General features: G+C 41.3%; 3 protein-coding genes across 3 annotated transcripts; all 3 read right to left on the reverse strand.

Moving 5' to 3' along the window:
• Window positions 1–16,299: 16,299 nt before the first annotated feature.
• On the reverse strand, window positions 16,300–58,998 carry LOC142759490 (T-kininogen 2-like). Its single transcript, XM_075861696.1, has 11 exons — window positions 58,661–58,998; window positions 56,227–56,337; window positions 54,195–54,282; window positions 40,840–40,872; window positions 39,461–39,636; window positions 36,660–36,770; window positions 34,524–34,608; window positions 28,522–28,670; window positions 24,901–25,005; window positions 20,715–20,813; window positions 16,300–17,699 (listed from the first exon to the last, which is right to left on the reverse strand). The coding sequence occupies exons 1-11, from the start codon at window positions 58,853–58,855 to the stop codon at window positions 16,971–16,973; spliced, it is 1,881 nt and encodes a 626-aa protein (XP_075717811.1). The 5' UTR covers window positions 58,856–58,998; the 3' UTR covers window positions 16,300–16,970.
• A 16,004-nt stretch (window positions 58,999–75,002) lies between these two features.
• Window positions 75,003–86,102, reverse strand: LOC142759491 (histidine-rich glycoprotein-like). Its single transcript, XM_075861697.1, has 7 exons — window positions 85,859–86,102; window positions 84,227–84,352; window positions 82,510–82,597; window positions 82,226–82,392; window positions 80,970–81,083; window positions 77,624–77,710; window positions 75,003–75,758 (listed from the first exon to the last, which is right to left on the reverse strand). The coding sequence occupies exons 1-7, from the start codon at window positions 86,051–86,053 to the stop codon at window positions 75,096–75,098; spliced, it is 1,440 nt and encodes a 479-aa protein (XP_075717812.1). The 5' UTR covers window positions 86,054–86,102; the 3' UTR covers window positions 75,003–75,095.
• Window positions 86,103–98,113: 12,011 nt separating this feature from the next.
• LOC142759492 (fetuin-B-like) lies at window positions 98,114–121,249 on the reverse strand. Its single transcript, XM_075861698.1, has 8 exons — window positions 121,171–121,249; window positions 120,454–120,677; window positions 118,256–118,366; window positions 112,656–112,743; window positions 102,496–102,656; window positions 102,023–102,130; window positions 99,708–99,803; window positions 98,114–98,791 (listed from the first exon to the last, which is right to left on the reverse strand). The coding sequence occupies exons 2-8, from the start codon at window positions 120,670–120,672 to the stop codon at window positions 98,234–98,236; spliced, it is 1,341 nt and encodes a 446-aa protein (XP_075717813.1). The 5' UTR covers window positions 120,673–120,677; window positions 121,171–121,249; the 3' UTR covers window positions 98,114–98,233.
• Between the last annotated feature and the right edge of the window lie 22,930 nt (window positions 121,250–144,179).

Here is a 144,179-nt window from a genome sequence, read left to right on the forward strand (position 1 = left end):
TGGCAATAGCCAAGAAGAGCCAAAACATACAAAAAATGCTGGGTATGTCTACAAAATTCTAGCTGGTGAAAGAGTCTAGCAAAAGTACGCTACAGCAATGACAGTGCATATGGAAGACAGCCAATGCATGAATCACCGGAAATATCTATGTAAAGACATACCTAGAGACTTGTTGACTCCTTAAAGCGTCTTTCTGCGCCATATCTCTCCACGTTCCCTGCCTCCACCATGTCTCTAGGTATGGGAAGTGAGCACTGGCTTCTCCTAAGGAGGAGAAGCCAGCGCTCACAGTTCCATGGCTGCGGGGGTCAGTAGGTGAGTGAGCCTGACGGCCCGCGGCCATGGGCATGACACAACAACTGAAGACAGCTGCAGTAAAGGCCTGGCAAAGCATCACAAAGGAGGAAACCCAGCGTTTGGTGATGTCCATGGGTTCCAGACTTCAGGCAGTCATTGCCTGCAAAGGATTCTCTACAAAGTGTTAAAAAAAAAACATTTTGTTTATGGTAATGTTAATTTGTCCAATTACTTTTGAGCCCCTGAAATGAGGCGGCTGTGTAGAGAAATGGTGCAATTCCTAAACGTTTCACAGGATATTTTTGTTCAAACCCTTGAATTAAACCTGAAAGTCTACACTTCAATTGCATCTCAGTTGTTTTATTTAAAATCCAATGGGGTGGCATGCAGAGCCCGAATCATGAAGATTGTGTCACTGCCCAAATAATTCTGGACCTAACTGTATATTCCCCATAATATAACAATTAGCATCACAGAGCATCTTTTCTTAGAAGTCTGCATTGTGCCGTTCATAAATAAATTGACAACTAGGTGTTACCATTTGGTGGTGTCTCCCTACATAGTCTGACAATGTCCAATCAGTGCTGACAGTGCCAGAATGTGTAGGGACACGCCCCATTGACAAGGGGATTGGTAATGACCAATTGTCAATTTATGCATTGTTTTGTAGGAATTTTGAGGAATGGCTCAACTCAGAGGAGAATACAAGTATTTACTATAACAGACATGTCCGTAGAGCTGACAGGTCCTCTTTAAAATGATTGTTTCTTATCTTTTTTTTAATGTTCCATCCCCCATCTATATTAATTTCTGTTAAACCCAAATAAAAAGAAAGGAGAAACTAGATGCTTCCTTGTAGACTACACCTCAGCCAACATTTCTTTTTTTTAATTAGTGTGAAGACTATGGCTTTTTCGACACATCTATGAATGGCAAGTAAACATTTAGGCTCCATGCACACGGTCGTAATTTTGATCCGCAATTAAGGAGCGTAATTGTGGATCTAAGTATGGACCCTTTCATTTCTATTGCCCACGGACATCTTCCCATATATTTACAGGAAGGTGTCCGGGCCGTAGAAAGGATCGGCAAAAAATAGGACATATCCTGTTTTTCAATTTTACAGACCTTGCTCCTATACTTTATAATGGGAGCGCGGCCTGCAAATGCGGGTGACTGTCCACGGCCAGCTTAGGTCGTTTGCAAACACAGATTCCAGATTATGTTTCATATTCTACAGATATAGACAGAATTTAAAGCAGTTTGGAAGGGAGAGCTCACTCACTGATTGATTACCATTAAGAACTGAGGGAGGAGCCTCTGGATGACCAGATGAGACATTTTCTCCATTCATACTACTTCTCTAGGGGTGTTCCCCAGCACTGGTCACATGTTCTCTTCTCTAGGGGTATTTCCCAGCACTGGTCACATGTTCTCTTCTCTAGGGGTGTTCCCCAGCACTGGTCACATGTTCTCTTTCTCTAGGGGTGTTCCCCAGCACTGGTCACATGTTCTTTTGTCTAGGGGCGTGTTCCCCAGCACTGGTCACATGTTCTCTTCTCTAGGTGTGTTCCCCAGCACTGGTCACATGTTCTCATCTCTAGGGGCGTGTTCCCCAGCACTGGTCACATGTTCGCTTTCTCTAGGGCTGTTCCCCAGCACTGGTCACATGTTCTCTTTCTCTAGGGGCGTTCCCCAGCACTGGTCACATGTTCTCTTCTCTAGGGGCGTTCCCCAGCACTGGTCACATGTTCTCTTCTCTAGGGGCGTGTTCCCCAGCACTGGTCACATATTCTCTTCTCTGGCTGTGTGGATTTCTCATGCACGCACAACCTTCTCTCTGCTCTCCCCTCAGCTCTTCCCCCTCACTTCTACTGCTTCTGAGGCTGTTTTGCATAACCACGCCCACACAGCATGTCTATGTCTATGTATTTCCCTACTCCCCACTCTCCCTCTGAGCTTCTGCTCACGATCTTCTCCTTACATTATAGCTCTCTGCTAACACAGGGGACATGTTGCACTGTGCATGTCCAGCTATCTGGTTGGGAGGGATCGCTGGCCATGCACTGTAGTACTCAGTGAAGAGGAGAAAGTGGCTGCTGGGTAACTGAAGGGGAACTGTTCTCATCTGCACAGCACACAACTAGTGTTCCCTCTAAGTTGCACGGCCGGGCACCTTCCACAGTCTGCCTGCTCAGTAAAGTTTGAAGCCTGTGCACTGTCACGGGCGGCAGGCGGATGCAGTGGCATCGCTGGCACCGGAGGGAGCACCGGTGCTAGCGACAGCCACATTCACTTGTATGCGTGTCCTCAGGACGCACATACAAATGAATACTATCAGTGGTGTTATACTATCAGTGCCCCCCTCACCACATCAATGAAAAGTTACTTTAGTAACTGGGGCCTTTGTAATAAACTACACGTGCCCCTGTTACTATAGTGACTGACAGTACTTACCCTCCCTCTTTCCGGAGCATTGCGGAGGTTCTGACGTCACAGCGCTGTGCGCAGCGCATGACGTCACGACTCTATGCACTGCTCACAACATCCCGACACTCGATGGAGTCAAGAGCCCCGCTGCGGGTCCGATTCCCTGGACCCCCACCAGAGAGCTCGTACGAATGCTACTTCCTCTTCAGTCCGGTCACTTTATCACAGTGAATCGCCGACACGGATGTGTCAGCAATTCACAGTGTGAGCAAGTGAGGGAAATGAAGGGGAAGCAGCGCTCGTACGAGGTCTGCACCCCCTTCAAAACTGCTGATTGGCGGGGGTACCGGGAGTCCTGAGGATAGGCCATCAATGTTTAGGGACTGGACAACCCCTTTAACATGTGTTAGGCTTAGATAGAGGGCCCCAGCAGACAGTAATCTTATACTGTATAAGATTACTGTCTGCTGGACCCTGTATCTAAGCCTATCTTAGGCTTAGATACAGGGTCCAACAAACAGTATCACACATGCACATGGGCCCTGTATCTAAGACCCTGTTCACATCACCGCTGCCCTTCCGTTGAGGGGTCCTGTCGGGTTAACCCCTCAACAGAAAGGCAAATGAAAACCTTAGCTTCCGTTTGCATCACCATTGATCTCAATGGTGATGAAAGCTTTGCTAATAGTTTCCGTTTGTCACCGTTGTGAACGGGTTCCGTTGTTTTGGCGGAATCAATAGCGCAGTCGACAATGCAAAACAACAGAACCCTACCACAGCGGTGACAAACGGAAACCTTTAGCAACGTTTCCGTCACCATTGAGATCAATAGTGACGGAAACGGAAGCGGAGGTTTCAGTTTGCCTTTCTGTTGAGGGGTTAACACGACGGAACCCCTCAACGGAAGGGAAGCGGTGATGTGAAATGGCCCTTGGAAATGTTTTTTTGTGTGTTTTTGTTATAGGTTCTGTCGTTGGACTACGTCGGAATCGAGGACTACTTAGATGACGGCTTTTTTATTCTCAATAAAATGGTTAATGAGGGTTGTGTGTTTTTTTAAATTTCAATAAATCTATTTTATCTATGTCTGTGTATTTTTTTTAAACTTTATCGCTACCACCTTACTAATGGCCTCTGACTGATTGACAGCGTCCATTACTAAGGCTTAGTGTTAGCTGGTGAAAAGGCCAACACTAACCTCCATTATTACCCTGGTACCCACCGCTACCAGGGGTACTGGGAAGAGCTGGGTACGATCCAATACCCGACCATCTGTAGTGATTGTCAGGTACTGAGGCGGCCACAGGCCGGTATTATTAGGCTGGGAAAGGCCAAAAACATTGGCCCTTCCTGTCCTGGTATTGCTAGGCTGCTGCTGAATTGTATCTGGCTGGCTATGAAAAGTGGGGGGGGACCCCACGTCATTTTTTTTTATAAATAATTGGACAGCACGATGTGGGGTTCCTCCATTTTCATAACCAGCCAGATACAACACAGCAGCAGCAGGCTAGTATTACCAGGGTGGGAAGGGCCACTGATTTTGGGCTTTCCCAGCCTAATAATACCAGCCTGCAGCCGCCCCAGTGCCCCTCTGTCACTACAGATGGTACTGGATCACACCTGGCTATTCCTGGTACCCCTGGTGCCGGTGGGTACGAGGGTAATAATGGGGGTTAGTGTTAGCCTCTTCATGTCTAACATTAAGACCAGTCTTAGTAATGGACGTTGTCAATCAGCCAGCAGTCATTACTAAGGTGGTAGTAATAAAGTTTAAAAAAATACAAAGACATAGATAAAATATTTTATTGAAATAAAAATCCCACACACAACCGTCATTAGCCATTTTATTGAGAATTAAAAAAATTTAGTTATCGAAGTACTCCTCGAATCTGAAGTAGTCCAACAACCGAACTTGTAAAAAAACACAAACACACAAAAATAATTAGTAACACATAAAAAAAGGAAAGTAATTCTTAGGGTATGTGCACACACAAAATACCCCTTGAGAAAGCTGACGGCGAAACGTGCGTCGGGGGCGGTCAGTGTGGAGTGTTCCTGCGTGCTTCCTATCATGCAGTCCATGGGTTTGTGCAATATCCTTTATTTATAAAGCATGGTCTTTGTTTTGGGTGCAACTTGGAGCTTTAGCTGTATACTCTTATATGCATGCACAATTGTGTGCTCTTCTGTTAGGTGCTAAATATATTTATGTGCTTCTGTTGTCCAAATACTTGATCTATATGATTATCTTTTCTATAGATATCTGCATTTGTTACCACATCGCAGGATGTTTATAGTATGGTAGCATATATATTGGATTATTCACGCAGCTCCTCCATACTCTCCTTTTTAACTGTGTGCTATATTGTTTTTATATTTTGATGGCCAATGTGTTATGTATATTTCAATAAAGTTTATTTTATATTGTCATGGTACATGACTTGTGCTATTTGTGTTTCATTTTCTGGATATACTAGTAGTCTTCACAGTCTGGTATAGGTATTGACAAAATAAAAAACGTCTCAAAATACGGAGCTGTTTTCAAGGGAAAACAGCTCCTGATTTTCAGACATTTTTTAACGCCTTCCCGCGATTGGGCGTGACTGTACGTCCAGAATCAAAGTGATTTCCCGCAATAGGACGTACAGTTATGCCCAAGCTTCAAACTGTCACCATGTCAAAAGACACGGTGACAGCGTCCTGATCGCAACTGACATAGACAGTTGCTGAGCAGGACTCACGGCACAGGACCAATCAGAATGGCATCTCCGGCTCTAACAAGCCCATTTCTGTCAGAGAGCTTGTCAGAGTCAGAAGCCAGTGAAAATAATTGTAAAAACCCCAAAACCCAGCGATCTGACCCTTTTCTGCCCCTTTTGTGCCCACTGGCCAGTGATCACCCCCTTTGTTGCCCACTGGTTATCAAATATACAATTTCAGTCACCCACAGTGTCCTTCTGCCATGCTGTGATCTGTGCCCAGCTATCACCTGTCGCAGTACCCGATCGCCATCACCTTGCTGTGTCCCTAGATTCCCACTGCCCGAGTTCCCTGCATTACAATGACAATAGTCACTGCCCACCCCCACAGGACACAAATTTTGATAGGCTCTATAAAATAAGACCATTAATTGCCCACTACTCCCAAAGTTTTTCCCAAGTTTATACCCCCCAACAAAATATTTTGGTGGGTGAGTCATTGGTAAGCTTCAAGGGTAGACTGCACTTCAGGCAGTATCTACCCAATAAAAAAGCCTGGTACAGCATAAAACTGTACAAACTATGTGAAAGTGCCACCGGTTACACCTACTCTTTTACGGTTTATGAGGAGAAAGACTCCCATATAGATCCCCCAGAATGTCCCCCCTTCCTAGGTATTAGTGGAAAGATCGTATGGGATCTTGTTCATCCTTTGCTCGGCAAAGGATATTATTTATATCTGGACAACTTTTACTATAGTGTCCCATTGCTACAAGTTCTCTCGTCCAGATCCACCTTGGCATGTGGAACAATACGCAAAAATCAGAAGGGACTCCCCAAAACTTTGCTGGGTCAGATACTAAAATTGGGAGAGAGCAGAGCTGTCTGCAGCGACGATCTGCTGCTCCTGAAGTATAAGGATAAAAGGGACGTCCTTATACTGACCAGCATTCATGGCAGCAGTTGCAGCCTTGTCCCTGTACGCGGATCCACCACCCAAGTCCCCAAACCATTTTGTGTACAGGAGTAAAACAAATATATGGGTGGCGTTGACCTGTCTGACGAGGTCATAAAACCATACAGCGCCATGTGCAAGACCAAGGTATGGTATAATAAGCTGTCTGTGCATCTTACACAGATGGCTTTATACAACGCCTTTGTCCTATGTAGATATGCCGGCAGTGGAGATACATTCCTGCAATTTGAGGAAAAAGTAATAAAGGCCCTGATATTTGCTGACCAGAGGGCAGTTCCTCTGGTTCTTCGATCAGCAGAACAATTCCCGGCCAGCATTTCCCCACAGAAATCCCCCCCCACTGAAAAAAAACAGAAGCCCGAAAAAAATACTGTGTGTGGGCCAAGCGAGACATTCGTTAGGACACCACATACCATTGTGAGACGTGTCGCACAAATCCCGGCCTGTGCATGAAACAATGTTTCAAAATATATCATACCTCCTTGGATTTTTTATTTATTTATTCATCATTCCCCTTTTCTGTCTCCCATATTGGCCATGACAAATTATTTATTTTTTTACTGACCAGCCCCATTTAAAATTTGGTCATTTAAAATTTGTAAAAAACCACCTAAAACAAAACGAAAAACTCTCACTATACCAAGAACCCGATGGAGTGTCTTTCTCACTTAGGTTGCAAATCTGGGTGAGAGGAATAAATCCAGATGAGATTGGTTGTCTCAGAAAATATTTTTTTTTGCTGAGGCCTTTGATTTATTTTTTGGGCTGGATTTTATAGAATGGTGGGTAGGTTGGTAGTGGGACCTGCCATTCCCTCTCCCTCCATTGCGGGTTTTCCAGGTTGTCCTCCTTAGTTACTAAAATTAATGTACAGGGTGGGCCATTTATATGGATACACCTAAATAAAATGGGAATGGTTGGTGATATTAACTTCCTGTTTGTGGCACATTAGTATATGGGAGGGGGGAAACTTTTCAAGCTGGGTGTTGACCATGGCGGCCATTTTGAAGTCGGACATTTTGTATCCAACTTTCGTTTTTTCAATGGGAAGAGGGTCATGTGACACATCAAACTTATCGAGAATTTCACAAGAAAAACAATGGTGTGCTTGGTTTTAACGTTACTTTATTCTTTCATGAGTTATTTACAAGTTTCTGACCACTTATAAAATGTGTTCAAAGTGCTGCCCATTGTGTTGGATTGTCAATGCAACCCTCTTCTCCCACTCTTCACACACTGATAGCAACACCGCAGAAGAAATGCTAGCACAGGCTTCCAGTATCCATAGTTTCAGTTGCTGCACATCTCGTATCTTCACAGCATAGACAATTGCCTTCAGATGACCCCAAAGATAAAAGTCTAAGGGGGTCAGATCGGGAGGCATTTCTTCTGCGGTGTTGCTATCAGTGTGTGAAGAGTGGGAGAAGAGGGTTGCATTGACAATCCAACACAATGGGCAGCACTTTGAACACATTTTATAAGTGGTCAGAAACTTGTAAATAACTCATGAAAGAATAAAGTAACGTTAAAACCAAGCACACCATTGTTTTTCTTGTGAAATTCTCGATAAGTTTGATGTGTCACATGACCCTCGTCCCATTGAAAAAACGAAAGTTGGATACAAAATGGCCGACTTCAAAATGTCCGCCATGGTCAACACCCAGCTTGAAAAGTTTCCCCCCTCCCATATACTAATGTGCCACAAACAGGAAGTTAATATCACCAACCATTCCCATTTTATTTAGGTGTATCCATATAAATGGCCCACCCTGTTTCTTATTATACCCCTAGATGAATACCTAGAGGGTTGTCACTTCACAAATTGAAAATTCTCACTATACCCCTAGATGAATTCTTTGAAAGGTGTTACATTACAATCTAAATCTTCTCGCTAGATGAATTCTTTGAGGCGTTTAGTTTCCTAAATGGGGTCACCTTTCTGGGTTTCTAATGTTTTCATGACACAGGGCACTTTTTCTCCTTTAACCCCTTGTGAAAATGATGAATCTGGGGCTAAAGCAACATTTTCTTTTTTTTACTGCCCAGTGCAGGGGCGTAGCTAGGGGGGGGCAGGCGGGGCATGTGCCCCGGGCGCAGCTTAGAGGGGGGCGCCAGCGCCACCACCTCCTGCACTATAATTGTACCTGTGTCGCAAGGACACAGGTACAATTAGAAGCAATGAATGACCGGGCACGTTCCGTGCCCGGCCATTCAGCGCCTTTCCACGAATGAAGCGACTGGTACCTTTTGTACCAGTGAAGCTTCCGTCGATGAAAGGCGCTGGCTGACTGACAGGGAAAGTCATCCTGCCCAGCCAATCAGCGCCTTTCATAGACGCCGCGTTCAACCCCCTGGAGACCTGCGCAGAAGAGAGCAGGTCTCCATTCCTGCCAGACGGCGTGGGAGCGGGAATAAGGTGAGTTTGAATATTTTTTTCTTCTTTTTTTTTAAATGTAATAAAAGTGTGTGGCTGTATCTACGGGAGGACTTTATCTACGGGGGGGACTTTATCTACACGGGGGGGCTTTATCTATGGGGGGGGGGTGTCTATCTACAGGGGGACTATATCTACAGGGGGTGGGCTATATACAGGGGGACTATATCTACAGGGGAGCTATATCTACAGGGGGGGCTATATACTGGGGTGGGCTATCTATGGAGCACCATATACAGGGGTGGGCTATAGCTACAGGGGGGGCTATATAGTATATAGCCCCCTGTAGATATAGCCCACCCCTGTATATGGTGCTCCATAGATAGCCCACCCCTGTAGATATAGTCCCCCTGTATATAGCCCACCCCTGTATATAGCCCACCCCTGTGTATAGCCCACCCCTGTATATAGCCCAGCCCTGTAGATATAGCCCACCCCTGTAGATATAGCCCACCCCTGTAGATATAGCCCACCCCTGTAGATATAGTCCACCCCTGTAGATATAGCCCACCCCTGTAGATAGCCCACCCCTGTAGATAGCCCAACCATGTATATAGCCCACCCCTGTATATAGCCCCCTGTATATAGCCCACCCCTGTAGATATAGCCCCCCTGTAGATATAGCCCCCTGTAGATATAGCCCACCCCTGTAGATAGCCCACCCCTGTAGATATAGTCCCCCTGTAGATATAGTCCCCCTGTAGATATAGCCCACCCCTGTATATAGTCCCCCTGTAGATATAGCCCACCCCTGTTTATAGTATCCCACAAATAGCTCCCCCTATAGTGCTCCACAGAAAGCCCACCCCTGTATATAGCCCCTTGTACATATAGTCCACCCCTGTATATAGTGCTCCATAGATAGCCCACCCCTGTATATAGTATATACGGGGGTGGGCTATCTGTGGAGCACTATATACAGGGGTGGACTATCTAGTGGAGCACTATATACAAGGGGGCTATATACAGGGGTGGGCTATCTGTGAAACACTATATACAGGGGTGGACTATATGTGGAGCACTATATACAGGGGTGGGCTATATCTACAGGGGGGCTACATACATGGTTGGGCTGTCAGTGGAGCACTATATACAGGGGTAGGCTATATCTACAGGGGGCTATATACAGGGGTGGGCTATCTGTAGAGCACTATAGGGGGAGTTATTTGTGGGACACTATATACAGGGGTGGGCTATATGGGGGCACTATCTACAGGGTGCACAGTGTGTGTGTGGGACACGGTGTATGGTGCTATTATAATTAGAGGTGCAGTGTATGGCGCTATTATATTTAGGGGCGTAGTGTGTGGTATAATGATAACTTTATATTTATTTATAGGTGTAGAAATGTTGGAAAAGTGAGAAGCTGAAGACATCTGAGCGGCAAACTGCAGAAATGGGCTGTGACCGGGAGAATTCATCATAGAGGTCTGGACCGGATGGAGAAAAAGAACTAGAATCTGAGACGTCACCGGTGAGTCACTTAATGTAAATGTTTATTCTGCCTCTAATCAGTAATGTAGTCACTGTATGATCTGCAGCGAGATGATGGGTGGAATGATTATGATATGATTTCTTTTTTGTGAAACAGCATATCCCAGCATATCCTTACCATTGTTCGGGCCATGCTGGGAGCTGTAGTTTTACGCCGTACACACCTATACGGCAGGGGTTGCACTAAATTGAGCTGTATTTGTGCTGGTGCTGTATATATGTAATGAGCTTTGTTCTGGGGCTGTATATATGTATTGAGCTTGGTTCTGGTGTTGTGTATAGAACCATATTGCTTGTAAAATGTACAAATGTTTTTATGCTCGCGTTACATAAAAATAAATGACACGTCGATTGGTAGAGAAAACAAACACAGCGAGGGGGAAGGAGATGTCGGGAAAGAGGTTGGGGGGGGGGGGGGCAAACTGAATCTTTGCCCCGGGTGCTGGAGAACCTAGCTACGCCTCTGCCCAGTGTATGAAAAACCTGTGGGTCAAAATGCTCACTATACCACTTGAAAAATTCCTTGAGGGGTGTACTTTCCTAAATGGAGTCACTTTTGGGGGGTTTCCACTGCACTGGTACCGTAGGAGCTATACAAATGCGACATGGTGCAGAGAAATCAATCCAGCAAAATCTGCGCTCCAAAAGGTAAATAGCGTGCCTTAACTTCCGGGTCCTGCTGCTTGCCCAAACAGCAGTTTATGACCACATGTTTGGTATTTACGTACTCTGGAGAAGTTGCTTTACAAATGTTGGGGTGCTTTTCCTCATTTACTTGTTGAAAATAATTTTTCATTTTCACTGCCAAATTCTAATGAAATCTATGAAACACCTTGGGGGTCAAAATGCTCACTACACCCCTAGATGAATTCCTCAAGGGGTGTAGTTTCCTAAATGGAGTCAATTGTGGGGGGTTTCCACTGCACTGGTATCTTAGGAGCTTTACAAATGCGACATGGTGCAGAGAAATCAATCCAGCAAAATTTGTGCTCCAAAAGGTAAATAGCGCGCCTTAACTTCCGAGTCCTGACGCTTACCCAAACAGCAGTTTATGATGACATGTTTGATATTTCCGTACTCTGGAGAAGTTGCTTTACAAATGTTGGGGTGCTATTCCTCATTTATTTGTTGAAAATGTTAAAAATTTTGAGGTAAAGCTACATCTTATTGGAAAATAATGTAATTTTTCATTTTCACTGCCCAATTCTAATAAAATCTATGAAACAACTTGGGGGTCAAAATGCTCACTACACCCCTATATGAATTCCTCAAGGGGTGTAATTTCCAAAATGGGGTCTTTCTTGGGGTGTTTCCTTTGTTTTGGCACCACAAGACCTCTTTTAACCTGACATGGTGTCTGAAATATAATCGAAGAAAAGGAAGGCCCTAATGTCCACTAGGCGCCCCTTTGCTTCTGGGGCATTTGTTTCAGTCCAGTAGTGCACTAGGGCCACATGCCGTATATTTCTAAAAACTTCAGAATCTGGGCAATAAATATTCAGTTGTGTTTCTCTGGTAAAAGCTTCAGTATTACAGGAAAAATTGATAAAAATGGAATTTCTGCAATAACAAATTAAATTTGCACATTTTCCTTCCACATTGCTTTAATTCCTGTGAAACGCCTAAAGGGTTAAAAAACTTTCTGAATGCTATTTTGAATACTTTGAGGGGTGCAGTTTTTAAAATGGGATGATTTGTGGGGGTTTCTAATATATAAGGCCCTCAAAGCCACTTCACAACTGAACTGTTCCCTAAAAAAATGGCTTTTGAAATTTTCTTGAAAATTTGAGAAATTGCTGCTAAACTTATAAGCCTTGTAACATCCTAGAAAAATAAAAGGATGTTCAAAAAAACTATGCCAATCTAAAGTAGACATATGGGAAATGTTAACTAGTAATTATTTTGTGTGGTATAACTATCTGTCTTACAAGCAGATACATTTGAATTTAGAAAATGCAAATTTTTTGCAAATTTCCTCTAAATTTTGGTGTTTTTCACAAAAAAAAATAGAATATATCAAACACATTTTTTCACTAACATAAAGTATAATATGTCATGATAAAACAATCTCAGAATCGCTGGAATAGGTAAAAGCATTCCAAAGTTATTACCACATATAGTAACACACGTCAGATTTAAAAAATGAGGCTCTGTCATTTGGTCCAAAAGTGGCTGCGGCGGGAAGGGGTTAATCAAATTCACGTTTTTAACGGCCGTTTTTGGAGCTGTTTTTCTATAGAATCTATGAAAAACGGCTCCAAAAACGGCTGAAGAAGTGACATGCACTTCTTTTTCGCGGCAGTTTTTTTACACGGCCGTTTTGAAACGTTTACGGCCCGAAAAACGGCTGAAAACACTCCGTGTGAACATACCCTGATACTTACCATTCCTAGGTCCAGCGCTGGAGCTGCAATGTCAGCGAGCTGGGCCCAAATATCTATCATGTGTGATACTGTCTGCTGAGCCACTGTATCTAATCCTACAATGTGTGATACGGTCTGCTGGACCCTATATCTAATCCTATCATGTGTGATTTTATCTGCTAAGCCACTGTATCTAATCCTATAATGTGTGATACAGTTTGCTGCGCCCTATATCTAATCCTATCATGTGTGATACAGTCTTCTCTGCCCTATATCTAATCCTATCATGCGTGATACAGTCTGCTGGGCCACTGTATCTAATCCTTTAATTTGCTATACTGTCTGCGGAGCTGCTGTATCTAATCCTATCCATAGCTATAGGGTCGTATTGCTATAGATATGCTGTCTCACACACACACACACACACACACACACACACACACACACACATATATATATATATATATATATATATATATATATATATATATATATATATATATATATATATATATACAGTGAAGGAAACAAGTACTTGATCCCTTGCTGATTTTGTAAGTTTGCCCACTGTCAAAGACCTGAACAGTCTAGAATTTTTAGGCTAGGTTAATATTACCAGTGAGAGATAGATTATATTTAAAAAAAAAACTGAAAATCACATTGTCAAAATTATATATATTTATTTGCATTGTGCACAGAGAAATAAGTATTTGATCCCCTACCAACCATTAAGAGTTCAGCCTCCTCCAGACCAGTTACACGCTCCAAATCAACTTGGTGCCTGCATTAAAGACAGCTGTCTTAAATGGTCACCTGTATAAAAGACTCCTGTCCACATACTCAATTAATCAGTCTGACTCTAACCTCTACAACATGGGCAAGACCAAAGAGCTTTCTAAGGATGCCAGGGACAAGATCATAGACCTGCACAAGGCTGGAATGGGCTACAAAACCATAAGTAAGACGCTGGGTGAGAAGGAGACAACTGTTGGTGCAGTAGTAAGAAAATGGAAGACATACAAAATGACTGTCAATCGACATCGATCTGGGGCTCCATGCAAAATCTCACCTCGTGGGGTATCCTTGATCCTGAGGAAGGTGAGAGCTCAGCCGAAAACTACACGGGGGGAACTTGTTAATGATCTCAAGGCAGCTGGGACCACAGTCACCAAGAAAACCCTTGGTAACACATTACGCCGTAATGGATTAAAATCCTGCAGTGCCCGCAAGGTCCCCCTGCTCAAGAAGGCACATGTACAGGCCCGTCTGAAGTTTGCAAATGAACATCTGGATGATTCTGAGAGTGATTGGGAGCAGGTGCTGTGGTCAGATGAGACTAAAATTGAGCTCTTTGGCATTAACTCAACTCGCCGTGTTTGGAGGAAGAGAAATGCTGCCTATGACCCAAAGAATACCGTCTCCACTGTCAAGCGTGGAAACATTATGTTTTGGGGGTGTTTCTCTGCTAAGGGCACAGGACTACTTCACCGCATCAATGGGAGAATTGATGGAGCCATGTACCGTCAAATCCTGAGTGACAACCTCCTTCCATCCACCAGGACATTAAAAATGGCTCGTGACTGGGTCTTCCAGCACGACAATGACCCGAAACATACAGCCAAGGCAACAAAGGAGTGGCTCAAAAAGAAGCACATTAAGGTCATGGAGTGGCCTAGCCAGTCTCCAGATCTTAATCCCATCGAAAACTTATGGAGGGAGCTGAAGATCCGAGTTGCCAAGCGACAGCCTCGAAATCTTAATGATTTACAGATGATCTGCAAAGAGGAGTGGGCCAAAATTCCATCTAACATGTGTGCAAACCTCATCATCAACTACAAAAAACGTCTGACTGCTGTGCTTGCCAACAAGGGTTTTGCCACCAAGTATTAAGTCTTGTTTGCCAAAGGGATCAAATACTTATTTCTCTGTGCACAATGCAAATAAATATATATAATTTTGACAATGTGATTTTCTTTTTTTTTTTTTATATATAATCTATCTCTCACTGGTAAAATTAACCTAGCCTAAAAATTCTAGACTGTTCATGTCTTTGACAGTGGGCAAACTTACAAAATCAGCAAGGGATCAAATACTTATTTCCTCCACTGTATATATATATATATATATATATATATATATATACACACACACACACACACACACACACACACACACACACACACACACACACACACATATACACACACACACACACACACACACACACACATATTTTGTTGGGGGGGGGACATTTGTATTGGGGCTATTGCCCCTGATGTTTTAAGTCCTTTGTGACGCCCCTGGCTGCTAGTGCTGCATTGTTGGATCACTTACGAGACCCAGCGATGCAGCTGAATGCTGCGGGCCATCGGCCATGAGAAGTTTGTGGGGGGGCGCAAAGAAGAACCTTTGTATCGGGGCCAATGAGCCTTTAGCTATGCCCCTGTATAGGCTGCAGGCTTAACGTGGCCTGCAGCCTGGGAGTCGTGCAGGCCGCTGTGATGACATCACATCACGCCGGTGTGCGCATGCGTCAAACTAGAGAGGCAGTGTAGTGCTCTGTCTGTCGCAGGAACGGGGCAAGGTAAGTATAATTTCTTTTTTCAAGGAGCTGTGGGGGAGGGGGGCTGTGTAGCACTATATACAGGGAACAATTTCTGTGTAGCACTATATATAGGGGGGATTTCTGTTCGGCTCTATATAAAAGGGGGCTGTGTGGCACAATATATACAAGGGGGCTGTGTGGCACTATATATACAAGGGTGCTTTGTGGCACTATATATACAAGGGGGCTGTGTGGCACTATATATACAAGGGGGCTGTTTGTGGCACTATCTATAGGGGTCTGTGTGGCACTATCTACAGGGGGGTCTGTGTGGCACTATCTACAGGGGGGTCTGTGAGGCACTATCTACAGGGGGGTCTGTGAGGCACTATCTACAGGGGGTCTGTGTGGCGCTATCTACAGGGGCTCTGTGTGGCACGATCTACAGGGGGTCTGTGTGGCGCTACCTACTGGGGGTGTGTGTGGCGCTATCTACAGGGGGTCTGTGTGGCACTATCTGCAGGCTGTCTGTGTGGCGCTATCTATAGGGACAGTGGTGTAATTAAGGATTCTTTCATTGATACCTATAATTGGTGTTTATAACTGTCTATTTGACTGGTGTACTTGTAATATTATAGTATTTAAAAAAGTAATTAAAACTAATTTAAAATACGTTTTCTTATTCTCTTATTTAGTTGCTATATTAACGTTTACTGGGGGTATCACTTTTGGTCATCAGATCGTCCACCATTGATGGAGACTCGTCCTGCTCCCTAACTGCCCCGCTCAGGAGCTGCCAAGACTTAGAGGGAAAATTGCACACAACAGTGAGTAGGACCTTGCACATGCACAGATGTCCCAGTAAATGCTCGTACAAGAGTCTACAAAGGAGGAGCTGCTGATTTTACCATCAGGGAGCTGACTGACGGATCAGACAGAGAACTGAATACAGTAGCTGGCCATGTACTGAAATACACTGAAAATATAGAAAAGACAAATTTTAATCAAGACCAACTAGAAATGTCTTTTCATCCAATGCAATTAAAAAAAAAAACCTGTGCAAAGGTGTACATAGCCTTTAATACAAAACACACACTTCTGACACATAGCATATAGACTGTAAGTTTGAGCTATTTATTTGACTTTTTTTGTATATACATTAAAGTGTAGCTAAACGTTTGACAAACTTCTGACATGTCATAGTGACATGTCAGAAGTTTGGATTGGTGGGGGCCCGAGCACTGAAACCCCCACCAATCTCTAGTACGAAGCAGCGGAAGTGCTCGTGTGAGCGCTCAGCCGCTTCGTGTCTTTTCGGCTTTTTCCGGAAATAAATGTATCGTGTACGGACTCAATAGAAAGTACATTGGCTTTCCAGAAAAAGCCGAACAGAAACGAAGCGGCTTAGTGATCACACGAGCACTTCAGCTGCTTCATACTAGAGATTGGTGGGGGTCCCAGTGTTCGGACCCCCACCAATCCAAACTTCTGACATGTCACTATGACATATCAGAAGTTTGTCGAATGTTTAGCTACACTTTAAGTATATGTTTATTTTATCCTGAAGATTGGGTCCCAATAAGATAACTGAGTTACTATGTATCTTATTAATTGATCTAGAGTAGAAAAGGCGCATACTTTCAACATTTTAATTATTGTTAAAATCTGTTAAGAGTTTTCATTTTAAACTGGCCTTATATGCAGAAATATATATAATTTTTATACTCGAAAACTAGAAATCCAGGTCATTATCATTGAACACCAAAGCTGTGTCTGGACTGGGTAGTTGTTTTTCACTATCTAGAAGTAGATCATCAATACCATCAAATGTGAGACCTTCAATAGTAAACGTTTTTTCAGTAGGAATTTGAAAAATAGATGATAATGGCTGCCATATCTTTCCTGGGCACTTTGGGACATCTTCAGGTGCTACAACTGGAACATTTGATAAAACGATCTCATGAATGTTTGGGTAAGTTCCTTGTTGTTCTGGAGCTGCAGGTGTCGGTGGCAAGGAGTGTGGGAGTTTGGGTATCAATGGTGTAGGATGCTGTGTCAATGGCTGACCATGAACTTTATCTGCATTTGTTGGACTAGCTTGTTGGTTTGTTGTCACTAGCACACTAGTGTCTATCTCTGGGACTTGAGCTGGGACTTGAGCTGGGACTTGAGCTGGGACTTGAGGAATTGCTTTCTGTGTAGGTGTGGGTTTGACTTGTGGTTTATTTCTGACTTCCTCTGCAGATTCTTCAGAAGAATGTTCATGTTTGCCATTATGTTTTTTATCCCCTTTGTCTTTCTTATCTTTCTTTTCTTTTTTTCCATGTTTCTGTTCTTTTTGATCTGGTCCATTCCCCTTTTTTTTGGATTTCTCAGATGAACGAGATATTCTTCTTCGTACTATAGAAAGAGATGGCATCATGCGAAGAGGTGATAAACCTTTTATAACAATACGAGTGGCCTGTAAAAACAAAACACACTGTGATTTTACATTGGGAATATTTCCACTATGAAAACTGAATGAAGCATATTCTAAAGGCTCTTTTACAAGGTCCAATGATAATGTAAACAGGACTGTAAACAGGGCAGCGATCAGCCGACAAACAGAAAAATGGTTGTTTGTTGGCTCCTCTCCCCGGGTAAACAGAGGATATGCTGCCAACAAGATGCAAAATGTATGGGAACAAATGATGGTATTAACAAACGTTGATCCCCATACTTGCGATCATTTCTCCGTCTGAATTTGTCAATTGGCGCTTGTTCAAAGATCCTTTTAAACAGGCAGATATTCTGCCTTACAGTACATCATGTCGGTCGGCACTCGTTTGCGCCATTCAAACGGATTAGTGATTGCAAGTATATGGTTGAACGATCGTTAATCTGATCGCTCGTCCCCATACATTTTGCATCCTGTCTGTAGCACATCCCCTGTTTACACGGGGAGATGTGCTGCCAACTAGCGACCATTTTTCTGGCAGCATAAAAGATGCGATCAGATGTTTACACAGGGCAATAATCGGGGACGAACTTTCATACAATTGCTCGTTCACCCAATTATTGGCCCGTGTACAAGGGCCTTAATGTGCAGAATATCTGTCCGTGTAAAAGGCCCTTTAATTACTGCAATAAAACCATATGACTATCTTTATTGTAATATACCGAAAACCTGCATCCCAGACCTTAATTTTTTTCTGGTTAATTCCACAACCTTACCACTGAGAAAGAATTGGTGCAGGTTTGAAATGTTGTTATAATCGGTCACTGATCAAAATAATAAACACTGAGATAAAGGAGTTTCCTGTGATACAAATTGGAGGCATAGTCATTAACCCCTTAACGATCGCCAATACGCCTTTTCACAGCGGCCGTTAAGGGTACTTATGCCAGAGTGCCGCCTTTTCACGGCGCTCTGACATAAGCCCGGCACGGGTGTCCTGTGCCGGCTAAAGCGGGTGTCGGACTGTCTAAAGACAGCCGGACACCTGCACATCGATCTCACATCGATCTCACCTGTTTAACACCTTGGATGCCGCGCTCAATAGCGAGCACCGCATCCAAGAGGTTTTGGAGGGAGGGTGCTCCCTCTCTCACCCCATCGGCACCCTGCTATTGCAATCGCAGGTTGCCAATGGCTTCTATGGCAGAAGGGGGCCTAACAAAGGCTCCCAGGTCTGCCTGTAGTGGATGCCTGCTAAGCCATGCCTGAGGCATGACCTAGCAAGTGCCTGTCAGTTTTACACTGACAGGGAATAATACGCTGCCATACAGAAGTATTACAATGTATTGTAAAAGCGATCAGAAGATCACATAGTGAAGTCCCCCAGTGGGACTAAAAATAAAGTTAACAAAAAGTTTAATAAAGTTAATAACAAATAAATAAAAATCCCAAATAAAAAAAATTAAAAACCCAACTTTTCCCCTTATAAAATACTTTAATATGAAAAAACAAAGAAAGAACAAAAAAAATTACACATATTTGGTATCGCTGCATCCGTAACAACCCCACCTATAAAGTGATTACATTATTTAACCCGCACGGTAAAAAATAAATAAAAAACAATGCCAGAATTGCGGTTTTCTGTTCATCCTGCCTTCAAAAAAATTTGATAAAAAGTGATCAAAAAGTCTCATGTACTCCAAAATGGTACCAATAAAAACTAGAAGTCGTCCCACAAAAAACAAGCCCTCATACAGCTGCATCGGCAAAAAAATAAAACAATTATGGCTCTTAAAACATGGCGACACAAAAACAAATAATTTTGAAAAAAAAGTGTTTTTACTGTGTAAAAGTAGTAAAATATACAAAATCTATATAAATTTGGTATCGCCACAATCGTACCGACCCATTGAATAAAGATATTATGTTATTTATACCACACAGTAAATGGCATACATCTAAGATGCAAAAAAGTGTGGCAAAATTTATGTTTTTTTTTTCCATTACTCCCCCCAAAAATTAATTAAAGTTAATCAATAAATTATATGTACCCCAAAATGGTGCTATTAAAAAATACAACTTGTCCCGCAAAAAACAAGACCTTATACAGCTATGTCGACGCAAAAATAAAAAAGTTATAGCTCTTGGAATGCGACGATCGAAAAACGTAAAAAATAGCTTGGTCATTAAGGTCTAAAATAGGCCGGCCATTAATGGGTTAAATATGCCAACAATTTGTAATTGGTAGGGGTCCGACTGCAAGATGTTTTGTTGCAATTCCCTGTTCTGTATCGGCATCAGTGGTAGTCCCAGCAGTCAGAACCCTATTGATCAGCCATTTGATGGCATATCTAATTGATATACTGTCAGTGCTTATCACACCTGTAAGAAATTTCAAGCAGTCATATGTAAAATTACACTTAAACTGAATAAAACTAAGTTGCAGTACCTGCACAGAGTTAGGTTGGGAGTGGTGATGTGTAGATAATAAATAGTAGGGGTCCCAGTGACCATACAGAGCAGTCCAAGGGATATGCCATCACATACCTTGGTGTAGAGCTGCGGCAAACTGCGGTTTTAGCTCTGTAGGTCCCAGTCTATTGGTATATTATGTACATTGATTTCAATGGGCATTGTATAGTAATTAATGTCTTCTGAAGTGTCGCTATAGGGAAAACGAGGACTTGCTGGCGGCTTCCCTGAAGATAACAGCTAATTGTGAGGGGTCCAGCTGCCGAAATCCCATGCAATATGCTTACAATTGGGGGAGCTGTTATATTGTAATGGGTTATACGTTTTCCCCTTTATATGTTTTGACATATCATTCATACATTTCTGACTTCCCAAGCTGAAAAACATTTTGTGTGCTTGTCTTTCTTTGACTGGATATTCCAAGTTGTGGAAATCTCTAAAAGACCCAAAGCATCATTTGAATGCCAACTCTTACTGCCAAAGAAAACATTTGCTGAATTTAGCACTTAAGAAAATGGTAAACATGTAAATTGAATGCATGTAAACCCCAAAAAAAACATGGATTACCGCATTAGGTGCACCCATTAACATATCACATCTGTAGTCTGGCAGAATATTCACTGTTTCATTAGCCACATTGATGCTTGCATCACAGATCCAGTTACCCTAAAATAGAGAAGGATAAAGAAGTTAGTTGACATCCAGCATAATTCTAGTTAGGGACTATTCAGACGAACGTATATATAGTCTGTGTGACGGACGTTTTTTTAAAGGCTGTCACACGGCTGCATGTATTTCTATGGAGCTGTTCACACGGCCGTTGTTTTAACGAACCATGTGAAAGGTCAGTGAAAAAATAGGATATCCCATTTTTTGGGCAGTTTTTATAGATCTCTCAATAGGCTGAAGTCTAAGAGGGATATGTGAAAGCGGGTCCCGCACCAGTCTCGGACGGCCGTTTTTCATTGCTGATTTCGCACACGTCCATCTGAATAAAGCCTTAATATGAGATAAACAGGAATGATTACATGAACAATATCTTCTGTGTACGGTAAGTATTTGGCTTACAATACAGCACATACAGAATACATGAGACACTGATCTGTTCATGCACTCCATGTATAAGCATGTAGGTAGGTTCTCGTTGCGTGCAGCAAAAAAGATGACAAAGCCTCTTGAGCTAACGGTTTACTTAACGACACAACAGTGACTGGATATCTTCCCAGTGAAGCAGGCAGTACTACTGAGGTTGGGGACGTTGACCCCGTGGGAGTTTCCCTGAGAGAGGTTGTGCCTAACACCCACGTTACCAAGGTTGATACACGTACGCCTCCGACAGTCACGGTGGGAGCTACCCACTACCGTCAGAATAGCCCGAAGGTAGGAGCCACGCTCTCGGCCCTGGGTTGCGTCGTGGGAGTTAGTGGACTCACCGAGCCTACAGGCACCACCATGAGTGATTGCGGTGCTAACCGCTACCTTTCATGGCAAACCCTCTCTCGACCTCAGGCGGCAGCCGTAGTGTTTCGGCACCCCTAGGATGCAGCCGAACAGACAGGTGACGAGTATGGTTATTGAGCAATCCTGACGATAAGTCCCATGTGAGTCTTGGTCACTTCTGTCCTGCTCTCTACCCGCTCCCACTTTACAATGGTGTCTTCTCTTTAACAGTAAAATGTGTTCACAGTGACAGAAATACAGGCAATATTCTCTCTTGACACTAGCCCAAGGACACAGGCAACTGTTAGGCTTTGATGTACGTGCGTGGCTGGCACATGGTATTGCCCAACGTTGTTTGTTGATTTACTTCAGGGACAGCGTGGCAGGGAGATAGGTGATATTTGCGGGGACAGTGTAATCTGGGGCAAACTTGTGTCAGGTTGCAGGATACTTCAAATGCTCAGTACCTGAATCCTCTCTGGGGGTTTCTAACTGAAGGTACCTCCTTACTTCTGCTGAGCCCTGTTATCTCCTAGGTCCTTGGCTGCACCCTCCTTCTCTCTCTCTTGACACTGAGAGATGGCTTCCTCTCCTCTAGCTGCCGCTGGCTTCCTCTTCTCACTCTCAGCTCACTCCTCTCTCCTCACAAGATGGCTCCTTTCTCCCTTCCGTCTCCCTCTTCCAGCCCTTTTCTCCCCCCTCTTCCGGGTGACGTCATGATGGCCCTTCACTCCGCCTGCCCTCCCCTTCACAGAGCCGACGGAGACTTCACTCCGTCGTTCTGTGTGAGAGCATATATGTGTCATGGCGCGCAGTGTCTCCACACTGCCGCCATGACTACCATACGCTCCTTTCTCTTGGAGCGTGTGCGAGTCATGGCGTGTGGTGTCCCCGACACTGTTGTCATGACTACCACACCGCTCCTTCGCTTGGAGCGGGTGTGAGTCATGGTGCGCGGTGTCTCTGACACCGTCGCCATGACTACCACACCGCTCCTTTCGCTCGGGAGTCGAGCGGCCGAGCGCCAGTGCCTGTGTCCTTGTGCTGTGCTTACAGCGCAGAGCAAGGAGGGTGCTAAACACCCTTACAAGCATGATTGAGATGAATGAAGTGGTCACATAGTAATATCACATGATTGCCAGTCCTATGATGTACTGTAGAAACAATGTCACTACCTCTGTTATGTTTTCATGTAGACTGGCTTTCAGCAATCTCCAGAATGGTACAAAACGGCTAAAATACATTTCTTAAGTAAATGGTATAACTTGATTCAATGATATTTGGTCTGATTCAAAAAATGGTTTCAAAGGACTTTAACATTGATAGCCTTTTCTTAGAATTGGCTATCAATGTTTGGTTGGGGGCTTGACCTCTAAAACCCCCTAATGATCAGCACATTCTTTACAAACGCACAGCAAGTTGTCCAAGGCCCCTTTATTGTGCTTATCAGTGAGGGACCCAAAGGTCAGACCCCACCATTCAAGTATTGATGGCATATCCTTAGGAATCAATGTTTAAGTTAATCAACAAATTGTAGTTACTAGTTTTTAGGGATGTGCTGCCTTGAAAACCTATTGAAAAGACTGCAACTAGAAAGTGACCTGTACCTGTACACAAAACTGGATTGGCACCAAAAGAAGAAGGGAGAGGCAGCTTGGCAGCAGTCATGCCATTTTCTATTTAAGGTTTGGCATGAATTTAAAAAAAAAATGTTAATGGTAAAAGTAAAATTATGTGGAGAAATGGTTCAAAGATGTAAAACTGTTTTGGCTAAAGGAAATGCATTCAAATACAGCATTAAAATGTAACTTTTTGTAAAAAAAAAAATTTTTGGGAAATGACAAGATCAGAAGGAAACCTGCTACGGTCAGATACGAGTGTATTGAGAGAAAGACCTCTGCACACAAGATAGAAGAAGATATTTTGTAGTTGAGAATGAAAAACAACAATTTTCTTGACAAAAAGAGATATTGGAAAGTTACTACTGTGTGGAGAAATGGTAAGAGGCCACCATCATGGTGCAAGATGCCAACATCAGACATTCCAATGGAAAATATAAACTACCTCCAATGAAAATAGGGCTGTTACTAGAGAAAATGACAAAGGAGAAATGTGTTCCCTGAAAATGGAAGAATAAGGCTCTATCCACACGACAGGGTCCTAGTGTCGGCTGATAAAAACAGCCGTTTTGGCCCGTTTTTCTCGGCCATTTTGCATCCGTTCCGTTTACATTCCGGGCCGTGTTTCCATTATTAACGGTCAATTTTGACCCGTTTTGCATCAGTTTTTTTCCCTGTCCGTTTTAAAAACGGATGAATATCATTTGTCTAATTTTTTTGCCACACACTTGCTTCTGTAACTAATGCCACACAGCCCCTGCAGATAATGCCACACACTGCCCACTGACGATACTGCCACACAGCCTATATATATATATATATATATATATATATATATATATATATATATATATATATATATTAAAGGGACGGCTGTGACTGGGCATTCCGCTTCACGTCACTGTCCATATGTGGACAGGGAAGTCAGGAACTTCTCCTGGAGCGGAATCACCGCCCATTGAGGCCAGGGATTCCGCTTCGGGATTAGGGGACCGCTCCAGGAGAAGTCATTGACGTCACTGTCCGTATATGGACAGTGAAGTCAGGGCCTTCTCCTGGAGCGGAATTCCCGGCCACAGCTTCGGCAACCCTGTGGCCAGGGATTAGGACTCCGCTCCTGCAGGGAGCAAAAAAATCTCCTCCTCCTCACATGCACTTCGCACTGTGAGTAGGAGAAGAGAGCGAACGAGCGGCAGAAAGCACGGCTGACACTCGGATCACATCCAAGTGGCAGCCGTGCTTTACTCGGCCCCATAGACTTCTATGGGAGATGTGCGGCCGTGAGAACGGCCCAAAATAGGGCATGTTCCATTTTTTACCGGGCCGTCAAAAAATCGGTCATGTGAATACCCCCATTTGGGGTCTATTGTTCCTACTGCGGCCGTCACACGTTTTTTTGAACGGCCATCACACGGCTGGAAATCACTGTCATGTGAATAGGGCCTAAGCATGACGTCATAGAATTACGAATAGGATGAGAACAGATTATTAACACATGCCTGTATAGTACATAGTAAAATATCTGAGTAGGCTTCTAGAATGCTGTTATATAAATAGCTATAACTATTGAGTGATCAGTCAATACGTATTATCATATAAACTTTACAAATTTGGATAAATCTCTCTGGAATATGATGTGTAATCCATAGCAATTCACTTCTGTTTTTTTTTTTAACTATCATTCTAAAACTTACATTCAGTTCAATGTCACATTCCTTTTCCAGGATACTATGGTCGGATTTTGAACAATTGGTTTCCTTAATTATGAACTTCACTTTGTATTTCTTTATATTTTGAACCTGCAGAAATGATATAATCATAAAATCTGAATGTTCCAGTGTTCGCCACAAAATCAAAAATTAGAATTTTTTTTTGTATTCATATGAATATAATCACAAGTGAATACGTAATGTTAAATGGTATTAACCATTTTACTGCACTGAATGCTTAAGCCTGTGGCCTATGTTGTTTATAAGCCACTACTATACTGTGACAATTTAATACTTGTTTTGTCTGTGCATACAGTATGTGATATTCTTGAATTCTGAAAATGACTTGTGCAGATATAGTATGTTATCCAGGGGCGTAACTAGGAAAGACTGGGCCCCATAGCAAACTTTTGACTGGGGCCCCCCCTCCCCTGGGTGTCACACAACCCCCCCCCTTGTAGATAGTGCCTTTTTTACAGCCCCCCCTGTAGATAACGCCATACAGCCCCCCCTCTGTAGATAGCGGCATACATCCCCCTGTAGATAACGCCATACAGCCCCCTTGCAGAGGACGCCATACAGCCCCCCCCTGTAGATAACGACATACAGCCCCCCCTGTAGGGAACGCTATACAGCCCCCCCTGTAGGGAACGCCATACAGCTCCCCCCTGTAGGGAACGCCATACAGCCACCCCCCCTGTAGGGAACGCCATACAGCGTTCCCCCCCCTGTAGGGAACGCCATACAGCGTCCCCCCTCCCAAAAAAATGCGACCTACAGTGTGTCCTACAAAATACATGTATCCCCTCTCCACAGGATCTCCACAGGATAGGGGATACATGAGTGATCGCTGGCATTGATAGGGAGAACGGGGGACTGAAAGTCCCCTGAACTTCTCCATGACAAACCTCTGACTTCCGGCGTCTGCGCAGCTCAATAAAAATGAAAGGAGCGCTGGTCACGCATGCGCACAAGCACGACCGGCGCTCCATTCATTTCTACGGAGCTGCCGACACAGACCCCGGAAGTCCGAGGTTTGTCATGGAGAACTTCAGGGGACTTTCAGTCCCCCGTTCTCCCTATCCCTGCCAGCGATCACACATGTATCCCCTATCCTGTGGATATCCTGTGGAGAGGGGATACATGTCCTGTGGAGAGGGGATACATGTCCTGTGGAGAGGGGATACATGTCCTGTGGAGAGGGGATACATGTCTTTTGCTCTATTTTGCGCCTTCAGGACCAGACACCGTTTAGCCATTTTTAGCACGTGTTAGTTAAATGGCTATAACTTTTTTATTTGTTGGGCTAACGACGTGATTTTTGCGACGTTTTTTCCGCAGACAATGCAGGTTTCATTTTTTATCGTTTTTATACACACCTTTTTTGATATTTTAGAATTTTTATTCATAAAGTTTGAAAATAATAGTAAAAAAATAAGCTTTTTTACATTTCAGCTATTTTTTTTTTGGTAATAACATAGTTTTACCCTAAAATAGGCCTTTTATTTGTGATCGTCATTGTCTACCGTAAATGTTTATATATTACATGTCTATATTAGGATAATTGGGTCAGCGCTAGCGTTACAACAATGATTGGCGGGGGGGGGAACGGTTTTTTTTGGGGTGGGTATTTTATGTGTATTTATTATTTAATTTTTTTTTGCACTTTACTTTATTATTTTTTTATTACTATGGTCTGTCCCCCAAAGGTCAAAGAAGACCTTTGGGGAACTTTATATACTTTATATATTTTTTTTCTTTCTTTTACACCATGTTTTTCCACTGTAACTGGAGCTGCACAGCAGCCCCAGTTACAGGGGAAATCAGCCCTCTCATAGTGATGATTGTCACTAACTGGGCTGTGCTGGGTCTAGTAAGACCCAGCAGCAGCCTGTCACTAACGGCACCCGGCGATCATGTGACAAGTCACTTGATCACCGGGGGGAATAGAGACAGCGCCGCTGCTGTCTCTATTCCTGTACACAGCGCGCATTCAGCGCTGTGTACAAGTGATCAGAGAAGACAGAAGCAGCGAAAGCTGCTTCTATCCTCTCCTCAGGGTCCCCGGCAGTCACTGACAGCCGGAGACCCGACATTCAGCTGCCCGATCGCGCGGGCAGCAAGTTAAAACCCGAGCCGTAGAAAGTCTATGGCTCGGGTTTTAAGGACCCTGACCGCTGGCCGTAAAAATACAGCCAGCGGTCGGGAACCAGTTAATGGCAGAGCAGGGAGATACCTCCCTGCTCTGCCGTAGTGTTCAGTGGCGTCCCGCTGTAGCAGCCATAGCGGCTGCTAGCGGAGCCTCCGGCCATGGTGGGGGCCCGTGCCGGCTGGCGACACGGGCCCCCTCATGCCGCGGGCCCCATAGCAGCTGCTACTGCTGCTACGGCGGTAGTTACGCCACTGATGTTATCCTATAAAACGTATTCTTATCTGTACCTTCTTGTTAACTTGCAGAAAATAACTGGGTGTTCATCGATAGCAACCACTGTAGTTTACCATAATAGAACATATAGGATATTACCAAGCTTTGGTCACACATATAGCCTGTAAAGGCTATGTACACCTTTGAAAACATTTTTTTTGGTCTTTTTTTGTTTATTTGTTTTGTTTTTAATAAAAATGTGTATCAGTGTGTTTGGTGCAACTTTCTAATTACATTTTATTAAAAATGATTTTTACTTTTCGAGATACTTTGTGAGTTATGAACTTAGATGTGATCGATAACAGCTCAATCCTGCATCAGTCGCCGATCTGACAGATATTTTATTTTTCTTTATATCCAAGTATACCACAGACATGGTGTGAATTGAGCCTTTGAATTTTCACTACGTTATTATGATTTACATGAGGATTTTTTACTCAACTGGTTACTAAATCTCACCTCTTATGTCATATAAAATTTTTTATGAACAATGAGAAATGAGGGGTGAAGTAACGGGCAGTAAAAATTACATAAGGGGGACTGACTATATGGTTACCTAAGTAAAGTTGCATGGCAGCTTTCTATAGTGATGTATGAACATTTGGTTGTTAAATACAGGCGGACAGTCAGGTACAGAGAGTAATGTATTGAGTAAATTAAATCTCCATGAATTTTATTAAGAAGGGACCAATGTTGCTAAATAAAAATGTATTTAGGCGAAAGAAGGGAGAGCATTTCATTTGTAAGGTCGGGCTTACACCACATTTGGACTTTACATTTAGTGGAACCATTTGAAATGGTCTGCAAAACTTATGCCCCAGATGTGTGTGTATATATATATATATATATGTATATATATATATATATATATATATATATATATATATACAGAGAGAGAGAGAGAGAGAGAGTTGCATACATCTGCCACCGTCTTCTATATACTTTAATACGTTTTTTATACAGTTGTGTTGAAAAGCATAGTTAACTTTTAAAAACATTGGAGACAAAAGTTTGCCGGACACACTTTTGGAATACGTGTGGCTAATGATTCTGTGGGCATATTAGACATGTACATCAGGGGAACGTCCCAGCATATGAGCTGAATGTTGGTCACCGGGGGATGTTAACCTAGACTTACTTTACAGGTAAAGTCTTTTACCAAGTATAAAATAATAATTTACCAATTTTCTTGAAGCAGTGTAAATTGTCTTAATTTTGTGAAGGTTTGTGTGGTTACTGTTTGAATTATATTCCTCAATGAATAGTTTCAGCAAATTCAGCAGCTCAGGATCATTCTGTTCTACTTCATCCGGGCAGCTAAGGCAAAATCCTAAAGATAAATAAAAGTTTGGATTGTAAACCAATTGATGCATTATCTTTGTACACATAGATATCATCAATTATTTATAGCCCCAAGGTTTTCAAGAGCATTAGTAGAAAATTAACTGTCCGGATCAGATAAATAAATGGCTGAAACAGCAAAAATTTGTTGGAAGATGTTTTGTCAATTTGGAAGAAGCCCATATAAAGAAACAAACAATAATATAATCTAGACCACTACGTCTCAAACTGTGAGGTGTAAGGCATCCACCAGATGTTGGTGAGGTGCAGTTGGAAAGGTACTTTTGACAAAAGTGATTATACGCAGGTCTTTTTCTGGCTGCACCAATCTCTGGTTTGGCTTCATTATTGACTTCTATGCTTATTTCCGTGTTGTGCTTTGTTCAGGAGACAAATGAAAGATACATTGAGAGGCCACGGTCTTACCAAAATCTGGTTGGTGAGGCCCCAGTAAAAAGTTCAAAAACTATAATTTCGATAATTCAAGCTAGATAGAAAACATGGTATTCATTGATATTTGAATTGAATGCTTAGATTATTCTATCCTTTAAGGATACATAAATTGTTATAAAACTTTAGACATATGCATGGGATTTCACAATAGTGTTGTAATGCATGAATTTAGTAGACAATAAAAATAGTAAAAAGTTGTACAAATTTATCAAAACTGCACATTCGGCAAAATAAACTTGGTGCAACGTGTTAGGCTTTTTTAGACACACTTCTCCTTACACCACCTTACGTGCACCAATGTCTTGCACCAAAAAATGATGCACGACTATAATATATATGGCACAGTTTCTGGCTCAGCCAAAACCCTTTCACTCACCACTTTTTAAAAATATTGCGGTAGGTGTAAAACAGAAACATATAATAAGTGTAATCCAATTTCTGACAGAATTCTGGAAAATTTTGAATGGCAAATCTTCGCGATAAAATGTTCTTTCAATTAATTGACTATTAAAATTAAAGCATGACCCTTTCTCCCGATTCACCCAAAACTTAAGCCTGATGAAGGACCTGGGGGCACCATTTATTTAATAAAGTCATTACAACTGAGTGCTGTTCAACATTCTTTATGTTGTGGCTAACAGTTGATCAGATGGAACAAACCTTTTAAAGGTTAGTTCTTATCCTTCAGACTTTACTTGCTTTTTGACGGTCAAAAAAGTGTAGCATGCAGCAGTATTGTATCCAGCAAAAAAAACCTGATGAAAACATGACTGATCCATTATAAGGCCGGGTTCAACACCTGCGTTGGTGTTTCAGTTGTTCTACTCTGTCAGAGGAGCAGAACAACGAAAATACCGGACAGGCACCATCTGGACAGACACCGTAGGGGCTCAAAAGTAATTGGACAAATTAACATTACCATACATAAAATGTTGTTTTTTTTTAAATACTTTGTAGAGAATCCTTTGCAGGCAATGACTGCCTGAATTCTGGAACCCATGGACACCACCAAACGCTGGGTTTCCTCCTTTGTGATGCTTTCCCAGGCCTTTACTGCAGTTGACTTCAGTTGTTGCTTGTTTGTGGGTCTTTCTGCCTAAAGTTTTGTCTTAAGTAGGTGAAATGAAGTTCAATCGGGTTGAGATCTGGTGATTGACTTGGCCATTGCAGAATATTCCACTTCTTTGCCTTAAAAAAACTCCTGGGTTGCTTTCGCAGTATGTTTTGGGTAATTGTCTATCTGTATTGTGAAGCGACGTCCAATCAACCTTGCTGCATTTGGTTGAATCTGAGCAGAAAGTATATCCCTGAACACTTCAGAATTCATCCGGCTGCTTCTGTCTTCAGTCACATCATCAATAAACACTAGTGACCCAGTGGCTTTGGCAGCCATGCATGCCCATGCCATCACACTGCCTCCACCATGTTTTACAGAGTATGTGGTGTGCTTTGTATCATGAGCAGTTCCAAGCCTTCTCCATACTTTCTTCCTCCCATCATCCTGGTACAGGTTAATCTTAGTTTTATCTGTCCAAAGAATGCTGTTCCAGAACTGGGCTGGCTTCTTTACATGTTGTTTGGCAAAGTCTAATCTGGCCTTTCTATTTTTGAGGCTGATTAATGGTTTGCACTCTTTGTATTTGCTCTCATGAAGTCTGAAGACCTTTTACCTGCTTAATTGATGATGGACTAATTAGGTAATAGCCCATGCAGCCCATTAAAAAGCTTTTGAGATAATTGTCTAATTACATTTGGTCCCTTGAAAAAGAGGTAGCTACATATTAGAGAGCTGTAATTCCTAAACCCTTCCTCAAATTAGGATGTGAATACCATCAAATTAAAGCTGAGAGTCTGCACCTTAAAGAAGCTCTGTCACCAGATTCTCAAACCCCTATCTCCTATTGCATGGGATCGGCACTGCAATGTAGATAACAGTAATGTTTTGTTTTTTTTTAAAACGTTCATTTTTGGCCAAGTTATGAGTTATTTTATATATATGCAAATGAGCTTTGAAATGGACAACTGGGCGTTTTTTTTTCGTTATGTCCAACTGGGCGTGTATTGTGTTTTTAACTGGGCATGTTTATGTGTATGATGCTGACCAATCAGTGACCAGTCAGCATCATACACTCATCTCCATTCATTTACAAGCAGCACAGCGTTCTTACTAGAACGATGTGCAGCCAGATACACAAGTGTCCTGATAATGAATACACATGAAATCCAGCCTGGACGTCATGTGTACTCAGAATCCTGACACTTCTGAATCTTTTCTCTGAGATTGCAGCAAGAGAAACGAAATCTCGCGAGATTACGGAGCTAAACGAGATTTCGTTTCTCTTGCGAGTCAGAAGTGTCAGGATTCTCAATACACATGACGTCCAGGCTGGATGGTCATGTGTATTCATTATCAGGACACTAGATTAACGTTAATCAAGTGTCCTGATAATGAATACACATGACCATCCAGCCTGGACGTCATGTGTATTGAGAATCCTGACAATTCTGACTCTTTTCTCTGAGATTTCCAGCAAGAGATTACGAGTGGCTTGCTGGAAATCTCAAAGAAAAGAGTCAGAAGTGTCAGGATTCTGAGTACACATGACGTCCAGGCTGGATTTCATGTGTATTCATTATCAGGACACTTGTGTATCTGGCTGCACATCGTTCTAGTAAGAACGCTGTGCTGCTTGTAAATGAATGGAGATGAGTGTATGATGCTGACTGGTCACTGATTGGTCAGCATCATACACGTAAACACACCCAGTTAAAAACACAATACACGCCCAGTTGGACATAACGAAATAAAAACGCCCAGTTGTCCATTTCAAAGCTCATTTGCATATATATAAAATAGCTCATAACTTGGCCAAAATGAACGTTTTTAAAAAAACAAAAAACGTTACTGTTATCTACATTGCAGCGCCGATCACATGCAATTGGAGATAGGGGTTTGAGAATCTGTTGACAGAGCCTCTTTAAGTCCATATTGATTATATAACTGTATATTCAATATGTTTTGGTAAACAGCTATAATGCCAAAACTTGTGTTACTGTCCAAATAATTCTCGACCTAACTGTATATATATATATATATATATATATATATATATATATATATATATATATATACAGTGAAGGAAATAAGTATTTGATCCCTTGCTGATTTTGTAAGTTTGCCCACTGTGACATGAACAGTCTAAAATTTTTAGGCTAGGTTAATTTTACCAGTGAGAGATAGATTATATAAAAAAAAAAGAAAATCACATTGTCAAAATTATATATATTTATTTGCATTGTGCACAGAGAAATAAGTATTTGATCCCTTTGGCAAACAAGTCTTAATACTTGGTGGCAAAACCCTTGTTGGCAAGCACAGCAGTCAGACGTTTTTTGTAGTTGATGATAAGGTTTGCACACATGTTAGATGGAATTTTGGCCCACTCCTCTTTGCAGATCATCTGTAAATCATTAAGATTTCGAGGCTGTCGCTTGGCAACTCGGATCTTCAGCTCCCTCCATAAGTTTTCGATGTGATTAAGGTCTGGAGACTGGCTAGGCCACTCCATGACCTTAATGTGCTTCTTTTTGAGCCACTCCTTTGTTGCCTTGGCTGTATGTTTCGGGTCATTGTCGTCCTGGAAGACCCAGCCACTAGCCATTTTTAATGTCCTGGTGGAGGGAAGGAGGTTGTCACTCAGGATTTGACGGTACATGGCTCCATCCATTCTCCCATTGATGCGGTGAAGTAGTCCTGTGCCCTTAGCAGAGAAACACCCCCAAAACATAATGTTTCCACCTCCATGCTTGACAGTGGGGATGGTGTTCTTTGGGTCATAGGCAGCATTTCTCTTCCTCCTAACACGGCGAGTAGAGTCAATGCCAAAGAGCTCAATTTTAGTCTCATCTGACCACAGCACCTTCTCCCAATCACTCTCAGAATCATCCAGATGTTCATTTGCAAACGTCAGACGGACCTGTACATGTGCCTTCTTGAGCAGGGGGACCTTGCATGGAGCCCCAGATCGATGTCGATTGACAGTCATTTTGTATGTCTTCCATTTTCTTACTATTGCACCAACAGTTGTCTCCTTCTCACCCAGCATCTTACTTATAGTTTTGTAGCCCATTCCAGCCTTGTGCAGGTCTATGATCTTGTCCCTGACATCCTTAGAAAGCTCTTTGGTCTTGCCCATGTTGTAGAGGTTAGAGTCAGACTGATTAATTGAGTCTGTGGACAGGAGTCTTTTATACAGGTGACCATATAAGACAGCTGTCTTTAATGCAGGCACCAAGTTGATTTGGAGCGTGTAACTGGTCTGGAGGAGGCTGAACTCTTAATGGTTGGTAGGGGATCAAATACTTATTTCTCTGTGCACAATGCAAATAAATATATATAATTTTGACAATGTGATTTTCTTTTTTTTTTTTTAGATAATCTATCTCTCACTGGCAAAATTAACCTAGCCTAAAAATTCTAGACTGTTCATGACTTTGACAGTGGGCAAACTTACAAAATCAGCAAGGGATCAAATACTTATTTCCTTCACTGTATATATATATATATATATATATATATATATATATATATACATATATATATATATATATATATATACATATATATATATATATATATATATATATATATATATATATATATATATATATATACATATATATATATATACATATATGAGATACCTAGGCGTTAGGTAGGTGATATGACATTGAAACAAAAGACAAACTACCACCCACCAATTCTTATCTAGATCTATTGCCCATAAATTTTGTATCAGTTGTAAATGTCATATACCCTTTACAAGAAATAAAATACACATTGGTACCCTATTCTGGATCTATACTTTTATATTAAGGAATTGCTAATATAGCAATTCCTTAAAATACTTTTATTATTTAAATAAATCCCTTAATATGCACTGCCAATTTGATAGCCGGGGCAGTATAGGCAAAATCCAAATCCCTTAATTTGCCCTGCAAGATGATCAGAACAATACAAACTAGCATTTCGGGCAGCCTGTATTCTTCTTATTTCACAGCATACACAGGACATCATAAAACAACCAGTGTCCGCTGATGGGCAGGTACGGAAGCTGCATGGATATTGATTCCCTTATTACTTCCCTGCTTTATTATTGGAATTCTCCTACTCATAAAGGGCACGATTCCGATAATAGGAGTATTGCTGTAGAATGTGCAGATCTCTAATATTTTAATACAGGGTCACTTTAATCAAACTATCTTGTTCTTAAGCAATAAAGCACTTATTATCATGTCTGGATGAATAAATAATTATTCACTTGCTCCTAAATATGCCTATAGAGTATTATGAAGCAATATTTTCTTTTCTTTGCATATGTATTCTTACCTGTGCTTGATTGGCAATCTAAATGTATATCCTTGATCTCTTCATTTGGTGTTACAAATACATTGGTAACACAGTGACCATATTGCTGGAAAAATGAATTGGAAAGAAAAAAAGAAAAATTAATAAATATACTTGCTTAAAGGAAAGGAGTTGTCTCTCAACATTTATGGCATATCTGCTGCATCCAGGCGGTGAAGGTGGTCGGGATTCCGGAAATAGCCGAGCTCGCTGAGCTACTCTGTTTCCGTAACTGTAATTAATTTCTATGGGAGTTAAGGAAACAGCGTAGCTCAGTGAGCTCGGCTGTTTCCGGAATACCGACCAGTTTCACCGCCTGGATGCAGCTCTCTTGACATAGCTGGCCATACATGTTAGAAGGATGAAAGCTGAACCCGCCATTTTCAGCTATATCAGCCAACAATCTAATAAGCATAGGTGCAGGATCTGGCAAGCTGAAATCCTCTGTTTCCCTGAAATATAAGCACTGCCCTGAGGAGGCTTCAAAAGCTGCAATGTCTGTAAGAACTGGAATTGGATGGAATCATTACTATTCCACTGTTTTTGCACATTAAAAATTGTTAAGTGGTGTTTGGGTTCAGTATTTTTCATGCCACATTATTCTAGTACAACCCTTTTTCTCTCAAATTTTTGTTCACTTTTAGAGTTTTTGCACAGTTTTATTTATGTTGCTGGTTGTCTATTATGTATATCTTAGGATAGGGTCACCCTGCACTTGAGCACCTCACTTAGCGTATAGTTCACTATGCTTTTCAGTCAACTTTATGCAAAAGAATGCGTACGACACTCAGTATACGTTTTGTTTTCAATAGGATTTAATCGTAGACATATGCAACAGTAGAGGCGTACAATTACATACTTCTGGGATATACATTTGGCGGCATTCTTTAAACGTTCCCGCCAAACATAATACATGAATACAAAGTCAACCTACCCTAAGCTATGTAACTAATATATTTTTTGTTTATAATACCCGTATAAGGGGACTATTTTATCGTCGGATGGCTCCCAGGCATTTGCACTTCTATTTCGCAGTGGTTCTAGACAGTTTGTCCTCTCTTTTTCCTTTTGGGTCACCACTCCCTTTTCTCTTTTAAAGAGGCTCTGTCACCAGATTATTAGTGCCTGCTACATGTGATCGGCGCTGTAATGTAGATAAGTGGTTTTTATTTCGAAAAACGATAATTTTTTAGCAAGTTATGAGCAATTTTATATTTATGCTAATGACTTTCTTAATAGACAACTGGGCGTGTTTTTACTTTTTACCAATTGGACGTTGTACAGAGAAGTGTATGAGGCTGACCAATCAGTGACCAATCCGCGTCATACACATTGTTCCAGCCCAGCTTCTTTCCCTGCACAATCACACTGGGCTGGAACAATGAGAATTGTATGACGCTGATTGGTCACTGTTTGGTCAGCGTCATACACTTCTCTTCACAACGCCCAGTTGGTAAAAAGTAAAAACACGCCCAGTTGTCTATTAAGAAACTCATTAGCATAAATCTAAAATAGCTCATAACTTGCTCAAAAATGATAATTTTTCAAAATAAAAACCACTGCTGTTATCTACATTACAGCGCCAATCAGATTATGTAGGAGATAGGGCACTTATAATCTGGTGACAGAGCCTCTTTAAGTGCTGCGAGAGATATCGGATAGTGGTTAATTTTCCTCTCCATAGTATCATGAACTCTCAGCCACGGCTGATCTTACTGTGCATGCTTATGGATGAGTTGGGGGAGATAGCTGTCTTCTAAACAAGTGTTGAGCCAACTCCTTATCCCATTGTCACCATAACATCACCCCCACCCTCTGTTCCTCGATGAACTAAACATTTGACCTTCCTATATAAAACCAATACAACATAACTCTTTTGATGCCCATGATCAAATTACTCATAACTGTAGATCCTATTAGAGTCGCCCCTCTCCTAGTCTTATACAGAAAATTATACATTTCCTACTAGAGTAGGATATAGTATACAGAACACTGTGATCTAAAATAGATTTCGATAACATATTCGAAGAAATAAATGTCTAAATGTGAAGGAGAAAATATAAAGAGAGAAATAAAAGGAGATATTGACAATATAGAACAATTCAATAGTTCACTTACCCCATTTTTGTCCAGTGAGCATTCTTCTGGAGTCCATTTAGGAAATAAACTTTTAGAGCAATTAGTTTGTCTGATTTTATACATAAGTTTGTAGTTCCATCCAAATACAACCTAAATCAGATAAAATATTAAATGGATAAGAACTTATGTTGTAAAAAATGGTACAAATATGTACATTATTTATAACGATACCATTTAAATGTCTGATTTTTTTTTTTAAAGTGAACTACTTATTTGGAGGGAGGGGTCTCGTGATATGAAGGTTGCAAGTTCATGTACACTCGTTTACTACGGGGCTTTCCGGGACTAATTATCTAATGGCTATTTACCTCAAGTTGCCAATCAAACACACTTTGTAATTTACTTACATTTCTGGAAGCCCTCAGGCGTATTAGCCGTTGGGCTCATGACTGTGCGGCGCGGCGGGGGTTAAAGGAGTAACATGATGGCTAGGGCGCGTAGAGTCAGGCGAGCAGCATCATATAATTTCCATATTTATTATTCTTGTAGTTATGAGAAATTAATAATAATTTTTTACACATGTTAATAATAATTTTTTACACATAATTATATTTATGTAACTTTATTTATACATCACATTATGAGACTGTGTAATGGGTATATGTATTAATTTATTCCCGTATTCTCCTTATTTATTTCACATGTGTTGTTTGATTGTTGTTTTTTTCTGTGTATATATGTATACGTATCTGAGTGAATAATGTTATTCTTTATAATATAATAACCGTCGTATGGTGTATACATGACTTATATTTTGTGATATATATGTGAATGTTATATGTGGAGTGAGTGATACTACTGGATGTTATATATCTTTATTTATATTTATTCTTATTGAATTACCCTCTGATGTATCTTACAGGACGTATAGGGTATTTACTATAACCATGTACTTAGGTTTTGCTTGGGGTGAGTCTCTTTAAATCTATGTATGACATGGCTGTTTCCGGTCTGGTCTAAGGATTTATCTTATTGACTAAATCTATATACTGGTCGACTCCCGCGATGATGTGTTTGGGCGTTGTTATGCCTACCCGTCTGTGGCCAGGATTGGTTTGCATGGTCACTTGTACGATTGAGGGGCGTGACACGCATTATTCTCATGGTTGACACGCATTACTCCCACGGCTGACACGCATCGTTGCGTGTCGTGATTTTAACATAGTATTTAAACTCGTGTTGTTAGAGTAGTTAGTACTTCTCCTGACGAAGGTTGCGAAATGCGCGTCGAGGTGCTCGGTGTCCAGGTGTACATTTCACTTTCACCATGTCCTCTGCAGGTATAGTCCCTTTCTATCACCTTTGGTAGTTCATCTCTTCTCATTGACTTTGTGCTCCATGTTTTACCTATATCATTATACTTTTGTGACTGGAGTGACCTGTCAGTGTAGCGTTATTTACATCAGTTCTCTAGTGTTCTGATGTTGCTATAAACATGTTTTCCTATCTATTCTTAGGGTGCATGCTTTGCTGTATGAGGACCTAACATTGATATCATTATATCTACCATCTTTTTGAAACCGATCATATAACACCTGGCATATATTTTATGATATTTTAATTGTCTATAGTATATACTTGGGAGGGGGGTTATTTTTGTATCTGTATTTTTTGTATTTATGTGTAATAAATTACTAATAATAAAAATATTTTGATAAAATAATATTATATCAAGATTTTTCTTTTTTGGTTTAATGAATATGGATATGTGATATCTTGAGTAAATTGGCTAAGAAAATATATATATAGGTTATAATATAATCGGTATGGGGACGTAGGGATCCGCCCCTCTGGGCGTTCCGTAGGCGGGCCGCGGGCGGGTGACCCTCCTTCCATTGCCAGGTTTCATAAGACAGCGGCGGGCGGCCATCTTCCTCTTCTTGCCGTTTGCTTGTCAGAAAATGCCCTGTTTTCCCATTCGCGTCGCTGGTCACGTGACGCCGACCCCCTGTGGAATTTACTCTTCTGGTGACGTCCCGTTTGTACTATGCAAAGCCTCCTTCCGGCCTCTGGACTGTACAGGGCATCATGAGTGACGTCTGTTACAGGGGTTGGTCTAGTTAGCTGAGATCTCTGGTCCACGCATACTCTATGCCTGCACCTTCTATTTTCACACAAACCGAAATGTATCTATTGCGCATGCGCCACCAGCATCCAAGCACATCAAAGCAGCCCCGGACCAGAAATAATGGGAAAAACAAATGTTGGAAGCACTCCAGGAGAACGGGCATCGTCAGAAAATGAAATAAACTGGTGAAAGATGTTTGGGGGGGACTACTTGGAACATTTTTAGACCTTTTCAAAATTTGTGCAGTAGTGTCGGAAAACCCCTTTAAGGAATTGAAAATGAGACATGCCCTAACTTTGCCCTGCAACTACAATAAAGGCCCCTTTTTGTGAGACACAGTTACAGGTTCTCAAGAAGGAGCAACTACTGACCACTGGAATTTGAATGCCCACATCTTAACTACTATTGATGCTAATAATAACAAAGAGAGCCATTCTGATAATTTAAGTTTATTAGAAATTTGCTCTATGTACAAATTCATGATCTACACATGTTTTAACTGCAATGATGTCCGAAATACCACCTATTATTATGCTCAAAATACTGTATCTGCATTGCAATGAGTACAATACCACATGGGCACAAGTAATTCTGTACTATTAGGGTAATGCATGCTGTGTGAAGTTTTATATTTATATATATATATATATATATATATATATATATATATATATATATATATCTCTACTATAGTGGAAAAGTTGTGTCTGACCTGTTGCTCTGCCATTGTAAGGTTTTCAAGGTCAAAGTGGAATTTGTGGTTTCCCAATCTGTTCATGTTTTCAATTGCAGACTTCATTATTGGTAACAGCATCTCACTGTTTGTGTCTATGGCCTGAAAGCATCCCAGGCAAGGACGATGGACAGCGTTGACAGTCGGCTCTAAAACTACAAACATTTTAAATGTATGAGGAAATGTGTGAATTAGTTTATAAAATCTATACTTACTTCTATCCCATGTATCTCTTATATTCATCAAATTACTTAAAATAATGCTTATAATTCACAGGGCTGGATCAAGGTCTGAGTATGTCTCTCGACAAAATGTTTTGTGGGGCCCCCTATTACTCACCATAAAATGTCTAATGACAGCACCAAAATATTGATATAGAATGCCCACATAATACTGGCACAAGTCTATAATGAATCCACTGTATAGTCTTCAGATAACAGCTCAATATATTAGAGAGTGCAGTCCATAAATATTAACATTATTACAGGTGTGCTGAGCCACCAGATCATAAAGTCTGTTGCCCTCTCTGTAGCCTGCACTAGCACTGCAGCGGGAAGTGTTTTGATTGACAGTCAGCCTTATTGAGGGCCACCATGGGGCTTAAAGAGGTTTTCCCATCAGAGACATTTATGACATATCCACAGGATATGTCATAAATGTCAGATAGATGCGAGTCCCACCTATGGAACCCGCACCGTTCTCTAGAACGGGGCCCCCTAAACCCAGTTCTAGCTTTTTGTGCTCACGCTGCCTCCATTCCACTTACTGATTATATGGTCGGGAGTTACGTAAACAGCGTAACTCGCTGAGCTACGCTGTTTCCGTAACTCTGATAGAACTAAATAGTAGTTACGGAAACAGCGTAGCTCACATGCTTCGCTGCGTCCGTAACTGCCATTCACTAAGATGGGCGTTACAGAAACAGCGTAGCTCAGCGAGTTACGCTGTTTCCGTAACTCCCTACCATGAAATAGGAAGTGGCCGGGCACATAAAGCTAGAACGGGGTTTAGGGGGCCCCGTTCTAGAGATAGGTGCGGTTCCCATAGGTGGGACCCGCATCTACTGACATTTATGACATATCCCGTGTTGGGAAAACCCCCTTAAGATCACTTTTACAGTGGCAGGGATCAAGTCTTTAAACTGGTCCTGATCCTAAAATGAACACATTGCTGACAGGCTATATTACCACCAGCGCTCCCTATCACTTAATAAAATATGGTCCCTGTAAACAAGATTTTGTTACCTCCTCGCTACGATGCACTATAAACTCTGCTGTTTCTCTACATAATATAACCAAGCTTTAAATTGTGTTATGAATACACAATAGTCTAGATTAGAAGATAAAAAAAATGTTTACCTGGTTCTTTTGGTGCTTGTGACTGCTCTCCCTCTGAAAGTAAAAAGCAAATATGTTCACACTGCAGGGAACACTTGACAGTGATTATTTTTTATTTGGTCATGTTTATCCAGGTTTCCATAAATGCAAAAATATAGCTTTTTTCACAACCTTAGCCTTCGTTCACATCTGCGTTGGGACTCCGTTCATGGGTTCTGTCCAGGGTTGTCAGCCGTTCATAAATTTACGGACAGTCTGCAAAAATGGCGTAGCGTCCAGCAGAAAAAAGCACCATCCGGGATATTTCTGCAGTCTCCCGAAACTTTGCACTGCGCATGCGTCAAAATGTACATGTGCAGTGCAAAGAAATAGTAGGCCGCGGCCGGGCATATTTTTAGATTCTGCTTGACTTCTGCGGAATCTTAAAATAGGCAGGCGGGGTGCTGCCACGTTAGGTCGTGTCGGGGGTGGACCAATCCAGTCACCTGAGCTGTCACCTGACATGAAGTCAGGTGACTCAGGTCAGGTGACTGAACTGGTCCACTCCTGTGCCGTCAACAACCCCAGTCAAAAGTGATCCTCCGCAGCTTCGCTGCATGACAACCTACTTCAGACGGTGAGTTACGCCAGGCAGAGCAGAGAGTGGTATCACTAAGTTCAAGGGAAGGGGGGGAGCTGTGCAGCGCTAATTACAAGGAAAGGGGGGGCTGTGTGGCGCTATTTACAAGGGAAGGGGGGCTGTGTGGCGCTATCTACAAGGGGGGCTGTGTGGCGCTATCTACAAGGGGGGCTGTGTGGTGCTATCTACAAGGTGGGCTATGTGTGGTGCTATTTACAAGGGCGGGAGGCTGTGTGTGGCGCTATCTACAAGGGGGGCTGTGTGTGGCGATATCTACAAGGGGGGACTGTGTGTGCCGCTATATACAAGAGGGAACTGTGTGGCAATATCTACAAGGGGGCTATGTGTGGCGCTCTCTACAAAGGAGGGCTGTGTGTAGCGCTATATACAAGTGGGGGATGCGTGCGCTACATACATGGGGTGGTGGTGCTATATAAAAGGGGTGGCTGTATGGCACTGTATACCAGGGGGAACTGTGTGGCACTATCTACAAAGGGGGCTGTGTGTGGCGCTATCTACAAGGGGGTGCTGTGTGGCACTACTATCTACAAGGGGGCTTTGTGGCAGTCTCTACAAGGGGGGCTGTGTGGCGCTATCTACAAGGGGGGAGCTGTGTGTTGCTATCCACAAGGGGGGCTATGTGTGGTGTTATCTGCAGGGGGCATGGTTACTGATCGGGCGCTTTTATTGTCGACCACTGAGGAATCATTATTACCATCTAGGGCATTGTGGATTACGAGTTTGTTTAGAGAATGGAATATAGGTGGGAGGATGCTGGAAAAGCGAGAAATCAACATGTCTGTGTGTCAAATTCTGCAGAGACGAGTCATGGCTGGAATAATTCGTCACATTGGTCTGGGCCGGATGGAGGAAAAAAGGGAAAGTGAACAACTCATCAGAGAAAACATCACCTGAGTTAGCGGGGGAAAGCTACAGGCGAGGCTGTGATTGGTGAGTCACTCCTAGCACACTGCACACTGCACAGGCAATGATTTTGTAATGTGTCTGTAAAATTTTTGGTCTGTCCGTGAATTTTAGCTCAGTTGTCAAGAAATGTCTGAAGTGGAGGATGGCAACCCTGGTTCTGTCGGACCTTTCCCTCAGGGGAACCCATAAACAGAACCTAAACTGAAAAAAATGGAAACCATAGGTTTCCGTTTGCATAACCATTGCTTTCAATAGTGATGGATCCGGCACAAATGGTTTCCATTTATCAACATTGTGCAAGGGTTCCGTCGTTTTGACGGAATCAATACCGTAGTCGACTGCGTAAAAAATGCACCTTGTTTTATAGCTTACTGTAAAACTGAATGTTATCACCTCATCATCACTAGAAGGTGGAGAGTTCATGGAGGAATAGCAGGTCTTTTAATCTGCCTTAACAAGATAAGCAGCTTTCACACTCATAATAGCAGGGAAGATTGTACGTAGCTGGCACAGAGCAGAGTACAGCCATGTTCACATGGCATATGTTCAGGCTGAAAAATACGAGGCTGATTTCATGAGAAAACAGCCTTTGAGTCTAAGGGTATGTTCACACAATGAGAGGCATTTACGTGTGAAAAGACAGACTGTTAACAGCTGCCTCATTTCACACGTAAATGCTCCTCCTCGCATTTTGCGAGCCGTCTGAGACGCTCGTAAATCTTGAGCTGTGCTTCATTGAGTTCAATGAAGAACAGCTCAAATTACGTGGCAAAGAAGTGCCCTGCACTTCTTTGCCGAGGCAGTCCATTTACGCGTCGTCGTTTGACAGCTGTCAAACGATGACGCGTAAATTACAGGTCGTCTGCACAATACGTCGGCAAACCCATTCAAATGAATGGGCAGATGTTTGCCGACGTATTGGAGCCGTATTTTCAGGCGTAAATCGAGGCATAATACGCCTCGTTTACGCCTGAAACTAGGTCGTGTCTTTTCAATACTGTGCCAACGACCTGTAATTTACGCATCGTCGTTTGACAGCTGTCAAACGAAGACGCGTAAAATGACTGCCTCGTCAAAGAAGTGCAGGACACTTCTTTGGACGTTTTTGGAGCCGTTTTCTGATAGACTCCAATGAAAACAGCTCCAAAAACGGACGTAAAAAACGCAGCGAAAACGCCGCGAAAAAACGCGAGTTTTTGGTCACTACGTGTGCACATACCCTAAGGGTATGTTCACACGCACTAATTACGGACGTAATTCGGGCGTTTTTGCCCCGAATTACGTCCGAAAATAGCGCCTCAATAGCGTTGACAAACATCTGCCCATTAAAAGCAATGGGCAGACGTTTGTCTGTTCACACGAGGCGTAAATAGCCGCCCGCGTCAAAGAAGTGACCTGTCACTTCTTTGGCCATAATTGGAGCCGTTATTCATTGACTCCAATGAATAGAAGCGCCAATTACGTCCGTAATGGATGCGTCGTTCAAGCGCCTGCACATGCCGTTACGGCTGAAATTACGGGGATGTTTTCAGGCTGAAACATCCCCGTAATTTCAGCCGTTACGGACGCCCTCTTGTGAACATACCCTAAGGCTGGGTTCACACGACCTATTTTCAGGCATAAACGAGGCGTATTATGCCTCGATTTACGCCTGAAAATACGGCTCCAATACATCTGCCCATTCATTTGAATGGGTTTGCCGACGTACTGTGCCGACGACCTGTAATTTACGCGTCGTCGTTTGACAGCTGTCAAACGACGACGCGTAAAATGACTGCCTCGTCAAAGAAGTGCAGGACACTTCTTTGGACGTTTTTGGAGCCGTTTTCTCATAGACTCCAATGAAAACAGCTTAAAAAACGCTGCGAAAAACGCTAGTTGCTCAAAAAACGTCTGAAAATCAGGGGCTATTTTCCCTTGAAAACAGCTCCGTATTTTCAGACGTTTTTGGTTACTACGTGTGCACATACCCTAAGCGTCTTTGGAGCTGATTTTCAAAGCGTTTTTTCTTTTTTGAAAGTTTTTGAAGCATATTTTGAGGTGTATTATTTAAAGGGAACCTGTCACCAGCATTTCACCTATTGGACTTTACATATCCCTCACTGCCCGCTGCTATAAAAAGTTCATTACCGTTTTCCCCTCTCCTAAACTCCTCCTCCCACTGTAAATAACGGTTTGCAAACATTTTGCGCCTTTTATCGTAATTATCCGGTGCCCTGTTGTACGCGCACCAGAAGAGGACATCAATGCACAAGCGCGGGATTTTGTGTGGTGGGGGAAGGCGAGGAGCTGTCAATCAAAAGTAAGGAGGCTGGGTAAACTCGGAAAGACTTGGAATGAAGATATGACTCTTTTCAAACGCAGATATGACTCTTTTATTCTCATTAGCATACGGTGTGGGAACACTAAAAAGCTGACTACTAAAGCTACAGAGCCGACTAAGAAGAGAATTATAGGTCATATAGATATGATTTTTCACCCACTACCGCCAGGTATTGCTGGTTTAATAGGTGAAATGCTGGTGACAGCTTCCCTTTAAGCATTTTTTGCAGTGTCAATGGGAAATGGGAAAAATTAGTTTGTCACACTCTTCATGTAGTGACATTTCAATTATTTTTTACGTAGCTTTTTTTACGCTATGTTTTTTAATTCAGCACCGCAAACAATTGATGATGGGGCAGCTCAGCTACTCATTCCCTTCCATTCCCTCCGGTCCACAGTTATTATTCCGTTTATGCCTGATTTTGGAAGAAATTACAAATTAAAAACTCACATCTAAAATAGCTTCAAAATTGTGCAAACGGTGAAAAAAATTGAGAAATTTTCCTTCTTACTTTAAAAAAGAAAACAGGCCAGAGAAGTGGGCTTCGCCAAGCTGTAAATGTACTTTTAGACTTAAACCCTTCCCGACATCCGCCGTATATATACGGCGCACGCCGGGTGAGGGAATATGGAGCGGGCTCACGGGCTGAGTCCGCTCCATAGAGCGAGTGTGTCGGCTGTGTGTTACAGCCGACACTTCCGGGTTACGAGCGGGATCGCGCTTTAGCGCGATCCCGCTTGTTTAACCCGTTAAATGCCGCGTTCAATAGAGATCGCGGCATTTAAATGACTAAAAACAGGGGGGCGACCCCCTGTAACGTCTCAATGGCCCCCCCGCGGCGAGATCGGGGGGAGCCGTTGGTTCACACGGCTGCCTGGGGGTCTGACGAAGTCCCCCAGGTCCGCCATCTTGGTACACCTATGAAGCTCTGCCTCCGGCAGGGCTTCATAGGAGACTGTCATAATCACGATATACTGCAATACATTAGTATTGCAGTATATCGTGCAAGCGATCTAACGATTGCTGGTTGAAGTCCCCTAGGGGGACTAATAAAAAATGTAAAAATGAGTTAAATAAAGTTTTTTTTTTTGTGTAAAAAAAAATAAAAACGTACAAGTTCGAAAAACCCCCCTTTTCCCATTTTCCCCCTAGAGCATAGCAAAAAATAAAATAAATAAACATAATTGGTATCGCCGCGTCCGTAAAAGTCTGAACTATCACAATATATCATTATTTAACCCGCACGGTGAACGCCGTAAAAAAAAAAAATTGTAAACGCCAGAATCTCTATTTTTTGGTCACCTCATCTCCCACAAAAAATTAAACAAAAAGTGATCAAACCGTCACATTTACACCAAAATGGTATTATTAAAAACTACAGCTTATCCCGCAAAAAAATAAGCCCTTATACAACTTAATCGATGGAAAAATAAAGAAGTTACGGCTCTCGGAATTTGGCGAAACAAAATAAATTTTCTTTTTTACACCTAGGTTTTTACTTGTAAAAGTAGTAAAATATAGAAAAAACTACACATATTTGGTATCGGCGTAATCGTGTTGACCCATAGAATAAAATTAACATGTTGTTTTAATTGTACAGTGAATTCCGTAAAAATGGCGCTCAAAAAACCATGGCAGAATCGCTGTTTTTTTCATTTTCTACCCCACAAATAATTTTTTTCCCTTTTCCTAGTACATTATACGGCTAAATAAATGGTGCTACGAAAAACTACAACTTGTCCCGCAAAAATCAAGCCCTCATATTATTATATAGACGGAAAAATAAAGGCGTTATGGCCTTTGGAAGGTAGGGAGGGAAAAACGAAAATGAAAATCTGAAAAAGGGCTGCGGCATGAAAGGGTTAAAGGGGTTGTCCAGGCACAGGCAACTGATTACCTATCCACAGGATATTTTTTCAGGGCGTAGCTGGGCCTTGTAGTGCCGAGGGAGAAACAGTGTGTCAGTTTATTGTGTGGTGCATTTTGATGGTGCTGGGCAGCCCGCTTGGTCTAATGGTATGGGCGTAATCAATAGGCTGTATTCCAGTATGGTGCACCACATTAACCATGTGACTGGCGCACTTGCTAAAGCTTTATCTGTGTGCAGTATTAATGCTAAGCCGCCACCCCCCCTCATGAATGAGGTGTTTTGGGGTCTGTTCATTAGTATATATTGCACCTGGGCTATCTCCCTCTAGGTAGCATTTGGTCTGTCTGCGTCGTGTTGGAGGTTGTGTGTGTACCTGCCTTCATGAGTAAATATCGGCCTGTTCAGTGATTTTAAATTATATATATATATATATATATATATATATATATATATATATATATATATATATATATATATATATTTACATATATATATACATACATACATATGTGTATATATATATACATATATATATATATATGATTCTTTTTCAGCTTTTTACTTTTAGACTTAAAGGGGTTGTCTAGGTCATCAATATATGATCGGGGGGGTCCGACACCAGCTTCTCTGGCTACCTCCGGGCACCTGACATCCATGAGGGAAGCAGATAGCTCCGGTCATGGAATAGTGGCCGAGCTGCAGTACTGAAGTGAATAGGAGCGGAGCTGCAGTTCTGCAGCACAGCCGCTATACAGTAGTTGGAGCCATCTGCTTCCGGCTCCGACTACTGCTTTACCTTCATAATATCCGGCACCCGGAGGCAGCTGGAGCAGCTGATCGGTGCAGGGTCCGGGTGTCGAACCCCCACCGATCATATACTGATGACCTATCCTGTCGAAAGGTCATCAGTTGTCCATGCGTGGACAACCCCTTTAATCAAAGGCAAAGGTTAAAAAAGGTGGTAAAATGTACGGAGGCATAAAAAAAAAATCAAACACTCTGACAATTCGGTTCCATATGCCCCAGATTTATTAAGAGGCATGCACCTTTTAATAAATTAGGTGTAATTTTCGCCAACTACCCTCTCTAATTTAATTGGTGCACTATGTGGCGTTATTAATAAATGGGCGCCAATGAATGATTTTCTTACTTTCTTGTCCAAGCGTCTGCTGTAAAGCAAATCTCTGGAACTGCTGTTACAGCAGCTCAGGCAAAATGTGAGTGTTCTTATTCACTCAGGAGTGCAATGTGAGATACTTGATAAAAATATAGACAAAAAAGGTAGATTTATTTTTATTCACTGTATATTAAAGGAATTAATTTGTATTTTAGCTTTTGTATACATACCACTTCCGTTTTCATCCGTGGTGTTCAGGAAATTATGTAATTATATTATTAGTAGAAACGATTGTCCTGTAATGGTTTTGGGGGATATGAATTGTGTTATGGACGAAGTAATGGATAGGGTTAGCTCTAAGGGAAGAAAACATCATTGGCGAGGATAAGTGAAGAAATGGGTCTAGTACATATATAGATATTGAAAAACCCTAAAAAGAAAATGTACTCTTGTTATAGTGGTTCACCCCATACCATGTCACGTATTGACTTTGTATTTTGTAGTGAATCACTTGTTACAACTATTGGGAAAATAAAATATGACAACAAAAGCATTTCAGATCATACGCCACTTATTGTGGACATAAAAATAAATGAAATAAAGGAATTAATTAAACCTATAAAAATAAATCCACATTGGTTCTCATTATTACAAGACCCTGAAAATATCAAAGTTGAAATGCATAATATTTTGTTACTAAACTGGGAGACTGCCCCGGACTTAATTGTTTGGGAAACATTAAAAGCCTGTATAAGGGGTATCTTATTTGAAAGAATTATAAGATTAAAAAGAGAATATAATAAGATTGAGCAGGGAAAAGAACTAAGTGCAAATTTGTTGGAGGGAAATTACTTTGACACCCCTACGGAAGCTAATTTAAAGTTGTTACTTCAGGCCCAAGAGGAATATAAGGCCCGGTTAATCGAGAAAGCACAAAATAAATTATTTTTCTTGGGGCAGAAAAATTTCTGTGAATCAGGAACACCAAATAAACTATTAATGAGTATCATTAAAAATCAAAGTCAGAAGAGTAATATTTTGGCAATTCTTGATAAGAGAGGGAATATGATTAAGCAAGATTATGAAATTAGATCAGAATTCTTGAATTATTATTCAGAATTGTATTGCTCCGGAAAAAAATTGGAGCTCTTTCTAGATTCAATGTCTTTCTCACCCTTGTCTGTTATTCAGAAAGATGAGTTGGATCGACCAATCTGCCTGGAAGAATTAAGAAATACATTGACTAGTGTTAAAGGAAATACAGCTCCAGGTTTGGATGGTTTCCCATTTGAACTGTATAGAACATTTGGGGAAGAACTATTACCTGCCCTGTTAAAAACATTGGGTTCGGTAGTAGTAGAGTGCAGATTGCCAAGTTCAATGGTAGAAGCTAATATAGCTTTGATATTGAAACCAGGTAAATGCCCGGAAAGAATGGAATCTTACAGACCTATTTCCCTATTGAATACTGATGCTAAACTTTTCGCCAAAGTGTTGGCGGGAAGGTTAGCTAAAGTAATCTCTACTGTAGTACATAGTGATCAGCAGGGATTTATTTCTGGTAGAACGGTCAACCAGTGTGTCTGTCGGGTATTTGGGAATATTCAAGTTACACCAGGAGAGGTCCCCCGTTCCATTCTGTCTCTTGATGCAGTTAAAGCATTTGACAGAGTGGAGTGGGGCTATTTATGGGCAATCATGAGAAACCAAGGTTTTGGAGAATCTTTTATAGGAATGGTTAAATTATTATATAATGGTCCTAGAGCAAACATTAACATAAATGGTGAGAGCTCAGAATTTTTCAATTTAAGTAGGGGTACAAGACAGGGTTGTCCTCTTTCTCCCCTACTCTTTGCATTGGCAATGGAACCTCTCGCCTGTTTGATCAGAGAGGATGAAAATATTGTGGGTTTTGGAGCTAAGGGGGAAGAGGATAAAATTATTTTATATGCTGACGACCTGCTATTTTTTTTTTTTCGAACCCGGAAGAAAAATTGGATTATGTTATATCTATTATTCAAAGATTTGGATTCTATTCTGGTCTAAAGATCAATTGGGAAAAATCCATATTAATGCCACTAGATAAAAGTGATTTAGTATTACAAAAAAAAATTTGAATCATATATCCAGGAGAAAGCTTTAGATATTTGGGTACAGAAATTTCAAATAATATAAAAGTATTTTTGGATTATAATTTTTTCCCCGTTATAAAAGAAATGGAAATAAATAAATAAAAATATGGAACGAATTGCTAATATCAAAAGCCAATAAAATTGTCTTGATTAAAACAGTGTTGATCCCTAAACTTTTATGTGTTTTTGGGGTTACCCTGGTATGTATACAAGATAAATATTTTAAGAAAACCATAACTATCTTTAATAACCTGAATGGGGAAGGAAGAGAGTTCGGATTAAGCTAGATTACTTATGTCCTTCAAGAGAACAAGTAGGACTAGAATTTCCAGATATTCGAGTATATTACTTAGCAGCACAATTACAATACATACAAGAATGGGATAAGGTCGAGTTCTTACAATGGTTGATCACTAACATTAAAGGAACAGTGTCACCAAAATTTTTTTTTTAATATGTTAAAGATGTTAGTGCTTTATTAAAAACGTTTGGATTAATTTGTGTGTTTGTGTGTTACTTTTTTTTATTTTTACACTTTTTCTTCCCTATGGGGGTTGCCATTTTTTTTCCATTTCTGTATGTGTCGATTAACGACACATACAGACATGGAATACGGCAGCTCCAGTCCCATAGGGACTGCGAACGGGGCCCGTTCCATCCACTATCGTGTACGCCGCTGTGTGGGAGGTTAGACCGTTCAAACCCCTCGTTTCTCCCGGCACTAGCCAGGATAAAGGAGGGGGGGATTCTGAGAGCTCACTAGAGCGAGGGATTTTTACCCAATTTTGCAGCATAAAGCAATGTGGTTGCTTTACCACATGCAATGCTGCAATTTTGGGAATGGCTCCATCTAGTGACCAGCAATGGGAAATATTATAAATTGAATCCAAATTATAATATTTCCTGACCCGTGAAAAAAAAAAAAAAATTAGAACAATGTTTAATCACCTACACACTAATTGTTTAACTAAAAAAAAAAAACATGTTTTGCTGGCAACACATTCCCTTTAAAGGCCGCTTTTCAGATATTTATGAGGTGTTAGAATCTGGTCAATTAAAATCTGGAGTTATGGAAAAAATGTTGACGACACAACTCTTGAATGAATGCTGGAATAGTTTAAGAAACATGACTGGTCGAAATGTTTTTTTACCCTTTTCCCCATTATGGCATAATCTTAATATAGAAGAATATAAGGCTATCCCAGAGTTACCATTGTTAAAACTTAGAGGGATTAGATATGTACTAGATATAATGGAAGCAGGAAAAATCAAAACATGGGAAAAATTATCAGTTGATTATGACTTGACGGAGAAGGAAAGATTCTCCTATATTCAATTAAAGCACGCATTTCATCAATTTAACCCCTTAAAGGGAATGTGTGGTTAGCAAAAAAAATAAATATTTTTTTATTTAAACAATTAGTGTGTGGGTGATTAAACATTGTTCAAATTTTTTTATTTTTTTTCACGAGTCAGGAAATATTCTAAATTGGATTCAATTGGATTCTAATTTAGAATATTTACCATTTCTGGTCACTAGATGGAGCCATTCCCAAAATTACAGCATTGCATGTGGAAAAGCAACCACATTGCTTTATGCTGCAAAATTGGGTAAAAAGCCCTCGCTCTAGTGAGCTCTCAGCATCCCCCCCTCCTTTATCCTGGCTAGTGCCGGGATAAACGAGGGGATTGAACAGTCTAACCTCCTACACTGTGTGTCGCCATTTTTTGAGCTAACACACAGTGTAGTAGGTTTACATACAGTAGTAAACACACACAAACACGAACATACATAGAAATCTCTTACCTGCTCCTGCCGCCGCGGCTCCCTCCGGCCCGTCCGCTCCGTCTGCTGCCGCTGGTCCAAGTGCACAAGTCCGGAAGCCGCGACCGTAAGTAGTAATCTTACTGTCCGGCCGCGACTTCCGGTCCACAAGAAAATGGCGCCGGACGGCGCGCATTTCAAATTGGACTGTGTGGGAGCGGCGCATGCGCCGTTCCCACACAGACGGCGTACATTGAAGTGGATGGAACGGGCCCCGTTCGCAGTCCCTATGGGACTGGAGCTGCCGTATTCCATGTCTGTATGTGTCGTTAATCGACACATACAGAAATGGAAAAAAAAATGGCAGCCCCCATAGGGAAGAAAAAGTGTAAAAATAAGAAAAAGTAACACACAAACACACAAATTAATCCAAACGTTTTTAATAAAGCACTAACATCTTTAACATATTAAAAAAAAATGTGTGGTAACACTGTTCCTTTAAGGACACGGCCAATTTTGGCCTTGAGGACAGAGCAATTTTTTTTACATTTCCCTCTTTGCATCCCAACGCTCATAACGCTTTTATTTTTTGTACGACGTAGTTGTATGAGACTTTGTTTTTTGCGGGACAAGTTGTACTTTATGTACGTACCATTTTTTGGTACAAATACATTATCGTTTAATTTCTATAAATTTTTAATTAGATTAAAATGCAGAAAAAAAGCAGTTGCGCAGCAGTTTTAATATTTATTTTTTTACACCATACACCGATCATCATAAATAATGTTATACATTTGTTGTACAGGTTGTTACGGTCGTGGCGATACCAAATATGTCTATATTATTTCATGTTTTGGGACTTATATTTTAAAAAGTTTATTTATTATAAAAAATGTGTGTTTCTGTGTATTTTATTTACTTTTTATTTATTTATTTACCATTATTTTTTTTTACATTCTTTTAACTTTTTCTTTTAATCCCATAAAGGGATTTATCATTTTGATTTTGATTTTGTAACTGTAATGTACTGGCATAGATCTATATGCCAGTACATTAGCCTGTTACTGATTGTACACAGGCAGTTGTTAGGGCATACCTCAGTATGCCCTAACAGGAAATATGTTCAGACAGCCCTGGGGTCCTTCACTGGACCCTGGGCTGTCTGGCCATATGAGTTGTGGGCTTTGATCGCGTCACAGTTATTTTCTGTGACGCGATCAATGTGCAGTCCCCTCTCTTTGAAAGCCGCGATCTGCTTTCATCGCGGCGTTCAAAGGGTTAACAGCGGAGAGAAGATGTTTCTCTCCTCTCCGCTGTCAGAGCGGGGCCATGGCTGTGTATTACAGCCGTTGCCCCGCTCTCGATCGCACACACAGAGGACTGTCACACAGGACGAGTATGCTCGCCCTAATGCGCGAAGTGCTCGCCGCTCAGGACGAGCATGCTCGTCCTGTGTCGGCAACCAGTTAAAGATAGCAATCCTCTCAATAAAGACCATATGGATGACTTTTACAAAAAACTGAGAGAATACAAATGTGAAAAAATCCTCCCTCCAGGTTATATAAATCCCTGATGGAAATGTCAAGGAAAATAAAATGTAATTGTGTTATAAAATGAGAGAAGGAATTGAATAACGATTGTGTTCTTGATTGGAACATAATATTTCAAAATATTTGTAAAGTATCGATAAGCATGAACCATCAGCTTATTCAGTTCAATTTGATACATAGGCTTTACTATACGCCAGCACTTTTGAGTAAGTTCTCCATTAATAAAGCTTCTAACTGCCCCAGATGTGGTGCAGCGTAAGCAAACTATTTGCACATGCTATGGAATTTTATTAAGATTGCTGATTACTGGGATAGAATTATTTTTTTTTTTTTTGAAAAATAGATCCAGATATAGTGTTTCAACCCCAACTAGTACTGCTGGGTGATGATTCCGAATTAAATATTTCTAAGGAAAAAAATGTGGATTAATAAAACTATTATTTATTGCAAAATTACTAATAGTTAGAAAGTGGATATCTAGCTCCCCACCGGAGGTTAATGCTTTGGTAAATAATGTGAAAATTATAATGAAATATGAGAAAATCTATAATCAAGGCAAACACTGTAAAACCTATTAGGGGGAGTGGTAAAATTTTTTGGATCTTTTGTTGTTCTCTTCAACCAAGATCGGTCTTGAGAGGGTGGGGAGGGTGGGGGTGGGAGTAGGAGGAAATGTTAAAAATATGTGTATAGTTGTATTTTCTTTATTCCTTACTTGTATGGAATTTTATATTGTATTGAATAAACATTACAAAAAATAATAAATAAATAAATAATGTTGTTTTACCTAAATATATAAACATTTAGGGGGAGATTTGTTTACACTGGCTTTTCATAAAACCACAATACATTGGAATAAGGTGCGCCAAACTTATTCAGATGCATAGATTTGCCCAAAATTTTAGGTGTAAAACCGCAAAAACAGAAAAAGTTGCAAATTATTATGCAAATATTCTGTGCACCATAATTCGTGACTTTTCAATGCCAGTATTTTGGCGCCATTGCAATAATAAAATTTCCCCTTAGTGTCCACATATAATGTGGAATTGCTTATGCTATTATTTTTTACATACCTTTTGTAGTAGAACAGTTTTGGGAAATAATGTCATTACTTTTTGATTCTGCGTTGATTAGAACATGTGCTGAGCATTCACCATAGTCCTGGGCAGAGATAAAAAGGATTATTAAAAAAAGGTTCCAGAAACAGTGCCACTTTTGTCCATGGCTGTGTCTGGTATTGCAACTCAACACCACTGACTACAATGGGACTGAGCTGCAATACCAGTATAACAGACGCAACCCAGTTGCGTAACTAGGAAAGACTGGGCCCCATAGCAAACTTTTGACTGGGGCCCCCTCCCCTGGGTGTCACACAACCCCCCCTTATAGATAGTGCCTTTTTTACAGCCCCCCCTGTAGATAACGCCATACAGCCCCCATTGTAGATAACGCCATACAGCCCCCCTGTAGATAAAACCATACAGCCCCCCTCTAGATAACACCATACAGCCCCCCTCTGTAGATAGCGCCATACATCCCCCTGTAGATAATGCCATACAGTCCCCCTGTAGATAATGCCTACAGCCCCCTTTGTAGATATCTACAGAGGGGGCTGTATGGCGTTATCTACAAAGGGGGCTGTATGGCGTTATCTACAGGGGGGACTCTGTATGGCGTTCTCTACAGCGGGAGCTGTATGGCGTTATCTACAGGGGAGCTGTATGGCGTTATCTACAGGGGGCTGTATGGCGTTCTCTACAGAGGGGCTGTATGGCGTTCTCTACAGAGGGGGCTGTATGGCGTTCTCTACAGAGGGGCAGTATGGCGTTCTCTACAGAGGCGGCTGTGTGGCGTTCTCTACAGAGGGGGCTGTATGGCGTTATCTACAGAGGGGGCTGTATGGCGTTCTCTACAGAGGGGGCTGTATGGCGTTATCTACAGGGGGGGGGCTGTATGGTGTTATCTACAGAGGGGGCTGTATGGCGTTATCTACAGAGGGGGCTGTATGGCGTTCCCTACAGGGGGGGGCTGTATGGCGTTCTCTACAGTGGGGGCTGTATGGCGTTATCTACAGAGGGGGCTGTATGGCGTTCTCTAGAGAGGGGGATGTATGGCAATCTCTACAAGAGGGGGCTGTATGGCGTTCTCTACAGAGGGGGCCTTTTTTACAGCCCCCCTGGATATACGCCATACAGCCCCCCCCTGTAGGGAACGCCATACAGCCCCCCTGTAGGGAACGCCATACAGCCCCCCCTGTAGGGAACGCCATACAGCCCCCCCCTGTAGGGAACGCCATACAGCCCCCCCCCTGTAGGGAACGCCATACAGCGTCCCCCCTCCCAAAAAAATGCGACCTACTGCGTGTCCTACAAAAGACATGTATCCCCTATCCACAGGATAGGGGATACATGTGTGATCGCTGGCAGCGATAGGGAGAACGGGGGACCGAAAGTCCCCTGAAGTTCTCCATGACTAACCTCTGACTTCTGGCGTCTGCGCAGCTCAATAAAAATGAAAGGAGCGCTGGTCACGCATGCGCACAAACGCGACCGGCGCTCCATTCATTTCTACGGAGCTGCCGACACAGAACCCGGAAGTCAAAGGTTTGTGATGGAGAACTTCAGGGGACTTTCAGTCCCCCATTCTCCCTATCAATGCCAGCGATCACACATGTATCTCCTATCCTGTGGATAGGGGATACATGTCTTTTGTTTAATGGCAGAGCGGGGAGATACCTCCCCGCTCTGCCGTATTCGTGTTCAGTGGCGTCGCGCTGTAGCAGCCATAGCGGCTGCTAGCGGCGTGTCCGGCCATGGTGTGGGCCCGTGCCGGCGGGCGACACGGGCCCCCTCATGCCGCGGGCCCCGTAGCAGCCGCTACGGATGCTACGGCGGTAGTTACGCCACTGATGCAACCCTTACTGTTTCTAAAACAAAAAGAGATACAATATTTCTAATCTCATACAACTCTTGATAATATTATATATTTTTTTAATTTCATATGAGACGTATATGTTTTTTGTTCTTTACATACATTTAGTAGACATGGTCCTTGTGTAGCTTACAAATAATAATATTAAAAGCTAGTAAATTGACCCAGACTTACAGCTTCATTGACTTTGAAGGCGCATCTTTGCCAATATATGCCATTTTTTACTTGACACGTACTTTCCTGTATCTTGAAGCTGAGAAAAATATGTACTCTGCCAGTTTCTTCCTGGATAGAAAAAAATGGAAATCCAACAAACATGTTGTGCACTGTTCTTTCTTTATCTTGTGGGATAAAAAATGCAAACAGATACCCCATTATACACCCAATTCTGACTGTAAACAAGCTCCTCCCCATATTCTCACGTAAACACAACAGTCCCGAAACATACCCCACTTATAGATATTCCCCAACATTATGTATATGAGCAGGGCTCTTAAAGAGGCTCTGTCACCACATTATAAGTGCCCTATCTCCTACATAATGTGATCGGCGCTGTAATGTAGATTACAGCAGTGTTTTTTATTTAGAAAAATGATCATTTTTGACGGAGTTATAACCTATTTTAGCTTTATGCTAATGACTTTCTTAAAGAGGCTCTGTTACCACATTATAAGTGGCCTATATTTTACATAATGTGATCGGCGCTGTAATGTAGATTACAGCAGTGTTTTTTTATTTAGAAAAACGATCATTTTTGAGTTATGACCTATTTTAGCTTTATGCTAATGAGTTTCTTAATAGACAACTGGGCGTGTTTTACTTTTTGACCAAGTGGGCGTTGTGGAGAGAAGTGTATGATGCTGACTAATCAGTGACCAATCAGCATCATACACTTCTCTCCATTCATTTAGTCAGCACATAGTGATCTTACTAGATCACTATGTGCAGCCACATACACACACACTAACGCTATTTAAGTGTCCTGAGAGTTAATAGACATCACTACCAGCCAGGACGCGATGTCTATTCACAAACCTGAAACTTCAGTAACGTTTGTGTGTGATTTACAGCACAGCACATCAAGATCACGCTGGGCTGTCTTTTACAGCGTAATCTCATAAATCCCACACAAACGTTACCGAAGTGTCGGGATTCTGAATAGGCAAACAAAAATTAACAAGGAGGCAGCACTTCCAAAAATGTAACAGCCTTTAATCACCCATGGGATTAAAGGCTGTTACATTTTTGGAAGTACTGCCTCCTTGTCCATTTTTGTTTGCCTGATATTGAGGACCGTGAACCAGGTTCTGTGGAGGCGTGCACCCTTCTGGTGGTCCAGTGCTGTGGTAACTTTCTACTTCGGGATTCTGAATAGACATCACGTCCTGGCTGGTAGTGATGTCCAGTGGCGAAACTACCGCTGTAGCAGCCGTAGCGGCTGCTACGGGGCCCGCAGAATGAGGGGGCCCATGCCACCCGCCGGCAGGGGCCCCCATGACCGGTGACTCCGCTAGCAGCTGCTATGGCTGCTATAGCATGACGCCACTGAAGGGGTTGTTTCTACAAAAGCCAATAGTAGAACAATGCAAAAAGAAAGACAAAACCTCTATACGGATTGTCTTTCTATTTTGCATTATAACACAAAACCATGAATTTTACCATTATCCAAATCATATCTGCATATTGTCTATGAATTTAGAAGAGGCTTAGCCGCTGTAGGTGCTGAGGTAGCAGTCGCATATGGGCCTGGTCCCAAGGGCCCCTCTGACACATAAGAAGACACCAGTATAATAAATGCCACATGATGGGTGGTGGGGACTCTGTTACAAATTTTGTGCTTGGGCTCAGAAGCTTAATGTACAACTCTGGGATGTAGTAAAGTAGTTTATACATCGAGGTTGCTGCATGATATAAATCACAGTATCTTTTACGTAGCTTTAATAAACCAATGTAAACATTCCCTGACAATACCAGTATAAACATTTCTACACAAGGTATATACAGGAGAGTATCTTATCCTAAAGGGTACGGGTGATGTCCAGTCATGTCTCCCTAGCAATATTGGTGTAAAAATCCTTATGTCATGACAACATTTTACCAGATATTACGTCTCTTCGGTACATTCTATTACTTACTTCTTTAGAAAAAGTGTGAAAAACTCATTATAGTCACTGAATATATATATATATATATATATATATATATATGGGTGAGTAAATAAGAATGAATATTCCATATTCTATCGTTGATGTTATGTAAGTTTGCCATTTCAGAAATGTATTAACGTTATTTGCCCCCTTACCGGTCTCATTATTAATTTCCGTATTTATCTATTAAGCACCAACATACTCAAGAAGATTTTACACAGAATGCACTCCCATCAGTCCCAATCGCCAGTGAATCTCTAGAGTCAATGTTTTAGGAAAATGACTGAGCTAAGCGTTTGTTGAAAACCTATGCACACATAAAGAAAAAATATAAACTCCATGCAGATAAGTTAAGGCTGAAACCCATGGCAATGCGAGCCACCATGCCACCCTTTCCATGTCTCATGTCTAATGCTGTGCACCATATTATCAGCTATATTCCATACAATGACATATACTACCTTCTTCCTGGCCTTTGTGATTCTGTACAGGACAAATTGATTTCCATCTTCTTTTTCATCATTGAATGACCTCAGCACCAAATCTGCTGCCTGAAAAACATTTTGGTCATTGCAATCTGCCTCATCAGTAGAAGCCTGGTTAGCGGAACTTAGGAGACAGTATGAGCAGAGAAGCACAACGGGCAGGAGCCTCATTTCAGCCACTGATTCCCTCGAATAATGGATACTGCTTAGGGGACTGTGGGCATGTGAATTCTAGGCAATCATCAAGAGGGGCAGAAGGCAAACAAAGCACTTGCTGGATAGAGAATAGTCAATAAACTCTGAGGACAGATGTTACCCAATCCACCCAATGCAAACGGCAGTGTAGGTTTAAATAAACAGTTCTGCCAGGGGGTTGTGCATTCTTTGAAGGTTGTTCAGCTCAACTGACAGGGTCCATAGTGTGTAAAATTGTGCAACATTAGTACTAGTCCTTTTATAATATATATTACTATTATACATTATATTTTACTACTACTTCCAGGTTTTATCTGGAAATTCTGTCTAAGCATTTAAGCACACATTCACTAATCTGGATAAAAACAAACTGGGACAGATTTTGCAATACTATCTGAAAGTAAGACAGATAAAACCACGCCAGACAAGCAGGATCTGTGCCAAATTTTGCGCATGCCGCATGATACATTTAGCTCAACTCGCCAGACATGTTAGAAACTTCTCTTCCTTATGCCACCTCTTGACACTAATATTTTGCCCCAAAATAAGAGCACATGCTGTTCATAAATCTGGAGCATTTTACGGCTCCCTTTAGCCACACCACTTTTTTCTGACACTTTTTAAAACTGTTGAGGGCGGCGTAAAACGTGTCAAAAATATAGACAAAATTTGGTACGTAACTCTTTGCTTAGTAAATCTCTGTCATATCATTGCATCTACAATAATTTGCTGTAGTTGTTTTTAAAACCCATTCGTAACCGCTCTTTATAGGCTGCTCCTACCTGTAATAATCTGGGATGGACGCCCCTGCTGCCAATAAAATACATAAACCTTCGGGCAGGAAGCAGTGCATGCTGCTGTGTCTCCCTGGCACCCTATGGCGCACATACCATATATGCAACTTGTTAATCTAGTGCAAGAAAAAGGGAATAAGGAATTGGGTAAGGGCGATGCTGAAAATAAAATATAACTTTTATTAGTATACTTTAAGATAAATTATTAGTTACATAGTTACATAGTTACATAGTTACATAGTTAGTACGGCTGAAAAAAGACACATGTCCATCAAGTTCAACCAAGGGAAGGGAAAAGGGAAGGAAAAATTTCTACACATAGGAGCTAATATTTTTTTGTTCTAGGAAATTATCTAACCCTTTTTTAAAGCCATCTACTGTCCCTGCTGTGACCAGCTCCTGCGGTAGGCTATTCCATAAATTCACCGTTCTTACTGTAAAGAAGCCTTGTCGCCTCTGCAGCTTGAACCTTTTTTTCTCCAGACGGAGGGAGTGCCCCCTTGTTTTTTGAGCGGGTTTTACAAGGAACAGGATATCACCATATTTTTTGTATGTGCCATTAATATATTTATATAAGTTAATCATGTCCCCCCTTAGTCGTCTTTTTTCAAGGCTAAATAGGTTTAATTCTTTCAATCTTTCCTCATAACTTAAATTCTCCATGCCCCTTATTAGCTTCGTTGCTCTTCTTTGTATTTTTTCCAACTCCAGGGCATCCTTTCTATGAACTGGAGCCCAGAACTGAACTGCATATTCTAGATGAGGCCTCACTAATGCTTTGTAAAGTGGCATTATTACATCCCTGTCCCGCGAGTCCATGCCTCTTTTAATACACGACAATATCCTGCTGGCCTTTGAAGCAGCTGATTGACACTGCATGCTGTTATTGAGTTTATGATTTACAAGTACACCCAGATCCTTCTCAACAAGTGAATCCGCCAGTGTAGCGCCCCCTAGGACATATGATGCATGCAGGTTGTTGGTACCCAGATGCATAACTTTACATTTATCTACATTAAACTTCATTTGCCAAGTGGACGCCCAAACACTTAGTTTGTTTAAATCTGCCTGTAATTCATGAACATCTTCCATAGTCTGAACTATATTACATAGCTTGGTGTCATCTGCAAAAATAGAAATAGTGCTATTAATCCCTTCCTCTATATCATTAATAAATAAGTTGAATAATAGTGGTCCCAGCACTGAACCCTGGGGTACACCACTTATAACCGGTGACCATTCAGAGAAGGAATCATTGACCACAACTCTCTGGATACGGTCCTTGAGCCAATTCTCAATCCAATTACAAACTATATTTTCTAAACCTATAGTCCTTAATTTACCCATTAGGCGTCTATGGGGGACAGTGTCAAATGCCTTTGCAAAGTCCAAAAACACTAAATCCACAGCGGCCCCTCTGTCTAGACTTCTGCTCACCTCTTCATAAAAACAGATTAGGTTAGTTTGACAACTTCTGTCCTTAGTAAAACCGTGCTGGCTGTCACTTATAATGCTATTTATTGTCACATAATCCTGTATATAGTCCCTCAATAGCCCCTCAAACATTTTCCCCACGATGGATGTTAAGCTTACTGGTCTATAATTACCTGGGGAAGACCTAGAGCCCTTTTTGAAAATAGGCACCACATTTGCCCTGCGCCAGTCCCTTGGCACTATACCAGTCACTAGAGATTCTCTGAATATTATGAAAAGGGGGACAGAAATAACTGAACTAAGCTCTTTAAGAATTCTAGGGTGTAACCCATCTGGTCCCGGAGCCTTGTGCACATTTATTTTATTTAATTTAGCTTGGACCATCTCTACATTCATCCAATTCAGTATATCAACTGATATATTAACAGCACTGGCACCGGCTACATCAGCTGCTCTTTCTTCTGTTGTATATACAGAGCTAAAGAACCCATTTAGTAACTCTGCCTTCTCTTGATCCCCTGTGATCAACTCCCCATTACCATTATCTAGGGGTCCTACATGTTCAGACCTTGGCTTTTTTGCATTTATATGCTTGAAGAATTTTTTAGGATTTGTTTTACTATCCTTGGCCACCTGCCTTTCATTTTGTATTTTTGCTAATTTTATTACATTTTTACAGATTTTATTAAGCTCTTTATATTTTACAAAGACTACAGCTGTACCCTCAGATTTGTATTTTTTAAATGCCCTTTTTTTGTCATGTATTGCCCCTTTCACAGAAGGTGTAAGCCATGTGGGGTTTAATTTGAGTCGTTTATACTTATTACCTGTAGGAATAAATTTTGCACTATAATAACTCAAAGTAGATTTGAAAATCTCCCATTTATCATTTGTTCCATTATTTGACATTAGTTCTTCCCAGTCTATATCCTGAATTGCAGCCCTCATCCTGGGGAAATTGGCTTTCTTAAAATTAAATGTTTTTGCCCTCCCAGCCTGCGTTTGTTTTTTACAGTATAGGTAAAATGTAACTATATTGTGATCACTGTTACCGAGGTTTTCACGAACATTGACATTCCCAACAAGATCTGCATTATTAGAAATGACCAGATCCAACAGAGCTTCACCTCTAGTCGGGTCTTCCACAAACTGGCCCATAAAATTTTCCTGCAACAGGTTGAGGAAATGTCTCCCCTTTGCAGTTGAAGCCGAACCATGACACCAATTAATATCCCGGAAATTAAAATCTCCCATTATCACTACAGTACCCGCCTGTGCAGCCCGCTCCATCTGTTTATATATGTGACCTTCCATCTCCTCAGTTATATTGGGGGGTCTATAGATTACACCAAAAGTAATTTTTTCAGTGTTTACCTCCCTTTCTAGTTCCACCCACAAGGTTTCAACCTCCTCACAATCTTCACCCACTATTGTCTCTTTCACACTCGCCTTCATATCACTTCTCACATACAGACATACACCACCACCTTTCCTATTTGTCCTGTCTTTACGAAAAAGTGTAAAACCCTGTAGATTTACAGCCCAGTCATGTGAAGAGTCCAGCCATGTTTCAGCAACACCAACTATATCTATATTTTCTTCCAGTATCAAGGCCTCCAGCTCCCCCATTTTGCTTGCTAGACTTCTGGCATTTGTGAACATACACTTTAACTTGCCTGTCAGTTTTTCACTTTTTTTATCAGAAATGTGATTTGACATTAATCGGTCCTTTTTATTTACACTGATGTTTTGTAACGAAAGGATCTCCTTATCTTGTTGTCTAGTCCTATCCCCACATTCTGTTTCTCCCCCCACCAATATAGTCTGACCCCTCTCTAACCTGGCTACCCCTTTTTTTTCTACATTGACCTCCCTCCTCAGCCCTAGTTTAAATACTCCGCCACCCCAGCTAGTTGCAATTAAAAATCTGTTGTAAAAATCACAAGCTGTAATTTGTTGTGGATTTGACAGCGTTTCCGTCATTAAAACTGTAGTAAATCCGCAGCTGCAATTAAAGTTTTCTACAATTAATGCTTCATACTATGTTTAACTTTCACACTAAATCCACAGCTAAAATTGCTGCGACAATAATTCTGATGAAACAAATGCGATTATTTACATTGATGTCTGAATAATCATCTGTAACTGTTACTGTCGATAAGACCCTGTTTCTATCATGCTACTTTTGTGTTTTGCACTTATGTTTAATAAAATAAAAATGATTGACAGAAAGAAAACCACTGTGGAAAATCCAAAATAATTTCCGCAGCTACATTGCGTTTCAGCAGCAATATGCGCATCAAAAACTGACTATTTGCTGCAGATTTCTGTGACTGATTTCCATGCAGATTTAAATGATTTCGCTACAAATTTTCTGTTGCACATGCTGACAGTACCCCTGACTGAGGTACTGAATAAAAGCTGTCACTGATCATCTGGTACAGAATGCTGGCTGTAACCAGGGTTGCCAACCGTCCGTAAATTTATGGACAGTCCACAAAAGTAGGTGTTTTTTTCTGCCGTCCGTAGCATCCGGCAGAAAAAAGCATTTTCCTTATTTTCCCGGAACTTCGCACTGCGCATGCGCCAAAATGTACATGCACAGAGCAAAGGAATAGTAGGCCGCGGCCAGGCATATTTTCAGATTCCGCTTGCCTTCTGCAGAACCTGAAATTATGCAGGCCGGCCGCAAGCAAGTGAGGTCGGTGCTGGGAGTGGTCCAAGCCAGTCATCTGACCTGTCACCCGACCTCTCTTTAGCTACATGACGTCAGGTGACTCAGGTCAGGTGACAGGGCTGGTCCACCCCTGGGCCGTCACCGACCCCAGTCAGAAGTGGAACGCCGCCGCTGCATGACCTGACCTCCTCGGCTCCTCCTAACTGTAAATCATATCAGGCAGAGCGGAGAGTGGTAGGCTATCACTAACGCTCTCCGCTCTGTTTGCAGTGTGGTGTTTTTTTCAAGGGGGGCAGTGTGGTGCTATTTTCAAGGGGGGGCAGTGGTACTATATTCAAGGTGGGGCTGTGTGGTGCTATTTTCAAGGGGGGGCTGTGGTGCTATTTTCAACAGGGGCTGTGGTGCTATTTTCAAGGGGAGCTGTGTGGCGCTCTTTACAAGGCAAGCTGTGTGTGGTGCTATCTGCAGGGGGCACGGTTACTGAAGGGGCACTTTTATTTTGTCGAGCACTGAGGGATCATTATTACTGTCTGGGGCACTGTGGGTTACGAGTTTGTTTAGAGGATGGGGTATAGGTGGGGAGGTTGCTGAAAAAGCGAGAAACCAACATGTCTGTGTCAAATTCTGCAGAGACGAGTCGTGGCTGGAATAAGTCGTCACAGCGATCTAGGCCGGATGGAGAAAAAAAGGGAAAGTGAACGACTCTAATCCGAGAAAACATCACCTGAGTTAGCGGGGGAAAGCTACAAGCGGAGCTGTAATTGGTGAGTCATTACTAGCACACTGCACAGTCCACAGACAACTTTTGTAATTTGTCGGCAGAAATTTAGATCTGTCCGTGATTTTTAGCTCAGTTGTCCAGAAATTTCTGAAGTGGAGGTTGGCAACTCTGGCTGTAACACTGATCGCTAATTATTTGATGCTAAATGTTTTCTTTACCACACAAAGTAGTATGGGCGTACATATCATAGAGCCAGTCTGTGCGGCTGCTATGGGGCTGCTAAAGAGAGAGAGGGCCCATACCGAGTCGGTCTTGTCCTTAATTTAATGGGTGATGAGAACCTGCACAGGAATATGGCTTCTGCAGGTGATGCATTGCCAAGGAAGTGGAAATTGTACTTGAGTCATAAAAATTAGATTTCAATTTTTCAAATCAGCATTGAAATGCTGTGGATTTGTTGCAGCTTTTCATTGCAGATTTCACTCTTTGCAATTCATTGGGTGAAATCTGTCGTGCATCTGCAACAAAATCTGCACGTATCACCATATTTCCCAACTTTCAAACATTGCCAAGAGGTGCCTCCCCACAGTATAATGCCCCCATAGAACCCCACACACAGTATAATGCTCCTATAGCTGCCCCCACACAGTATAATCCCCCATAGTGCCTCCCACACAGTATAATGCCAAATAGCTGCTTCCATACCCATATAGATGCACCCATACAGTATAATGCCCACACAGATGCCCCCATACACTATAATACCCCATAGCTGCCCCCATACAGTATAGTGCCAACACAGATGCTCCCATGCAGTATAATGCCCCATGCCTGCCTCCATACAGTCTAATGCCCCATATCTGCCCCATACAGCATATTGCTCCCTAGCTGCCTCCATACAGTATAATGTCCCCATAGCTTCCAGTATACAGTATAATTCCCCATTAGCTGCCACATACAGTATAATGCCCCATAGCTGCCCCCAAACAGTATAATGTCTCATTAGTTGCCTCCATACAGTATAATACCCCCATACAGTATAATGCCCCCTTGGCTTCCCCATACAGTATTATGCCCCCCATAGCTCTCCCATTCACTATAATGTCCCCATAGCTGCCCCATACAGTATAATGTCCCCTAGTTGCCACCATACAGTATAATGCACCCCTAGCAGATGCCCCCTTACAGTATAATGCCCCCTTTGCAGGTGGCCGCATACAGCATAATGCCCCGTTGACTGCCCCATACAGTACAATGCCTCCATAGCTGCCCCCATACAGTATAATGCCCCCATAGCTGCCCCATACAGTATAATGTCCCCTTAGCTGCTCCTATACAGTATAATGCCCCCTTTGCAGGTGCCCCCATACAGTATAATGCCCCCTTAGCAGGTGCCTCCATACAGTATAATGCCCCATAGTGCCTAGTAAAAAATAAATAAAATAAATACTTACCTAGCCCAACGACGAGTGGAGGAGATCCCTCTTCTCCTCCGCTCTGTGTTATGAGTGGCTCAGTGAAGTCAGGCACGATGACGTCACTGCATCAGGCCTGTATATGGCGAGCTGATCACAGCTGAATGCAAAGTAGGCAGGTGACGGTTCCCTGCTTCAGCATTGGATTCAACTGTGTCTGCGTCCTGATGCTGGTACAGTTGAAACCGGGACATAGCATCGGCCCTCCAGGACAGCGGAACATCGCCCGGAATCCGGGACTGTCCTGCTGAATCTGGGACGGTTGGGAGGTATGCGTAAAACTTATCCACCACTTCTAAACTCACCCTAATATGTTAAATAGGATGATGTTTTCTTAGTATGTTCATTTAGTTATTGAATCAGTTCATTCTTAAGGCCCTTTTACATGGGCCAGTGATCAGGCGAACAGAAGTTTGTCGACTGGTTGGATCTCTCATGCGGCAAAAAAAAATTCCGATGTGCTGCTGACAAAATGCAAAATGTGTGGGGAAAAAGATTTGTAATAATGATCCTTTGTCCCCAAACATTGCTCCATTTAAAAGGACATGCTGTATTGTCTATATCGGCGCTGGTTTACTGGGAGAAAATCTGTCCGTGTAACAGCACCTTTAGTCCCCTCATTACCCAATATATAAGAGTAGTTTGCAAAAAGAAGAAACACAATTAAGATGCTTTTTTATCCCCCCCCCCCCCCACTTTAACCCAACTCCAATCTGCCTGATGGAGAAGAAATAGGGAAGAGGAGAATAGAAGATAGTAAGCTTCTAAAGGGGGTTTTACACTTCACCATTATGTGTCAGACTTGCGTTCATAGAACGCTCGTTGCTGATCATTGCCCTGTGTAAACAGAACAGCGATCAGCAGATGAACGAGCAAACGATCGATCATCTGCTGATCGTATTGTTTTAAAAAGTTAAATATTATCGTTGTCGGCAGCACATCTCCCTGTAAACAAGGAGACGCGCTGCCGACATAATAATAATGTATGGGGACGAGCGATCGGAGTAACGGCCACTCGTCCCCATCCATAGCTCCGTCTGACAGGCCGGTGTAAAAGGCCCTTTAGATTGAAACCATTCATAAAGACCAGTTTTCCGTTAAGGGGTCAGATAATTTCTCGTTGATTAGTAGTTTATTTATAGTTAGCACCTAAGCTTTAACTGAGGGCGGATTACTAGACTTCCATAATAAAATAATGGCCCTTCTTGCATAAAACAGGTCTTTAAGAATAATTATTTTTGCTTTACTTAGCTAAATCTCTTGTTATCAGTTGCGGAACATGAACCTCAAATAAAGTTGTTCATAGTTCAATAGTCCTAGTCCAGGAGATAAAATAGTTTGGGACATAGCCAAAATTTATGGATTAAGTCTGTATCTGGTTTAGAATATCAATGGCAGTTAGAAATATTTATTAGGCACCATCTATATAGTCATTTTGAAGTATAATATGCCATATAAAGAATATACAATTGAGTCCTTCTGTAGGAGCAGTTCAGTATGTCTAATGGGAGAGACTTCAGGGCAGACAGCCAAGTCTCCTCAGTCTTCAACTGTCCCATACCATTAGAGTAGCCACTCAGAAGCATTATACAATCGTCAGAGCTAGACAAAAACGTATATATTTTTGTTATTGCACCCTTTTTAGAAAAGGCAGCAGTGATAAAATCTATAAGAGCTGAACAGATAAATTATGATCACAAAACATCATATTATTTAAAAAAAAAATAAAGTTCAGTCTGCAGGAATCTATGACCTGCGAATGGTAATTGTTCTAGGTGATGGGACAGCCACCAAGCAACAGATGATGGGCGCTGGTGGTAGCGTACCCTTGTCGTTGGAAGAATGCGATCGTGAGACCGCCAGAGCGCTCCCCTCAGAATTTTTTGAAGGAGGCTTGATGACTAATCCTTCTTCCCATTGACCCAACCAGAAGTCAGTAACACAGGACGCAAAAAGATAATTTAGTGTCGTAAATACTTTAACCCCTTCCCGTTTTTTGTTTTTCATTTTTGCTTTTTCCTCCCCATCTTGCAAAAGCCATACGTTTTTTATTTTCCTATCAATATAGCCATATGCAGTCTGTTTTTTTGCGGGACGATTTGTAGTCAAAAGACGGCGCGTAAAAAGACGCCCGCCTCAAAGAAGTGCATGCCACTTCTTGGGACGTAATTGGAGGCATTTTTCATTGACTCCAATGAAAACCAGCTCCAATTACGTCCGTAAAAAAACGCCGAAAAAAACGTATGCACTTGTCAAAACGTCTGAAATTCAGGAGCTGTTTTCGCCTAGAACAAATACCATCCATTTGCAGTTTATAGATTCCTTCAAACTTAATTTTGTTCTTTGGAGAGGCAGCCACCTAGCACCATCTGATGGGTAGAGTAGCACACACTTGGTGGTAGATCTTCATGTAACGACACAATGTGAGAACTGTGCAGAATCCTGGATGTTTCATGCTTTGTATATGCCCTTCACTTAAGGGTATGTTCACACGGCCAAATTTCAGACGTATACGAGGCGTATTATGCCTCGTTTTACGTCTGAAAATAGGGCTACAATACGTCGGCAAACATCTGCCCATTCATTTGAATGGGTTTGCCGACGTACTGTGCAGACGACCTGTTATTTACGCGTCGTCGTTTGACAGTTGTCAAACGACGACGCGTAAAAATACAGCCTTGTCAAAAGAAGTGCAGGACACTTCTTTGGACGTTTTTGGAGCTGTTTTCTCATAGACTCCAATGAAAACAGCTCCAAAAACGGACGTAAAAAACGCCGCGAAAACGTTGCGAAAAATGCGAGTTGGTAAAAAAACGTCTGAAAAGCAGGGTCTGTTTTCCCTTGAAAACAGCTCTGGATTTTCAGACGTTTTTGTTGACTACGTGTGAACATACCCTAATGAATAAAATCTGAACCAAAGAAATCACTGTTTTCTAAATTTGGGAACTCATGAGATTTCAGAGCGAGGTCTGCCATTCCAGTGTAGGTAAGCCACCGGGCTCTTCTAACATTAAATACATAATTAATTGCCTGTCCATGTAGAAACCTCTCCCTCTTGCTCAGCTCTAGACAACAGTAAAATCAAGTGACCAACTGTGTCTGCTATCTGGAACTGCACTTGCTTAAAGAGGCTCTGTCACCAGATTTTGCAACCCCTATCTGCTATTGCAGCAGATAGGCGCTGCAATGTAGATTACAGTAACGTTTTTATTTTTAAAAAACGAGCATTTTTGGCCAAGTTATGACCATTTTTGTATTTATGCAAATGAGGCTTGCAAAAGTACAACTGGGCGTGTTTAAAAGTAAAAGTCCAAGTGGGCGTGTATTATGTGCGTACATCGGGGCGTGTTTACTACTTTTACTAGCTGGGCGTTCTGATGAGAAGTATCATCCACTTCTCTTCAGAACGCCCAGCTTCTGGCAGTGCAGATCTGTGACGTCACTCACAGGTCCTGCATCGTGTCGGCCACATCGGCACCAGAGGCTACAGTTGATTCTGCAGCAGCATCAGCGTTTGCAGGTAAGTAGCTACATCGATTTACCTGCAAACGCCGATGCTGCTGCAGAATCATCTGTAGCCTCTGGTGCCGATGTGTCCTCGCTCGTCTGACACGATGCAGGACCTGGGGAAGTGACGTCACAGCGTGATCTCTCGAGAACACGCTGTGTCTGCACTGCCAGAAGCTGGGCGTTCTGAAGAGAAGTGGATGATACTTCTCGTCAGAAAGCCCAGCTAGTAAAAGTAGTAAACACGCCCCGATGTATGCACATAATACACGCCCAGTTGTACTTTTACTTTTCAAAACGCCCAGTTGTACTTTTGCAAGCCTCATTTGCATAAATACAAAAATGGCCATAACTTGGCCAAAAATGCTCGTTTTTTAAAAATATAAACGTTACTGTAATCTACATTGCAGCGCCTATCTGCTGCAATAGCAGATAGGGGTTGCAAAATCTGGTGACAGAGCCTCTTTAAGTGTTTTATCCGTACCATCATTGGGAAGCATCGTCCCATTTATAGAAAGTAGAGCCGGGTCTATTTCTGAGGCAACAAGTTCCTTAACATTAGGAATCCCAATAAAACCTCTGAGAACTATTGCCCATCACTGAGAGAACAATTTAGATGGTGGGGTCCTGTCAGCGAGACCTACCCTCAACATTTGTAGTTCACTCCATTTTACCCTTTCTGAGGATGCGAGGAGCGGACAACTGCCTCAGGGTCCCAGTCCACTTCTGGCTGGAGCTCCTTATAGTTGTGTGAATACAAACTGTCTGAGGCAAACATCTATCTGTGGTGACTAATGAGGTGAGGGGTAATGCTTACACAAGCTAACTTCTTATTAACAAGGGTGATATGCAACATGCCAAAGACCCTTTCCACAGCCTTTACTTTATACCTCAAACGAGGTGTAATGGCTTTGGACACAGATACCTCGTTATTGTCACTGACAGACAGAGGGGAGTCAAGAGCGCTGCGTTCCACAACCACTCTGCTTTTTCTTAATATTTTCATCTCCTCATCTGAGGAAGAATTAGAAGATGGGGATTCCAAGGGGGGTTTTCTGGTACTTTGTGGGGACACCAAAACTGAAGCTGCTAGTGAACAGACTTCCTTATTAGAGATGAACGAAACGGTACGATATATACCGGATTTGACCCAAAACTTTTAAAAGTTTAGTTTTCTGACGAATATGAAACATTTGAGATTTGTTTTGGGCAAATGTCAAAAATGGCCACCGCCACATGACACATAAAGAAGCAGAGAGAAGGAGGATCACATTAAACCGGGAACCCCTTTAGATAGTGCCACAACCCCCCCTGTAGATAGTGCCACACAAACCCTTCTGTAAACAGTGCCATCCCCCTTGTAAACAGGGCCAACCCCCTGTAGATAGCACCACACTCACTTGTCCCCGTTCCTGAGTCATCCTCTTTCCGGCGATGCAGGGCTGGTCTCGTCTGACTAGACCTGATTCAGCAAGAGTGATGCAGGCAGCGCCATGATGCCATCGTGCCGCCTGCATCACGAAAAAGCGCTGAATGGCGGGGAATGGTTCCCTTGGCTCGCCAGCTTGGTCAATTGTATCAGCGTCCTAAAAAGGCGGATACAATTTAGTACCCTTCTGAGGGCCAGGATCAGTTTTTAAAAATAGAGCATTAAAAAAATGACCATGTGAATGTACCCACAGAATTTCATTGTTCTTAAAACGGCTGTGTGACGGCTGTAATAAAAACAGCAGTTTACACGGCCATTTTTAACTGTCACAGTGGACAGTGTCACTGGACAGTGTGATACGATGTGTCAGCGATGGTTGGATACTGTCAGTATGTAGGGACACAGCCCTCTGACAAGGGGAATCGTAACAACCATTTGTCAGTGCACGCACAGAAAGTTGGTGTTCACTATAGACACGGCAGAGCGGCGGTGGGGAATGGGGGCCCATTTATGTGGAACAGCCCAGGGCCTATGGTCTACTTAATCCGCCACTGCTGACACACTATGCTCCCACAACATTACAAGGCCTGGCTGCATCCTGAAAAGATATCGCTGATATACGCTAAATATCCCTGATAAACATGAGGTATTAGTTGATACTTTGGCCAAAATACACACGCTCGCAACCTGCATCAAGGGTCCTCATCGTATTGCGAGTACCTACACTTATATTACAAACAAAATCACAGAAAAGTGAACTATATTAATTTAAAATCACTGTATGCCAGTGCACTACATGTAACCGCGTGACTGGCCCACTTATAGAAGCTATAACTGTGTGCAATGATAATACTAAGCAGCCATGAATTGTAGGCATGAGACTGGCTGTTCATCAGTATATTGCACCTGAGCAATTTCCCTGTATGTAGCATTGCGGTTTGTCTGCATCCTGTTGGGAATTGGTTAGTGTACCTGCCCTTGTGAGTAAGTATGGTCTTTTCAGTCATTTTAAATTAATATAGTTCTTTTCTCTCTGTATGCTTACAAATTCATATCTTGACATGTTCCACTTGATCATTTATTATATAGATAAAATCCCCTAGAAGCATTCGTTCTAGGGGAGAATCTCTTTATAATACAGTGCAGTACAGGGACACCATATGGCAGCACTTGGAGTGACAACGACTCTCTAAGGGTATGTTCACACGGCCAAATTTCAGACGTATACGAGGCGTATTATGCCTCGTTTTACGTCTGAAAATAGGGCTGCAATACGTCGGCAAACATCTGCCCATTCATTTGAATGGGTTTGCCGACGTACTGTGCAGACGACCTGTAATTTACGCGTCGTCGTTTGACAGCTGTCAAACGACGACGCGTAAATTTACTGCCTCGGCAAAGAAGTGCAGGGCACTTCTTTGCCACGTAATTTGAGCCGTTCTTCATTGAAATCAATGAAGCACGGCTCAAGGTTTACGAGCGTCTCAGACGCCTCGTAAATTACGAGGAGGAGCTTTTACGTGTGAAACGAGGCAGCTGTTAACAGTCTGTCTTTTCACACGTAACTGCCTCTCAGCGTGTGAACATACCCTAACGCAGAACTATCAGCACTCCATGTGCTGCTGTATAGGCTCTTCCTTGTACATAAGGCCTAAAACTAATTTCTTCAAGAATCACTGTCCCCAATTTCCTTTGGCTCTGTTTTGCATATACTACATTACCATTCAATTAATTAATTTAATTAAAAAATATGCAAAGTTAGTCTTTTCTTCACCCAATATTAACTACTAAACACTGGGGGAAGTAGATCTGCGTCTGAGAAAATTAAATATTGATAAATCCCCTGGCCCAGACTGCATTTATCCATGGGTATTAAGGGAATTTAGCTAAGTAATGGACAAACCATTGTATCACATCTTCTTAGACTCTCTCGGGATCAGTGCCACAGGAATGGAGGACGGCTGATGTTGTACCAATATTTAAGAACGGTGTGTGGACCCGAGTAACTACCATCCAGTAAGTTCGACATTTGTGGTATGGAAAATATTCGAAGATTTTCTATGACAGCGGTCCCCAACCTTTTTTTAACCAAGAACCAGTTTCATGCAAGACAATTTTTCCACGGAAGGCCGGGGAGGGGGGTGTTTCGGGGTTTAGGGTCAGTTCACACATTGCGTAAATACTGCAGATTTTCCAAAACGGTGTTCGTTGCGGAAAATTTGCAGCATAATTCAGTAGCAGCAAAGTCGATGAGATAGAACAAATTTCATCCACACGCTGCAAAATAGTGAGCAAAAAAAAAACGCTCAAAATTTGACATGCGGTGCACAGTTTTATTCCACAGCATGTCAATTTGCATAAACGCTGCTTATTTTTTGCAGGTTTGCCCCACTGAATTCAATGGGGAGGTAAAACACACAACAAATAGCAGTTGTTGCGATTCAGCTGCAAAAAATGCAACTCAGAAAAGAATAATATTATACTTACTCAGAAGTCTGTGACCGCTGCAGCCAATCACAGGCTGTAGCAGTGGTCACATGGGATGAAACGTCATCCCAGGAGGCCAGCCTGGATGACGTCAGAAGGCTGGCCTACTGGGATAACGCTTCATCCCATGTGACCGCCGCTGCAGCCAACCACAGGCTGCAGCGGTCCCCTGGGTAAAACGTCATCCCAGCAGTTTTCCGCAGCGAACATTCAGTTGGAAAACTGCACCACAATTTAGTGCGTTTTTTGCTCAGAATTCACTGCGGCCACCGAGGCGGATACAAGATACCCCAGCCCGGCACCAAATGATCCACGGCCCGGTATTGGTCCGCGGCCTGGTGGTTGAGGATCACTGTTCTAAGAGATGAACTACATTAGTATTTGGCGGGGAATAATCTAATAACTGAATACCAGCATGGATTCATGAAAAACAGTTCTTGCCTAACCAACATGCTTGGTTTCTATGAAGAAGTAAGTGCAAAACTGGATGTTGGTCATGCAACTGATGTGATATATTTGGATTTTGCAAAAGCATTTGCTACTGTACAGGGGCTGGGGGACCATGTATGCACATGGGTAAAGAATTGGTTAAGGGAAAGAAAACAAAGTGTCTTTATAAATAGTAAATACCCAACATGGGCTGAAGTCAGCAGCGGGGTACCACAAGGATCGGTGTTAGGCTCAATTATTTTTAATATCTTTATTAATGACCTTGTAGATTGGATTGATAGTAAGGTGTCAGTTTAGGATACTTAAAACTCAGCTTGACTATAAAATATTACAGAAAGACCTAGATAAGCTGACAGCATGGGCAAAAACATGGCAGATTGAATTCAATGTTGATATATGTAATAGTATTAATGCATATACATTAAATGGAATAAAACTGGGGATAATGGAACGAGAGAAAGAAATAAGCTAAGGAGCAGCACTCAATGTCAAGCAGCAGCTGCAAAAGCAAATATGATTTTAGGGTGTATAAAAAAGAGGTAAAAACCTGCGATTCAAATGTAATATTATCTCTCTATAAATCGCTCGTAAGGCCACATCTTGAATATGGAATTCAGTTTTAGGCTACAAATTCTAAAAAGGATATTGGAGAACTGGAGAGTGTACAAAGGCGCGTGACTAGATTATTAAATGAAATGGGAGGTGTCGCTTACAATGAAAGAGTAGAGAAATTGGGCTTGTTCAGCTTGGAAAAAAGACGTCTTAGAGGTGATCTTATTAACATGTATAAGTATATGTGTGGTCAATATAGAGAAATAGCACATGATCTGTTCCTTCCAAGGACTCTACAAAGGACCAGGGGACATCCATTGACATTTAAGACATCAATATAGGAAAGGGTTCTTTACAGTTAGAGTGTTCAAGCTACGGAATGCCCTACCCCAAGAAGTAGTGATGGCAGATACTATGTCAGCGTTTAAAAAAAGGCTAGATGATTATTTACTGACGAATGGCTTTGGGGGTTATAATTAATCAAGCAATGAATGACAGCTAATTTTTGAGAAAGGTTGAACTTGATGTACCTGTGTCTGTTTAACTATGTAACTAACTATGTATGTATTCCGAATGTAAATTTATAAAAAGAATAGGTGAGACAAATGCTGTTATTTATTGCATAAATGTTAATTGTAACTTTTTTAACATATGTCTTGTACTGTATTCTTGTAGACATGTTGCACTAAATTATGTAAAAATATGATTCTTTATAATTTGTGGTAAGTCTACCAGTGGTTCGCCAGGACATGTTTTCAGTTTTGATTGTTCACTTGGGAATTCAATGTTAATATGTTTTCCATGCTTTCCATATTTTCCAGGACGTTCTGGTGGGGGAGGTAGGCGGAAAATGGTTGGAACTGGCACACCCTTTTGATCATCAGAAAGATAATAAATCTGAACTGACCCTTTTGATCTATTCTCAAAAGGTTTTTTATCAGTGTGTTCTTCGGATGAACTGCCATCATCAGTTGAAGTACGATTGCGATGATCATGATGATGATCCCGGTGATGATGTGATGGGTCATGAGGGTGACTTTCATTTTGGCGATCATTGTGGTGGTGGTGGTGATGAGGATGGTGAGGATGATGATGACGATCATGTCGGCATTGATGATGTTTACGACCCCTGTGGTGTGGGCAATGCCCACGCTTATGATGCTCACAATTGTCAGGCACATCGCCGCCTTGTCCTGCCTCTCCGGCACCTTCCTGTTCTGCTCCTTCCTTGTCTGCACCAGGGGCATTAGATATTTCTTGCTCTTGTTCAGGTTTTGAGTTATCTAGTCCGTGATGACAGTGCCCATGTCTGTGACCATGATCATGTCTGTGACCATGATCATCTTTATTATCCTTAAAAGAAAAAATACATTAATCATATTAGGTATAATAAACAAATAACGCAATTTAATGTGTTTTCAGGTTTCATGTAAGTAAAGCTTTATCACTGTATAATAAAAACATATGAAAATTTCAAATTTCTCACAATTCAAAAACCTTCTGTTTTCTGTCAGCGAATGAAAACATTATCATTTACATTTTGAGGTGGAAAACTTGTCCTGCTCATATCCCATTGACACAGATGCAATAACTGCTTCCTGCGGCAGCAATTTTTTAATTTTTTTATTATTAATAATAATAATAATAATAATAATAATAATAATAATCTTAATATAGCGCCAACATATTCCACAGCCTTTACAATTAAGAGGGAACATGTACAGACATTACATTCTTTTACAAAAGCAAAACAATTTGATAAAAAATGTTTGTTTGTGTCACATATTCTGAGATAACTTTTTACATTTTCTGTTGATGGAGTAGTGTGAGGGCTTACTTTTGCAGGCTGAGCTGTAATTTTTGTTTGTACTATTTTGGAATACATAAGACTTTTTGATTATATTTGAATCCATTTTATTTGGGAGGCGTATTACAGTAGCAGCAGAGTGGATGGGATCCTAAGAAAAATCTCAACCACACACTGCGAAAAAAATCAGCCGTGAAACCGTTTATAAATTGACGCTCAGTGCGTTTTTTTAATCCGCAGCATGTCAATTCATGCTGCAACAACTATGTTTTTTTATTGCGGGTATTCCCCATTAAATTCAATGAGTAAAACCCGCAATGTTCCAATTTTTATGGCGGAAAAGCTGCAATTCCGCCGCAAAGATCAGAAAAAAACAAAAAAAACTTTTTTCGTTTAAAATTATTCAAAAAGTTAATACTTACAACCCGGGCGCTGTCATAGCGACACGTTCCCCTGTTCTCCATCCAGGCTGGCACCCTGGGATAAAAGGCCGGGCTACACGGAGAACGGAGGGACGCTATGACAACGCCCGGTCGGTAAGTATTACCATTTCATTTTCCAGTACTGATTCCGCAGTGGAGTTTCCGCCCGAATATCTACACCACAATTTGGTGCTGTTTTCCAGGCGGAATCCCATGTGGGTTCTAGGACGGATACGCTGCATACTTTTAAGCAGCATATCCGACCAGTGTGAACATACCCTAAGGGTATGTTCAAACGGGCTATTTTCAGCTCTTTTTTGGGCCGTAAACGCCCCGAAAAACGGCTAGAAATGCGGGGGCTGAACGCCTCCAAACATCTGCCCATTGATTTCAATGGGAAAAATGGCGTTCCATTCCTACAGGGCATTTTAAAAATGGCCGCGTAAAAAAAACGCCTCGTAAAAAGAAGTGATTGTCACTTCTTGAGCCGATTTTGGAGTGATTTGTAATTGACTCAATAGAAAAACAGCTCCGAAAACGGCAGTAAAAAAACTACGCAAAAAACGCAAGTTGCTTTAAAAATGGCTGAAAATCAGAGGCTGTTCTCGATTGAAAACAGCTCCGTATTTTCAGCAATTTTTAGTTAAGCTTGTGAACATACCCTTAGATGTGATCGATAACAGATGGTTCCTTCGTATCAGAGGCACACAGAATGTGCTGACACTGAACCTGTCAATGCTGCTGACCTGACATATTCAGGTCTCAGCGCACAATACAGCTGCTCTGTATACAGTATACAACGCAGCTGTATCTCAAAAGATAGAAATCATTTTTAATAAAAAGTACTTAGAAAGTTGCACCAAACACACAGATAAACATATTTTTTTTTTTAAATACAAAAACTTTTTCAAAGGTGTGCGTAGCCTTTAAACAAGATGTCTAGTTCAAAATGTCATTGATTATCAATTCAAAGCTTAAATGCAACTTACCCTTGGGTTGTAGATTTCACAGGACACATCTAAACCTTCTTTACCAACAAATTGGCGATAAGTAGTACCCTTGCAGAACCCAACATGCTGTGGGAAAGAAGAACATGCTAGTTATGTTTGCTGTTTATAAAGTGAAAAACAGCATACCCTGCATATACTAGTCCTTCTCTATGAATTAGAATATCATCAAAAAGTTAAAGTGAAGCTAAACTTTTAACAAACTTCTGACATGTTATAGTGACATGTCAGTAGTTTTGATTGGTGGGGGTCCGAGCACTGAGACCCCCACCAATCGCTAAAACTAAGCAGCTGAAGCGCTCGTGTGAGCACTCAGCCGCTTTGTGTCTGTTCGAATTTTTCCAGAAATAAATCGTAGGACGGGATCATAGACTTTCTATTGAGTCCATACTCCGATACATTCATTTCCGGAAAAAGCCAAACAGGCACAAACCAGCTGAGCGCTCACACGAGAAAAATGAAATGAGCATCTCCATAAAGCTGGTCAGCAGAGGGAAGCATGAAGTGCTCTAAAATTTACTGGTAGACGCTGCGTTGACTCTGGACTTGATATAACACAGTGGACCAACACCAGCAGATGATATGGCCAAACCATCACTGACTGCGGAAACTTCACACTAGACCGCAAGCAACTTGGATTGATGTCTCTCCACTCTTCCTCCAGACTCTGGGACCTTGATTTCCCAATGAAATACAAAATTTACTTTCATCTGAAAACAGGACTTTGGACCATTGAGCAACAGACCAGTCCTTTTTCTCCTTAGCCCAGGTAAGACTCTTCTGATGTCTCAAGGAATGAGACAGTTGTAGCCCATGTCCTGGATACGTCTGTGCGTGGTCGGCTCTTGAAGCACTGACTCCAGCCGCAGTCCACTCCTTGTGAATCTACCCCAGATTCTTTAATGGCCTTTTCTTGACAATTCTTTCAAGACTGCGGTTATCCCTGTTGCTTGTGCACCTTTTTCTACCACACTTTTTCCTTCCACTCAACTTTCCATCAATATGCTTGGATACATCACACTGTGAACAGCCAGGTTCTTTAGCAATGTCCTTTTGTTGCTTACTCTCATTGTGGACTGTCTTCTGGACAACTGTCAAGTCAGCAGTCTTCCCCGTGATCGTGTAGCCTACTGAACCAGACTGTTGAGCCATTTAAAGGCTTAGGAAACCTTTGCAGGTGTTTTGCGTTGATTAGCTTATTAGAGTGTCAAACCAGTCGCCACACATCAGTCTACAATCTTCAACTTTTACCCAATATTCTAATTTTCTGAGAGACTGCATTTCGGGATTTCATTAGCTGTTAGCCATAATCATCAACATTAATGGAAAAACAAATGCTGGAAATAGATCACTCTGTGTGTAATGAATCTATATAATATATTAATTTTTTAATTGAATTACTAAAATAAATTCACTTTCTGATGATATTCTAATCCATTGAGAAGGACTAGTGCCCAGCATTATATATATATATATAGTAATGGCAACTGGATTTCTACTTTAAATGAAGCGTGACCACCCCACTTTTCTCATAATGTAAATCCTTAAAACCTTTATTGTGAGCCTGCCATAAATGTTACTTAAGGTCTGATGAGGAAATTTCAGGTGGCATACTTTTCGTAATAAATTAGGCGCATCTCTGTCCGTCTATGCGGCAAAAAGTCAAATCTACTCCATCTGGAGTACATTTGCACTATAATTTATGCCAATTTCTGGAATAAATTATAGTAAATGTATTGGTCTACAGAAAGCCCTGCCCCTTCCACTAAGCCCCACCTACTTTTTAGTAAAATGGTGCAAGTGTCAGAAGAGTCTCACATTTTCTTGTGCAATTTACGACTTTTGAGGCATTTATAATAAGCAATCATTTTCCCCCATAGTGTTTACATGTAGCAAGGACTCTCTCATTATTTTCCCATTACCCACCTGCTATCTGACAAATGCACCATGCTGGAACATTTATTAAAATGAATTGCTATATATATTTTTTCTTGGGCCTAAGAGTTAACGGTTCAACCAGTCTCAAGTGGTGTTAATCTTGACACTTACACTCAACTTCTCCACCCCAGCAACAAATTCCAGTTTTATTACAGAGCTAGGTTGGCATAGCCAAGAATAATAATAATCTTTTTAATTTTCAGTGGATTTTTTCTTGGTGATAAGTATGCCCATTTTAACAGAGATATAGTGACTATATTTTTTTGTCTTATCAATCTAAATTTACAGATTTATACAGTTCCCATTTGTTTCAACAATACATTTTTATTTGCTAACCTCCCCCTAGTGGTGGCTAAAGGCAGCCAGAATTTTATCGACATCTATGACAGAGAAGCAGGGTATTTGGAGATTGGTGTCAGAAAATGGAGCTTTGATCCCTTACAAAGATAGCACACAATTATGGGCATAAAAAAGAAATGATGTTGAGAATTGGAAGTACGCTTTAACTTGTGTCTGAATAAACTCTTATATTTTAGTTGATCCATAAATATCTTTAGAGAATCATTCCTTCTTTCACGTTTGGGGAACTTTTGCTTGTATATCAGAGAACTACATTATCAGCAATTCCCTAAAGCACACCTATGACATAAATAGCTTACAAAACTGGACCAAAGCAACAAAGTTATAATGGGAAACAGCTAAGTAATAACCCGGTTCCCGCACCTACTTTTCCTGTATTGTCAGATTGTGCAGCAGCTCTACTCTCTCTTTTGTAATGGTACTTAAAGTGTAACTAAACTTTTAAAAAACTTCGGACTCCCACCGACCAAAACTTCTGACATGTCAGAAGTTTTTTGAAACTTTAGTTATACTTTAAGACAACATTCACAGGGAATAATACCCTGACTAAAATGGTTGGTCGACATGTTGTGGTGGTGTGCCCCGTGGCCAAAAAGTGTGCAGTAAAATCGCCCAAATTGCCCTGGTTTTGCAATGCAGTTATTCATCGCACAGATTTTATAGGTGAAACACATCTTTTTGTGCTTAAGCTGTAACAACTGCATCGCAAAACTGTGCCAATTTGCAGGAAAACGCTCACGGTTTTGCCACACTTTATGTAGGCCATGCGGCACACTATCGCAACGTGTGGACCCAGCCAAGATCTACTATTTACTCACTCTGCCCCCTGCCCATAAAGTAAGTGATTCAGGTAATAAAAGTTAGAGAATTATTGACGATGCAATTCCATCAACCACAAACTGAGGTTCACCACGGGTGTTTAGAGGAGCTACATATACAATCTTGTCCACCTTATTCTGTCATTAAATGAGAGAGAAAAAAAACTTAAATTTTGGGAAAAATATTAAGAGTCTGAAATGGTAAAACTTACGGCTTCCTGGTCTTTAAGGAAATTGCAGTTTGTAAGATTTACATCAGCTTGTGTTTTCAAGCACTCTGTTTCCTTTATCGTGAATTTGAAGAAGTAAGATTGTCCAAACACATACTGCAAATGAATGAAAAAGAAAAAATATAACATGATGTAAAATGCAGTCATAATGGGGTTTGTCAATTAGGTTTTAGTATGTAAAATAATATCTGTTACTGTACATTGAATAGTAGACTATATGGTATGCTCAATTCGCAATGCTATTTTACACATTAGTTTCCTTCCCGTAAACTGTTTATTAATTACTCTAGCGCAAAGTTTCTCAATCTTTTTTCTACTGAGGCATCAGGAGCCAGAACAAAGTGATGTCGACCTCACCATTGGTCGCAGTCCATGCTGAAATTTGTAAATATTGCCTCAATATATCTCAGAATTTGTCACATGAACCCAGACGAATATTAATATAAGCACAAAAGGAGTCAGTTATGTTACTAAATCAGAGATTATGCAAGCCTGTGCAGTTTATATTCCCTTCTGTTGAAACTGCCTCCCGAACTGCGCCTCGCCAACCATGAGGGGTTAGAGAGGCGCCTAACCAGTGTAGCCTGCCTCACAGTTTGAGAAACACTTCTGTATAGAAATGGAGTTATTAGGTGTATTGACAGTTCTGCTATCATCTCTAATTTTCTTCAATCTAAATAGGTCAAAAATTTGTTGCTGACTAATATATATCTTTACAGTGGTGTAAGATCTGCTTTACTGATATAGCACTCCAAATCCAGTGAGCTATAAAAATCTATCTTCAGTAAGCTCCTCCTGAGCTGTAAAAACCATCATTACTAAGCTCCACCTAGTGGTGACTGTAGGTAGACAGATTTTTATTATTTACTTCTATGGCTATGTGATTGGAAGCACGGTATTTCGAGCTCTGTATCAGAAAGATTTCTGGCAACTTTAAATAAGTTTTGAAACTAAAAATGAAATGACTTTCAAAGCTGTACATTTGAGTTGTGCAATAGTGGATATAATGTACAGTAAATATACATAGGCAGCTTCTTTCAATGGAAGAGATGTGTACATTGAAGGCTATGCCTATATGTTATTAATGCATGGACCCTGTCTAAATGAATGACCCTGCCGAGTAGACAAACCCTCAGTGAATGTGTCCACATCAGCTCCAATCTCTTCTTACTTTAGAAGCATCTTTGTTAGAGTAGGTTCACATGTGGCGTATACAGCTGTTTATATCGCCATCTTACCTGTGTTCTCACTCTTTCGATACCATTCACTTTGAAATAATGGGTCTCGTTGCTGTTTTTATTATACTGTTGAATCAGAAGATCAACCTTTGCTCTTATTTCAGGTCCAATATTGGTGACTAGAACAGGGCAATCTGGACACATCCGAACAATTGATCTAGAAGGAACTAATACGAATAGGGTCATGGAATGAGTAGATTGACTGATAATAACATCTGACCTACTCCTACGTTCAACCAATGCCATTCATACATGTATTATGTTCTATCTCATGTTGCTCTTACCTGTACCGAGGGTGCAGTTGTAATTCAAGAGTTTCAGAGTGCTCCGTGAACTGTCTATATAAATGATGGCTTTACAGTGACCAAATACCTGGGGCAAAGAGTGTTTGTAAAGAAATAAAATTATTGTCAGAGATGATTTTGCATTTTTTTTGTTATGTTCTGATTTTAATTCACAATGCTAAATATGCACAATGCCAAATATACATATTGACAACATGACACATATGATTCTACTGTATAATCCCCTTAGATTGTTAACTCTTAGAAACTGGGTCTTCTCTCCTTTTTTTTCATTTTACATTGATATTTCCTATGCTCTTGTAAGGCTTCATTCACATCTGCATCAGGGCTCCGTTCCGTCGGAAGTGTGCAAGGAATTCTAATAATAATAATAATAATAATATTAACTTTTATTTATACCAACATATTCCACAGAACTTTACAATTAGACGAAACAATAAACGTACAAAATAACAAATAAGGCTTCATTCACATCTGCGTCAGGGCTCCGTTCCGACGTTCCGTCTGATCTTTCCGTCGGAACAGAGCCCTGACTGACACAAACGGAAACCATAGGTTTCCATTTCCATCACCATTGATTTCAATGGTGATGGATCCGGTGCCAATGGTTTCTGTTTGTCTCAGTTGTGCAAGGGTTCTGTCATTTTGACGGAATCAGTACCGTAGTCGACTATGATATTCATTCCGTGAAAACAACGGAACGCTTGCACAACGGAGACAAGCGGAAACCATTGGCACCGGATCCGTCACCATTGAAATCAATAGTGATGGAAAAGGAAACCTATGGTTTCCGTTTGTGTCAGTCAGGGCTCTGTTCCGACGGAAAGCTCAGACGGAACGTCGGAACGGAGCCCTGACGCAGATGTGAACGAAGCCTTATTTGTTATTTTGTACGTTTATTGTTTCGTCTAATAGTAAAGTTCTGTGGAATATGTTGGTATAAATAAAAGTTATTATTATTATTATTATTAGAATCCCTTGCACACTAGCGCTGTGTACAGGGTAATGATTCCAAACGATAATTCAGGAACTGACAGGGTCACTTTAAATTTTCCTTCCGTCTATATATAACATTTATACCATATAATCGGAAATATACGGTACTCCCCTGCTGTGAACAGCTTAGGGAAGTTCTCCTTTCCCTACTCGACGGTCTTCCACATAGGGCTTTCTTAGGGTGGATTCACAGATGGCCGATTTTGAAATTTCTACAACAAAATCTGCCACATGTGAACCCTTACTGTTCCAACTTAGAGCTGACATCTTTCATTTTGTCACATGTAAGCCGTAAGCTGTCAGTAGCGGTCCATTCCAGAAGTTGGTAATACTGTTGGGTACCCAATTGCCAGCAAAAGAATGGATGAATATATATGTCGGTGCTGTACAAAGGCCAGTATATGCGAGCTTACTGTAAAATTACAGTGGACAACCGTGAAGGGGATCACTTGCCATGTGTTAACTGTAAGATGGATACATTGATGACTATATAAATGTAGTAATGTAAGTACCCATAAATATAGGCAGTGAACTGCAGATGATCACTACTTCTGATGTGAGAATACTCAATGCTTTATGTTACCGTAATATTATATGACAGATACTAGATAGTGCATTCAACTCTTGTGTGGCAAACAAGACATTATAACTCATCTATAATGTGACATGGCTCTCTGGTGGCATTCAGTGTAATACTTACAGTTTCATGGGCTATAATAATGTCATGAATACACTCTTTCCATGGTTTGTTACTCAGGACAGAGCAAGGCGTTTCAATCACATCCAGATCCAAATAGTAGATGAACGCTGAGGGATATTTTACTGACTGAAATGAGAAAATAGTAAAATGAGCAAACACAATTATTCCTAAACACTTCCAAAAAGTAAAAAAAAGTCAACTATAAAGTATAAGTCATTGAGTTGGTCTGTCTCTTACCAATTTCTCAATTATAGCTAAAAAAAAAGATGCCATTCTGAGCTCTAGATCAGTGTCTGGCCCTATATCACTGTATGCAGATTTCTCTTTCTCTTTCAACCTCAGTTGGAACTATAATAGCAACTGTTTCCTGTTGTCTCTTTTGTACAAAATGGCCAAATAAAACATAGGGTTTCCGGTTTTTCCGTTGTTCTTCTCCCCTGAGCAATTCTTGTTGCTCATGTCTAATTCTGAATAAGTAGATGAAATACGATCGATTGGAGGCAAAATTGTGACCGTGTTGAGGAGAGATTAGTGGTTGCCTGACAAACCTTGCGCCACTTTTCTCAAGGTACTAATACTACCTGATCTATTTTGCCATCATCAAACCCCATACAGGAGGTGACCAGCAGCGTGCATGTTATTTCTATCAAGGATATTAGCGACTGCAAGACACATAAAACACACTTATCCTAGGGTGGATTGAAATCCACCTTGCCCAATCCTTGTTTCCACAGATGGTGGCATATTGTAACAAAAAAAATTACCTTAGCATATGACATATGTCTGTTTTTGTTTGACTAAAAAGAAAGTATACTTTTGTTAGTGTTTTTGCTTTTTAGTTTTCAAAGGGTTAGTTTTTGTGTGTAAATTAAAGAAAAAAACATATGAGGAAAAAAGAATACAAATATATGCTTTAAGTTTGCATAGTCACCTTATTGACTTTCATCAAAACAAGACTATATTTGGCACGTATTCTTTTTGCATATAGGGTACAGGTCTAAGCAGTCCTTTACGTATTTATGACATATTCCACATATATATATTTAGGAATATATTTAGCCCATAGTTCGCTATGGAAATCTACACAAACATGTTACTGTTGAAAAGAAACATTTTCAAAAAAAGTATATAGAAAAATGTGGTGTGAATGGGGCCTTAGATCAACTGTTGGAGACTGAATTTGTAAGGATGGGTCCACACCACTGTTGCGTCAGTCCGTTGTTCTGCTCCATCAGAGGAGCAGAACAAGGGAATACCGGAAGCAACGGTTCCTTAACTTCAATGGGTTCCGTCAGTTTTTACATAGGATTGCAAGCTAAGTTATATGAACCAGTTATAACAAGATGCGTTATATATATATATATATATATATATATATATATATATATATATATATATATATATATATATATATATATATATATAAATCTCTACATATATCTACATATATATATATATATATATATATATATACACACTTGAAAAAATAATTGAAGTAGAGTAAAAATATATTACTTTTAGTAGAATGATTTATTCATGTTATCACATGCTAAGGTTTCGCCCCTCTTTTAGCCAGGCATTTTAAGTCCATATTAGGTGTTATTATGTCATCACTATAAGATGGTCACTTACCGTCTGTTGGAAGACTGATTCAACTCGGACCGGTCTTAACTGAAAACCCTCATCTCGGTCTTCATTAATGAGGTCTATTGCCCATTCTACTTGTACTTGTGTTGCATTGCAGTCTAGAGGGATTACATTGGGAATTAAAGGGCTTGTGGCAGAACACAGTGTCACCAATAAGGCTGCTACAAAAATCCGCTCCATTTTGGTCAAGCACGGCAAGGGTAATGCTTGGCCTGATCAACCATATTACTCCAAAAGCAGTGTATTATATAGTCCTTAATTATGGACCCATGATTTTCTCCTTGACCTGATTGTTAGAGAATAACAAATAAAAGGTAAATGATTATGAGGCTTTGTGATTTGCCAAATACTGACACTGGGCAGGATAGGTCATTGTCCTAAATGTCCATTTTATTATCTATGGTAAACTGACTTGCTCAACTAAATTCCTCTTATTTGCCTTTAAGCAACTAGTCAACAAGGAAAAAAAAATGTAGTGCTGAACAAAGAAAATCAGGCAAAGGTTGGATCCGGTGCATTGCATATACTAATGAGTAATGATTTCTATACTAATAACTTATAATTACATATACTAATTATTTATAATTCACATACAAATAATTTATGATTCATATACCAATGATTTATAATTACATATACTAATGATTTATGACCTTATATACTAATGATTTATGACCTCATAGACTAATGATTTATGATTACATATACTAATGATGTAGGTAGGATAGGAATAGGATGGGAAAAGGCCAGACAGATGCTGGTGGTAAAGGTTTCTATTATTAGGCGGACAGACAGGGTCGCCGAGACTGTAAATGCCTAGTGTGTTGTCTTCTGGGTGCCCAGGTTTGGCATTTTGCGTATCGGATAGATGGATTGCTAGGTGTAGCTGGAGAAGTCCCAGCTGTCAGGGTACATGTCACAATGCCAAAGTCAGTGGGTGATGAAAGGTCCATTAAAATGATGAGAACTAGAAGAGAAAAGTGAGTCCAGGACATCCAAGGTAGTGTTTTCAGAAATTCTACCAGTGCCACGAGCATCACCAGAAAGACAGCGGTAGCTTAGGAAGTTAAATAAGTGGCTTAGAAATTAATGCAGGAAGGAAGAATTTAGGTTCATGGAGAACTGGGTTGACTTCTCTGTTGGCTACAGGCTAAGGCCTCATTCACACGAGCGTATTTCACATCTGTGTGCTGTCCATTTAAGTAACTAATAGCACACTGACCAATGCACTTCAAAGGGACTATTCACGTGTCCGTGTCTTTTCACGGAGCATGTATCCATTGCATGAAACTCACTGCATGTCGTATTCTGGTCCATTTTTGCAGACTTCATCGCCCATTGAAGACAATAGGTACCTGAAAACTATGGACAGCCTACGGATGACATCCGTGTGCTGTCCGTGTTTCACACATAAGTTGCTGAAGAAATGCAGAGAAAAAAAAGTAAAATCAGGAAGAGCTTGCAAAGGAGAAACATTGACGAGAAAAACGGATGCCATGCGAAAACCACACTGACACCATACGGACAGCCCTGACATTAATTGGGACATAGAAGCCGCTCTTTGTGCTAGAAGCAGGACGTTTTTTTTTTACACAATTCAAGACAATTATTTTGCTCAGTTGCTTGGTTAACCAACCAGAGTGGATAATGTGCTGAATCTGGTCTTATCTAATAGACCAGACACAATATCAGATGTAGAGGTCCAGGAGCACTTGGGCAATAGTGACCACAATATGGTAAGTTTTGAAATAATATTCAATAAAACAGTATGAAGGGGAGCAACAAAAACCTAGAGCTTTAAGAAAGCAAAATTCAATCGACTGAGGAAAGCACTTAATCTTGTAGACTGGGATCATGTGATACAGGGCCGATTCTAACTTTTTTGCTGCCTGAGGTGAAAATTTAAATGGCAACCCCCAGATTTTGATTGACATCCCCCTAGCTGTTCTACATCACTACCAGCCCCCTCAAACTCTTGCAGATGCGCCATTGACTTGTACTCCCCTGGCAGGTGTGGTGCAGCGATGAAGCCAGGCAGAGTACACCTGGCTGCACGGTGCGTGCACAAGTAGTTCAAGGCAATGGCGTATCTGAGAAAGTTTTATCAACCAGGGGGATGTCAACAAAGCATGGAAACGTGGGTTTGGAGGCAGGACTATGTGACTCTTCAGCACCGCCCCATGAACCTTTAATGATTAATTAGCATATAGTGTGCGCCGTTTTAAAAGTTGATTTTATAGATTTTGCTGCATCTGAAAAAAACAAGGGAATGTTTGGAAATAATGTCAGGTCATGTATTACCGCATGGTGATGGTTCAAGGGGTTAAAACTACCAGACAGGTTCCCATTAAAGGGGTTGCCCAGGGAGACACAATTATTTTGGCGGGCAGTGCATGAGCACTGAGTTATCTGAAAGGACACAAAGAAAATAGGGCGTGCATTGAAGCATAATCATAGAATGAACGGGGTGGGCATTGAGGAGGCTGTGGACCAATAGGATGCCTTAAACCCCGGTCTATGTCAGATGTCCCAGGTTTGAGGCATCCTATTGGTCCACAGCCTCCTCAATGCCCTCGCCGTTCATTCTTTGATTATGCTTCAATGACAGACCTGTGTCGATACTCTGTCTGCATGATAATGCTCGTGCACGAGCGTGTGTCGAAGTAAAAAAACACTTGAATGAAAAGCAGAACTTCCGGCCGACCAGGGGTAGGGGGAATAGGAACAAAGGTGTTCTGATTTTTGATACAATGCATCTTAGGAAGTTTATTTATTTTAGACATAGAGTATAAGTACAAAAATGTGGTATCCCTGGAAAACTCCTTTAAATTTACAATCTGCCCTGCAATTTTGTTATTATAAATATATCCTAAATAATTACAGCTCCAGAACCATGCTCATGTTGTGCCCACGGTTGCAGACCACCGTCATATTATATTCACCGGCAGCCGTGACCGCAGGACACTGAGAGCAAGCCAGCGTCTCCCTCCTCAGAGACGCCAGCACACACGGCTGCACTGTTTCCTCTAGGCTTCGCGTGCGCGCTCGTCCCCGGCCTTAAGGGGCCAGCGCGCACATAGTAAATGTTTCATACCCAATTCCAATGTACCCTGGACTATAATAAGTACTCTGCACTTTTCCTCCTTGCCTGAGTGTTGATGTGTCTGCCCACGTTCGTTATTGCAAATGGTCCCTTAGTTGTATCCAGTATCCTGTGTTCCCGTATCCTGTATACAGTAATTGTGTTTGTTCCAGTGCGAAGTCTACTGTCGGAGTTGAGTGACATCTGTGCCAAGTGTCATCTGTGTCAAGTGTCTGCCACGCCAAGTGTCTGCCACGCCATGTGTCTGCTACACCACGTGTCTGCTACACCAAGTGTCTGCCACGCCAAGTGTCTGCCACGCCAAGTGTCTGACAAATCTTCTATCCAGGTACTCTCGTCCTAAAGACTATCATTGACTGTTCTTTGGCCAGCTGCTTCTCCGCTACGGCGGAGTGGCCTAGTGGGTCCACATACCCCATAGCCGTGACAGCTCATACATATATACAGTACCAGAACCAAGCACAGTACATAAATACAGCAATAGAACCAAGCTCAGTACATAAATATACCAGAACCAAGCTCAGTACATAAATACAGCACCAGAACCAAACTCAGTACATAAATACAACACTAGAACCAAGTTCGGTACATAAATACAACACCAGAACCAAGCTCACTACATAAATACAGCACCAGCACAAATACAGCTCAATTTATTTAGTGCAACCCCTGCCGTATAGGTTTGTAGGGAGTAAAACTACAGCTCCTGGCATGGCCCGGACAATGGTAAGGATATGCTGGGAGTTGCTGTTTCCCAAAAAAAAAAATCATACCACCCATCATCTCGCTGCAGATCATACAGTGACTACAGTACTGATTAGATGAAGAGTAAAAATTTACAATGAGTTACTCACAGGTGATGTCTTCTCAGATTATAGTTATTTTTCTCTTTTCTTCTCCATCCGGTCCAGACCGCTATTATGACTTCTCCCGGCCACAGCCCATTTCTGCAGTTTTCCCCTCAGATGTCTTCAGCTTCTCACTTTTCAAACATTTCTGCACATATAAACGAATATAAAATTCTCATGGTGCTACACACTACTCCCCTAAATATAAAAGCGCCATACACTGCACCTCTAATTATAATAGTACCATACACTGTGTCCCTGATTATAATAGCATCATACACTGTGTCCCGGATTATAATAGAACCATACACTTTGCCCCCCACACACAGTTGCCCATGTAGATAGTGCCCCCCATATAGCCCCCTGTAGATAGTGCCCCCATAGAGCCCCTGTAGATAGTGCCCCAAATAGAGCCCCCTGTAGACAGTGCCCCACATAGAGCCCCCTGTAGACAGTGCCCCACATACATAGTGCCCCAAAAGAGCCCCCTGAGATAGTGGCCCCATAGAGCCTCCTGTAGATAGTGCCCTACATAGATTGCCCTGTAGATAGTGGCCCCCATAGATCCCCCTGTAGATAGTAGCCCCTGTAGATAGTTCCCCACATACAGCCCCCTGTAGAAAGTGCCCCACATATAGCCCCCTGTAGATAGTGCCCCACATATAGCCCCCTATGTATATAGTACCCAACATATAGCCCCCCTGTAGTTAGCGCCCACATATAGCCCCCTAAATATAGTGCCCCACATTTAACCCTCCTGTAGATAGTGCCCCACATATAACCCCCTGAAAATAGTGCCGCACATATAGCCCCCTGTAGCTAGTGCCCCACATATAGCCCCTGTGGATAGTGCCCCACATATAACCCACTGTAGATAGTGCCCACATATAGCCCCCCTGTAGATAGTGCCCCACATAAAGCCCCCATGAAGAATATGCCCCACATATAGCCCACCCTGTAGATAGTGCCCTACATATAGCCACCTGTAGATAATGGCCCACATATAGTGACCTGTAGATAGTGCCCCACATGTACCTACCCCCATAGATAATGCCCCACATATAGGCCCCCTGTAGATAGTGTCCACATATAGCCCCCCTGTAGATAGTGCCCCCTGTAGATAGAGCCCCCCTGTAGATAATGGTGCCACTCACACTTTTAGGAGAAAAAAAAAACTTTACATACTCACCTGATCCCGTTCCCGCGCCATCCACTTACAATACAAACCTATTGGTACATTCAGGAAAGTCCTGTCAAAATACATGTAAAGTCAGTATATAAGTTCATGTATAGACAGGAACAATATGTACGCCAAGTAATCTTGGTGCATTGACCCTACCAATTGACATAAAACCTACAGGGTGTGGGGTTCAATTAACACATGACAATATATAATGGAGAAAATACAAACTTTATTCACAAAAAACTGTAACAATGTTGATTAAAAGAGGAGTCATGCAGAGCATGAACAAGGCGTCGCTCTTTGCAGGAATAATATGTACACATTGGGTCTGGCGTCTCTCTCCAGCAGGTTTAACCACATGGGTATGTAATAGCAGCTTCAATGTTTCCATGCACTGTTGCATCTTGCACATGTTACTAGCAGTTGATATAGATTGGGACTTGCTGCTGATATAAATACATTTTGCACCTTGTGCTCTATTTCCTCATTCATTTTTTCATTCATGCCCATGTACTACATAGTCTTGTGTACATATTATTCCTGCAAAGAGCGACGCCTTGTTCATGCTCTGCATGACTCAACTTTTAATCAACATTGTTACAGTTTTTTGTGAATAAAGTTTGTATTTTCTCCATTATATATTGTCATGTGTTAATTGAACCCCACACCCTGTAGGTTTTACATCCACTTACAATGCAGGCCTGCTATCTTCTGAGCAGGTCTGCTGGGAAGGAACAACGTATCGCGCCGCTTGCGTCATTAAAAGGCACTGAATAGCAGGGCAAGGTATTCTGCCCTGCCAATCAGCGCCGTTCAACGATGCATGCGGCGCAATGACGCCATCGTGCCGCTTTCATCATTGAAAGGCGCTGATTGATAGGGTGCCTTGCTCTTCCATTCAATGACGCAAGCGGCGTCACTTATGTCATTGAAAGACGCTGAATGGCGAGGCATGGATGTGTTCTCCATGTAGATAGTGCCCACTATATAGCCCCCTGTACATAGTGCCCCCCATAGAGCCCCTGTAGATAATGCCCCCCATAGAGCCCACTGTAGACAGTGCCCCACATAGAGCCCCTTGTGGACAGTGCCCCACATACATAGTGCCCCATATAGAGCCTCCTGTAGATACTGTCCCCATAGAGCCCCTGTAGATAGTGCCCCCATAGAGCCCCCTGAGATAGTGCCCCATAGAGCCACCTGTAGACAGTGCCCTACATAGATCGCCCTGTAGATAGTGGCCACCATAGATCTCCCCGAAGATAGTAGTCCCTATAGATAGTTCCCCATATACAGCCCCCTGTAGAAAGCGCCCCACATATAGCCCCCTGTAGATAGTGCCCCACACATAGCCCCCCATGTAGATAGTGCCCCACAGATAACCCCCTTGTAGATAGCACCCCACATATAGCCCCCCTGAAAATAGTGCCCCACATACAGCCCCCCTGTAGCTAGTGCCCCACATATAGCCCCTGTAGATAGTGCCCCACATATAGCCCCCTGTAGATAGTGCCCCACATATAGCCCCCGTGTAGATAGTGCCCCACATAAAGCCCCCCTGTAGATAGTGCCCCACATATACCTACCCCTGTAGATAATGCCCCACATATAGCCACCATGTAGATAAATAGTGCCCCACATATAGCCCTCCTGTAGATAGTGCCACACATATAGCCCCCCTGAAAATAGTGCCCCACATACAGCCCCCCTGTAGCTAGTGCCCCACATATAGCCCCTGTAGATAGTGCCCCACATATAGCCCCCTGTAGATAGCACCCCACATAGAGCCCCAGTGAAAATAGTGCCCCACATATAGCCCTCCTGTAGATAGTGCCCCACATACAGCCCCCCTGTAGCTAGTGCCCCACATATAGCCCCTGTAGATAATGCCCCGCATATAGCCCCCCTGTAGATAGTGCCCCACGTATAGCCCCACCTGTAGATAGTGCCCCCTGTAGATAGAGACCCCATGTAGATAATGGTGCCACTCACGTTTTTAGGGGAAAAAAACAACTTTACATACTCACCTGATCCTGTTCCCGCGCCGTCCATTTGCAATGCAGGCCTGCTATCTTCTGAGCAGGTCTGCTGGAGCTGAACAATGCATCGCGCCACTTGCGTCATTAAAAGGCACTAAATAGCAGGTCAAGGCATTCTGCCCTTCCAATCAGCGCCGTTCAACGATGCAAGCGGCGCGATGACACTATCGTGCCACTTGCGTCATTGAAAGGCGCTGATTGACAAGTTGCCTTACCCTTCCATTCAACGATGCAAGCAGCGCCACTTACATCATTGAAAGACGCTGAATGGCGGGGCATGGAACGTGCCCTTCCATGCAGAGTTTATGCATGTAACTGTATATGCGTCCTATAGTCGCAGATACAATTATAGTTCAGGAGGGTGGGGCGGTGGCTGGTTTCAGTATATAAAAACTGGGGAGTTTTAAAAGATATATTACATGAATTGTGTAGTAAGTTTACACTCCCTGGTAACAAAATTTCTAGGTATAAAATTAGACCAATATGGCTGAATAGAGACATACTTACCGTATTTTTCGGAATATAAGACGCAGTTTTTAGCAAGAATAAATCTAGCTAAAAAGTCCCCGCGTCTTATAGTCGGAAGTCAAGGGACCTGGCAGCACCAGGCCCCCTGACTGCTCCTTACTTAACCCCTTTCTGAGCGGGGAGGGGATGATGTATGGAGCGGGCTCACGCACTGAGCCCGCTCCATACACTGCAGGTGTCAGCAGCTGACACACTGCTCTAACGGCCAGGAACAGCCAGGAACTGTTCCTGGCCATTTAACTAGTTAAATGCCGCGGTCAATAGCGACCGCACCATTTATAGTGTTTTTTCTATGAAGGACATTTATGACATATCCACAGGATATGTCATAAATGTCAGGTAGATGCGGGTCCCACCTCTGGGACCCACATCTATCTCTAGAACGGGGCCCCCTAAACCCTATTGTATCTTACGCGGCTCTGCTGTCTTCCGGCCACTTCACTTCCTGGTTATATGGTCGAGTTATGCAAACAGTATAACTCGCTGAGCTACGCAGTTTCCGTAACTCCCACACAACTGAATAGTAGTTACGGAAACAGCTGCCATTCACTGAAACAGCGTAGCTCAGTCAGTTATGCTGCTTGCATAACTCGACCATGTAACCAGGAAGTGAAGTGCCCGGAAAACATTCTCCTAGGGGAACTAATAAAATTTGTAAAAAAAAAGTTATATGCATTTTTAGGAGTGTCATTTTTTTTTAAAAGCACAATGTAAAAATAAAAAATATTTAAAAAATTGCTATCACTGCGTCCCTAAAAGTCTGAAACTATTACAATATAGCATTATTTGACTCATAACAGAGAACGGCGTAAAAAAATTCATTTAAAACACCAGAATCGTTGCTTTTTGGTCACCATAGCGCTAAAACGAATGAAATAAAAAGTGATAAAAAAAACGATGCTAATAAAAACTACAGCTCGTCCAGCAAAAAATAAGCCCTCACACCGCTCAAACGATGGAAAAATATAAGTAATGGCTCTCAGAATGTGGTGAAACGGAATAATTTTTTTAACCAATATTTTTTCTTTGTAAAATTAAAATATGAAATTTTTTCCTATTTTCTCTTGTCTAAAACCTGGGTGAGTCTTATAGTCAGGTGCGTCTTATAGTCTGAAAAATACGGTAATATAATAAGACAAAAACAGAAAGTATTTATACACATCAAGGGCTGAAGGTTTAGAAAAAACATACCTGGCTTACAAAGATCTCAATTGGAAATGTAAAACTTAAATCAAGGGGAACGTCAGAAAATAGACATCAGAAATAAGTGCAAGCAGACCAAAACAAAGGTTTTAAAAATTGGTAACATGTAAACTGTGGAAACAGTAAAAAAAACAAAAAACATGGCTTGGATAGCAACAAAGTACTAGCCTAGGCATTTTACTAGTGCAGGTGGGTAAGTAAACTACAGCACAATATCACAAAGGTCTCTCAGCCATGACACAGCTTAAAGAAAGGGGTGGGGGTAGAGAGTGGTGTTTTTGTTTACAGGAACATGGTACAACTCAATCCAAGCTAAGCATAGAGAGCCCAATTACAGTACATACTAGCTGTTATCTAAAGACCACCAGAAGACCACTAGCTAGTTTTCCGTCACCATTGAGTTCAATGGTGAGGGAAACGGAAACTAAGGTTTCCGTTTGACTTTCCGCTGAGGGGTTAACCCAATGGAAACCTCAGATGGAACCCCTCAGCGGAAATGAACGGTGATGTGAACAGGCCCTTACTCACTCTGGCGCTGCTGATCAGTTTGTTGTGCACTGCTGTCAGTGTTAATATATCTGTAGCAAACAAAAAGTATGATCCAGCACTTCATGAAGCAATCTCAGGACTTTATTGTATAAACATTAAAAATCCACCCAGCACATAAAGACAAAGGACCAGTACGCTTACGCGTTTCAAACGCAAACTGCATTCTTAGTCATAGTGCGGCCATAAGTCGCCCATGAAAAAAATGCCTCTGCCTCCCATTGAAATCAATGGGGGCGATTTCAGCTATTTTTGTTGCAGTTTCCGACGCGATTTCCGCGTCAAAATCAGTGCCAAAAAAACCTGTGTGAACAGGGCCTTTAACTTTTACACTGTACCTATATCGCCTGAAATTGCCTTACTGTCTTTGCTACCAGGCTCCCTTCCAAAGGCTAAGAAAGGTCTGCTGATAAATTTTGGGGAGCAGAGAGCAGTAATTCCAAGATATTGGAAGTCAACAACTGTTCCTCCTAGCATTGAATTTATGGAGGCCTTAAACCGCAGAATGGAAGAGATGGTAGGCACTGATCGTGACACATTTGATGCTTTTCAGAAACTTTGGAATTACTGGGATATATTTGGACATTCTCAAGATATGCAGGATTGGGTATCTGGGGGATCATATGTGCTTTTTTGCAGTTTAAGTGGCTGAGCGCTGTTCTTGTTCTATTCTAGAGTATTACCAGTTAACTTCTGTAAAGTGGTGGTTCCTTCCCTTCTCCCCCTTTTCACCCCCCCTTTCCTTTTCTCCTCCCTTACTTTCCTTATCTCTTGTATCTCGTGTTTGTTAGCAGCAAGTATTTTCTGTGATATGTGATACAACATAGGAAACTATGTACTTACTGTACTTGCCTGCCACAAAGACAATGTTGTTTTATTTTTGAAACTCAATAAAAATGTATTTACTCTAAAATTATTTCCGACCCCAGACCTCTAAATCAGTTCAAATTCCAGGCCGACCACAAATTTAATTTAGAGCCCTGACCAGATCCCATTTACTTAATGCTCTTTTCTGGGTCCTCTTCACCTCCAAACACCGCCGTACTAAGTCCTGATGCTGCCCAGCATCAGGACCTTGTGTTTGGGGCTGGATGTGTAAGGACCTCCTGTTTAGAGGTGGAGAGGAGTGAAGAGCGGTAGGTGATGCCATTATCTATTGGATTTGATTTGCATAATTTATTTATTTAAGGTACAAGGCCCTTCTGATAACTGTACCACTATAGCAGCGACAGCTGTAGTGAGTAGGCATAATTGTGTCAGCAGCGTACACCCTGCCCACTGACCACTGGCCCATCTGTCATTGCTTGTACTAACACACAGTACACACTGACACAACATACGCAGCAAAGACTACACTTACACTATACACACACCACACACTATACATACACACACTTTTACCTGTTTAACCCTTTGGCGCTGTGTCATGATCTGTGGGTGTGTGGACGCACCGGGCTGCACCACCGTAGCGGGATGGCAGTTGGCCAAACTACAGTGAACCAAGTTAATATATATAGTCCAAGCACATGGGTACCTGTGATGATCCAGACAGCAGCAATGGCTAGGGACAAATGGGATCTTGACGGCAGGTGATGCAGATGAGACAGATGACACCAGACGTGGTGTAACACAGCAGACGTGGCAGATGGCAGAACTCGACTCCAACACTATAGTGGGCACAGGAACAACTACAACACGGGATACAGGATACAGGTAGCAGGGCACGGGAACAGGATAACACTAAGGGACGATTTGCAAGACTATCAGAGGAATACGAACAACGCTCAGGCAATGAGCAAAAGGGCAGGGCCCTACTTAAGTCCAGGGCTATCATGGGCTAATTAGTGATGTTAAACATGTACGTGCACTGGCCCTTTAAGGCCGGCCTACGGGACACAGCAGAGTGGAGCGGAAGTGAGCGCTGGTGTCTCCTGGGGAGGAGATGCGGACCAGCGCTCACAAGTCCATGGCTGCGGTCGTTGGGGGGTGAGTAGTCCCTAAGGTCCGCGGCCGTGGATGTTACACGCCGCACGTAAGATGTGGGAATCCTATTCCCTAGAGATTGGCGCTATTATACCGTCTTATTGCATTAATTGTATGCTGTGCCTTTAAATGGTATCAAGTGGCTGTATTGTATATGTAAGATGTAGCTGTGAAATAGTTATCCCCCACTATAGGTGGCAATCGCATGTGGATTCACCCACCAAGATATAAAAGATGAAGGAACAATCTATGTGGTGAATATTGGGAGTCTATCTAACAACTAAGACGACTGGTGCAACCGTTTATCTATATAAAAATAAATAAAATCACTTTCGAAGGTTTACATAGCCTTTAAGGTCCTGCAGCACTCCAAGTTGCTGTTTTGCCTTGTTTTTAGCCCCATGGGGGGAATAAGGTAGTTTAGGGTGGAGGACAAGTGAACTCTGTATTGGGCTGGTTTGGCACTTGGGTTGGATGTGGAGGAGGTGTCCCGTACGGGAGAGTGGGGTGCAATGGGGTTTAGCCTCCAGAGAAGCAGCTAAAAGGGGTATGGGACGTCTGGACAGTGCACAACAGCACAGAAGAGCAGGCTATTGGAGAGTGAATCCAGTGCCTGCTCATCACTGCCTCTGCCAGTATGTTAGCTGTAGCTAGCTGATGTGCAAAGTAATTTTAGCTATTTACTAAAACAGACATGTCAGGAGAGCTGCCAGGTCCTCTTTAAATATTGTCTTATGTTAGTCTAAATGATGCATTAAATACCAATTCACAAAAAGTTGGTGTTTTTTTTTGACAGAATACACTTAATTTTGAACTTTTTTTTTTACATATTTATTTTATTTTATACACCAAAAATGCAGGCTAGTAGGTATTCTTTAAAAAAAATAGGAATACTAGATTGATTCATCACTTTGAGGGAGATCATGTCTACTTTGGAGGTCGTGTTGGTGCTTGCGATACTTCTAAACTGGGATCATTTTCAACTAAGGGAATATTCTTGGCTGGACCAGGGCATTGGTCTGATGATGAGGCCTTCTCAGGGAAAGGGCGAATAAATGATTTTGATGGTTTTCCTTGTCCCTTCTTGTCTGGTTTTGTTCCTTTGCCCTTCTTTTCTTGATCTGCAGGAGAAGCTGTTGTTTGTGCTTCATTTGTAGAAGAAAGATATGTAATGGTGCCAACTGTTTTAGGTGAATCTGATGGAGGACCATGAGGCTTTTGTGGTTGGCCGTGATGATGCTCATGATTGTGTAGATGCTCATGTTCATGATCATGCATGTGTTCATGACTTCCACTGTCATGGTCATGTTTATGCTCATGTTTATGGCCATGTTTGTGTCCGTGCTTTGCGTGCCCGTGCCCATGTTTGTGGCCGTGCTGTTTTCCTTTTCCCTTGTCTCCTTTTTTTCCATGATCTTTTTTATCATTACTTGGTTGATCGGCAGCATGGCCTTCATTATGCTTCTGCTCTTCCACAACAGCCGCCTAAATATAAAGACAAAATTATTTTCAAGTAAAAATTATTTTCCAACACTGTTGTAGAACTTGATTTGTACTATTTAACATTTTGAAAATAAATCTGCACTGAAATAAGATTACAGTAAAATACAAAGACCTAGTGATCACATTAAAGAGGCTCTGGCACCAGATTATAACTTGACTATCTCCTACATAATCTGATCGGCGCTGTAATGTAGATAACAGCAGTGGTTTTTATTTTGAAAAACGATCATTTTTGAGCAAGTTATGAGCTAGTTTTTGAAATCCAACAAGCCTGATTCTTCTTCCCTGGTGGCATTCACATTCGATCTTGGGCTAATACAGCCAAAATCGGCGGTTCTGTTAAATTTTGTCTAATGTCTATGTGGACCTTTAGTCCCTCTAGAAGATTTAGGGTATGTTCACACGAGGGCGTCCGTAACGGCTGAAATTACGGGGATGTTTCAGCCTGAAAACATCCCCGTAATTTCAGCCGTAACGGCATGTGCAGGCGCTTGAACGCCGCGTCCATTACGGACGTAATTGGCGCTGCTATTCATTGGAGTCAATGAATAACGGCTCCAATTACGGCCAAAGAAGTGACAGGTCACTTCTTTGACGTGGGCGTCTATTTACGCGCCGTCATTTGACATCGGCGCGTAAATTACGCCTCGTGTGAACAGACAAACGTCTGCCCATTGCTTTCAATGGGCAGATGTTTGTCAGCGCTATTGAGGCGCTATTTTCGGACGTAATTCGGGGCAAAAACGCCCGAATTACGTCCGTAATTAGTGCGTGTGAACATACCCTTAGATCTTTCTATCATGAAGGAAAGCATGGACCGTCTGCCCTGATAATATAACAATCTTGATGTACTTAATATGTGTTTCTGATATTACTGACATAATGTTAGATTTCCTACCTCTGGTTCAAATATTTCACATGTGACATTTTCCACATTCTTTTCACCCTGAGTGCTCCATTGTTCTACAGCCTTACTCTTGCAGTAGCCTGTATGCTGGTAAAAATAAAAATAATTAAAATTAGCATTTAACATGAAAATATTCTGCTAGTTCCAATAATCTGTTATCAGCAGGAGAACTCCAATGCAACGTTTCATTCTCCCTGCAGAACTACAAAGCATAAAATAGCACCAATTGAAATCCAAAGGAATCTGTGGATTTCAATGGATACCTGTGGTCCTTCAGATCTGGGTTCAATTTAGAATATGCCCCCCCCCCCTTACTAATAGGGTAAATGACAAGGGGTTTTCTGAGGCAAACAACTGCTTTAAAACCAATTTGACATGGCTGCCACATGTGAGTCCACCAATACAACCGCTCTATGTTCATTTTGATTTTGCATCCTATATTGTTATATGTACATAATCAGAACTGGTTTCCACTTATACAGCGTAATATACATTCTGAATATTAAAAGGCATCTAATACCTAATATTAATATATGAAAATGTGAAAATAGTTTACGCTATTTTCACACAGGGTGGATATGCTGCGTAAAAGTACCAAGCGTATCCGCAAATTTTGGTGCAGTTTTTTGGACTGTATGTCTGCTTCGGAATACAGCAGGTGAAAAAAAAAATGCCTATATTTTGCCCATAGTTATGGCAACGCGTCCCTCTGACGTCCTGCAGCCCAGCCGCTTGGGATGACGTTTCATCCCATGTGAGCGCTGCAGCCCATGTTTTCCGCCTTAAAAGTTGCAACATCTACTATTTGTTGCGCATTTTACCTCCCCATTTACTTAGATGGGGGAAACCCCGCAACAGAAAACCAGCGATCCTGCAGCATAAATTGACATGCTGCGTATACAAAAAAAACACTGCAGGTCAATTTGTAAAAGTTTTTTTCGACTGATTTTTTACACAGCATGTGGATGAGATTTGTTCAAAGATTTTCCGCAATGAAATATGTTGCAAAAAATCCGCAGTATTTATGCTACATGTGGACATGCCCTTAAGGTGAATTAATACTGCGCTTTAATGGAACTCGTGTTGAAATCAGCGCCAAAATTTCCGAAATCGCCCCCTATTCATTTTAATGGGACACAGAGGAGGTTTTTTTCCTGGGCGGTTTTTGGCCGCTCACGGGGAAAAAAAGCATTATGTTCTTTCTGACCTCCCATTGAAATTAGAGAGAGAAATCAATGGGAGGCAGAAAAAAACCTGCTGTGCTAGTTTCTAAGCATTTTACGCATCGCTTTTTGCATTTGATTCAATGGTTGTGGGCAAAAAATGCTGTGAAAGACGCAGAAAAAAAAAAAGTGTCAAAACAATGCTGGCAGTTCAAAATCTGACTCAAAATTCTTGAAGGAATTTTGAGACAGATTTTCTCTGTCTACAAAAAACTGTGTGAACAGGGCAGTAGGCTGATTTGTTTATGCTATTTCATGGTCATTCTAAAGATCCCTCTCTCTCTCTCTCTCTCTCTCTCTCTCTCTCTCTATAGATGCAAAGATTTAAAGGGGTATTGTCAACTGAAGCATTTATAGCATATTCACATAATATGCCATAAATGTCTGATAGATGTGGGTTCCAGCTCTGGGGCCCACACTTATCTGCAGAACAGGAGTCACTGTAATTCCCATAACAATGAATGGATAGAGCCACATCTCCATCCATCCCCCACCTGGATTTGGCGGCCGCCACATCCCGTTTACATGCCATAAATGTTTTAGTCGGGAATCGCCTTTAAGGTTAAGACAAAATATATTTTTAAAGGGGTTGTCCAGGTTGTTTTTTTTTTAATGTACTGATGACCTATCCATGGGATAGGTCATCAGTATATGATCAGTGGGGGTCCATCAACCGGACCCCGCATCAATCAGCTGTTCCGGCTGCCGGAAACTATGCAGGTGTCTGTGCTAAGAGTAAAAGGCTCTGAACACTGTATAGTAGCCGTGCTATGGTACTGCAGCTCTGCTCCTATTTAAGTGAATAGGAGCCGAACTGCAGTAACCCAGCACGGCTGCTATACAGTGTTCAGAGCCTTCTGCTTCCGGCATCGACCCTGCAAAGCTTCCGATGCCCGGAGGCAACCGGAACAGCTAATCGCTGCAGGCTCCGGGTGTCGGTCCCCCACCGATCATATACTGATGACCTATCTCGCGGAGTGGAACCACCAAGGCAGCTGATGATGCAGAGGAAGAAAAAAAACACAAGTTCCTCAACATGCAGCATTTATTACCTTTACAGTTATACTCTCTTTATGTACTTACTGCAAATTCACAGTCCAGGGGGTCACACAGGGACAAATCTTCAGCTGATTTGTTACAGGTAGACTCAAGAATTGTAAATTCCACGTGGTAGGCTATTCCTGCCACCACCTAAGAAGAAATAGTAAACAATAGATTGTCATTGTTCATGTAACATCTGGATGCTACACAAGGTACAAAGGCCTAAATGACTAAAATAAAAAGAAGCTAGAAAAAGAATTTAAAAAACACTATGGACAATTATTTTACTGAAGGAGAAGTAGATCAGTATGGGAATATCGTTATCTTTAACAATTAGCGCTGTCCTTTCTCTAATTTGTTAGGGTCATTTATTGAGCACGATCCAAAATCATTTAATAATGGAAGAGAAGACAACAGAATGATCGATACAGTGCAATGCTACAAAGTATTAAAGGTGACGGATTCTCTTTATGTGATAAAGTGCTAATTATTCTCAGGTTTTACTGTGTCCTTACCTGTTCAGCTCCTTTTGTTATGGCCCCAAGACCAAAGTATTTGGTGTAGTTACTCTCCTTGTTAAACTTCTCCAGACTCTTCTTTGCCACCTCTTGAAAATTACTATCATTCAGTGGTTTGGAAAGATGACAACCCACACAACCAGGCACATCTCGGGTGGCTGAAATGTTGGACAAAAAATTGCCACACAATTATTTTCATCACTTAAACTGGTTATTGTTTTTAGAGCTAACATAATTAACCGCTTAAAGAGGCTCTGTCACCAGATTTTGCAACCCCTATCTGCTATTGCAGCAGATCGGCGCTGCAATGTAGATTACAGTAACGTTTTTATTTTTAAAAAACGAGCATTTTTGGCCAAGTTATGACCATTTTTGTATTTATGCAAATGAGGCTTGCTAAAGTCCAAGTGGGCGTGTTTAAAGTAAAAGTCCAACTGGGCGTGTATTATGTGCGTACATCGGGGCGTTTTTACTACTTTTACTAGCTTTGCGTTCTGACGAGAAGTATCATCCACTTCTCTTCAGAACGCCCAGCTTCTGCCAGATCACGCTGTGACGTCACTCACAGGTCCAGCTTCTGGCAGTGCAGACGTCACTCACTTGCTGCCCCAGGTCCTGCATCGTGTCGGCTACATCGGCACCAGAGGCTACAGTTGATTCTGCAGCAGCATCAGCGTTTGCAGGTAAGTAGCTACATCGACTTACCTGCAAACGCTGATGCTGCTGCAGAATCAACTGTAGCCTCTGGTGCCGATGTGTACTCGCTCGTCCGACACGATGCAGGACCTGTGAGTGATGTCTGCACTGCCAGAAGCTGGGCGTTCTGAAGAGAACTGGATGATACTTCTCGTCAGAACGCCCAGCTAGTAAAAGTAGTAAAAACGCCCCGATGTATGCACATAATACACGCCCAGTTGGACTTTTACTTTAAACACGCCCACTTGGTCATAACTTTGCCAAAAATGCTCTTTTTTAAAAATAAAAACGTTACTGTAATCTACATTGCAGTGCCGATCTGCTGCAATAGCAGATAGGGGTTGCAAAATCTGGTGACAGAGCCTCTTTAAGGACACAACCTATTATCGCCTAATGGATGTGGCCATTTTTTTTTAAATCTGACATGTGTAACTTAATGTGGTAATAACTTTGTAGTGCTTTTATTTTTCCAAGCGATTCTGAGTGTTTTCTCATGACACATTGTACTTTAAGTTAGTGGTAAAATTTGGTTGGTACAGGCAGTGTTTATTTGTGAAAAACACCAAAATTTAGAGATGTGCAAAAATGTGCATTTTTATAAACTTAAATGTATCTGCTTGTAACATAGATAGTAATACCACACAAAATAGTTGCTAATTAATATTTTCCTTATGTCTACTTTAGATTGGAATCATTTTTTGAACATTCTTTTTATTTTTCTAGGACGTTACCCAGCTTAGAACTTTAGCAGAGATTTCTCACATTTTCAAGAAAATTTCAAAACCCTTTTTTTATGGACCAGTTCAGTTTTAAAGAGGCTTTGAGGGCCTTAAATATTAGAAACCCCTATAAATCACCCCATTTTAAAAATTGCACCCCTCAAAGTATTTAAAACAGCATTTAGAAAGTTTCTTAACCCTTTATGCGTGTCGCAGGAATTAAAGTAAAGCGGAGGTGAAATTTATAAATTACATTTTTTTTGCAGAACCTCAGTTTTAGTAAAAAATGTTCTATAACACAAAAGGTTTTACCGGAAAAACCCAACTCAATATTTATTGCCCAGATTCTGCAGTTTTTAGAAATATCCCACATGTAGCCCTAGTGTGGTAGTGGACTGAAGCAAAGAAGCACCTAGTGGATTTTGGGGTCTCCTTTTTATTAGAAGTGGTTGGTTTGAATAGGTCTTGTGGTGTCAAAACAGTGGAAGCACCCCCCCCCAAAAAAATACACTATTTTTTTGGGAAACCCCTCAAGGAATTTATCGAGGGGTATAGTGAGCATTTTGACCCCACAGGTTTTTTGCTGAATTTACTGGAATTGAAAATGACATTTTATCTGATGATTATGAAAATGTTCAAATTTTACAAGGAATAAAGGATAAAAAGCATCCCAACATTTAAAAAGCAACTTCTCCCGATTAGGCAGGGACGCTATATGGCATGCAGATTTTGTGATTTGATTTTTGGGCGCCATGTCGCATTTGCAAAACCTTGAGGTACCAGATTACAGTGGAAGCCCCTAAGAAGTGACCCCATTTTAGAAACTACGCTCCTCAAGGCATTTATCATTTGCCTGGACAAATGACCGGGCTCAGAATTGAAGAGCAACATGCGATTTGAGGCCTATTTTGGTGATTTTCACAGCATTAATCCACAATTGCAGGGCTCTGAGGTCAAATATTAAAACAAACCCCCGAGTAGTGCCCGCTATTTTGGAAACTACACCCCTTAGGGCATATTAGGGGGTGTAGTGTAGTGAGCATTTTGACTCCACAGGTATTTTTTCATTAGAAATTAATGCACATCGGATGGTGTAAAGTAAAAATTTCAATTTTCCACAGATATGCCATTTTAGTGCATAATATGTTGTGCCCAGTTTGTGCCACTGAAGACCAATACCTCATAAACTGTTAAGCGGGTTTTCCCGGGTATGGCGATGCCATATATGCAGACGTACACTTCTGTTTGGGCACACTGTAGGGAGCGCCATTTGGCTTTTGGAGCGCAGATTTTGCTTGGTAGTAGTTTTGTTTGAGTATTACTGGTATATCAGTTTATAATGTGGGGGCATATGTAAGCTAGGTGTAATAGTACGTTGGATGTCATTGAGGGGTTAAGAAGGTTGTAAAACATTAGAAAAACATGGCTATTTACTTACTTCCAAAAGTAGCGCTACCCCTACTCATGGATTGAGTCTAGTATTGCAGCTTAGCCCAATTGAAGTAAATGAGGCTATGTTGCAATATCGCACAGAGGTATGGCATTGTTTTTAGAAGAAAGCAACCATGTTTTTCTAAGGCTAGATTCACACGAACGTGTCCGCTTTGCTTCCGCAAAAAACGCAGCGTTTTTCCTGTGTTACAGTTCCGTGTGCAATAAGTGTGTGTTTCGTTTGGCATAAGTTTCTGATGCCAGTGTTGTGCACATTTTCTTTATTTTTTTCTCTGCATTTTTTTAGCAACTGGTGCGTAAATCACAGACAGCACACGGATGATGTCCATGTGCTGTCCGTGATTTTCACTCACCCATTGACTTAAAAAACAAACCAGAATAGGACATGCAGTGAATTTCGTATACTCACTGTGTGAAATCACGCATGTCTGAATAGCCCCATTGAGTGCAACTGTCCGTTATTTTCACGCACAGCACACGGACGTATACAACGTTCGTGTTAATCAGGCCTAATCCTGTACAGCCACTTAAACCCCCGGATATGATTTTGATAACAGGAATAACCAAACAGAAGGGGTGGGAAATATGTAGGTTAAACACAACATTTCTGGTTGCACTTTATCTAATATACATCTACAGCTGCCAAAGAAAAGTTTTCTTTGTAACAATAACTAAACTTTAAGTGTAAGGCCCGGTTCACACCTGCGTCGTGAGTTTCTGTTGTTGTGCTCCGTCAGAGGGAAAACTGCAAGCGACGGTTCCATTTCAACATGGACACCACAGACGGCCGACGGAACCGTTTGACCTCAATGGGTTCTGTCGGCTTTCCGTCAAGTGTCTATGGATTTACAGGAAACAATAGCGCAATTGTTTCCGGTAATCTGCTTGATCTGCGACGGAGGCCCCTAACAGAGCTTTCAATGCAGGTGTAAACAGTTTCTTAGTCTATGTCAGAAAAAGAAAACATGTACGCTCTAATACTTATTGATGTAATACATACAGTGATAGTAAAATATCATCTTATCAATATACCATAAAGAGTATGCAATCTTTGTGTATATATTGTCAAAGACAGTCAATACCGATCGGAGATAAGCATGGCCAGAGGTGTCTAGCAGCCCTGCAAGAGTTGGGAGAAATAACTCTCTCATGCACATGGCCAACTTTAGTTTCATGGTCCCAGACAAGACGCAGCATGAGAGAAGGTTTGGAAGCAGGAGTGAGAGGTTGTGACAAGGACTAATGATAGCTGCACTCCTCATTACACATATGAAGGAAACAAGAGCAGGGGAGGAAGCTCCGCCCACAGCCCATCCTGCAAAAAGCCTGTGAGCCTGTCAGCAAGTAGAGATTGTAAGTGTCTATGTGTGTCTCTGTGTTTGTGTGTGTATATGTTCCAGTATGTGTGCATAGGTGTATATATGTATCTCTATCTTAGTGTATATATATATATATATATATATATGCCTCTGTGTATGTTTATATATACACTACCGTTCAAAAGTTGAGGGTCACTTAGAAATGTCCTTATTTTTGAAAGAAAAGCACCGTTTTTTTCAATGAAGATAACATTAAATTAATCAGAAATACACTCTATACATTGTTAATGTGCTAAATGACTATTCTAGCTGCAAACGTCTGGTTTTTAATGCAATATCTACATAGGTGTATAGAGGCCCATTTCCAGCAACCATCACTCCAGTGTTCTAATGGTACATTGTGTTTGCTAACTGTGTTAGAAGGCTAATGGATGATTAGAAAACACTTGAAAACCCTTGTGCAATTATGTTAGCACCGCTGTAAACAGTTTTGCTGTTTATAGGAGCTATAAACTGACCTTCCTTTGAGCTAGTTGAGAATCTGGAGCATTATATTTGTGGGTTCGATTAAACTCCCAAAATGGCTCTTTCTACTCTGGTTAGAGCCTGTTTGTGCTGTCCTCTGAAGGGAGTAGTACACACCGTTGTAGGAAATCTTCAGTTTCTTGGCAATTTCTCGCATGGAATAGCCTTCATTCTTAAGAACAAGAATAGACTGTCGAGTTTCACATGAAAGCTCTCTTTTTCTAACCATTTTGAGAGTTTAATCGAACCCACAAATGTAATGCTCCAGATTCTCAACTAGCTCAGAGGAAGGTCAGTTTTATAGCTCCTCTAAACAGCAAAACTGTTTACAGCGGTGCTAACATAATTGCACAAGGGTTTTCAAGTGTTTTTTAATCATCCATTAGCCTTTTAACACAGTTAGCAAACACAATGTACCATTAGAACACTGGAGTGATGGTTGCTGGAAATGGGCCTCTATACACCTATGTAGATATTGCATTAAAAACCAGACGTTTGCAGCTAGAATAGTCATTTAGCACATTAACAATGTATAGAGTGTATTTCTGATTAATTTAATGTTATCTTCATTGAAAAAAAACTGTGCTTTTCTTTCTATGTCTGCATGTCTATATATTTACCTTTATGTACCCTCTTTTTCACTAATTCCGATGGTGTGCTGCCTACTTTTTTGATCGCTGTAGATATTGAGAGCTTGGTCTGCTCCCTGGGGCTTGCACCCACACTCTTCAACCGGTGCTGCTGGATTCCTTTTTTTGTTTTTGTATATTGAAGACCCGCCAGCCTGCACGGTAATATAATACTTTTTTTCGCTTTTTTCTATCTTTTTTATACTTCATTTTTATTATGAATGGCACCAATGGTACTTTGTTGCCCGAAGTTTTTGCATATACGGAGGGGGATGTCGAGCGGATACTGCTGGGTCTCAGCGGTGATGTGGGCTATCTTACCACCCCCTCTTCTACTGATTTAAAGAGGAAAATGGAGAATGAGTCCAAAAGGGCCATTACACTACAATTACACATGTCGACTCTTGGAGAGTATTATAAACACCAAAGGATACCGAGAGGGATGCGATCCAACCTCAGACCGAATCTTTTTACGCAAAACGAGTTTTTTTGCAATCGCTTTAAACAAATTTCCAACAAATTTGCCCTTGATATCATTTTATTGAATCTAGAATTTTTACAGCAAGAAATACGGACAGTTCAAGATACTATCCAGGAAGTTGATGTTGTGTTGAAATCGGCTCTTGATAATCAGGAGTATGAGAAATTTTCTGAAAATTTGGTCTCACAAGTACAGAGGTTAAAAACTGAACAGGAGGAAATAAAGAGAAGGAAGTGGAACCGAGACTCGGATGACTATCAGAAGGGGAAGGTATACAGCTGGCAGAGAGATGACTACAAGGAGGGGACCGGATCCAAGGATAATCGGAGACGCAGGAGATCTTTCGCACCCAATAAAGTTGGGATGGACAATTCCTTTCCTTTTTTAGGGGAGACCCCGGACTCTTCCTTAGCGGTAGGAAGCGTACTAGGAGAGGGGGCAGAAGGTACGGCTGGCGGTCTAAACCAGAGAGTGAACAGGCCCAGACCACAGATGAGGAGAGGTCCAATGGAGTTGAGGAAACGATAATCATTAATATCTCCTCCAAGGTATTGACTGTTGCTCAATCTTCTCTTCTTAATAAGGGTTTGTCGTTTTGTCCTGCTGCATGCACTGATTGGTTCTCTATTGAAAAAGATTTATTTCGCTTTTTTAGATCCATTAAATTAAAATGGTGGTTCTCTGAGAAACTTTTTGATACACCAATCCAGAGTTCTGAATTGAATCTTAAGTGTGTGGGTCTTTTTAAAGGGAGTAATTTTATACCTCCATCGAATATACCAGCCATTGAGGCATTCAGTACTGCAGTTAGGAATGACATTGAAGCTATTAAAGTGGGTCCTAGCCCTGACAACAGATTTGCACACCCCAATCTAACTACAGCAGAATTTGAGGCACTTAATGAGCTCACTAAAGATAAGAGTATTACAATTAAACCAGCTGACAAGGGTGGGGCGGTTGTTATTATGGATACTACTCTATACGTTAGTGAGATACGGAGACAATTGAGTGATCCCTCTGTATACAGGCGGATCTCATATGATCCCAAATTTGAGATCAGTAGAAAAATTAGGATGATACTGGACGAGGCTAAATTAGGAGGGATTATTGATGAGAATTTGAGCAATTATTTGATCATTGAACATCCCAGAACTCCGGTTCTATACACGCTCCCTAAAATCCACAAAACCCTTAATAATCCTCCGGGCCGACCTATTGTGTCCGGTACTGATTCAATTTTTTGCCATGTGGCTATTTTTCTTGATAAGATTCTAAGACCCTATGCTATAGGGGCCGATTCATACATTAGGGATACCTCTGATTTTTTAACGAAACTGCAGGGAGTCTCTGTACCCAATGATAGAAATATCATACTGGCATCTTTTGATGTTACGAGTCTTTATACCGTCATTGACCATGTCAGGGGCCTGCAGGCTGTGGAAGATTTTTTGCAACGGTCGGATCTCTCACCCGATTGTCGCATCTTTCTCCTACAATTGTTAGACATTATTTTGAGATGCAACTATTTTCTGTTTGGGGATGACTTCTTCCTACAACTACGAGGTACTGCGATGGGGTCGAACATTGCCCCCACTTACGCCAACATTTATATGCGTACTCTAGAGGAAACTTTCGTCTATGTTTCCCATCACTTCAAACATGTTGTGAAGTGGTGGCGTTACATCGACGATATTTTCTTAATTTGGTCTGGGGACCACACAATGCTGACTGATTTTCACAACTTTCTAAACTCAGTAGACGAGGGAGTTAAATTCACACTGGTGCAGTCTGAGTCAGAGATTCAATTTCTGGATGTATTGGTCAAAATCACGGGTGATCATTTCAGTACTGAATTGTTTGTTAAACCGACTGATTGTAACAATTTACTCCTCTTTTCTAGTAGTCATCCACGTAAAATGGTGGAAAGCTTACCTACTAGTCAGCTTATGCGCGTTAAAAGGGTGGTCAGTGACAAAGACAGTTCTGACAAAACATTAGATGTGATGATGGACCGTTTTAAAAAACGGGGATATCCGACGAGACTCTTGGACAAACATAGAGCCAAAGTAGACAGAATGGATAGGACGACACTGTTAGAACCAACTGATTCAGCAACGGAATTAGGTCGTGTTCCTTTTGTTTCAACCTACACGGAAAGTAGTAAAGAGATCGCTAATGTGATCAGGCGACATTGGCCCATGTTGGGCAAATGTCTTCCCCATGTCAATGAATTTTCCAGACCTCCACTCTTTTCATATCGTAGACCACCGTGTCTTAAAAATAAGTTAGTCAAAGCCGATATTGGCCCTATTAGAGCCAAGAAACAAATGTTTCTATCCAAACCGAGACTTGGATGTTATCCGTGCTTGTGCTGTGTCAACTGTAACCTTATGTGTAAAGGGCAAATCTTTGAACATCCTGGCACAGGCAAAAAATTTCACATTAGACATTACTTAACATGTAACAGTGATTTTGTTATTTATGTATTGCAATGTCCGTGTAAGCTTCTGTACGTGGGTGAGACCACTCTAGATTTAAAAACCAGACTCAACCAACATAGGTACACCATCAGGAAAAAGAGGTTGGATCTTCCTGTATCCAAACATTTTTCCGACCTTGGACATACCGAACAGCAACTTAGATTTACAATTCTAGATCACATTCCACTACCTAGAAGGGGCGGTGACGGGACTAAACTCCTGAAACTAAGAGAACTTCAATGGATTGGGAAACTGGATACTTTAAAACCAAGGGGTTTAAATGTTGATTTCGCTTTAGGTGGTTTGATGTAGACCCCTTACATTGAGTCCCAGGGGTGGTATGCTCTGACCTCCTGTTCCGTATATTTGACAAGAATATTTTATTGATTATATACTAACTCTGTTTCTCTTTTTCTAGATGAAGATTCATCTTTTGGGATATCACTTATATGGATCGGTTGGATCATTGTTTTATTTCGTTTTTATGACTGATTATCCTGGTGCTATACTGTATGGTACTGTCATTAAATTTATGTAATCTGGGTCCGGGGATGACGTGGTGATTATTGACGTATATGCTCCCATGTGACCATAACCCGTCTTTGACATAAGTGCTCTCCGGTTTCGCTCCCTATACACGTCCCATGTTGCTATTGGGGGGTTTTGGGATTGCGCTTATATGCATTTGTGTGTTTTAACACGCATTTGTGACAGTGCTTTCCCTATATGAGAGTGGCAGGGATCGGCGTTCTGCTGATCTATGTCCTCCTGTCCTTCCTCTAGCTCACTCTGGACGGTGTCCCCTTACTGGATAAGAGCTTCTCTAAATGTCGGGGTTCATGATATCCATGGACCTTTATGTCTACCACCTCTGTCCTCGTCCGGCTCACCAGTATTTTTTTTAGGCATATTACTGAGTAATTGCCTTTACCTCTTTATAGCCAGTACCCAAGATGGCGCCGATGCACTTAGTTGCGCAGTGCGCATGCGCCGAGTATGTCACTCGTTTTTGGTGACCTTCGCCCTCAGTCATATGTCCGCGCATGCGCGGTTGCGCCTCGTGGATGCCGCTATGGCGGCTGCATGATCTAACATCCCCAGGTGATATCCCCTTGTTTTAACATGTTTTGATCTCATGATTATGTACACGTGTGTGGACATTATCACCATTTACACATATTAGATGCATTAATGCGTTAGTGTATCCCTCAGCACCTTTTGTACTATTGCTCTCTGTTTATATGTGCATCGATATACTATCACCATTGATTTGTTTACACTACATTCACATCTCTATACAGTATGTTCTGATTTGTATTTGATTACTGTTATTAATTGCTTCAATTGTGAACCTGTTTTATACCACTGTTGTTCCACTTGTCATTTGCTTGAGAAAGGCTCTAGTGGATAGAGCTGAAACGTCGCACTTAGGGTTAATAAAGTACCCTCTTTTTCACTAATTCCGATGGTGTGCTGCCTACTTTTTTGATCGCTGTAGATATTGAGAGCTTGGTCTGCTCCCTGGGGCTTGCACCCACACTCTTCAACCGGTGCTGCTGGATTCCTTTTTTTGTTTTTGTACCTTTATGTATGTATATATTCCAGAATGTGTGTGTATATATTTGCCTGTTTGTCTAAATATGTCCCTCTATGCATGTATAGTATTTATGTCCCAGTATGTGCGTGTCTATATATGTGGTTAATTTTTGGTTTGTGGAGGGCAGCTATAGAGAGTCCCGCACAGGGCGCCATCCAACCTAAGGCTGGCCCTGGCTGTAGATTATTTTCCCAACAAAGTGCTCAGATAGGATTATATTTATAAAGGACAGTCAATAGATATTTATGAGATGTCATACCTGGACTCAGTGTGCAATCATAGTTGTGCAGGTGAGCAATTCTTTTTGGTTTATTCAATTGAAATATCACTTTGCACTGTCCAAAAACCTGTAACAGCAATACAGATATGCAATTAGAAGAAGATTTTTTTCTTTTGTTATCATGTAAGCACAAAACAAAAATCAGAGTTGCCACAACGGTGTTGTGAAATTTGGTACTTAAACTAAATCCTCAATATGTCATATGGTGCTTAGTGAAAATGTTACTATGGTGTTGAATTATAGCATAATAGGCTCGCTACCAAGAAGAGGAAGATGCAGTGCATGGCAATAATAACAGTAATTATAATAATAAGGTTTATTTATATACTGTCAAAATATCCTGCAGCGCTTTACAATCTGGGGACAATGTAAACCTACAAGATGACAATGAATACATAATAACAAGCAACCAAAGGAAGAGATGACCTTGCTCATTAGAGCTTACAATCTAAGAGAAAAGAGAATGTAGTGCCACAACAGATAGCCACACGTAACTACAATAGAGGTAGTAAATGCATGAACCAGGCGTGCAGATGCTTTTTTAGTAACAGATATAGCATGTGTTGCCATGCAGGGATTGTAACAATGTTGAGAGTGTAAGTAGGTCAGTTTGTAAGATTATATAAAGCACATGGACTGTATTTGTAACCGTATTAATAACAGTAATAGTATAATTATTAGACATAAGCATCAATCAAAGTATGTGTTTTGAGAGCACATAAAAGTTTGAAGGTTACAAATGTTAGGGTGGCCATTAACCACCATATTTTAGACAAATTCACTGAACCTGCCGATTTCAGCAGGATGAGCCAATAATCCACTGTGTGTGGGGGCAGTACAACTGTGCCTCGCCGTCTGCCATAGGTGGAAAGAAGAATTGGCCGTGTTGAATCTCTGTGTCCCCCTATGAGAGAAGCACGGCCAGTGGCGTAGCTATAGGGGTCGCAGCGGTCGCAATTGCGACCGGGCCCCTAAGCCCGGGGGGTCCATGGGCCTACCGGCGCTAACTGTAGAATAGATTTTTTAAACTTTTACTTGCGGTGACGCCGGCACTAGGCAGGACCCACACGTGAGGTCCCGATCACATGGTACACTCAGTGTACCATATGACATCACGTGAGGGGCATTCCAGGCATTCAGGAAGAGAACGCAGCGTGGTGCGGAAGGAGGAAGAGAGCCTGGATGCACTGGAAGTTGGAGCCAATCATCCGACTCCTCAGAAAACAACAAGACCTGGTGAGGGGGCCCGTAGTGTAGTGTAGGGCAGTGTAGTGCAGTACAGTGCAGCGCAGTGCATCGTGCTGTCTGTGTTTGTGGTGGAGAGAGGACCGCACAATACAATATATTACAAACTGTGAGTCGCGACTCCCTGTGGGCGTCGTGTGAAGACCTCCGGGGGGTCGAGAGCCACTAAACGAGGTTCCAGTTCCAACTGTATCTGTGTTGTCAGGACACAGATACAATTTAATTCAATTCTGGAGCAAGGAGCTCATGTCCCCTTGCTCCAGAATTCACTGTGCCATGAGCCATGAGCGCCGCAGCCAGGCGCGATGTAGTGACGTCATCGCGCCTGGCTGCACCGAGTCACTCACAGCACAGTGGATGAGAAAGATCTTCACCCGTAGGGGGAACGGGGCTAGGTAAGTAGTTTTCTATTCGGCACATATGGGGCATTATACTGGGTATGGGAGGGGGGCTGTCTGCTATGGGGGTGCATTATACTGTGGGGGCAGCTATGGGGAGCATTATACAGGGGGGCTGTCTGCTATGGGAGTGCATTATACTGTGGGGGCAGCTATGGCTGGCATTATACTGTGTGGAGGCAGCTATGGCTGGCATTATACTGTGTGGGGGCAGCTATGACTTGCATTATACTGTATGGGGGCAGCTATGACTGGCATTATACTGTGTGGAGGACGCTATGGATGGCATTATACTGTGTGGAGGCAGCTATGACTTGCATTATACTGTATGGGGGCAGCTATGGCTGGCATTATACTGTGTGGAGGAAGCTATGGATGGCCTTATACTGTGTGGGGGCAGCTATGGCTTGCATTATACTGTGTGGAGGAAGCTATGGATGGCATTATACTGTGTGGAGGCAGCTATGGCTGGGATTATAATGTGTAGGGGCAGCTATGATGGACATTATACTGTGTGGAGGCATCTATGTAGGACATTCTACTGTGTGTGGGCAGCTATTTTTCCTGCTTAAAGGTCTGCCACAGTGTGCCCTCCCAGTACCCGGGCCTCTACATTTTTATCTTCAGATTTTTTTATTTTTCAATAAAAAAAAGATATTATTTACTACTATGAGATGTTATCCCTATTATTATTATTATAATGTATTCCCCTAATAAGATTTTGGTCCTGCCGTTGGGCAAGGCGACTGCGTATAGGCGCGAACATGGTCTGCTTCGGGAGTGGTAGGGGGGCCCAAGTTGAATTCTTGCACCAGGGCCCATCAGTCTTTAGCCACGACCCTGAGCACGGCCAGACGTGTCTGACAGCGGCTTATCTCCCGCTTCTTAATGAAATATACCTACTCTCTTGGCCGATCCAAGCATACATGTTTATTGGGGGAATCAAGAAAGATAGCTGAGTCAGCTATCTCATAGATATGGGCAACTCTTAGTCTCATGGTCCCAGACAAAGCATTCCAGAGTGATGGTGCAGCATGGAGGAAGTTTTAGAAGCAAGAGTTAGAAGCTGCGATGAGAGATGATAGCTGCAAATTATTCTCCATTTAAAGTGCACAAATAAGATGATAGCCAAAGATCAATTTGACTCAAAATAGAAAACGTATCGGTGCTGTTGGTGAAAATATTTCTATAGAGAATTTGTTTGACACTGCTGTACAATTTTTTGGGTTTTCCTTTTGTGCTTAGAGTAATACACTTTGCACTGAATATTCATACCAGCTATATTTCTTTCACTAACAACCTATTATTGCAAATATATCAGTACTACGGAATCATTTGCTTCTTAAAGAGAATCTTTCACCTGCCCACCAAGTTTTTTCATATCTTTCTCCGTTATTTAGATATTGGTGCCATTATATTTGGTGCCCAATATTTAAATAATCCCCTGAACTGTCAATGGGTCGGGTAAATGCCAAGGGGCATGTTGCATGGTAGCGGGAGTACGTTCGGCAGCGGCATCGGAGTTGTGCGCACAATCATGCGGGCGAGCGCACGCTCTCACTCACTCTACAGCTCTCAGCAGACAAGGACAAGACTGTGTGATCTCTCAGCTTGTCTGCCAAGAGCTAAAGAGTGAGAGCGCGCACGCGCACACACGCTCTCCTCTTTCCATCTCTTGTTGTGGCTGATTGGACAGTGTCACAGCCATTACATGCCCCTTTGCCAATTACACGCCCAATTGACAGTTCAGGGGGTTATTTAAATATCGGGTGCCAAATATAAGGGCAATGATATCTAAATAACGAAGGAAGATAGGACAAAAAATATAAAGTTCCCACTGCCCTGCCTATTACCTACTGCACTCAGCTGCACATGTATGGGCTGGTGAAAGGTTCTATTTAAGGAAGGTTTACACGGCATTTCTGCCGATAACGATCACTGATCATCGATATAACAAGTCGATCAGTGTTTGTTTAGAGGCCCTCTTACACAGACCAATGCAAACTGTATATGGACGATTGATCATTAATACGATCGTTTGGTCCTAATACAGATTGCATATTGTTGGTAGCAGAGCCCCTGCATAAAAGATGCGATCAGCGATAAATGAGTGTTTGCTTGTTTGGCTACTGATTGCTGACATGTTAAAACGGGCTAATGATTGGGAATGAGCGTTCGTACAAACGCTTATTCTCCCGATTATTGACTTGTGTAAATGGCCCTTTACAGCTGCTTCCCTTTTTAAATCACTTCCACTAAAATCAGGCAAATGTAAAGGCATTTTTCACAATAGTTTTCTATATTACATTTAATATGATAATAGAAATTCATTGAAATATAGTAAGTTCACATGAATACATGGAAGGATCTAGTCGGAAACATTTGTTTTCTTATATTTGCATTTATTTAAAGGACAAAATAAGTAACGTAAAGAAAGAAAATAACTAAAGAAGTAAATACCTTTTTCAAACATGAAGGCAGGAGGTTTTTACATAATTAAAGAATAAGTACACCTTTAGTGAAATTTTCTGGTAATTTTGGAGAATTGCTTAAATCAATTCTATAATATATTGTTATTATTGGTATCGCTCCCTTTAGCTATGAGCTTCATGCAATATTATAATGCAGGACTGCATCAAAATCCCCATAGCTTCCCTGTAGACATATACTCATGGCTATTGTACAAAAGTGTCCAGTTTGATACCCTATTATAATACTATAGACTGACTAATAAGATTCAGTGATATGCTCCAACTGTTCTTTCACATGTACGTGGCAGCCATTAAGGGGAAGAATGGAGTGAGCTCACGGGTTGAGCGCACTCCATATTTAGCGGGTGATGGCTGTGTGAGGTCACGTTCACACGTGGCAGAATTTTTCTGCTGCAAATGTTGGTGCAGGTTCGGGGGCGTTAAGCTACGAATCTGCACCAATATTTGCATATTTGGGGACCCCAATTCAACAGCAATGCCGCCACGTCTGAACGTTGCCTAATTTAGCAAACGAGCGGAATCAACTATCAAGATAGTTGTTAGAAGTAGGCCCCCAGGTCTGCAATCTTTGTACTTCTTTGAAGCCCTGGCAGGGCTTCAAAGGAGACTGTCAATATAGCGATATACTGCAATACATTGGTATTGCAGTATATCATGCAAGCAATCTAACGATCTCTGGTTCAAGTCCCCTTGGGGGACTAAAAAAAAAAAGTAAAAAAAACCCAGTTAAATAAAGTATTTTTTAATGTTCCAAAAAATAAAAATATTAAAAGTTACAAAAAAAAAACTTTTCCCATTTTCTCCCTAAAGCATTGTTAAAAAAATAATACTTAACATAACTGGTATCGCCACGTCCGTAAAATTCAGAACAATCCCAATATAGCGTTGTTTGGCAAATGCCGTAAAAGAAATACATAAAATGCGCAAGTTGCTGTTTTTTGGTCACCTTAGCGCTCCAAAAAAATGGAATAAAATGTGATCAAAAAGTCGCATGTACCCCAAAATAGTATTGGTAAAAACTACAGCTCGCCCTGCAAAAAATAAGCCCTCACATTGCTCAAATGACGGAAAAATCAAAATGTTATGGCTCTCAGAACATGTCGACACAAAACAATTTCTTTTAGCAAATAGTTTTTTTTTCTAAAAGTTGTAAAACATAAAAAAAACATATAAATTTTCAGCTTTTCAGTACATTATGCAGTACAATAAATGGTGCTATGAAAAACTACAATTTATCCCGCAAAAAACAAGCCCTCATATGGCTATGTCGACGAAAGAATATAATTGTTATGGCTTTTGGAAGGTGGGGAGGAAAAGACGAAAATGCTAAAAACTAAGATTGGCCGTGTCCTTAACGAGTTGATGATTTTCTGAACTTTAGTTTCTATTATCAAGAATGTAACATGAAAAAGAACTGAAGTAATAGAAGTCATGGTTCACTTACTGCTTCATGACGGGGCTTAGCCTCACAATCTGCCCACGATCGCCGGCTCAGTACATGACATTCCGTTTCCAAGACATCCAATGTCAGATAAAATATCGATCCATTCTCATCCTGTAAAAAAAACCAATATTCTTGTGTCACTTTCACATGTCATCTACAAATAACTGGAATATATTTCAGATTTGCGTTCAGGAAAACTTGATTTCCACCTCCTTGTCTACACAAAAAATAAGAGGCTTTTATGCATAGAAAGTTCAAAGCTTTAGGGTATGTTCAGACGGCTTATTTTTGGCCGAAAAACGGGAAGCATTTTTTTACACGGCCGTTTTAAAAAAAAGAAGTGCATGTCACTTCTTGAGCTGTTTTTGGAGCCGTTTTTCATTGACTCTATAGAAAAATAGCTCCAAAAACTGCCATAAAAAACGCAGAGAAAAACGCGAGTTGCTAAAAAAAACGGCTGAAAATCAGGAGCTGTTTTTCTTGAAAACAGCTCCGTATTTTCGGAGGATTTTTATTTTGTGTGTGCACATACCCTTAGAGTACAGACTACAGGCCTAGAATTGGAAACAGGTCACATTGATCGCATAGATAATATATACTAATATAATATGAACAATGTAATATAATATAAACATGTTGCTGTAATCAGGGTCATTTTTATGTCCCATGTAGTAGATATACTATGGATGTATACAGTTGAATGAGGATGAGGGATAAGTGATGTTGTAGTAAAGAGGGGAAAAAAAGCATAATTCTATAGATCAGTTTATTTCAACGCCATTGTGAAATCAACTTATGTTGTCTGGTGTGTGAGTTGGATGACGTGCCCATTGACATACCAGTCACTCTGTGCACAGCTTCAGGAAGGGTTTCATATTTATAGAGCGTTTATTCAATGGATCCTAAGGCCAGGACCACACGCACAGTTTTGGTGCCGTTTTTGGCTCCGTTTTTTTTAACCAAACACAGGAATGGAAACAAAAGAAAGGGGATGGATCAGTCTTTTCTTTATACCTTTCCTTCCTTTTGGATCCACTTCTGGCTTTGGCTAAAAAAAACTTCACCAAATACTGCGTGTGTGGTCCTGGCCTTACAGATAACGAGGACATTAAGCACGTTGTGTTCAAGCAGTCATTAAAAAAAGTCTGGACACCCAAAGCAGCTCTCTAATCGGCTGTGTTCACACAGTGCAGTCATGATGAAGGTGCTGCATGTGTCTCTTGTATCCAATACCAAAAAAGGATCATAACGGGAGGAAAAGTATATTCTTCTATTTTTTTAATAGTATCCTAGTTTGTAAAAAAAACAAAACAACAACAAAAAAAAAAAGACGGAAGCAAACCTGCACAAGACATACCCCTGTATTAGAATGTAGAAGAAATGAAGAATGTATCTGTTACCACTTTATAAGGCACTAGTGTTGCCACATCTTCAATATGAAGTCATCTTCCATATGGAGGGCAACTAAATTAATAAGGACTTATGGAAGATCTCAGTTAAAAGGAAATGTTATCAAAACTTAATTCCGTTATTGAAGAGAAGGCTAAGACAAGATATGATATCAAGGTCACAGGGTCCTTGAGGTTAAAGGAAGAGAGACATAATCTCAAAATATAAAAGCATTACTTTACCATCCAAACACTAAAGTTATTGAACCAGCTTCCACAGGAAATGGGAAATAGCAGTAAGAGAAAACATATATAGGATGACACAAACTGAGACCAGAGGTTTTCATTTCCATCACCACTGATTTCAATGGTGACGGATCCGGTGCCAATGGTTTTAGTTTGTCTCCGTTGTGCAAGGGTTCCTTTGTTTTGACGGAATGAATACCAAAGTCGACTACACTATTGATTCCGTCAAAATAACGGAACCCTTGCACAACGGAGACAAACTGAAACCATTGGCACCGGATCCGTCACCATTGAAATCAATGGTGATGGAAACGGAAACCAGTCAGGGCTCCGTTCCGACGGAAAGCTCAGACGGAACGTCGGAATGGAGCACTGATGCATATGTGAACGAAGTCTTAGAAAGATTATCTGAATTGCAGCCATTCTGAAACATTTGTAATCTTTCTTTAAATGTACACATAAAGTTATCTGAGTTTTGTCAAAGATATTGAAATTTAATATGTAAGACTAGTCAAAAAGAACTGTAAATATTTATACCGTAGTTCAGATTTATATCATACTCACATCATACTGTTCTTGTACATTGGAAATTCGTTTGAGTCCCAACACAAACCCGTTTCTTCGGTTGCCATTTAGCTGGCGCAGAGTCAAATCAGCAGCAGCTTCTGCTGCGTTGTCATTACAAGCAATGGACGTTAACACGGGTTCTTTACCACCCCGCGATGGCCCAGCTGTAGCTAAGAACACCTGGGTGGAAAACAGCAATAGTGCCGCCACCTTCATCCTTCCTGGAAGAAGGAGTAAGAGCAAGACTTGGTCGGTCCACGTATCACAATACTCACTATGGTAACTGTACCCAGTAAATAACTCAGGTTCCCATCTCACTTATATACATGGTTACATTCCGAAATGGTATATCACCTTTAACCCTTTCTAACTATTAGCAAACAGGAGAGTCAATGATTAGGCAAATGTCTAACATTATACTGCCAAGTCAGGATGAAACCTTAAGCAAAAAAAATCAATGTTTTTATCGTGTGTGACCTTAAAAAAATATACACATTTTACTTTCACTCGCTATACGTTTTTTAACACTGCTCATAGCATAATGGTGGTAAATAATAAAGAAGTGTGGAAATGATGCATTATATAACTAATGAACAAATTTAGTAATCATGAAATATATATTTTCTTCTTAAAGAAACACTCAGCTTTTGGGTTTTTTCATCATCTCATTTGAAAATGTGGTGAGGTGCAAGGTAGACAGGTGTATTGACTTACCTGGTGTTGTATTTCACGGGTAGCAGCTCCGTTTCGAGCCGCCGAGGGGCCAGATGATCTCCACTTTGACTTCCTGAATCCAATAGCATTTGCTGTTGAAACCGGTCAGTCTCTCAATGCCAGTCTATGGGATCCAAAACGAGCCTCTCATATATTTGCATTGACAGTCTAACGCTGTAGGATTTAGGGAGAGTCAAAATGGAGATCCCATGACCACAGAGCGACCCGGAATGAAGTGGCAACTAGTGAAATACCGCACCAGGTAAGCCAATACAACTGTCTAGCTTGCACTTCTTTGAAATAAGGGTTCATTCACAAGACTATATTAGGGATACCCGTTGTCTGGATCTGTAATATGGTGCCCATAGACTGCTATAATCCCATACTGTACCTCCATGTGCCTCTGATTTATACAAAAAAGGGTTTTATTCATCGATTCATATAGAAAACAATTGTAGCACGTTCCAACGTGTTCTGTATTATGGAGGTTCCATTGCTTCTAGGCGAGAATACAGTGCCATACAGGGTCCTGTTGTGCATGGACACTAAGCTAGATTTTTTTTTATAACAGTTATATTAATAACTCAGTAAGGTCTTTAGGCCAGGGTCACACACACAGTTCTGATGCCGATTTTTGGCAGTTTTTGGATAATTTTTTTAAGTCAAACACAGTAGTAGGAAATATATCAGTTTTTTCTTTATACCTTTCCTTAATTTTGAATTCACTTCTAACTGGTTTTCAAGAAACTGAGCCAAAAAAGCTGCTAAAACCTCACCTACAGTAAACAGTGTTTGTGAATCCAGCCTAAGGTCACTTTTAATACGTAATACGTAACACTGGCACATTTGCCATCCATATTTTGTCCGCGATCCCTGGAAAACAAGCCATACGTGAGGAACAAGCTTTTACAGCCATAAGGCCACGATCACACACACAGTTTTGATGCTGTTTTTGGTGCAGTTTTTGGCTCCACAGAAGTAAAAGGTATCAAGAAACTACATCGCCTTTCTTTTGTGTCCACTCCTGTGTTTCACACAAATACAGAAAAAGATTCTTAGGGTATGTTCACACGGCTTATTTACGGACGTAAATCGGGCGTTTTACGCCTCGATTTACGTCCGAAAATGCGGCTCGATAGCGTTGGCAAACATCTGCCCATTCATTAGAATGGGTCTTACGATTTTCTGTGCACACGGTAATTTTTTTTACGCCCCGCTGTCAAAAGGCGGGGCGTAAAAAAGACGCCCGGGTCAAGGAAGTGCCTGTCACTTCTTCAGACGTAAATGGAGCCATTTTCCATGGACTCCATGGAAAACCAGCTCCATTTAACGTCCGTAATGGACGCAGAAAAAAGTGCCTCAACATGCCATTACGGCTGAAATTACGGTGCTGTTTTCTCCTGAATACAGCCCCGTAATTTCAGCCGTTACGGACGCTGCCGTGTGAACATACCCTAAGTGGGTGGTAAGGCATATAAAACTATTTATATGTACAGATTTCCCATAGGCAAAATAAATTGCCTATTTTTCACCTCACTGATGAGATTACAAAATATCCCTTTTATTATATCAAATCAAAACTCTAAATATACCCCACACCATATACTGTCCTACCTATCCAATATCAAAATGCATCATGGATGGAGACAATTTATTATAGTGAAGAAAAACTAACAAATAAGAGATATATATATATATATATATATATATATATATATATATACATACAGGGTGCTCCATTTATATGGATACACTTAAATAAAATGGGAATGGTTGGTGATATTAACTTCCTGTTTGTGGCACATTAGTATATGGGAGGGGGGAAACTTTTCAAGCTGGGTGTTGACCATGGTGGCCATTTTGAAGTCGGCCATTTTGTATGCAACTTTAGTTTTTTCAATGGGCAGAGGGTCATGTGACACATCAAACTTATCGAGAATTTCACAAGAAAAACAATGGTGTGCTTGGTTTTAACGTTACTTTATTCTTTCATGAGTTATTTACAAGTTTGTGACCACTTATAAAATGTGTTCAAAGTGCTGCCCATTGTGTTGGATTGTCAATGCAACCCTCTTCTCCCACTCTTCACACACTGATAGCAATACCGCAGAAGAAATGCTAGCACAGGCTTCCAGTATCCGTAGTTTCAGTTGCTGCACATCTCGTATCTTCACAGCATAGACAATTGCCTTCACATGACCCCAAAGATAAAAGTCTAAGGGGGTCAGATCGGGAGACCTAGGGGGCCATTCAACTGGCCCATGACGACCAATCCACTTTCCAGGAAACTGCTCATCTAGGAATGCTCGTACCTGACACCCATAATGTCACCCATAACTTGTAAATAACTCATGAAAGAATAAAGTAACGTTAAAACCAAGCACACCATTGTTTTTCTTGTGAAATTCTCGATAAGTTTGATGTGTCACATGACCCTCTTCCCATTGAAAAAACTAAAGTTGGATACAAAATGGCCGACTTCAAAAGTCAACACCCAGCTTGAAAAGTTTCCCCCCTCCCATATACTAATGTGCCACAAACAGGAAGTTAATATCACCAACCATTCCCATTTTATTTAGGTGTATCCATATAAATGGCCCACCCTGTATATATGTATATATATACATATATATATATATATATATATATATATATATATATATATATATATATATATATATATATATATATATATATATATATATATAATGAAAAAAAGAATAAAGCAGCACGGCGACAGCAGTAAGTGCAGGCCTCCTAAGTTGAGGCTAGGAACCCTTGTTAATGAAATCCCCAAAAAAATTAAGAGGCAGCACTCCAAGGAAATTGGTGAAAAAAAGTGGTGTGTTTATTCACCCCAGGCAGGTAGCATTTCGATCCGTCTCTATGGGATCTTTGTCAAGCATTTTTATATACACCGTGTTCCAAATTATTATGCACATTGGATTTAAGTGTCATATACATTTAATTATTAGTTTTTCAATTAAACTCATGGATGGTATTGTGTCTTAGGGCTCTTTGGATCATTGTAATCAATCTCGGACATCTGTGATAATTAGTTTTCCAGGTGTGCCCAATCAAAGGTAAACTACTTAAGAATGACGTTCCACATTATTAAGCAGGCCACAGGTTTCAAGCAATATGGGAAAGAAAAAGGATCTCTCTGCTGCCGAAAAGCGTGAAATATTGGATATTTCAAGAAAACTTAAGCGTGATCATCGTACTGTGAAAAGATTTGTGGCTGATTCAGAGCACAGACGGGTTCGTTCAGATAAAGGCATAATGAGGAAGGTTTCTGCCAGACAAATTAATAGGATAGGAGAGCAGCTGCTAAAATGCCATTTCAAAGCAGCAAACAGGTATTTGAAGCCGCTGGTGCCTCTGGAGTCCAGCGAACCTCAAGGTGTAGGATCCTCCAGAGGTTCGCAAGTGTGCATAAAGCTATTATTCGGCCACCCCTAAACCATGCTCACAAGCAGAAACGGTTGCAGTCGGCTCAGAAATACATGAAGACTAATTTTCAAACCGTGTTGTTTACTCATGAGTGCCGTGCAACCCTGGATGGTCCAGATGGATGGAGTAGTGGATGGTTGGTGAATGGCCACCATGTCCCATCAAGGCTGCAACGTCAGCAAGGAGGTGGCGGAGTCATGTTTTGGGCTGGAATAATGGGGAGAGAGCTGGTAGGCCCCTTTAGGGTCCCTGACGGTGTGAAAATGACCTCTGCAAAGTACGTAGAGTTTATGACTGACCACTTTCTTCCATGGTACAAAAAGAAGAACCGTGCCTTCCGGAGCAAAATTATCTTCATGCATGACAATGCACCATCTCATGCTGCAAAGAATACCTCTGTGTCATTGGCTGCAATGGGCATAAAAGGAGAGAAACTCATGGTGTGGCCCCCATGTTCCCCTGACCTCAACCCTATTGAGAACCTTTGGAGCATCCTCAAGCAAAATATCTATGAGGGTGGGAGGCAGTTCACATCAAAACAGAAGCTCTGGGAGGTTATTCTGACATCCTGCAAAGATATTCAAGCAGAAACTGTCCAAATACTCACAAATTCAATGGATGCAAGAATTGTGAAGGTGATATCAAAGAAGGGGTCCTATGTTTGTAACTTGGCCTGTTAAGATTTTTTTTGATTGAAAGAGCTTTTGATTTCTGTAAATATGACCTCCTGATGCTGCAAATTCAACAAATTACCATTTTAGTTCTCTTTACAACCTTTAAAATGTTTTGATCTCTGTTGTGCATAATAATTTGAAACAGTGCATTTTGAGTTTTCTACTTCTAAAAAAAATCTGTTATCATTAGGAGATTTGTTCAATAAAATTTGCATTATACTCCAACGGTTGATGGCTTGAAGATTATACTGACTGTCATTTGCATCGACTATTTATATACGCGGTGTATATAAATTATATATTAACTTTAATCTGCGGGTCAGTACGACGTTTCCAGCGATACCAAATGTATAGCACTTTTTTATGTTTTACAACTTTTTGCACAATAAAATGACTTGTATTTTTTCTGTCACCATGTTGTGAGAACGTTTTAATTTTTTCATAGACGGAGCTGTATGAGAGCTTGTCTTTTGTGAGACGAGCTATAGTTTGTATAGGTACCATTTTTGTATAGATGCGACTTTTTGATCACTTTTTATTCCAATATTTGTAGGGCAAAGTGACCAAAAAACAGATTTTACGTGTTTTTTCTTTTTTACACTGTTCACTGCATGGAATAAATAACATAATATTTTTATAGTTGTCAGAGGTTCGGAGAGCACTAGGTGGTAATGGGTGCACGAGTAGGGACCCAATCCAACATGTATAGCAAAAGAAGTACTCGGCACACCAGGTAGAAGTGACATTTTTAAGACTTTTTTTATTATTTATATGCCAATGTGCATGTGCGACATTTTGGTCAAGTTATGACCTTCATCAAGCACTAAAGAAAATTAAATAAGAGAAATAATACATATTATACTTCCATACATATTACGGACACATGAGATATATACAGAAAAAAAGAGAATATGTTGTGAAGAAATAAAATTTAAAACGAGACCAGGCATTAGTGTCTCATTGCGCTCCTGAGAATACACGAATTCAGCAGCATAATATGTGCTGTATGGTAGCTGCTCAAACTAATATACGCAATTTACAAATACCCCTGAGGACGTTCCCCTCTGGTTCAGAGGGTTTCAGAAACGCGTTGGGAGATTGCTCAAAATTGCTAACTTGTGGCAAACAGACCATATTTATTTTTGCTAAGTTATCTGTTCATGTTTCATTTGGTGCACCTAGCATCGGTGCCTGTGGAACATTCATATTGGACTGAGCTACTTTGTATCGTTGCGGCAAACGGACGAGTGGTGTGTATCACTACTCCTGTCGGGTGTTGTATCGACACTAATGTGTACCAATCATCATCTTATTTTTACACCTGATCAGGGAACTGTGTCTCTGTTTTGCCAAACGCCTATTCACAGTACAAATTGGCATGAGTGCCCTATTTTAAATACTAATTAATAAAGACATTTTAAACGTTTATTTAGGCAGGACTTCACATCGAAGATTATACTGACTGTCATTTGCATCGACTATTTAGGAAAATCAGCGAAAAATAACATTTGCATAATAATTTGGAGCGCGGTGTATATATATATTATTATATATATATAAATGCCACTTTTTGTGGTGTATGGTATATTTAGAGATCTAATTTCATGTAATAAAAGTGAACAGTGAGGTGGAAAATGGGTACATTTTTTTCACCACGGGCAATCTGTACATATAAACTCTCCTGTATTTGACTAAAAAAACTGAACCAAAAACTGCATCTGAACTTTGACAAAGAAAAACTACAGTGATAAAGAGTGCATAGAGTTCTTGTGAAACTGGGAAACTGGGATTACTTTGTCAACTTGCTCTTCAAACTAGTCTTCAGAAATTATTGATTTTGCCCTATACTTGCACACATTTTATTTTAACCCCTTCCCTCTTTGGCCACTTTTAACCTTCAGGACAGAGCCTCATTTTTCAAATCTGACATTTTTAACTTTATGTGGTTATAACTTCGGAATGCTTTTACCTATCCAAGTGATTCTGAGATTGTTTTCTCAGGACACATTGGAATTTATGTTACTGGCAAAATTTTCTTGATACATTCAGTATTTAATTGTGAAAAACACCAAAATTTAGCAAAAAAATTAGCATTTTTCTAAATTTAAATGTATCTGCTTGTAAGGCAGGCAGTTATGCCACACAAAATAGTTTCTAATTAACATCCCCCATATGTCTACTTTAGATTGGCATCGTTTTTTGAACATCCTTTTATTTTTATAGGATGTTAAAAGGCTTAGAACTTTAGCAGCAATTTCTCACAATTTCAAGAAAATGTCAAAAGGCTATTTTTACAGGGGCCAGTTCAGTTGTGAAGCGGCTTTTAGGGTCTAATGTATTTGAAACCCCAAATAAGTCAACCCATTTTAAAAACTTTATCCCTCATAGTATTCAAACCAGCATTTAGAAAGTTTCTTAACCCTTTAGACGCTTCACAGGAATTAAAGCAAAGTAGAGGGGAAATGTACAAATTTCATTTTTTTTTAGTGTAGAAATTCAATTCTAATCCATTTTTTTGTAACACAGAAAGTTTTACAAGAGAAATGCAACTCAATATTTATTGCCCAGGTGCTGCAGTTTTAGGAAATCTCCCACATGTGGCCCTAGTGTGGTAATGTACTGAAGCACCGGCCTCCGAACAAAGAAGCACTTAGTGGATTTTGAGGCCTTCTTTTTATTAGAAAATATTTTAGGCACCATGTCAGGTTTGAAGGGCTCTTGCAGTGCCAAAACAGTGGAAATACCCCAAATGTGACCCCATTTGGGAAACTACATCCCTCAAGGAAATTATCTAGGGATATAGTGGGCATTTTGCCCCACAGGTTTATTGGAGGAATTATTGTAAATAGGCCATGAAAATTAAAATCTACATTCTTTCAAAGAAAATGTAGGTTTAGCTAATTTTTTCTAATTTCCACAATAATTAAAGGGAAAAAAGCACTGCAACATTTGTAAAGCAATTTCTCCCGAGTAAAACAATACGCCACATGCGGTCATAAATGGCTGTTTGGACACAGGGCAGGGCTTAGGCTGGGTTCACACGACCTATTTTCAGGCGTAAACGAGGCGTTTTACGCCTCGAATTACACCTGAAAACACGGCTCAAATACGTCGGCAAACATCTGCCCATTCATTTCAATGGGTTTGCCGACGTACTGTGCCGATGACCTGTAATTTTATGCGTCGCTGTCAAAAGGCGCGTAAAATAACAGCGTCGTCAAAGAAGTGCAGGACACTTCTTGGGACGTAATTTGAGCCGTTTTTCATTGACTTCAATGAAGAACAGCTCCAAATTACGGCCGTAATTGACGCCTCGCAAAACGCGAGTACGCGCAATTACGTCTGAAATGCAGGAGCTGTTTTCTCCTGAAAACAGCTCCGTAATTTCAGCCGTAATTGTCGTTATCGTGTGCACATACCCTTAGAAGGGAAAGAGCGCCATTTGGCTTTTGGAGCTCAAATTTAGCAGGAATGGTTTGCGGAGGCCATGTCCCATTTGCAACCAAAACAGTGGGACCAAGACAGTGAAAACACGCAAAAAGTGACACCATTTAGGAAACTACACCCCTTGAAGAATTCATCTACGGGTGTAGTGAGAATTTTGACCCCACAGGTGTTTCACAGAATTTATTAGAATTGAGCAGTGAAATTAACAATCCCTTTTTTTCAATAAGATTTAGCTACAAAATTTTCATTTTCTCAACAAATAAAGGAGGAAAACAACCCCAACATTTCTAAAGCAATTTCTCCCGAGTACGGCAATAACCCATTTGTAGTCATAAACTGCTGTTTGGGCACACAGTAGGGCTCAGAAGGGAAGGAGCGGCACTTGGCTTCTGGAGAGCAGATTTTGCTGGATTGGTTTCTGATCGCTATGTCGCATTTGCACAGCCCTTGTGGGAGCAAAACAGTAGAAATCCCCCCTAAATGACCCCATTTTGGAAACTACGCCCCCTCAAGGTATTCACCTAGGGGTGTAGTGAGCATGTTAACCCCGCAGGTGTATTGCAGAAATTAGTGTGCACTCGATGTTGCAGAGTGAAAATGGGAATTTTTCCATAGATATTCCAATATATGGTGCGCAGCTTGTGCCACCATAACAAGACAGCTCTCTAATTATTATGCTGTGTTTCCCAGTTTTAGAATCACCCTACATGTGACCCTAATCTTTTGCCTGAACATTTGACGGGGCTCAGGAGTGAAAGAGTACTATGTAAAATTGAGGCCTAATTTGGTGATTTACAAAGTATTGGTTCACAATTGCAGAGGTTCTGATGTGAAATAATACAAGAAACCCTTGAGAAGTGACCCCATTTTGGAAACTGCACCCCTCAAGGCATTTATTTAGGGGTGTAGTGAGCATTTTCACCCCACAGATCTTTTCCATAAATGAATGCGCTGCGGATAGTACAAAGTAAAAATTTCAATTTTTCCCTAGATATGTCATTTCAGTGGCAAATACATCGCGCCCAGCTTGTGCCACTGGAGACACACACCCCAAAAATTGTTAAAATGGTTCTCCCGGGTATGGCGATGCCATATATGTGGAAGTAAACTGCTATTTGGGCACACTGTATGGCTCAGAAGGGAAGGATCACCATTTGGCTTTTGGAGCATGAATATTGCTTGGTAGTAGTTTTGTTTGGCGTTTTACTGTAATGGGGTAAAAAAAAACATTAAAATAATCCATGGATGTTTGTTACGCTGTGAGGCAATCCTTTCTGCACAGGCCGGTGTCACAATGATAAATGGCCTTCCTTATGCCCCTTTTGGTCCACACTCCGCACCTTTGCAGTTTGGGGAATTTTGCTGGGAAGTGTTGTCCTGGTATAATACAGGCACCCTCGCTTCCAGTGGATATGTTTGGGCCCTCCCCTTCCTGGTTCCCTAATTTTAGGGCCTTGATAATTCGCCTCTTGAAACAGAAGAAATGTTCCCCTAGGGCCTGCACAAGTGCATATTTTTTATTACCTGACTTATTGGAGCCTTAACTAATTTTATTTTTTCATAGATGTAGTGGTATGAGGGCTGATTTTATGCTGGCGAGCTGTAGTTATTATTGGTACCATTTTGGGGTACATGCGACTTTTTTATCACTTTTTATCCTATTTTTTGGGAGGCCAGGTGACCAAAAAACTGCAATTCTGGATTTTTTTTTTTTTTTATGCAGCATTCACCATGCGTTATAAATTATATATTAACTTTAATCTGCGGGTCAGTACGACGTTGCCAGCGATACCAAATGTATAGCACTTTTTTATGTTTTACAACTTTTTGCACAATAAAATGACTTGTATTTTTTCTGTCACCATGTTGTGAGAACGGTTTAATTTTTTCATAGACGGAGCTGTATGAGAGCTTGTCTTTTGTGAGACGAGCTATAGTTTGTATAGGTACCATTTTTGTATGGATGCGACTTTTTGATCACTTTTTATTCCAATATTTGTAGGGCAAAGTGACCCAAAAACAGATTTTACGTGTTTTTTCTTTTTTACACTGTTCACTGCATGGAATAAATAACATAATATTTTTATAGTTGTCAGAGGTTCGGAGAGCACTAGGTGGTAATGGGTGCACGAGTAGGGACCCAATCCAACATGTATAGCAAAAGAAGTACTCGGCACACCAGGTAGAAGTGACATTTTTAAGACTTTTTTTATTATTTATATGCCAATGTGCATGTGCGACATTTTGGTCAAGTTATGACCTTCATCAAGCACTAAAGAAAATTAAATAAGAGAAATAATACATATTATACTTCCATACATATTACGGACACATGAGATATATACAGAAAAAAAGAGAATATGTTGTGAAGAAATAACATTTAAAACAAGAAGACCAAATAATATGCAGATACAAGAGCAACATCGCGTCAGAGCAGGTATCGGTATACGATTCTGTCAGCAGACCAATATAGACCCGTTGGTCTACTGACAGAATCGTATACCGATACCTGCTCTGACGCGATGTTGCTCTTGTGTCTGCATGTTTATTTGCTCTTCGTGTTTTAATTTTCATTTTTTCACAACATCTTTCCTTTTTTTTCAGTATATATCTCACGTGTCCGTAATATGTATGGAAGTATATGTATTATTTCTCTTATTTCATTTTCTTTAGTGCTTGATGAAGGTCATAACTTGACCGAAACGTCGGACATGCACAATGGCATATAAATAATAAAAAAAGACTTAAAAATTTCACTTCTACCTGGTGTAAAAAAAGAGATAGATTCGGAGTGTATATATAAAATATAACTTTTACTGAATTTTGTTAAAACATTTGTAATTTACGACATATGCGCATAAAAACTTTTCATATGCCAAAGTTGCATGCAATTTTTCATGTATTTTTCACGATATGCATTTCCAACATGATTTTTTAAGACAGCAAGTAAGGGTATGTGCACACACACTAATTACGTCCGTAATTTACGGACGTATTTCGGCCGCAAGTACCGGACCGAACACAGTGCAGGGAGCCGGGCTCCTAGCATCATAGTTATATATGATGCTAGGAGTCCCTGCCTCTCTGCATTACAACTGTCCCGTACTGTAATCATGTTTTCAGTACGGGACAGTAGTTCCACGGAGAGGCAGGGACTCCTAGCATCGTACATATGTATGATGCTAGGAGCCCGGCTCCCTGCACTGAGTTCGGTCCACTACTTGCGGCCGAAATACGTCAATTACGGACGTAATTAGTGTGTGTGCACATACCCTAAGTCCACCTATATGAGGTTTCTTAATCTGTATTGTTTTAGTAGTTATTTACTTCAAGAGGTTCTCCCATAAATGCTTGTTTTCTTTACTTAGAATGAAAGACATACAGGGGTGATAGATCAGAGGTTCACCAATAACCAGAACATTGAAGACAACTGTAAAAGGACTATTAACATTCGAAAAAGGGGTAGGAGGGCAATTGCCCTAAAAATCTTTTTATCACCCCTGTATGTCTTTCATGCTAAGTAAAGAAAACAACACAGATTAAGAAACGTCATATAGGTGGAATTACTTGCTGTCTTAAAAAATCATGTTGGAAATGCATATCGTGAAAAATTGGCATATGAAAAGTTTTTATGCGCATATGTCGTAAGTTACAAATGTTTTAACAAAATTCAGTAAAAGTTATATTTTATATATGCACTCCGGATCTATGTCTTTTTTTGCCATAATATCACGGAGAACGCATTCAAAACTACTATTGTCTATGTGGTGGACTACAAATAATACCACGAATATCTATCCACTTCTACCTGGTGTGCCGAGTACTTATTTTGGTATAATATTTTTATTGTTCAGGCCGTTACAGTCGCGGCGATACCAAATATGTATGGTTTATTTTTTTTTTCAATAATAAAGGAATTGATAAGGGAAAAGGGCGATTGTGTTTTATTTTAGCACTTGGAACTTTTATTATATGTTTTCAAACTTTTTTTTCACTTTTTTTTTTACACTTTTTTTATACTTTTTTTTAAGTCCCACCAGGGGACTGGAAGGTCCAACTGTCTGTTTGTTTGTTTTCTAATGCATTACACTACCTATGTAGTGCAATGTATTAGATATGTCAGTCATTCACTGACAGCAAGCCGATTAGGCTTCGCCTCCCGACGCGGCCTAATCGGCTTCCGTAATGGCAGAGCAGGAGGCCATTGTTAGGCCTCCTGTCGCCATAGCAGCAGTCGGCATCCCTGTGATTGCAGGGAAGATCTGCCGATCTGCTAGCAACCTCTAAGATGCAGCGATCGCTGCATCTAAGGGGTTAATGCCAGGGATAGGAGCTAGCTCCTGTTCCTGCCATTACAGGAGGATGTCAGCTGGACCATACAGCTGACATCCACCGCTGATGACGCCGGCTCAGCTCCTGTTTCATATAGGCACGGCCTCAAGATAGCAAGTTACATAATCAATAACAACCAAAATATATTGGTTTCCTCTGGCTGACTTGACTATGGTACCCACCTAATTCATAGCAACCCTCTCAAATGGTACCTCAATAATTGGTGCGAAAGTGTGATGTTGAGGCACTTATAGAAATGAGGCGCACGACTCACAGTATTTCTTCACTTCTTATATACCCCTGGCCAGAAGAATCTTTAGAGAATTCTCTCCTGTGTTTTGTCAGTCCGGAAATGTCTCCCAAGTACATGATTAAGTACCATATGTCTTTACGGCTTAGGTACCACAATTTCAGTGTTAACCTTAGTAACTCTATACAAGAGATTATTGTTGACGGCAAAATGTGGAAATTATTTGTCAGCATCTGGTTCCTGTGGCACACCATTTATGACCATAATACTTTCCCAAACATTTCTGAGAATGTGGTCTCTCAATTTCACAGTCCCAAAATTATCTTAGGACACCACTAGATCAGGTACATTTTGATCAGAAGAAGGATCATCTTCTTCTTCAGCTAAGACCTGCAATGATAAATTGTCATCGTCATCGTCATCATACATTTCTATGAACAAATCAACCTTTGCACCATTTACAATGGAAGGCACATTTTCACCATGAGTTTCCACACCCCCTTCGGGGAATTTACCTTTTCCCAACAATTCTCACAATAAGTTTTTACCACAGCAGCTTCATAGGTGACAGTTTTCATAGGACACAGTCTCAATTTTAGCGAGTGCTATGAGATAAACCTGGTATCTCCATCAATGCAAATATGCAAATATATGTTTATCAGGAATATAGCTACCATGCCTTGACAGGACAAGTATTCACCACAATGTTGCAGACCTGAGGCTAAGTTACTAGTCCTGGTGGAACAACACAAACTGGATCCGCAAACTGCGACTGACACCAACCTGCGTCACACTCCATGGGTTTCGAGGTAATAGGGCGATGGGCAACAAAATGTCCCACTTTATGGTATCTCCAGCACTGGGTCAGCCCTTTCTAGGGCCATTTGACTACTTGTGGTAACCACCAGTCGTTTGCCCACTAGAAAATTCTAGAACTCTTTTCTCTCTATTGGCACTCTACTACTCTCCCACAATAAATTTAACTTTGTTATCAAAAGATTTCACAATTCTGCAGTCCTGGGAGGTGATCATGCTGCAAAGACATCACAGAGGTAGTCGCTAGGAACATTTCCACGAGGTTGACTAGTTGGTTTGCATCCTTCGTGTCTCCATGCCCAACCCAGCGTTGAAGGGCCTTGATATTGCCGTCTACAACCAAATTCTCTACAATCTGTGCAGGTGTAGAGGAGGCTGGTTCCAGCCATTTTCTCACCAGTTGGACAAGGTCATACACCTGGGAGCTGGCAGGCTTGTCCATGCTGTAACTCCGATTGTGGAACCTCTGGGCACGAACAGCAGCTGTAACCGAGCAAGAATCTCTGCCTTCAGCTTTGCATAGTCCTTGACATCCATCTTGCTAAGGTTATAATTGGCTTTTTGAAATGGTCAAGTAAAATGTGAGAACTTCCGCCCAGTCAGCAGCCGGGAGGTTCTCTTGTTTAGTAACTCTTACATTGACTTATTTGATGTTCTCATCAGGCGTGACAATGACGGCTACATTCAGACAGACATACATAGGAAGGATACGTCAGTCAATTCATTTCTACATGCTTCATCTTTGCATCCTAGCCATATGATTCGTTCCATCCCAACAAGTCAGTTTTTAAGGATAAAGAGATTATGTTCATCTGAGGATGACTTTGAGAAACAGGCAGCCAATCTCAAACAACGTTTCTCTGACAGGGGTTATAACAGAAGATGCATCAATAGGGCATATGAGAGGGCCCGAAGGTCAACACTGGCTCAACTACTTCACCCTGCAATTAAGAGAAGTGATGACCCAAAAATCAGGTATGTTACCACCTACCATGACAGATGGGCGGAGATGAGGAAATGTTTGTCAAAACACTGGCCGATACTGCAAACCGATGGGATCTTATCAGAAATTTTACCCATAAAACCTGCAGTAGCATCGAGACGTGCAAGGAATCTCCGCGATACCCTTGTCCATAGCTACCATCAACCTGAAGTTACTAAACCAATTTTTGGCGCATCTAAACCGAAATCGAACTGTCGTCCATGTGGACGATGTATAGCCTGTCCAAATGTGGTAAAAAGTGATGATTTTGTGGATTCATCTGGCCAAAAAACATACAAAATTACGTGGCCAATTAACTGCAATACCAGGGGAGTGATTTATTATGCATGTTGTCCCTGTCCAAAAATCTATATTGGTCTCACTACAAGAGAACTTAGAACTAGAACAAGGGAACATGTGAATAGCATCGAGGCAGCAAGGGGCACTGCTCCTGAACGAATGGAATTTTTGAAAACTCTGCCAAGACACTTTTTTAAGCACCACAGATGCGAATCCAAGGGTCTTAAAGTCAAAGGCATAGATCATGTAGAAATTGACTTAAGAGGCGGTTCATTAACCCCTTAAGGACGCAGCCTAGTTTGGGCCTTAAGGCTCAGAGCCCATTTTTGAAATCTGACATATTTCACTTTATGTGGTAATAACGTCGGAATGCTTAAACCTATCCAAGCGATTCTGAGATTGTTCTCTCGTGACACATTGGGCTTCATGTTCGTGGTAAAATTTGGTCGATATATTCAGTTTTTATTGGTGAAAAATTGCAAAATTTAGAGAAAATGTTGAAAAAAAAAGCATTTTTCAGAATTTAAATGTATCTGCTTGTAAAACAGACGGTTATATCATCCAAAATAGTTACTAGTTCACATTTCCCACATGTCTACTTTAGATTGGCATAGTTTTTTGAACATTTATTTTATTTTTCTTGGACGTTACAAGGCTTAGAACATAAACAGCAATTTCTCATATTTTTAAGAAAATTTCAAAAACCTTTTTTTTAAGGTACATGTTCAGTTCTGAAGTGGCTTTGAGGGGCCTATGTATTAGAAACCCTGATAAAACACCCCATTTTAAAAACTAGACCCCTCAAAGTATTCAAAACAGTGTTTAGAAAGTTTTTTAACCCTTCAGGCATTTCACAAGAATTAAAGCAACGTGGAGGTGAAATTTGCAAATTTCATTTTTCTTCCTGAATTTCAATTTTCTTCATTTTGTTTCTGTAACACCGAAGGTTTTACCAGAGAAATACTACTAAATATGTATTGTCCAGATTCTGCAGTTTTAAGAAATGTCCCACATGTGTCTCTAGTGCGCTCGTGGACTAAAACACAAGCCCCAGAAGCAAAGAAGCACCTAGTGCATTTTGAGGCCTCTTTTTTATTAGAATATATTTAAGGCAGCATGCCAGGTTTGAAGAGGTGTTGAGGTGCCAAAACAGTAGTAATCCCCCAATAGTGACCCCATTTTGGAAACTAAACCCCTCAAGGAATTCATTTATGGTTGTTGTTACCATTTTGACCGCACAGTTTTTTCACAGCACCTGTTTGAATTGAGCTGTGAAATTAAAAAAATGTCATTTTTTCCAATAAGATGTCATTTGTGATCAAAATTTTTTATTTTCACAGGGAACAAAATAACCCATTTTGTTGCCCAATTTGTCCTTAGTGCGGCAATACCCCATTTGTGGTGATAAACTGCCGTTTGGGCCCGTGGGAGGGCTTAGAATGAAAGGAGCGCTATGTGTTTGTTGCAGTCCAGATTTTGCTGGATTGGTTTCCGGGTGCCATGTCGCATTTGCAGAGCCCCAGAGGTATCAAAGCAATGGAAACCCACCAGAAGTGACCCCATTTTGGAAACTACACCCCTCAAGGAATTCAAATATGGTTGTTGTTACAATTTTGACCACACAGTTTTTTCACAGCACCTATTTGAATTGGGCTGTGAAATGAAAAAAATTAAATTTTTTCCAATAAGATGTCATTTTTTTATCAAAATTTCTTATTTTCACAGGGAACAAAATACCCCATTTTGTTGCCCAATTTCTCCTGAGTGCAGCAATACCCAATTGTGGCGATAAACTGCAGTTTGGGCCCATGGGAGGCCTCAGAAGTGTAGCAGCGATGTGTGTTCTTAGGAGTGCTGATTTTGCTGGTTTGGTTTTCGGGTGCCATGTCGCATTTGCAGAGCCCCAGAGGTATCAAAGCAATGGAAACCCACCAGAAGTGACCCCATTTTGGAAACTACACCCCTCAAGGAATTCATTTATGGGTAATGTGACCATTTAGACACCATAGTTTCTTCACAGAACGTATTTGAATTGGGCTGGGAATTAAAAAAAATAATATTTTTTCCAATATTATGTCGTTTTAGCTCAAAAATTCTAATTTTCACAAGAAATAATATACTACATTTTGTTGCCCAATTTGTCCTGAGTGCGGCAATACCCCATTTGTGGTGATAAACTGCCGATTGGGCCCATGGGAGGGCTCAGAAGGAAAGGAGCGCTATTTGTTCTTTGGAGTCCAGATTTTGCTGGATTGGTTTTCGGGTGTCATGTCGCATTTGCAGAGCCCCAGAGGTATCAAAGCAATAGAAACCAACCACAAATGACCCCATTTTGGAAACTACACCCCTCAAGGAATTAATTTATGGGTGTTGTGACCATTTTGACCCCATAGTTTTTTCACAGAAATTATTTGAATTGGGCTGGGAATTAAAACAAAATTATTTTTTTCAAATAATATGTAGTTTTGGCTGAAAATTTCTTATTTTCACAAGAAACAAAATACCCCATTCTGTTGCGCAATTTGTTCTGAGTGCCGCAATACCCCATTTGTGGTGATAAACTGCCGTTTGGGCCCATGGGAGGGCTCAGAAGGAAAGGACCACCATTTGGCCTACTGGGGATTTTCTAGTGCGAAGTCATGTATGCAGAAGACCCTGAGGTACCAGTACAGTTGAAACCCGCAAGAAGTGACCCTGTTTTAAAAACTACACCCTTAAGGCATTCATCTAGAGGTATGCAAAAAAATGGGACATAGAATGTAATTAAAACCACAGAAAAGGCCATACTCACAGATTAGGTGGTGGGTAAAAAAAACCTGTTCCAAACAGGGCGCAACCAGGTCAGAGAATGCTGTTGAAGGGAAGTGCCCAGTTGTGTTTAAATAATGATAGCCACTCCCACTAACCTTGAGGGGAGTGGTGTGTTGGGCATGGAAGTAGATGTGTAATAGTAATAAATAAATAAATAATAAAGTACTGTGTATAGTGCACATGTGAGGTATAGGGGACATGACTAAGCATAGTGTGTAGAAATCAGGGCTGTGAGTGAAACAAAGAAGTGAGTGTAGTGTGTAAAACATGGAGGCATAGTGTTTGGATAGTGAGGCTCAGCATATATCGCTGAATAGCAGCCTATTTATAACGCCCATACTGTAAGAGAGCGGGCTGCCCTGCATGCAGTGCCAAACATCCGCACACCAGGCTATCCCAGCATCATAAGACCCGGGCGCGTCCTGAAAAAAAGTATGTACAATGTAAGTAACCATGAAAAAACATGGGGTATTAGTTGTTGTTTTGGCCAAAAAAACGCAAGCTCGCAATCCACGTCACGGATCCCCACACTTGCGAGTCCCTACCTAGAACTTTTCGTTCCAAAATCTAAGATATGCAAAAAAATGGGACATAGAATGTAATTAAAACCACAGAAAAGGCCATACTCACAGATTAGGTGGTGGGTAAAAAAAACCAGTTCCAAACAGGGCGCAGCCAGGTCAGAGAATGCTGTTGACACTTCCCTTCAACAGCATTCTCTGACCTTGTTGCGCCCTGTTTGGAACGGGTTTTTTTACCCACCACCTAATCTGTGAACATGGCCTTTTCTGTGGTTTTAATTCATCTAGAGGTGTAGTGAGCAATTTGACCGGAGACCTACACCCCATAAACTGTAATGTGGGTTCTCCCGGGTATGGCAATACCCTACATGTGGCTGTTATCAGCTGCCTGGGCACACAGCAGGGCCCAGAGGGGAAAGACGAGGGGGGATAAGCTGTGCGGAGTGCATCAGGGTAAGTAAAATTGGGGTAAATTATAAACCAAGGGATGTATGATAAATTTTCATACAGAGCTCTGGTTATTCGGGACACGTGTCACATTGATATATTGTGTCATCCGTTATCGCCCTCTTAAAGCAGACTTTGCACCTCTTTTGACTTTTTCCCTTCTTGCCAGTTTGGGGAACTTCTCCTGGAAAGTGTTGCCCTGGTACGATGCGTGTGGCCCCGCTTCCAGAAGTACTGGGTGCCCCCCCTTCTTGGTCCCGAAAGATTAGGTTCTTGATAACCACCTCTTGAAATTCCAGGAAAGTTCCCCTCTGGCCTGCACATCGATGTAGCACGTACGCGTTGTACAATGCCATCAGTATGATGTGCCCGGCCAGCTTCTTATACCACACCGCATGGCGCTGTAGGGCTTCAGGACTTGATCTGACAAGTCCATCCCTCCCATGTACCTATTGTAGTCCAGGATGCAGTCTGGTTTGGGGGTGTCTTTCCTTCATATATCCTAAATCTGTAGGTATACCCTGATGCACTCTCGCACAGCTTATACATCTTCACGCCATACCTTGCCCTCTTACCCGGCAGGTACTCGCGGAATTGAACCCTCCCTTTAAAATGTACCAGGGGCTCATCAATAGAAATACACTTCTCGGGGGTGTATGCTTGGGAAAACCGGGCACTGAAACGGTCTAATAGGGGGTCTCCGTTTATACAAACGGTCAAAACTGGGGTCATCTCGGGGTGGGCACGGCTCATTATCAGTATAATGTAAGAAGCGAAGTATTGCCTAATTTATTTATTTTTTTAGGTTACAGTTCAGTTCTGAATTTGCTTTGAGGGGCCCATATATTAGAAACCCCTATCAAACACCCCATTTTAGAAACTAGACCCCTCAAAGTATTCACAACAGGATTTAGAAAGTTTATGAACCCTTTAGGTGTTTCACAGAAATTTAGAGCAAAGTAGAGGTGAAATTAACTTTTTTTTTTTTCAGAAAATCCTCTTTATACCACTTTTTTTATAACCCAAAAGGATTTATCAGAGAAACGCAACTTAATACGTATTGCCCAGATTCTGCAGTTTAGAGAAATATCCCACATGTGGCCCTAGTGCGGTAATGGACTGAAGCACCGGCCTCCGAACCAAAGGACCACCTAGTGGATTTTGAGGCCTCTTTTTTATTAGGCACCATGTCCGGTTTGAAGAGGTCTTGTGGTGCCAAAACATTGGAAACCCCCTAAAAGTGACCCCAATTTGGAAACTAGACCCCTTGAGGAATGCATTGTAGTTTTCTTGGGGTGCATGCGGCTTTTTGATCAGTTTTTATTCTATTTTTAGGTGGCGTGGTGACTAAAAAACAGGAATTCTACTATTGTTTTTTTATTCTATTTTTTTTACAGCGTTCACCGTGCGCTATAAATTACATATTGATTTTATTCTGCAGGGCGATACGATTATGGCGATACCATATGTTTATAGTTTTTTTTTATGTCTTATGGCGTTTGCACAATAAAATACGTTTTGTAAAAAATCATTCACTTTTTGTGTTACCTTATTCTAAGAGCCAGAACTTTTTTATTTTTCAATCAATAAAGCCGTGCGAGGACTTATTTTTTGCGTAACGAACTGTAGTTTCGATCAGTACCATTTTTAGGTACATGCAACTTTTTGATCTCTTTTTATTCCATTTTTTGGGAGGTGAAGTGACCAAACAATTGTGATTGTGGTACGGTTTATTATTATTTTATTTTACAGCGTTCACCGTGCGGGATAAATAACGAAATAATTTTGTAGTTCAGGCCGTTACGGACACGGCGATACCAATTATGTATAGTTTATTTGTTTGTTTATATGTTTTTATTAATAATAAATGACTGATAAGGTAAAAAGGGGGATTTTTACTTTTAATACTTTTAAATCTTTTATTTTCTTATTTTTACACATCTTTTTTTTACTTTTTTTTAACTTTATTACTTTGTCCCACTAGGGGACTTGAGGGCAGGAGGCCCTGATCGCAATTCTAATACACTGCACTACATGCGTAGTGCAGTGTATTAGAACTGTCAGCTACTCACTGACAGCAAGCATAGTGGGTCCTGACTTTGTCAGGACCCACTAGGCTTCCGTCTATGGCATAGCCGGACGCCATTGTTTGAAAAAGAAGCGACATGCCCTATCTTCGGGCGCTTCCGCCTCTGACCTCCCATTGACTTCAATGGGAGGCAGAGAAAGCGTATTTCGCGCTGTTTTATGCCCGCGGCTCTCAATGGCCGCGGGCGAAAAACGGCGCGAAAATCGCCGTGAAAATCGGCGTGCAGGGAGAGGAAAATCTGCCTCAAAGTTCCAAACGGAATTTTGAGGCAGATGTTCCTCTCCCAAAATACTCCGTGTGAACATATCCTAATGGTTTAAATGAAAATTTGGGATTTGCAGCTTTCCTATAAGGGTATGTGCACACACACTAATTACGTCCGTAATTGACGGACGTATTTCGGCCGCAAGTCCCGCACCGAACACAGTGCAAGGAGCTGGGCTCCTAGCATCATACTTATGTACGATGCTAGAAGTCCCTGAAAACATGATTACAGTACGGGACAGTTGTCCTGCAGCGAGGCAGGGACTCCTAGCATCGTACATAAGTATGATGCTAGGAGCCCGGCTCCTTGCACTGTGTTCGGTCCGGGACTTGCGGCCGAAATACGTCCGTCAATTACGGACGTAATTAGTGTGTGTGCACATACCCTAAGGGTGTTAGGATCTTTCATGGTGTTGTTTTTAATATGTTTAGTAATGTCTAGCAAAGTTCGTTTCTAACTTTTATCTGTTTTTATTTTTACAGATTTCCATTTAATATACTATGAATTTGTTGTGACGTACTATTTTGATGTCTTCCCGAGCCTATAATAACCTTTCATCCGATCTTCAAGCAGCTTACCAGGGGACGCATCTTATATGTTCATCTTGTTGGGGGTCATCCATATATGCATAGACATACACATACAGGTAACAGGTATTTTTACCTGTTTGATCGATAAGCTAACAGGTCTTCTTTTATATATAAATTATAATTTATGATAGTCTGATATTTTTTGTACATTTTTTATACTTACCTGCAATATATCATGTCTTTCGGGACTGTAATATACATATATATATATATATATAACTTTCATATGCATGTTCTAGATATGGTGCATGCATACAGTGAAGGAAATAAGTATTTGATCCCTTGCTGATTTTGTAAGTTTGCCCACTGTCAAAGACATGAACAGTCTAGAATTTTTAGGCTAGGTTAATTTTACCAGTGAGAGATAGATTATATATAAAAAAAATAAAAATAAATCACATTGTCAAAATTATATATATTTATTTGCATTTTGCACAGAGAAATAAGTATTTGATCCCTTTGGCAAACAAGACTTAATACTTGGTGGCAAAACCCTTGTTGGCAAGCACAGCAGTCAGACGTTTTTTGTAGTTGATGATGAGGTTTGCACACATGTTAGATGGAATTTTGGCCCACTCCTCTTTGCAGATCATCTGTAAATCATTACGATTTTGAGGCTGTCGCTTGGCAACTCGGATCTTCAGCTCCCTCCATAAGTTTTCGATGGGATTAAGGTCTGGAGACTGTCTAGGCCACTCCATGACCTTAATGTGCTTCTTTTTGAGCCACTCCTTAGTTGCCTTGGCTGTATGTTATGGGTCATTGTCGTGCTGGAAGACCCAGCCACGAGCCATTTTTAATGTCCTGGTGGAGGGAAGGAGGTTGTCACTCAGGATTTGACGGTACATGGCTCCATCCATTCTCCCATTGATGCGGTGAAGTAGTCCTGTGCCCTTAGCAGAGAAATACCCCCAAAACATAATGTTTCCACCTCCATGCTTGACAGTGGGGACGGTGTTCTTTGGGTCATAGGCAGCATTTCTCTTCCTCCAAACACGGCGAGTTGAGTTAATGCCAAAGAGCTCAATTTTAGTCTCATCTGACCACAGCACCTTCTCCCAATCACTCTCAGAATCATCCAGATGTTCATTTGCAAACTTCAGATGGGCCTGTACATGTGCCTTCTTGAGCAGGGGGACCTTGCGGGCACTGCAGGATTTTAATCCATTACGGCGTAATGTGTTACCAATGGTTTTCTTGGTGACTGTGGTCCCAGCTCCCTTGAGATCATTAACAAGTTCCCCCCGTGTAGTTTTCGGCTGAGCTCTCACCTTCCTCAGCATCAAGGATACCCCACGAGGTGAGATTTTGCATGGAGCCTGTCAAGATCCACCCGGTGGCGGAGCCTGATCGGCTTCCGTAGCCGCCGGCAAGATGGCGCCGGCTCAGGAGCTGATCCGGCGTCATCAGTGGTGGAAGTCAGCTGTATGTTACAGCTGACATCCACCTGTAACGGCAGGAACCGGAGCTAGCTGCAATCCCTGTCATTAACCCCTTCGATGCAGCAATAGAAAGCGATTGCTGCATCGTAGCGGTTACTAGCATATCGTCAGCCCAGACAGGCAATCAGGACTGGCGACTGCTGGTTTGGCCACAGGAGACACAATGGCCTCCTGCTCTGCCATTACGGAAGCCAATTAGGCCCCGCCGGGAGGCGAAGCCTAATCGGCTTGCTGTCAGTGAATAACTGACAGATCTAATACATTGCACTATGTAGGTAGTGCAATGTATTAGAAAAAAAACATCAGACAGTTGGAACTTCAAGTCCCCTAGTGGGACTTGAAAAAAGTGTAAAAAAAAAAGTATAAAAAAGTGTAAAAAAAAAATGAAAAAAATAAAAGTTTGAAAACAATAAAAGTTTCAAGTAATAAAATAAAACACAATCACCCTTTTTCCCTTATCAAGTCCTTTATTATTGAAGAAAAATAATAAACCATATGTATTTGGTATCGCCACGACCGTAACGACCTGAGGTTTTAAAATATTATATTATTTATTGCACGCGGTGAACAGCGTAAAAAAAAAAACTTAA

Source organism: Rhinoderma darwinii, chromosome 4, assembly GCF_050947455.1.
Source record: "Rhinoderma darwinii isolate aRhiDar2 chromosome 4, aRhiDar2.hap1, whole genome shotgun sequence".
Classification (NCBI taxonomy): domain Eukaryota; kingdom Metazoa; phylum Chordata; class Amphibia; order Anura; family Rhinodermatidae; genus Rhinoderma; species Rhinoderma darwinii.

Excerpts from the sequence above, each read along its gene's own strand:
- LOC142759490 (XM_075861696.1), bottom strand. The coding sequence starts at position 58,855 with ATGAGGCTCCTGCCCGTTGTGCTTCTCTGCTCATACTGTCTCCTAAGT. Across the intron at positions 39,637-40,839 it reads ACAAGCACCAAAAGAACCAG|TTTTAGAGCCGACTGTCAAC; the intron begins GTAAACATTTTT and ends AAATGTTTGTAG. Across the intron at positions 20,814-24,900 it reads AATGTGACATTGAACTGAAT|GGTAACTGGATCTGTGATGC; the intron begins GTAAGTTTTAGA and ends TCTCTATTTTAG.
- LOC142759492 (XM_075861698.1), bottom strand. The coding sequence starts at position 120,672 with ATGAAGGTGGCGGCACTATTGCTGTTTTCCACCCAGGTGTTCTTAGCT. Across the intron at positions 112,744-118,255 it reads CTAAGCCCCGTCATGAAGCA|GTTTTTGGACAGTGCAAAGT; the intron begins GTAAGTGAACCA and ends TTGCTGTTACAG. Across the intron at positions 98,792-99,707 it reads GTGAAATATTTGAACCAGAG|GCGGCTGTTGTGGAAGAGCA; the intron begins GTAGGAAATCTA and ends CTTTATATTTAG.
- LOC142759491 (XM_075861697.1), bottom strand. The coding sequence starts at position 86,053 with ATGGAGCGGATTTTTGTAGCAGCCTTATTGGTGACACTGTGTTCTGCC. Across the intron at positions 82,393-82,509 it reads CAACTGCACCCTCGGTACAG|TTCCTTCTAGATCAATTGTT; the intron begins GTAAGAGCAACA and ends TATTCGTATTAG. Across the intron at positions 75,759-77,623 it reads GTGAAATCTACAACCCAAGG|GATAATAAAGATGATCATGG; the intron begins GTAAGTTGCATT and ends TTTTCTTTTAAG.